Below are 144,179 nucleotides of genomic sequence, written 5' to 3'. Positions count from 1 at the left end.
GTTATTTAACCACTTTCAGACCGTACCATTTTGCTGGCTTAAGACCAGACCACTTTTTGCGATTCGGCACTGCGTCGCTTTAACTGACAATTGCGCGGTCGTGCGACGTGGCTCCCAAATGAAATTGATGTCCTTTTTTCCCCACAAATAGAGCTTTCTTTAGGTGGTATTTGATCACCCCTGCGTTTTTATTTTTTGCGCTATAAACAAAAATATAGTGACAGTTTTGAAAAAAACGCATTATTTTTTACTTTTTGTTATAATAAATATCCCCCCAAAATATATATATAAAAAATTTTTTTCCCTCAGTTTAGGCCGATACGTATTCTTCTACATATTTTTGGTAAAAAAATTGCAATAAGCGATTGATTGGTTTGCGCAAAAGTTATAGCGTTTACAAAATAGGGGATAGTTTTATGCCATTTTTATGAATAATTTTTTTTACTAGTAATGGCGGCGATCAGCGATTTTTATTGTGACTGCGACATGATAGCGGACACATTGGACATTTTTGACAAATTTTTGGGACCATTGTCATTTATACAGCAATCACTGCTATACAAATGCAGTGATTCCTGTGTAAATGACACTGCCAGTGAAGGGGTTAACCAGGGGGTGGCAGTGTAGGGGTTAAGTGTTCCTAGGGGGTGTTACTAACTGTGGGGGGCTGGGCTTTGTTTTAGTGAACACTGATCTCTGCTCCAATCACATGGAGCAAAGATTAGCATCACTTGTTGCTAGGCAGAACGGGGAGATGCTGTTTACAACGGCATCTCCTCGTTCAGCCGCCCCGTGAGACGATCACGGGCATCCCCACGGCGATTGAGTCTGCGGGACCTGCGACCGGACTCACGGGGGTCCCGACCAGCACGCAAGCGCGCCACCGGCGGCGTGCTCGCAATGACAGGGCGGCATTTAAAACTGGACGTACCTGTATGCCAATATGCCTGCCCATGCCATTCTGCCGGAGTACATCGGCGTGCACCGGTCGGGAAGTGGTTAAGATGCTTTAAACATTACAAAAAAGGTCCAAACGATGGCACCATGTCATCTGAATGAAAGGAATAAATATGAATTTATTTATTGCTTTTGTTATAATTTATTTTGTATTGATGGAAATTAGTTACTATTGGAATTTGAGGATTCGGATACAAATCTTTGTAAAACAATTTTTTTGGCCGAATCACACATGTCTAATCAGTATTGCTGTCAGAAGCCGTATTTACACTGCAAGCATAAAGCCATTTTTTTTTTGCTAGTTTTGAATAGAGTAGGGGGTTCATAAAGATTCCTGTTAACTTTTTTGCTGTCTGTACCCTACTGGGGAGATTTTTTTCCCTCTTCCTTTTCCTGGAGGCACAATAGCACTTTAAAGGAAATCTCTTTAGATGGAAGGGAGAGCACAGATTGCAAGTACTCCCATTGGAAGATTTCCCATTTCTTCCTATTTCTAGGAAGAATAACATTTTGTAGACATGCACGGTTCAATTTGTACTAATCGAAAATTTGTATGAATTTTCGAAAACTCGTACATTCAGAAGCATCTGAAATACGAATTTCTATGTTTCTGAATTGTATATGAAATACGAAATTTCGTTGACGAATTTCAGATCCAAATTCCATTACATTACAACGGAAACGTGACTGGTGTTTTGTTGACCAATCTTCTGCTGCTGAGTGAGGGTTGGGAAAATTACCTTTTTTAACATGGGATTGGGAGACTGGTACTGGTAGTCGATGGGAGATTTAGAATCGGACAAATTAAGAATGTTCGTTAATATCGTTTCATTATTGTCATAATTATGATTATTTGTTATGATGGGCAACACAGTGGTGTAGTGATTAGCACTCTCGCCTAGCAGTAAGGGTCGCTGGTTCAAATCCCAACCATGACACCACCTGCCTAGAGTTTGCTTGTTCTCCCTGTGCCTGCATGGATTTCCTCTGGGTGCTCTGGTTTCCTCCCACAATCCAAAGACATGCAGGCAGGGTAATTGGCCCTAGTATATGAACGGGGACCTTGGATTGTGGGCTCCTTGAGGGTAGGGACCGATGTGAGTGTGCAGTGTACAGGGATAGGGACAATTGTAGACACTCACTCAGGATGGACTGGTGTCTTTATTCAACCTAACTATGAAACTATGATGAAGTTAAAAACCCAGGAAGTCAGCACAGCAAAGGGATATTGGGAGCCCCTCATAATGAGCACAGGGATGGTGGGAGCCCCTCATAATGAGCACAACAGGAGTAAAGCCCCAGGAGGAAGTCAGCAAAGCACAGGGATGGTGGGAGCCCCTCATAATAAGCACAGCACAGGGATGGTGGGAGCCCCTCATAATAAGCACAGCACAGGGATGGTGGGAGCCCCTCATAATGAGCACAGCAGTGGTACAAACCCAGGAAGTCTGCACAGCATGGGGATGATGTGAGCCCCTCATAATGAGCATGAGTCAGCAACTGCCATATTGAGAAAGGTATTTTTTGCTTTTTAAATTCATCATAACAAGCGTTCGTAATTGTTACGAAAAGTTAACGAAAATTCGTATTTCGTACGAATCCAAATTGAATTTCGGAAACGAATTACGAAATGCAAATTAACAGCTAATATAGAATGGAACGGAGCAAATTTATTGACGGCGCACATGTCTAACATTTTGTATCTCTCATCACTTTCTTTCCCGCTAACAATGGTCACTAGAAAAAATAGAAAGAATGAATCTCCACAGAGATGCAGACAGCAATAAAAACCTGACAGGAATTTTAGCTCTTTATATTAGCTTCCTGCATACTTATACACAGCAGGGTGCAGTGATAAAGGAACCGTCAGCGTACACAGTGCAGTAAATCTAATGTCATCACGAACATTCTTATAGGAGATGAGCTCATTATTGTACTGAGGCAACCTTATCGTAATTTAGAAATGTGACTTTGCTATGCGGCAGAAATGCCTGGATCACACAACATACTGAACAGAATTGCAAATCTTTTAACAGGTAAACCATTTTTTTATTGTTTCAATACAGTTGCACAAAATTCAGAGACGTATGATATGTATACAGTATGTACAAAAGACAAATAATCTAAATAGTGCATGCTAATAGAAAATAAAGTAATTGCACAGACTTTGACAGTCTTGAGTGAGTCATAATAACCAGCAGTTGGTCAGATGCATCCTTTAAAGTAAACTTATAGTTACAAGATTCTCAAGGTTACCTTAATAGGGCCAGAGTGGTTTTATCCAGGAGTAGTAAGCATAAAATAAGGCCCAAACTTTATGAGAGGACACTCTTTTCTCCCATACATAACCTTCTCATTAGGGATAATCTGATTTATGAACAACTTTACCTGGGATACGCTCAGGAGAGATGGGTTCATCCATCTAATAGGAATGACCTTGCAAGCCATGAATAATGTTTCCCATAGGAACATTCTGGTGCAATGTGTTCTGCATCCAGTAAACCAAATAAGCAAATATCAGGAAATTGAATAGGGTAGCAAGTCACTTGCTTGTAGAAACCAGCTATGACTTGACAACTCCAGTTGAGGTGCATAAAATTAGCTGGAATACCGCGTATTCACTTATAAGGCGTCATAATCCAATTTTGTGTAAACAGACTGGGGATTGATAGGTCTGGTGGACTATATATGGCTGGATTAACCAGTTATTGATTGCTGGTGAAACATTCGTATGTGAAGAGGACATGTCATCCCAGTCTTCTTCTGACATGGTGGACATAGGACGCTGCAATTTAGTTGACTGCAAAATGGAAACTTACCCACTTTGGTAATGGAGTATAGAGTGGAAATCAACCCTTTAGGGCCCTGTGATCTAAAAATTCCTATTAGGGAGTAGTTAGATATAGGCATTTTCTGAGTTCTAAATTGTGCCTCCAAGCCGTAATGACAACATTGTAGAAATGTGTAAAAGAAAGATGGAGGCAACTCATAACTTGGCATTCTGTAAGGAGTGCAGAATACCTTCATGGCACTGTTCTGATAAGGTGCCAATCCCATGGGATTTACAGAAAGTAGAGTCAGAAATAGTACATAGCTGTTCAAGAATTAGATTTTGCCTGAAATTATAAAAGTTATTTATCCCCATTTCACACAGATGGCCAACTTTATATTTGATAAAGGCAAATTTGTAGGGGGCTTCTGGAAAAGTTAACAGCTGTTGTATCCCCAGTACATGTGCCAAGCGGGCCTCTGAAGTAGGAGTGTCAGGAAAGACCCATAAAACTAACTGGGGAATTCATAAAGGGTGTCAAAGACTCTCTTAAGAATTCCAACATGCCTCCACATGACAAATGTCAGTGGGGGCAACAGATGTATATACCTGTTGTAGACATAAATCTGGGGCATGAGCTGAGTGTGGAGGTGCATCAAGACTGGCCACCCTCAGTGCAACTGTGTTTCCTGGGGGAACTGTGGTTCCTGTACTAGGGGGAATGCAGCCTGATAGGGATTCACAGAAACTAGTTCCCCATCTGGTCCTCTGCTCTTGTGACTGACATTAGGCAGTTGGTGGATCCTTAGCCAATTGACAGCCTGCTATTGGCTATAGAATTTGCCTAAGGAAAGAACAGACCTGATGGGGAACTGATGGTGTCTTTATCAACCAATTACAGGGAGAGGGTAGCTGCAGTAAATTTTCTACACTACATACAGGGACAGGCACTCTGCATGTCTTTGTTTGCCAAGTTAGATTCTTAATTGCCTGCAGTTTTGTTATCTGTGAACTGGAGGCAATTACTTTTTAATTTTGTGCATTAATAGCCTTACATTCTAAAAAATTATTAAAGACCACTGAAAATGTTGCACTTGTTAGTAAAGTTGCTGAAATGGGCAGTAGGGATTTCTGCCACTGGCCATTTTAAAGGGCCATAGTGCCAGAAAACTGTTGGTAGTGCTTTATTGAATTCCCCCATGGGTTTTTTAACTGCCCTGCTGCAGTTTAAACAGTTTACATACAGTATACATATATTTCAGTTGGGTATTTAGCTGTTTTTTCATGGAGTTCAGTTCCGCTAAAGCAGAGAAGAACTCCTGCCTATCTGACCTCCTTGACCTGGGTGTCAAAATTTTAAATACCTAGGCATAGAGGACCAGGGGGATTCTTCTTGCTATCTGACAAATAACACACCCGATTTTGCAACAACTGATACACGTCAGGTCTGAAATACATTACTTTTGACACTTGTAGGACGCATAAACCTTCTTAAGATGACCTTCCTCCCCAAGTTCCTCTACATCTTTAGGGACAGTCCCATTCCCATTACTGTTTATTTTTTTACTAAACTGAATACAATTATTACATCCTTTATTTGGGTAGGTTCTATTCCTCGGATAGCTAAATCTACTCTACAGCTGCCCCTTTTGCTTGGAGGTTTGGCATTGCCCTGTTTTCGGAAATATTACTTGGTGGCCATGATGGTCACGGTATGCTGGTGGTTTTCACAGATTAGCTAAAACCCAATGGTCAGCTTAGAGGCTGCCACCCTGGGCTCCTACTCAGAACTTAGTAGTCTGGTATATTATGGCCCTAGATTTACTTCACACATGACAATACGCATGATGGTCCTGGTGTGGGGGTAGGTGACTGCAGCTATTGGAGAAGCCAATACTTGTTCTCCACATACCCCACTATGGGGCAATCCCACGCTGCGGCACTCTATCCCTGTCTGCAGTGAATAGGCTAGATTTGGAATTTAAACATCACAATAGGTTATGAATATTGGGAAGTTTCTTTCTTTTGATTGTTCCAAAGAAACATTCCGACTCCTTTTGTGGATATTTTTTAGCCTTCTACAGAGTTATGACATGCAGTGCAAGAGCAGTTCCCCTTGGCAGTGACTCTAGTTCCTCATGAGGTATAGAGGTTCCTCATTACTCTTAATGCTGATAGGATCATCTCCTCGATATATACTATATCTTAGAATTGAAAGTGTGGATATGGGTAAAGGAACTCAACTTTTCCAATCTTGGCAGAAAGACATTCCCACCTTGTCAGAGAATGACTGGGATGAGGGGGCACAGCAGTATGTGCCCATAGTTATTTCAGGAAGGGACAGATTTATTTAGCTCACATTTCTTTAACAGGGTATATTACATCCATCAACACCTCTCCCGGATTTACTCTATGCGATCTGCAAATTGTCCCAATTGCAATCAGGACGTGGGTATGTTTTTTTCATGTAGTCTGGTAGTGTCCCCTCATTCAGAACTTCTGGCAGGCAGTGGTGATGCATGGCAACAAGATCAGAGGTCTATCTGTGCAGTGGATCTCAGGATCCTCCTGGTAGGGATCTACGAATCAGTGGCTAAATCTACCCACTAAAGGCTTTTGGTGTTCTGTGCTGGTTTTTATGCAAGAAAGGCTATCCTTTGGAATCGACCTGACCCCCCTGCAATATTTCATCGGAGATCTCTGTCTTGCCTCTCTATAAGCTTATATATATGGGCTGTAAGTGTCCTGAAATTTTTTGGAAAACCTGGGCTGCTTGGGTGGAGGCTAGGGTTCTGACAGTTTAAACCCTTGGCCTTGGGCTTAATCACATCTACCGTGGCTGGAGTGCTATCTTGCCTACTGTGGTATTTCTGTGTTGGTTTCCCCCCCTTCTCTCCTCCCTGATTTTGAACCCCTTCTTTTTACCCTTCTCCTTTGCTAAGACACCTTCCCACCTCCTTCCCCCCTTCTTTCTGTAGAGCTGTGGAAAGCTACAGTATATCACAAAACTTAGTACACCCCTCACATTTGTTTGTAAATATTTTATTATAACTTTTCATGTGACAAAACTGAAGAAAATAACTCAATACACAGCCATTAATATCTAAACCACTGGCAACAAAAGAGAGTACACCCCTAAGTGAAAATGTCCAAATTGGACCCAAAGTGTCAATATTTTGTGTGGCCACCATTATTTTCCAGCACTGCCCTAACCCTCTTGGGCATGGAGTTCACCAGAGCTTCACAGCTTGCCACTGGAGTCCTCTTCCACTCCTCCATGACGAAATCATGGAGTTGGTAGATGTTAGAGACCTTGCAATCCTCCACCTTCTGTTTGAGGATGCCCCACAGATGCTCAATAAGGTTCAGGTCTGGAGACATACTTGGCCAGTCCATCACCTTTACCCTCAGCTTCTTTAGCAAGGCAGTGATCATCTTGGAGGTGTGTTTGGGCTCGTTATGTTGGAATACTGCCCGTGGCCCAGTCTCCGAAGGGTGGGGATCATGCTCTGCTTCAGTATTTCTCTGTACATGTTAGCATTCATGGTTCCCTCAATAAACTGTAGCTTCCCAGTGCCGGAAGCACTCATGTAGACCCAGACCATGACACTCCCACCACCATGCTTGACTGTAGGCAAGACACACTTGTCTTTGTACACCTTGCCTGGTTGCCACTACGCACGCTTGATACTATCAGAACCAAATAGGTTTATCTTGGTCTCATCGGAGCATAGGACATGGCTGTTTATGGCTTTCTTGTGCATCATCTTTAGAAGTGGCTTCCTTCTGGGACGACACCCATGCAGACCAATTTGATACACTGTGCAACGTATGGTCTGAGCACTGACAGGCAGACCCCCACCCCTTCAACCTCTGCAGCAATGCTGGCAGCACAAATACTGTACATCTATTTCCCAAAGACGACCTCTGGATATGACCCTGAGCACGTGCACGCAACTGCTTTAGTCGACCATGGTGAGGCCTGTTCTGAGTCCTGTTAAACCGCTGTATGGTCTTGGCCACTGTGCTGCAGTTCAGTTTCAGGCTCTTGACAATCTTCTTATAGCCTAGGCCATCTTTATGTAGAGTTACAATTCTTTTTTTTAGATCCTCAGAGAGTTCTTTGCCATGAGGTGCCAAGTTGAACTTCCAATGACCAGTATGAGAGAGTGAGAGTGATAACACCAAATTTAACACACCTGCTCCCCATTCACACCTGGGACTTGTAACACTAACGAGTCACATGACACTGGGAGGGAAAATGGCTTATTGGGCCCAATTTGGACATTTTCAATTAGGAGTGTACTCACTTTTGTTGCCAGCGGTTTAGACAGTAATAGCTGTGTGTTAAGATATTTTGAGGGGACAGCAATTTTACACTGTTATACAAGCTGTACACTCACTACTTTACATTGTAGCAAAGTGTCATTTATTCAGTGTTGTCACATGAAAATATACAATAAAATATTTACAAAAATGTGAGGGGTGTACTCACTTTTGTGAGATACTGATTGTAGATCATATTGTATTTGCCCTAATATCTCACTGTGTTGAAGTTATTCTTAAGTGATTGATATGTTCTGTTAATGTAACCCTGTTTGCATACCATCTTATCTCCTGGTTTATTGTATACCTTTTTGGCCATTCTTTGTGCTGTGGAATATTTTGTGTGAGACTCTTGCACTCCTGGATATCAATTGCTGTCTGCTAACAACCATTGTGCTTCACTGTTTGACGGTTTGAGGCTGTTATGCTTTATTGAAAAATAAAAATGCTTCTGTTAAAAACCAAAAAAGTAGTAATGAACGTTAAATCCCTGCATGCAGTAATTATAACTTTTTCTGCTCCCACTCAGGTCTATGACAATACTTGCAAAAGTGTAGGCAGACAAGCCCTGACAAGTACTGCCAATGCCAGAATTCCCAGGAAGGATACATTTGATTATTATAGGGTACAATAGTATCTTTAAAATGCATTTTAAAGAACAAAACAATGCAACGCAACATTGCCCAATAACGCTTGGTAATTCCAGCCATTTTCTGGCACTAATGCCGTGTACACACGGTCGGACTTTCTGGCAGAAAAGGTCAGATGGAATAATTTCAATGGATATTCTGATCGTGTGTGGGCTTCATCTGACTTTTTCTTTTGAAAATTCTGTTGGCACTAGAAATAGAACATGTTTTAAATCTTTCTGATGTAATCAATTCCTATCGGGAAAACCATTTGTCTGTATGCTGTTCCGACAGGCCAAAAACGATGCAAGGGCAGCTATTGGCTAATGGGTATTGAACTTCCTTTTTCTAGCCCTGTCATACGTGTTGTACGTCACCACGTTTTAAGCGATCAGACTTTGGTGTGATCATGTGTAGGCTGAAGTCTGTTTCAGCGAAACTCTGTCAAAAAAAACGTCAGAGTTTATTCTGACAGAAAGAAAAAATGGTCATGTGTACACGGCATAAGGCCCCTTTCACACTGATGCAGTTTCTCATTGACTTCTACAACCGTAGCCAAAGGTTTTAAGAATTACAGAAATATTGATTTTCACAAAGTCTGCTGCCTCAGTTTTTATGATTGCAACTTGCATATACTCCAGAATGTTCTGAAGAATGATCAGATGAATTGCAATTCATTGCAAAATCCCTCTTTGCCATGAAAATTAACTTAATCCCATAAAAAAACATTTCCACTGCAATTTTGAAGAAGGCTTCAGGGCACCCAAGAAAGTCCAGCAAGTGCCAGGACCGTCTCCCACAGTTGATTCAGCTGTGGGATCGGGCACCACCAGGGATGAGCTTGATCAGGAATGGCCGCAGGCAGGTGTGAGTGCATCTGACCGCACAATGAGGTGAAGACTTTCTGAAAATGCACCAAAAGTTGTGCATGCAGAGGTTTTGGTGTGCTTGCTATTATCATCTGACATGGTGTGCTGGTTATTATTATCTGACATCAAATTCCTTCCTCTTAGTTAAGGAAGCTCAGAAAAGCTGCCTAAAATGTGTGCTTTAGAAGGCTGTAGAGAAGAAATGTCGGCAGCTAAACAGGTACAATGTATGTAGGAGGATTTGTTTATTCCCTGTGTATCATCTGAGGCCAGTCACTTTAACCACTTGCTTACTGGGCACTTAAACCCCCCTCAGTCCCAGACCAATTTTCAGCTTTCAGCGCTGATGCACTTTGAATGACAATTGCGCAGGCATACAACACTGTACCCAAATGACATTTTTATCATTTTTTTCCCACAAATAGAGCTTTCTTTTGGTGGTATTTAGTTACAGCTCGGAGTTTTATTTTTTGCTAAACAAACAAAAAAAGATGCAAAAAAAAAAAAAAAAAAATCATGTTTTAATAGTTTGTTCTAAAATTTTGCAAACGGGTCATTTTTCTCCTTCATTGAAGTGCGCTGATTAGGCGGCACTGATAGGCTGCATTGGTGGGCACTGATGGGCTGCATTGGTGGGCACTGATGGGCTGCATTGGTGGGCACTGATAGGCTGCACTGGTGGGCACTGATAGGCATAGTTAAGGCGGCACTAATAGGCACAGATAAGGCGGCACCGATGGGCACAGATAAGGCGGCACTGATGGGCAAAGATGGGCACAGATAAGATGGCACGGATGGGAGGCACGGATAAGTGGCACGGATGGGCACTGATAGGTACCACAGATAGATGGGACTGATGGGCACTGATAGGTGGCACTGATAGGTGGCTCTGATAGGTGGCACTGCTGGGCACTGATGGGCGGCACTGCTGGGCACTGATGGGCGGCACTGCTGGGCACTGATGGGCGGCACTGGGGTGCAGCACCTTTGAGGCAGATTGTGGGCACTGTGGGTGGCACTGTGGGTGGCACTGTGGGGTGGCACTGTGGGTGGCACTGTGGGTGGGCCCTGACGGGGGGCACTTACTTTTATTCAGGATGGCACTGTGGGAGGCAGGTGGGCACTGGCAGGTGGCAGGTGGTCCCTTGTATTGCTGGCCGTGATCGGGACTGATGTCCCGATCACGGCCGCCGGTGATCGGCTTTTTTTTTTTCTCCTCGCGCTGTCAGCGCGAGGAGGAATAATAGCCGATTACCGGCTCCGTTCTATCACATGATCAGCTGTCATTGGCTGACAGCTGATCACGTGATAAGGGGTCGGGATCGACCCCTTGCACGGATCGGTGATCAGGCGAGTCTCATGGACTCGCCGATCACAGGGCGCGCAGGCCGCTCGTACACGGGACGACGTCAATAGACGTAGTCCCGGAAATGTAGGTCTGCGCTAATGCCGTCATTTGGCAATAGCGCGGATCCCAAGTGGTTAATGTGGTTCTAAAGTAAATTTTTTTTTTTTACCTTAATATAATCTCTGCATTAAGTTATTAAGTTAAAAAAATTCTCCACTAACTGTTCCACTCACGCCCATCCCTATCCCCCCGCGACTCCTCTTGCATGCTTTTCCGGTTCTGAGACCGGGAGACACTGAGATTGTCAGTGGGAGCCAAAGGCAAACTCCTGTGACGAGGGTGCTGGAGGCTTGGCTTACTGGCACTGTGTGTCAATGGAAGCACACAGCCCGGCTTGGCTTAGGTGCCCTCTTAGCACCAAACTTGCTAAGGTCCCCAGAGGAAGAAGGCACCCAGTCGGGGACCGCCAAATAGGGGGGTAAGAGACTGCTCTGTGCAATATTATTAAGTATAACATAATTATTTATATTAACCACTTGAGGACCGCCGTATTGCCATTGTACGTCAGCACAATGGCACAGGCAGGCACAATCACGTACATCTACGTGATTGCCTTCCAGCGGGTGGGGGGTCCGATCGGACCCCCTCCCGCTGTTTACGGCGGTCCGATTCGGTCCAGGAGCGCTCCGTGATGAGGGGATGGCCGTTGGTTTTCGGCCACCCCCTCTGGATCGCTCCTGGCCAATGAGAAGCTTCCTCCCCTGTGTATTGTTTACACAGGAAGGAGGAAGTGATGTCATTCTCCTCGGGGCGGTCTTTTTGACCGGACTACGAGGAGAAGAGTAAAAGTAAGTGTGCACCAACACTACACTGACATGTAGGTACACACAGGCACACAAACCCCCCCCCCCGATCCCCCCCCCCGATCGCCCCCCGATCCCCCCCCCGCCCCCCCTCCCCCCCCAGTCACAGTGTCACTGATTGCATTGATCATTTCTTTACTGATCAATGCATTCAGTGTCAGTTGTGACAGTAAAAACTGTCAGGACAGTTAGTGTTAGGTCCAGGGTAGCCCCCTATCACCCCCCAATAAAGATTTAACCCCCTGATTGCCCCTAGAGTTAACCCTTTCACCCCCTTTTGCCAGTGTCACTAAGCGATCATTTTTCTGATCGCTGCATGTGTCGCTAGTGTCGCTAGGTAGCTAGTTATTTTTTTAGGTTCACCGCCAGGTTTTTATATCGCTAGGTACCCCGATATACTACCCAATAATGTTTTTAACCCCCTGATTGCCGCTAGTTAACCCTTTCACCCCCTTTTGCCAGTGTCACTAAGCGATCGTTTTTCTGATCGCTGCATTAGTGTCGCTACAGTCGCTAGGTAGCTAGTTATTTTTTTAGGTTCACCGCCAGGTTTTTATAGCGCTAGGTACCCCGATATACTACCCAATAATGTTTTTAACCCCCTGATTGCCGCTAGTTAACCCTTTCACCCCCTTTTGCCAGTGTCACTAAGCGATCATTTTTCTGATCGCTGCATGTGTCGCTAGGTAGCTAGTTATTTTTTTAGGTTCACCGCCAGGTTTTTATATCGCTAGGTACCCCGATATACTACCCAATAATGGTTTTAACCCCCTGATTGCCGCTAGTTAACCCTTTCACCCCCTTTTGCCAGTGTCACTAAGCGATCGTTTTTCTGATCGCTGCATTAGTGTCGCTACAGTCGCTAGGTAGCTAGTTATTTTTTTAGGTTCACCGCCAGGTTTTTATAGCGCTAGGTACCCCGATATACTACCCAATAATGGTTTTAACCCCCTGATTTCCGCTAGTTAACCCTTTCACCCCCTTTTGCCAGTGTCACTAAGCGATAATTTTTCTGAACGCTGCATCAGTGTCGCTAGTGTCGCTAGGTAGCTAGTTATTTTTTTAGGTTCACCGCCAGGTTTTTATAGCGCTAGGTACCCCGATATACTACCCAATAATGGTTTTAACCCCCTGATTGCTGCTAGTTAACCCTTTCACCCCCTTTCACCAGCGATCACAGTATAAGTGTCACTGGTGACGCTGGTTAGCCAGTTAGTTATTTAGGTTCCCCGTCAGGTTTTTATATAGCGCCAGGGACCCCCATATACTACCTAATAAAAATTTGAACCCCCTGATTGCCCCTAGTTAACCCTTTCACCACTGATCACCGTATAAGTGTTACAGGTGACTCTGGTTAGTTTGTTTTTTATAGCATTTTATATTGAAATCCGGAAGGCAGTGCTTGGTTTTCGGGGTCCCGTACGTGGCTAGGCTCCCAAAAAGTCCCCCACATGTGGTATCCCCGTACTCGGGAGAAGCAGCAGAATTTATTTTGGGGTGTAATTTGACTTCTGCCCATAGCATGTGTGAGCAATATATCATTTAGTGACAACTTTGTGCAAAAAAAAAAAAAGTTTGTAATATTCCCGCAACTTTTGGCAAAATATAAAATATTCCATGGACTCAACATGCCTCTCAGTAAATAGCTTGGGGTGTCTACTTTCCAAAATGGGGTCATTTGGGGGGGTTTTGTGCTATTTTGGCATTTTATGGCCTTCGAAACTGTGATAGGTAGTGAGGAGTTAAATCAAAAATTTGCACCCTTAGAAATCCTGAAGGTGGTGATTGGTTTTTGGGGTGCCGTGCGCGACTAGACTCCCAAAAAGTCCCACACATGTGGTATCCCCGTACTCGGGAGAAGCAGCAGAATGTATTTTGGGGTGTCATTTCACATATGCCCATAGCATGTGTGAGCAATATATCATTTAGTGACAACTTGGTGCAAAAAAAAAAAAGTTTGTAATATTCCCGCAACTTGTGGCAAAATATAAAATATTCCATGGACTCAACATGCCTCTCAGTAAATAGCTTGGGGTGTCTACTTTCCAAAATGGGGTCATTTTGGGGGGTTTTGTGCTATTTTGGCATTTTATGGCCTTCGAAACTGTGATAGGTAGTGAGGAGTTAAATCAAAAATTTGCACCCTTAGAAATCCTGAAGGTGGTGATTGGTTTTCGGGGTGCCGTGCGCGACTAGACTCCCAAAAAGCCCCACACACGTGGTATCGCCATACTCGGGAGAAGTAGCGGAATATATTTTGGGGTGCAATTCCACATATAACCATGGCATGTGTGAGCAATATATCATTTAGTGACAACTTTTTGTAAAAAAAATTTATTTTTATTTTTTTTGTCATTATTCAATCCCTTAGGACAAAAAAAATAAATATTCAATGGGCTCAACATACCCATCAGCAATTTCCTTGGGGTGTCTACTTTCCAAAATGGGGTCATTTGGGGGGGATTTGTACTGCCCTGCCATTTTAGCACCTCAAGAAATGAGATCGGCAGTCATAAATTAAAAGCTGTGTAAATTCCAGAAAATGTACTCTAGTTTGTAGACGCTATAACTTTTGCGCAAACCAAAAAATATACGCTTATTGACATTTTTTTTACTAAAGACATGTGGCTGAATAAATTTTGCCCTCAATGTATGACTAAAATTTAGTTTATTCGATTTTTCTTATAACAAAAAGAAGAAAATATCTTTTTTTTTCAAAATTTTCGCTCTTTTTCCATTTATATCGCAAAAAAAAAAAAATCGCAGAGGCAATCAAATACCATCAAAAGAAAGCTCTATTTGTGGGAAGAAAAGGACGCAAATTTCGTTTGGGTGCAATATTGCATGACCGCGCAATTACCAGTTAAAGCAGCGCAGTGCGAAATTGCAAAAAGACCTCTGGTCCTTAAGGTGTTTATTGGTCCGGATCTGAAGTGGTTAAGGGAAAAAAAAACGCTTTATGTGTAATTAAAGGCAAAACTTTTTTTCTTTGTTTTGGACAGAATGGAGATAGATTAAAACACCTATTAGGATTTTATTGCTGTCTGTGCCCCCAATCTTTCAATGGGGATACTAGTTTCTGGGGTCCTGGTGGGTCCTACGGGATTCCCTTATTTCCTCTAACTTCCTGTTTTAGCTGTGGGACAGGAAGTGAAGGTAAACCTCCTCAGTGAGACACAGATGGCAAAAAATTGACAGGGGCAATATCCCTCTTTTACTCTATCCAAAATGAAAAAAAAAATGTTTAGTATATAGTTCTACTTTAAGAATCGCTTAAAGCGGGAGTCCACCGTTTTTTTTTTTTAAAAGCCAGCAGCTACAAATACTGCAGCTGCTGACTTTTAAAATAATGACTCTTACCCGCCCAGCGCGCCCGCGATGTCGGCACCCGAAGCCGATCTCTCGATCGTCTCTTGGGTGCTGCCGCCGCCATCTTGGGTATGGGAATCAGGAAGTGGAGCCTTGCGGCTTCATTTCCCGGTTCCCTACTGCGCATGCGCGAGTCGTGCTGCGCAATAAGGATGGTTCCTGCTGTCTCTGGGATCCATGTGTTTCCCAGCAGGCAGCGGGGGACCTTCGGAAAGGGGCGTAGATTCTGCGGAAAGGGGCGTAGCTTCTGCAGAATCTACGCCGGAAGTGGGTGCAGATACCTGTACTGTACAGGTACCTGCACCCCCCTCCCCCCTGAAAGGTGCCAATTGTGGCGCCGGAGGGGTGGAGGGTTCCAATGAGCGGAAGCTCCACTTTAGGGTGGACCTCCGCTTTAAAGTTTTTATTGCTATCCCTATCCTCTACAGAAATTTGGACAAATTGAGCGGACTTTACTGGTACCAGAAAAGGACCAAACTTTCCATCATTATACTAATTTTTTTTATTACAGAGAAATCATTTTACAAAAAAATCATTAATAAAAGATATTTGCACAGGTTAAACACAACAAGGATTGAGCTCTCATTGATATAACCACTTGATATACATCATATTTGATCTCTGTTATTACTAGGTCAGAGAGGTCAACGTTTCGACCTCTCTGTCTGCCTTTGTCTGCCTGCTCAATCTTAAAGCGGGAGTCCGCCGGGACTCCGCGTTTTTTTTTTTTTTTAAAAGCCAGCAGCTACAAATACTGCAGCTGCTGACTTTTAAAATAGTGACACTTACCTGTCCAGCGTGCCCGCGATGTCGGCACCCGAAGCCGATCTTTAGATCGTCACTCGGGTGCTGCCGCCGCCATCTTGGGTATGGGAATCAGGAAATGGAGCCTTTCGGCTTCATTTCCCGGTTCCCTACTGCGCATGCGCGAGTTCCGCTGCGCAATAAGGACGGTCCCCAGTGCCTCTGGGATCTGTGTGTTTCCCAGCAGGCAGCGGGGCACTTGCGGAAGGGGGTGGGCACTTGCGGAAAGGGGCGTAATCTACGCCCCTTTCCGCAGAGAGCTATCCCGGAAATGGGTGCACTTACCTGGATTATCCAGGTAACTGCACCCCCCTCCCCCCTGAAAGGTGCCAATTGTGGCGCTGGAGGGGGGAGGATTCCGATGAGCGGGAGGTCCATTTTAGGGTGGACCTCCGCTTTAAAATGCTGTAATAAAAGCAAAAAAGGGAAGTATCCCCTACTCCAACCACCGCAACACCACCACCTTGGACAAGCAGGAGCCACATATAAGCCATCCTACTCCCATATTTTAGCCATACAGGGGGTCCCAAATTCATATTGAGAGAAAACACTGACTGGCATTGCATACAAAGACTCAATGGCACATCACTATTACACATTTAAAATAAAAATATAATAAAACGGGAGAAAACGTCTCAACCCATATGTCTTGTTAAAGTTCATGAATGCTGCAATTGCATCAAATATTCCTCCAAATACAATATTTCATATTATTAATTACAATATAAATTTCACCAGAAATATAAACAAATAAATTAATACAAAACTCACGCTTCAATCGATTGGCCCGAAAGAACAAAATATACTATAACGTATGCAGAAATACAGGTATGTATCACCACATCATAATCTGAAGTGATATTATTATAATTGATAGGGAAATATGAGGTCAGTGACCCTAACAGACCTCCAATTTATCCCAAGAATGGTTTGTAGCGAAGGGCCTCATTGAGGCCTGGTGGGCAAGTATCGTTTAATTTAAATATCCCTGTCCTCGTCAGGTAGATTCGCCCTCCCTATTTTTCCTTGTGACCTATGTCATTGAGACAAAAAGTAATGGGAAATACAACATTTTAGAGTTGTCACCAGAACAAGAGCTGAGTGAGGGTAAATCTTCCAACTGGGACACCTGGGCTACTGACCATTGTCCAAGAGCAGACTTCTCCCCACTTTGTAGACATTTCTTCTCCCATAATGTTGCCTCTCTTGGACAAGAAGAAAAGGGAAATCTACTGAATGGGACACAGACAGTAACAAACGAACAGGGGTTATAATACGTCCCTATTCCATCAGAACAAAAAAAAAGTCTTGGGTATACATACACTTTAAGTATTTTTGCAGCCTTGATTTCTAAAAAAAAAAAGCCTGCTCACTGACTTTTAATCCTCCCTGAAATATGGACTATAGCAAGGTAATTCATATTACAAAATGCCAGCAATCTTTGAGCCTATCAGTGCCTTCGTGGAGGCTATTTTGGTTTGGTAATACATTTGTCACCATCCACAAATATAAGTATCTGACCTATCACTGGAAATTCTGCATGTTGGTATTCAGACAAAATGAACTGACTAGAATAGCAACTTTCATCCTAAAAATAAAGGGGCCTGCATTTAGAAAAGGGTAACCTTCTATTCCTGCTGGAATTAGGGATTAATCTACCAGCCTGTATGCAGAATGCATTGATTGACAGCTCGATTTTATCAAGTGGGAGGATGGACTCATGTGTTACCACTATTAATATCCAGCAATGTCTGACCTCTGATTTTATGTGTCCCCATGTAATTTTCAGAGCATTGAAACAAAGTCTTCCTCAGAAGCTCCCACTTGGGCCCCAAATGTATAACTGGGCTACAGCCTGGAATGGCATCTCCCCCAGGAGCCCTGCACACCGAACTGCCCACAAGTTATTCTTCCTGTCCCCCAAGCCAACTGCCTAGAGCCAACCCTTCCTACTAGTCACCGGGCGAGACTTGGTACCACAATATTTAGATAAGACTTTAAAGCCACACGATACAGTTCAAGCCTGGAAGTGCAATCATTGAAAGTTTGTCCACTTTGACTGTTTGTCCACTTTGTGTTTGTACACCTAGTTGTTGATTATAGATGTAAGAACCTAGAGTAGGCAAACCATTGCACTTCAAACTACTCAAACAGCAAAAATAAAGGACCCAAATAGGCAAACATAATGGCAATCCAGGTGAGCGATGGAACCAGGTAAGCTGGGGAATGGACTCCTCCCAAGGGTGCTAGCCTCAGCTTGCCGGCCGTGCAGTTTGGATAAGAAAAAATGGATGGCTGCACACCGAGGTAGTGATGAATCTCTTTATTGTAAAATCTGTAACATGAATAACACCACAGGACAGGCAAACAGGTACAGGTAGATGCGTTTTACACAGCGACACTGTGCTTATTCATTACCTATTGAATAAGCACAGCATCACTGTGTGAAACGTGTCCACCTGAACCTGTTTGCCTGTTCTGTGGTGTTACTCATGTTACGGATTTTTCAATAATGAGATTCATCACTACCTCGGTGTGCAGCCATCCATTCTTTTTTAGCCAATAAAGGACCCAGACAGAATGCACTTGCAGGCAGACGAGAACCTTTTATACAACATGGAAATGTGTTACCGACAGTCAGCAACATGATTGGTTGGAAGATTTCTGCAGACCCTGGCACTCCTGCTGACCAAAACAAAAACTATGCTGGTTATGCAGACTTCCAGCTTTGCCATTAAGCATTTTGTAATATGATTGTGGGCAGGGGGTTAGGTGTAGCACAATGGGATGGTCATCATGTCCTTCAAGTTTTCCTCCTCGTTGGCGGCCAAGCAAGGGCTACACGAGAGGCTTACCCCAGGTTAGGTTCTTCTGGACTTTACTAGGTACTTTAGATAGGGTCACTGCATTACACATGGAGTACCTTGACTGAAAAAGACAATTGAACTTTAATAAACTCTCTCAATGTACTAAGCATTACCACTGTTATTTGTGCAATTAGGAGGGATATGCAGAGCCATTGCCTTCTCCACCTGTTCAATGTGTCACTGCTACCTTACTCAAAGTTACAGTATGGGGTCCTGCGGTGCACCCAACATGGGCTGCATGCCTGCACTTCATTTATCTCTTGCGCTTCCATACCTGTGCACATGCGGAGGGCCCTGGCAGTGTAGATCTGTCCCGTTACATCTCCCTCGCTGCAAGAGGTTTTCTTACCTCTAACATGTACATGCTTATGAAAAGCTGCTATAGAAATCTTTGTTACCTTTGGTAACCACATTTGTCTTCATACTATACCAACTCTCAAACTGTTATTTTCATACCTCAATGTGTGTGGTGACCCGAGCTGTAACTATATGTGCTGGTTACTTGCAGTACACCCCTTTAGTGACTTCAGACCAGGCAAAAACAACGTTTCAAAAGCTTTACTTAATTAATTTGGCATGATGAGATTCACAAGATAACAGTTCAATGTCATGTGCAGTCTTTTCCCACATTCCCAACTTCTAACTTCAGCCTTGTGGCTGCACAAGCATACCTGCAAAGGATGAAACTCCATACTTGGTAGAGTCCACAAAAGGTTTCTTCAAGGAGAACTGTAAGCCCCAGCAGTCTACCCTAACAGCAGGAATTCCAATCCTGGCATGGTACTGGTGATCAAGGTTCTGGTGATGAGAAGTACATCTTTCTGGCTCAACATCCCAGGCCCCTTAGGGCTTTCTGGGTGCGAACCCTCTGTTTCTTATGTAACTCACAGAACCAGTGGGTTGGACCCAGGAAATCCCGCCAGAAGAAAAACCTGGTAACAAAATTAACCATACCCTTCCCATCTGGGGCAGTGCTAACCTCTACCTGTACATAAAAGTGGCAAACATCCCAATCTATAACTAGTCTTTACAGCAAGGTGCACACTTACCGACCAGCCTGCAAAATAGCGGAGTTGGCCCTGTCTAACAGTTTATACACATTAGCAAATATACAGCATGCGTAAACCACAGTACGCACGCTGAGGGACCTCTATATATACTGTCCAAATGTGTGCAAACCAAACTCTCAGTTTTTTTCTGTAAACTGTTAGACAGGGTCAATTTGTTTGTTTTGCAGGCTGGTCCCTAAGTGTGCTGGGAAATCTTTTTGCTTGCTTCACAGCAGGGCCCGTTCCTGCGCTCAACAAGAGTATCTGTGAGGAGTTACCGTGTTGTGGCACCACCACCACCACCAGAGGCCCAATTTGTCTGCCCCTGTTTAACAAGGGCATGTAATTACAATTTTTGATTTAATATTTCACAGCAGGGCCCACTCCTGCGCCCAACAAGAGTAACTGTTCTCTCCAACAGAGTTTTTGTGTCTTTGAGGCTATGTCAACCCACAACACTGGACTATGTTATGTCCATTATTACAAATTGCTTTCTTTTTCCTTTTCATTTTTGCTTCAAGCATGGCCCTTGTATGCCCCCTGTAGCCACTCATTTACGGCACCCTTCCTGCTGTTGCTGGATTGCTTTGGTATGGGGGTATTTCTAGGTAGGTGGGGTGGGGACTGCTGGGTGGGAAATATTATGAGCCATGCCACACAATCAGTCTGTTCCATGTGTTTTGTGTTTTTGTATACTATGTAATTTCACTACTAATCTGCTGTGCCAATTATTAAAATGCTATTTTTGTATTTATTGCTATTAGAGCCGTTGTTGAATACTGGCAATTACTAATTGTCCCGAAGAAGGAAATGTTTGGCGAAACATGTAGGGATCGCTACCAGTAATTGCCATAGGCATATGGACAGAGCCGGTACAAGGCAGGGGCGGGAGTGGCACTTGCTCTGGGCGGAGTCTTTTGAGGCTGGAGGTGGGGCACCAAATTGCAAGCTGCACAATTCACTGATCCACCAAATCACTGCTGTTATAGTGCTCAAACTCAGTAGCTTTGCTATGGGGGGGGGGGGGGGGTGACACTCACCAGAGGGATGATGACATCAAGGAAGCTGGCAGTTGTAGCGGGTGCTGTCAAGGCCTCTCCCTCCAACCCCCATCAGTGAAGCTGAACTCAGGCAGCGGTGTTGTGACAGGGGAGAGGCGAGCTGCAGGCTGTCCGAATGTTTCCGCCGCTTGCTCCCCTTCTCCTGTTGGCAGTGCAGGAGAAGAGAGTGGCTCTCTCATTACCAGTGCCAGGGGCTTCCATTTACAAATGCCCACTCAGCATCCCTGCTGCTGTGGCTTTGATTCTCAGCCACAGCATCGTTGTTAGTGAAAATATGCTGGCTGATAACATCCTGTGGCTAGTTGATAGGACCACCGGGATCCCAGCAACCAATCAGATGCTCGCCCCGCCCCCAGGCTCTGGTCTTCAGAGTAAGAGGAGAACTTTCTCCTGCAAACGCGCCTGATCCCAGTGCCACAGCTTCTTTCTGTATGTCCTGTAGCTGCACTGAGAAGAAACGAACCATGATATAAGTAGGTTCTCTAAGGACCCTGCTCTAAAGGGGATCTCCAGGGACCCTGCGCTAAGGTGGATCTCTGAAGAGCCTGATCTAACAAGGGGAGAATCTGGTATCCCTGATGTAAGGGGGTAATCTGGGGTCCCTTAGGTAAGAGGGGGAATGTTAGAGACGCTAATGAAAGGAGGAACTCTGATATAAGATGGGTACTCTTGGGACCATGATGTAAGGAGAGGACCCAAATGAAAGGGGGGGGGAACTATGATGTAAGGGGGAACACTAGGGACCCTGATGTGAGAGATGATTGGGGGACTTTGTGAACTCTGATGTAGAGGGGAACTCTGGGGACCCTGATATAAGAAAGTAGTACTGCTGTACTACCATGACAAAAGCATGTGCATTGCACACAGCTGTGGTGCAGAGCCATAGAACTGCATTCATTACGTCCAGTGGAGGCAACACCCATTAAAAGTGATATGCTGTTTTGCTGTGGCATGTATACAGCCATGAGCAGAAGTTAGTATAAAGGTCTGGGGCACTAAAGCCATGGCTCAACTGCCTGGTTTTACTAACCCCTGGCTGCACCTGGGAATGAAGCCCTACTCCCTCAGAGCTACATAGAGCCCTCCTCCCTCTTCAAACCACCACCAAATCAGTCCATAGACTCACACCACATTTTTCATTCAGACACTGCACTGTTTTTCCTTCCAGTGATACCACACATGCAGGCGCATTTTTCCCTCACAACTAATGCTGGGAAATTTTTTTCCACACCATTGTGAGCCCCACATTTAATTGCAGGATATAATGTGTACCACTATTAAACTGCACGCATCGGAATTTATCACATCCCACCTGCTATGCCACCTTCGGTGGGGGGGGGGGGGGGGGGCGCCATTTGGCATCTTTGCCCTGGGCACTGGATGACCTTGTCCTGGCACTGCATATGGATACTCTGTGCAGTATTAGCAATCACATGTTTACTCTGTTTTTTTTATGCACCTATGATTGTTCTGTCAGATTTTTTCATGTAATAAACTATTTTATATTTTAAACAAAACTGTATTTTTATATATCGTTGGGCACTGTCATAATCCCAGACTCCAATCCCTCTATTTACATTCTATCAATACAAGGGATGAGGTGAAGGATCCTTTGAGGTCACTCAACACACACCCATCACAGTAATTGAGAGAGCTTACAGTGTTCTGGTACCACCAACACCTAAGGCCCAATTTTCTGCAGAGTATAGAGGGCAGGCCGTATAGTATATATACTGCTGTTCCTGGGGGGCCCCCACACCATTTTAAAAGAAAGTGAAGGGCCTGGTATGGATTTTGGGGTTGAAGTCCACACTATTTTTAATTTTTTTTGGTATTTTTATCTATATTGCCAGGATCTGACAATACATTACAGCCGTGAGCAGTTTTAAATGACATTTACGCTACTTTACAAAGACATCCCCCACGCACAATATTTGAAGGACTATTTAATTGTTATTGATTCGCTTTAAGCATTATTAAAATCACTGCTTCCGAAAAAAAGGCAGATTTTAAAACTTTGTTTTTACATTTTAACCACTTTACGAACCAGCGCACGACGATGCACGTCCATTTTTTGAAGAAGGATATCTCGGTAACGGCAGCAGCTGCTGTCACAACCGAGATATCCATCTCTTCAGACGCCGGTCATGTGTACGATAATGGTGGTCTCTGCGGCGGGTGCCACCCACCCGCCCGCTCTCTCGTGCCCTCCGCCACTTACCGAAGCCTTCGGGAGCGGCGGAGGCGATCAGGTCCTTCACACGAGACAAGTGAGGCTAAGATGGCCCCCACTCATCTCTATACCATAGGAGGGCAGAAGCGACGTCAAAACATCACTTTCTTTTTTCAAATTAATTTTTTTTTTAAGTCCAAATATGAGATCTGAGGACTTTTTGACCCCAGATCTCATATTTAAGAGGACCTGTCATGCTTTTTTCTATTACAAGGGATGTTTACATTCCTTGTAAGCCCTTGTACACACAGTCGGACATTCCGACAACAAATTCCGACGGATATTGTCCGAAACTTGTGTTGCATACACACGGTCGGACAAAGTTGTCGGAAAATCCGATCGTTCAGAACGTGATGACGTTATTTCGTTACAACGGGACTACGTTCAGGCTAGTAGCCATGCGTGGCAATTTGTCCGATTGGAATTCTCTACACACAATCGGACAAAGTCCGATCGGATCATGTTGTCGGAAAGTTTTATAGCCCAGCTCTAAAACTTTGTCCGTCGGATATTCCGACGGAAACAGTCCGATAGAGCCCACACACAGTCGGATTATCCAACAACACGGTCCGATCAGACATTTTCCGTAAGAATGTCCGACCGTGTGTACAAGGGCTAATAGCGGGCGCAATTTTGAAGAGTGACATGTTGGGTATCATATTACTCGGCATAACATTATCTTTTACAATATAAAAAAAAATTGTGCTAATTTTAGTGATTTAGTAATCTTATTTTTTTATTAAAAAAGTGAATTTTTTCCAAAATGTGCGCTTGTAAGACTGCTGCGCAAATACGGTGTGAAAAAAAGTATTGCAATGACCGCCATTTTATTCTCTAGGGTGTTAGAAAAAAATATATATAATGTTTGGGGGTTCTAAGTAATTTTCTAGCGAAAAAAACCTGTTTTAAACATGTAAACTCTGTGTCTGAAAAAGAGCCTTGGTCCTTAAGTGGTTAATGACATTGGGTGCAAAGTGGGCGTGGCTTGATGTTACATAATCTGAATTTGAATTCCAATATCTCTGTCATGGACCGGTGTGACCAGAATTATGTGGACTGAAATAGAGTGAATAAAACTTGTGGAAAGTGAAAATAATGTCAATTATTAAAATAAAAGTAAATAAACAAAAGTAAATGCACCTCCAATATGACAAATGGTGACTAACCAGCAACCAACCCTAGTGACACACAATAAATAACTGCCTAAACCAAAAGTATATACAGGAGTACGATTTAATCGCAATCATAAACAAGCTAGGGTCATACATTGGAGATCAAGAAGATAGTGCTGGTAACAAGACAGGACAGGGAGAGGGTAACAGGAAACAGAGAAGGGAGGCAGAAAGGATCAGGCTGCAGGGCAAGGGTCCAGGAATGTTTAGGATCACAGGATATAGGGTACAGGGTACAGGATACAGGATACAAGGTTCAGGGTAGAGGTGCGCAGGATGAGCCACGCAGGTTGGGCACTAGACTTGTGCACAACGGAAAATTTTGTTTAGTTTCGGTTCGTTGTCATTCGTAAAATACATCATTTCGTTCTGTTATATTCGTTATGTTACGTTAATAAGTTTTCGGATAATTCGTTATTATTCGTAGAGTGTCGAATTCATTCGTTTTATGTATGTATAGACATTCGTGATAATGATTCGTAGTTTGGAAAGTCGTTTGTTTATTGAATCTTTTAACACACACAATGACAACTTCTCTTCTCCTCGGCTCAAATACAATACAACACCCTTCTAACTCAGTTCTCAGGAATGCACTTTGTCAGTAATCCATCCTCCGGCACAAAATTAATTAGCTGATTGGACTATAAGATTTACTTTGAGCTGACCTTTTGTTTTATTAGATCTTTAAAGAATTATCAAATTTATTCGAATTCATTTGAATTCATTCGTTATATTTCTTTCGTATTCGTTGTTATTCGTTATTTTTTTATTCGGACATTTGGATGCATCCGAATGTCCGAAAGATCCAAAATTCGGCCGAATTTTGATTAGTTACGAAACGAATTGCACAAGCCTATTGGGCACAAGGCTCCAATACCAAGGCAATGAGTGCAGGCTTTCGCCGGGTATAAGTAAACCTCCTGCAATCAGTCTCGAGTGATACCTGATTGCAGGAGATGATGTCAGCTCCAGACTGCTGGGAGACACCCACTGGTGGACACTGGAACTGCGGACAATAGATCTGACAGTGCCACCAGCAGGTGATACCTTTCCTGACAATCTCAAAAACCGAACCAGCTGAAACATTCATTTTGTCGTTCTACCACATGCAGTAAGCACAAACTTTGCATGCGCACAAGTGAGTTATCTCAATAGGTGTATACAACAGACGTATGTCCATTTATTATAAATACATTAATCGGCAAATAAAATAAACATTTTGGATGGTATGTTAAGCAACATTTAAAGCAAATAAATAATAAAAATTGTTCAATGTTCACTATTACCTTTCAATGGTATTGCATGGCTTTATAGTGACTTGGAAAAATTCTTGGCACTGGTGGCAATCTTTTGTCCTCAAAGGTATGGGAACGGCCTTGTGCAGGCTTTCAAAGTTCCAAAAGATGTCAAACTCTTTAAAATATACAGCATCAAAACTCGTGCGGTTGCACGTTTGGCAAACATATGCGTCTTGCAATTTCAGTCAAATGAAAAGATAATTTTTTTTAAGTGAATATAACTCAATTCAAATATGTCAATGCACATACCTTAAAAGTTTTGTCTAGATTACTCAATATTCTACATTATTTTTGTAAATGTAAAAGGTGTGTTTTAAGAACTAATGAAAATTAAGTAAGGTACTTACTGTGCCTTGCAAAAGTATTCACCCCCTTGGCTTTTTATCTATTTTGTTACATTACAGCCTTTAGTTCAATGTTTTTTAACTGAATTATATGTGATGGATCAGAACACAATACAAGTTGGTGAAGTAAAATTAGAAAAATACATACATAAAATTATTTTTCAGAAATAAAAAACTCATAATTGGCATGTATTCACCCTTTTGGTATGAAGCCCATAAAAACCAATTACCTTCAGAAGTCACATAATTAGTGAAATGATGTCCACCTGTGTGCAATCTAAGTGTCACATGATCTGTCATTACATATACACACCTTTTTGAAAGGCACCAGAGGCTGCAACACCGAAACAAGAGGCACCACTAACCAAACACTGCAAGGAACTCTCCAAACAAGTAAGGGACAATGTTGTTGAAAAGTCAGGATTAGGTTATAAAAAAAAATATCAAAATCTTTGATGATCCCTAGGAACACCATCAAATCTATCATAACCAAATGGAAAGAACATGTCACAACAGCCAACCTGCCAAGAGACGGCCACACACTAAAACTCACGGACCATGCTAGGAGGGCATTAATCAGAAAGGCAGCACAGAGACCTAAGGTAACCCTGGAGGAGCTGCAGAGTTCCACAGCAGAGACTGGAGTATCTGTACATAGGACGAAAATAAGCCATACTCTCCATAGAGTTGGGTTTTATGACAGAGTGGCCAGAAGAAAACCATTACTTTCAGCAAAAAACAAAATGGCACATTTTGAGTTTGTGAAAAGGCACGTGGAAGACTCCCAAAATGTATGGAGGAAGGTGCTCTGGTCTGATGAGACTAAAATTGTACTTTTTGGCCATCAAAGAAAACGCTATGTCTGGCACAAACCAACACATCACATCACCCAGAGAACACCATCAACGGCATCATGCTATGGGGATGTTTTTCAGCAGTCAGGACTGGGAAACTGGTCAGAGTTGAGGGAAAGATGGATGGTGCTAAATAAAGGGATATTCTTGAGCAAAACCTTTAACCACTTGGGATCCGCGCTATTGCCAAATGACGGCATTAGCGCGGATCTACTTTTCCGGGACTACGTCTATTGACGTCGTCCCGGGTACGAGCGGCCTGCGCGCGCCCTGAGGGGCGCGCGCGGCGCGCTCTGTGATCGGCGAGTCCGTGAGACTCGCCTGATCACCGATCCGTGTAAGGGGTCGATCCCGACCCCTTATCACGTGATCAGCTGTCAGCCAATGACAACTGATCATGTGATAGAACGGAGCCGGTAATCGGCTATTATTCCTCCTCGCGCTGACAGCGCGAGGAGAGAAAAAAAAAGCCGATCACCGGCGGCCGTGATCGGGACATCAGTCCCGATCACGGCCAGCAATACAGCTGACCACCTGCCCCCTGCCAGTGCCCACCTGCCCACCGCAGTGCCATCCTGAATAAAAGTAAGTGCCCCCCAGCAGTGCAACCCAGCAGTGCCCATAGTGCCCACAGTGCCACCCACAGTGCCACCCACAGTGCCATCCAGCAGTGCCACCAACAGTGCCACCCACAGTGCCCACAATGTGCCCACAATGTGCCTCAAAGGTGCTGCACCCCAGTGCCGCCCATCAGTGCCCAGCAGTGCCGCCCATCAGTGCCCAGCAGTGCCGCCCATCAGTGCCCAGCAGTGCCACCTATCAGAGCCACCTATCAGTGCCACCTATCAGTGCCCATCAGTCCCATCTATCAGTGGTACCTATCAGTGCCCATCCGTGCCACCCATCCGTGCCACTTATCCGTGCCACCCATCCATGCCATCTTATCTGTGCCCATCTTTGCCCATCAGTGCCGCCTTATCTGTGCCCATCAGTGCCGCCTTATCTGTGCCTATTAGTGCCGCCTTAACTATGCCTATCAGTGCCCACCAGTGCAGCCTATCAGTGCCCACCAATGCAGCCTATCAGTGCCCACCAATGCAGCCCATCAGTGCCCACCAATGCAGCCATCAGTGCCGCCTAATCAGCGCACTTCAATGAAGGAGAAAAATTACCCGTTTGCAAAATTTTATAACAAACTATTAAAACATGATTTTTTTTTTTTTTTTTTGCATCTTTTTTTGTTTGTTTAGCAAAAAATAAAACTCCGAGCTGTAACTAAATACCACCAAAAGAAAGCTCTATTTGTGGGAAAAAAATGATAAAAATTTCATTTGGGTACAGTGTTGTATGCCCGCGCAATTGTCATTCAAAGTGCATCAGCGCTGAAAGCTGAAAATTGGTCTGGGACTGAGGGGGGTTTAAGTGCCCAGTAAGCAAGTGGTTAAACTCTGTGATTTGAGGCTAGGGCGGAGGTTCACCTTCCAGCAGGACAATGACCCCAAACACACTGCTAAATCAACACTTGAGTGGTTTAAGGGGTAACATGTAAATGTGTTGGAATGACCTAATCAAAGCCCAGACCTCAATCCAATATAAAATCTGTGGTCAGACTTAAAGTTTGCTGGTTACAAGCGCAAATCATCCAACTTGAAGGAGCTGGAGCAGTTTTGCATGGGGGAATGGGCAAAAATCCCAGTGGTAAGATGTGGCAAGCTCCTAGAGACTTATCCAAAGCGACTTGGAGCTGTGATAGGCGCAAAAGATAGCTCTACAAAGTATTGACAGAAGGGTGGTGAATAGTGATGCACATTTACTTTTTCTGTTATTTTGTCCTATTTGTTGTTTGCTTCACAATAAAAAAAAAAACATCTTCAAAGTTGTGGGCATTTTCTGTAAATTAAATGATGCAAATCCTCAAACAATCCATGTTAATTCCAGGTTGTGAGGCAACAAAACATGAAAAATGCCAAGGGGGGTGAATACTTTTGCAAGGCACTGTAAAATATCAAAGTAAATTAATTAACATTTATTTATATGTTGAAAATCATAAAATTTTTATGTTAAAATTACAAGCCAACAGAATCATTTTTATCAGTAAATAAAACAACATCTGCGGGTTTCATATTCCCATATCTCTACATACTTTGTACTGTACATACTTTAAGTAATCATAAATGAAAAGCAGATTAGTACACCCAGTGCTGTCAATTCTGTTTTCATGGCTAAAATAAGAACATACTGGGCCTCCTTTCAAATGTGACTTATTGCAGGTGCTGTGCTCCCTATGGAGGAGAGGCTGAGCAGTGACGTTATGGTCAACACCTTGCCCAATCAGACAGCGCTTTGCATTTAGAAAATGAAAAGCATCCGCTGATCGGTTCCTGTGCTGAGCGGCTGACCTCTTGCGTTCAGAATGCTTCAGGTCAGTTGCTCAACATGGGACCTGGAAGCAAGTGGAGGTCACTTGAGTGGCAATGTTTGCTTCAGTGATTTTCAGCTTCTAGAGGCATCGGAGAGGTATACATGGTTACATAGCTCCAAGCTGGAGCAATGTAACTATGTATAAAATATCCATACCTGGAATTCCCCTTTAAATGATCAACTTGGCCAACTTAGTTTTCATTGTAGCCCTAACATTCCATTCCCCACAGTGTTCAGTTTCTAGATGTATGCAAGTGCTTCCAGGGGTGCCTCTTTCTGTTCTTCGCAGTCCTCACCTATATGGTGCTCTCATAGGGGGAGATTTACTAAAATGGGTGCACACGAAATCTGGTGCAGATGTGCATAGTAACCAATCAGCTTCCAGGTTTTAGTGTCAAAGTTTATTGTGCATCGGTTTTAGTAAATTTCCCCCATATTGTGTGTGAGCTTTACTAGAGGGACTTTTATTGAATTAAGTCTATCTGGAGTTAGCCAGAAGTCAAGTACAACTTTAAAAATAAATGATGAAATTGGCAACATATAGCAGTGTGCCCCTAATGCGAATGTGTGCTTTGAAGTGGGCAGAAGGGTATATAGGTCACTTCATCAAAGAAGGATTATCAAGATTATGAAAAGCACTTAATAATTGCTTAGTACGAGATATATTTAGATTGGCCCTTCAGATTGGCACATCTATAAAAAGCTTGAGTGAGGTGACTTAAAGAATTTAAGTCTATTTCTATTCATGAACATTCTATCTATCTATCTATCTATCTATCTATCTATCTATCTATCTATCTATCTATCTATCTATCTATCTATCTATCTATCAAATCTTTGGTCTATCTATTGTAGTCAGGTGCTTGGCAAGAGACAGAGAGCAGTTGAGGACACTGTGCTGCAGTGCTTTTTGTGTGTCTCCACTGGACTTCAGCTGAATGGGTTTACACAACCTCACCTCCATTCACCAGGGGTAGCTGACAAGCAGAAGGACCTCTAGATACTTGATGGTGGGCAGCACTGAATCAGGAGAGATATAGTGCAGGGGAGGGATCATGCTATGGGAGTCAATGGACTATAGAACTAAAATTCCCAATGTGAGCCAGGCCAGGTATAAAGAGATAGAGAGAGAGCTCCATTTTCACAGGCTGAATACTGAGGAATTTCCTCTTTGCTGCAGAGAGACCAAGGTGCGCACATCAACCTGCTACAGCCTGCAGCTGTACGCTGAGATCTGGAGTCATTCCAGACAGATCCAGAAGTGAGCTGACATCTGAACAGCAGGACCCCTGTTGCTGTATTGTTGTGACTGTTTAGAGTGCTGCTGCCATTAGCCTGTTGCTGCTGGCAGAGACTGAGCACATAGGGACTGGCTATATAATTAGCAGCTTTATTAATTACATGCATACTGTACTCATGTGCACCACTTTAAAGACTGGGTCCCAATGCTAGCTGGCTTAAGAACTAGAGCTAAAGCCTACTCATTCAGAAGGACATACAAAAATTATTTCCTGTTGTTCCTAGTAAGAGTCCTAAATTTCATCGCTGACATTCATATATAATTCCAGCTGAGAATGCCAGATACCAACCCAGAAAGTTCTGGCCAAGTGACGCCAGTATCTGAAGTGGTTGCCTCAGTATCTGTGGCATCCACATTGTTCCCTTCTGCTTCTTTTCCTGCTGATGTAGGGAAGCTGGTGAAGAATTTTGTGAAGAATACATCAGCAACAGTTAACTTAGGGCAGGGGCGTCCAATCTTTTTTCAAAGAGGGCCAGATTTGAGGAAGTGAACATGCATGAGGGCTGACCATTTTGCCTGACATTCTTTGAAGCATTAAAATTAAATGCAAAATAGCCACCCTGGCGGTATGATTATGTCAGCTTTTTGCGACTCAAAGTGGTACAATTGTTTTGCATAGAAATTTGGTGTTTTATATTGTAGGCCTGTAATTCTTAGTAATAACACACTTAAATCTGTCCAAACAAGAGTCTAGTAGACATCCCGGGTATGATAAAATTTGAAACATGAAATCATAAATGATAACATATTAAATAACTATAAATAGTTATAAAAAATATGAATTTAATAAAATGAATTTCCTCACGATTTACTATCGCTCAATTCTGCAAGTGCTCTAATTTACTATTGCTGTTTCTTATCTGGTCTAAAACCACTTTTGACGTAAAGGGACACTTTTTAGTTTCTATGGACAATCTCAAGTTTCCAGGCAGAAAGAGCAGTATATATAATATAAAACTGCATGCAGGACACTGGACAAAGCACTAGGGACAAAAGAGATGTGAAATTATTCCATACAGTAATGTAATCAGTAAGATTACAGTGTATTGGATGTGTTATGAATTTAGTACTTTTTGAAAATGCCACCAGGCTCCGCCCTGTGCATCGCAACACTCGCAGGTAAAGGAGCCCGGCACACAGAGCATCGGGCGGAGGACACAGCCTACAGACACAGCGGGGGGACATTGCAGGATCCTGGGGACAAGGCAAGTAATCTGCACCAGGATTCTGCAATGCAATCCCGAGTGTGGCTTGGGGTTAGTGCTAATGGTGCTTAAAATTTAACCCCGAGCCACACTTGGGAAAACCGCCAGGGAGGTTAACTAATACATTGCCCAACAATAATTCTCTTGCCTTTGTGGCTGTGTGTGGTGAATAGTCTAAGGATGAGCTTGGGTGTGTTATTTGGATATATATATAGATATATCTCTTTTGTGGCCCCAAAATGAATCTCCGAGCACCGCTCAGGGCTAAAGATGAGCTTGAGTGTGTTATTTGGATATACTGTATTTATCGGCATATAACATGCACAGGCGTATAACATGCACTTTCACTTTAAGAGGGAAGTTTCGGGAAAAAACTTACATTTTAAATAAAGAACTGTGAAGCAAAATAAGGGTCAGTGCTCATCAATGCAGCCTAATCAGTGCCCATCTGCAGCCTCACCATTGCCATCAGTGCAGCTTGATCGATGCCCATCTGCAGCCTCAGAGGGGACAGGGAGGGGGGCGGGACAAGTGCCAACAGGTTACATACAGGAGAATTTCTTGTTTACTTGGAGGCCTCTTTAATACAAAGTCCTGCCTCATATGATAGACAGAACAGTTATCCAATGCCAGCCCAGGAGACGGGACTTCCTATTACAGAGGTCGCAGAGTTAACAGGAGATTCTCCTGTATGTAATCTGACGGCACTTGTCCTGCTCCCTCCGAGGAATGCTAAATATATATCTTTTGTGTGGTGCTCGTGGATCCGTATATACACCACCCCTACAGTGCTGCAAAGCTGCGGCTTGCAGGACTTTTATTACCGTCCTGCAAGCGCACCGATCCAGTCCTCGGGCTGGCACACTGGAGAGACAGGATAGGCTCTTTACAGGCGCTATGCAGGCACTATTTTTAGCGCTGTAGCGCCTGTAAAGCACCTCAGTGTGAAAGTAGCCTAAGGGTTTTTATAAGTTAGCCCTCTTAAAAGCAATCAGTAGTCAAAAACGTTATAGAGGCGCTTTTAATGTGAGGTGAATAGACTTTTTATTACCTACTCACTACCTTTTTTGTACCCCCTAAAAACTAGCAAGACACTATTTTATAAAAAAACAATGGACTACCTGCGCAAAAAGGAACCAACAGATTATATCCTAGTTTGCTGCACTAGACACTATTTTGGTTGCACATTTGTAGACCCAGCATTTTATGTTAGGTTTGTTTTTTATGATAGCGGTTGTTAGCCCTGGGGCCCCTACCCCCACTGTGCTCTAGTCTATTCCCCACTTAGGCACTAGCTGGACTACCCAGGGATTTGGAACTGGGATTATTTCTACCTTCTCATAACCATTCTCTACCCCAGAAGTTGTCTTCTATCTACCCAAGCTATTTTAATTTACCTTAGCTTTAACATTTACCTTCTATATCCTTCCAATGAGGTTTTTCCTTCTCCTTTAACCCCAACTTCTGTCCTACTCCTCCCCCTCTCCCTCACTACTCTCCCACCCTTTTCTTCCCAAACCCTCCATTGGTTCACCAGGCAGGAATTCCTGAGGCACTTGGTTATTTTATATAATCAAAACCCTACCCAATTTGGATTACGGTCTTAACAGACCATTATACAACATCCCTGCACTATTCCTGACTGGACACGTCCTACATTAACATTACTTCCCTAAATACGTGAGGGCTTAACATACCTGAGAAATGGAAACTTATTCTCACAGATATTCATAAACTCAAGACTGATGTTACCTCCCTACTGGAGAGGAGACACATTCTGCAATAAACAAAGCTCCCATCTGCCGAACAAGCATTACCCCAGGTCCTTCAATTTTTTTTCTCTCAAGACAAAAAATAAAGAGGGGTATGTAACTTCATACATCAGAGAGTGCTGTGGACTATGTTGGTGGAATACCATGACCAAGAGGGGTGCTTTTTATTAAAGCTTTCCTTGATTCACAGAAAGTGACTTTTCCAACCCTGAACCGTACGTCCCCAAGCACAATCAAATCTCCATTCTAGCGTCTACGCTAGATGCCCTAGAGCACTTTTTAGAAGGAATTACCACCAGGGCCATACATACTTTTTTTCTGGGGGGTGGGCTGGTTTCAGGTCTTTCAAACTTAAAGGCATCATTTGCACTATTATGTTGGGAGAGGTACAGTAATAAACATGTGACAGCAGAGTGGGGCCATGAGGCTTTGCAATGCAGCGCAGCAAAATGTATCCCCTGAATGAATTCAACTGAATAGAAGTCAATGCATGCAGTTGTGGTGCGGTAGTGTACTCATTAGTGAATGAATGAATGAATGAAATACTTATATAGCGCACAATGTGAACTGAATCGCCTCTAGGCGCTGTGGCGAGCTTTGATCATCTGCTAAAAGAGGAAGGTCTTGAGTTTTTTCCTAAAAGCCAGGTGATTTTCTTCCAGGCGGATGTTGATTGGTAGAGCATTCCATAGCCGAGGCCCTTGGACAGCGAATCTCCGATCACCCTTGGATTTATACCGGGCTTTGGGCACGAGGAGGAGGTTTTTGTTGGCTGATCGAAGACTGCGGTTTGGTGTGTAATGATTTATTTTCTCCATTAGGTATTGCGGAGCTTCTCTATGCACGCATTTGTGGGTGAGGCAAAGGGTCTTGAACGTGATCCGATTTTTTACGGTTAGCCAATGTAAGCTCCTCAGTGAAGGAGAAATGGATTCCCAGGGTTTTTTTCCTGTTATCAGCCTTGCCGCCGTGTTTTGGATCAGTTGTAATCGCGCAAGTTGATAGTACAGCAAGTGCCTCCTAAGCTCCCTAGTTTTTTTTCGTTCAGCCTGCTGGGTTGAACTAAAAAAACTTACCATGTGAACCAGGCTTTAGATTTCATTCATATTCATTCATATTCTAAATGCCCATGGAAAGTAAAGCCCGGAGTAAAATAAAATAGAAGCAATGAACGGAGGGCAGGCATGACAGGTTTAACAGTGGCAATCTGAGTGCAGGGTAAAGTTAGCGGGATTGGCATTTTGGTTCAAATTTTATAGGTTACCAGACTTCACAAACGATTTTTGTGTGCACCAGGCCTTGAAGGGTTATCGCCAGTCTCAGCCAGGTAAGGACTCTTGGTGCCCAGTTTGGTTTGAGTTATTGGGTAGGATAGTGGCACAATTAGGTAGGACATGTTCATCAGAGTAGGAGATGGTGTTGTTTAAAGCAGAGTTCGCCCTGTCATTCTTTCGGGCTTTTTGAATTAGTGAGTTAGTTAGTCCATCTAAGAAGTCCAAGGGGGGCATAGGCATGGCGGAGGTCCACTGCAGTGCGGATAGGTTGTCCATATTGGTGAGAAAATCTAAAACAGATCAGCGGGGCAAGGGAAAGACGGTGCAGGTTTTACCACTGCCGGGTTCACCCTTGTGCCCAGTAGAATTGGTAAGGGGGTTCCTTGTAATACGCCCAGAAGTGGCGGGATCCTTTCTGGTACATCGGGATGGTCATTCCTTGTCACGTTTTTAATTTATTGCAGTTTTTAGAAAATTTTTGGAAGCGTTGAGTTTGGGGGGATCAGAATTTTTTTTCCCATTCATTTCGCATTGGGTCAGCTACGGAGGCAGTTAGATGGGGGTTGGACGAGGCCATTTTTAAATCGAATTGGGAGATGGGAATCACGGAGGTTTTAATTCATATGTTCGCCCCCACTTGTTGCCTGATTAAAGTGGCAGGGGATATGTAGGAGGTGGGATGCATTGAATATATCATGTTTAAGTGACCATGGCTGTTATGGGGGTTTGTTTTTTCTTTTCTTCTCTTTCATGAAGAACACAGGGCCTGGTCTGGATAATAGGCCATTCCTATGTTTGTTGAGGGGCGAGGAGAGGAGATGTATGGCACGATGGGAGACAGCTGGGAATTTCCAGACAGGAAGCATGTATTAAGTGGTGCCTGGGATGCTTTGGGGGAGGGCAGTTCCAGAAGTGCACAGATTTGCACGGTTGGATAGGCCACCTGATTTGTTAGTTTTGCATGTGGGTGGCAATGATTTGGGGAACAGATCAATGTTAAACTTGGTGCGAGGTGTCAAGTTTGACTTCTGGCGACTTTGCATGGCTTTTCCAAAGATGCTTATAGTGTCATAGGACATTGTAGCGCAGGCCACTTGGCGGTTGGCTAGGTCAGTGCAGAAGATTAATAGAGCCAGGAAGAAGGTGAACAGGGAGGTTAGTAGATTTGTGGTTAGGAATGGGGGTTTGGCAATTAGACATCTGGAGCTGGAGATGGATACCTGGCGGTATCTATGCAGGGATGGAATGCATTTAAATGATGTGGAGATTGACTTGTGGGCTTTGAGTTTACGGGATGGGATTGAGAAAGTGTTGAGGGTTTGACAGGGCACACAAGTGTAAGGTTTGTTTTACCCTGGTGTGATCTGTGGCGGGGTGTTGGTCTTTGCGGGTGAAGGAAGAAACCCCGGATATGGAAGAGTTCGGGAACCATCGGTGGTATGGGTCCCATTGGTGGTATTCCAGCTAATGGTGGTTTAGCTGGAATTTGGTTAATGGGTGCACTGCGGTCAGTGGTTTGTTGTCTCCGAGCCAGTACGTCAGCTGGAGGCCTAGTCCTAGAAAATGGCTTCTACGGCCAATATTTACTCCAGCTTGGTGTGGTCTCAGTTTATTGGTAAAAGGCATGGGCAAAATAGCGGCTGGAGGGTTGGTTGGTAGTAGTTGGTAAGCAGGTTACATCTGTTATACAATAGTCATGGCAAATATACCATGAATACCTACAGCCAGGATCCCAGATTTTTTTTTGTTTTTGTCAGCTGCTCAGCCTGTTCACCTGAGTGATAGGCTGAAAAGATATTGGAACATCTGAGAGTCCTGAGAGGTGCAGTTATTTGTAGTATACTTGCTGCACCATAGTTATGTCGGATGTATGAATGAGACCCAAGACTGGATTTTAACTAACCTTACTGTGCAAGTTGAGAAGATGCAAGGGGATACATATTGTGGTAGGCAGTAAGTTCAGTGATTTATTTAAACCTTAAAGCGTGTTCCAGCCATTTTTTTTTTTAAAGTCAGCAACTACAAACAGTGTAGCTGCTGACTTTTAATAAGGGCACTTACCTGTCCAGTGAGCCTGTGATGTCGGCCCCACGGGGCCGTTCCGTCCATTGGATCGGGTGCCGGTGCCGCCATTGCAACTAAGGGAAACCGGCAGTGGAGCCTTTAAGAGATAAAAAAAAAAAAATTGTGTGCACTGCCTACCACAGAAGAGTGCCCTTTGCACCTGGTCAATATGGTTGGCTTTTATTCAGTCTTAATGTAGTAAACCCAGCTTTTGAACTTGTACCTACAAGTAAACCTATAATAACGCTTATCTGTAGGTACAGTGAATATCTCCTAAACATGTGGTGTTTAGGAGATTTCCACATGGAAAGCAGCCAATGATGTCACTGGTGCATGCTCTCTGAAAGGATGGCATACCACTTGGTTGTACTTCTCCTGGGGTGGAGTGCAGTTCCTTCTGTACTTTTGTGACCCATTTTTAGCTGACAGCCAGCTATAGCCCGCTGTCAGCTGACATCGCTCAGCAGGTCCAGGCTGTGGACAAATCCTAACTTTAAAGTCAGGATTCACCCAGATGACTGGACCAGTAGCTCAATTAGCCTCTCAGTGAGCCACAAGAACCCTGAGCCAGCCACTCCTGCCCCCCCCCCCCCCCACAGCCTAGCATTCCAGTGAGCTTAGTGGGGAATGGGGAGTGGGGGGGGGGGCATCCAATCCAATCAAACCCCCTCTCAGAAGCAGATCCCTGCTATTAATCATCCCCTGTAAACTTCTCTACAAGAAACTGCCCCCTTCTCCAAAAGCAAACACACCCCTCTTAACCCCCCACCAAAAGATCCCCCCCCCCCAGGCTGGAATTCTCACTTCCTTCAGCACGGGAAAAAGGAGTAGGAAAACTTCTGTATCCCCAGTCTCCCTTCAGCTGTGTCATATGATACCGCAAGGAGGAGTCTAGGAGTTTCCTCAAACGTGCTTTGTCAATTGGCGGCATCTGAGACCTCGCAGTAATTTCATGCTTTTCAGGGGGACCCCTTATTAAACTGAGGGGATGAGGCACAATAGAAGGGGGGCTGGCCGCTGCACTCCGAAACTCTGATTGCTTCTACTGTGCTGATACTGAGGCTAACCAGCAGGGACACTGTCTGGGTATTTTGCCATGATGCTCTGGAGGGAGGGTTTGAACACCCCTGACCCACCTTTATCTACGCCCCTGATTATCACACACTGACTCTTTCCACCAGGCAGTTTGCTTTTCTGTTTCTGCTCTCAGATGCATTAAGTGGGTACTTCACACCTATGAACGGGATAATGTCTGGTGCATCCACCATTCTACGACCAAGGGTTATTCTTACCACTCTTCATTACTTGGAGGTTACTCTCGTATTGACATGTTTTTAATTTCTCACTGCCATTTGCACTTGCTACCCGGTCAGAGATAGGTAACATTATTTCAGATCATACGCCAGTTAGCTTGGTCATTTCCTGGGGAGCACCTATACATCCATCCTACAATTGGCATCTAAATTAATCCCCTTTTAAAGATTCCTTGATTAAAACAGAAGTAGAAAAAGAACTCACAACATATTTTTCCACAATTACCACCTTTCATGTTCCCTTGCACAGGATTTGAGAGACCCATAAAGCCTACATGGGCTACTAATCAAACTCGTAAAAAAACAACAAGGCTTACATTTTACCATTTTATTTGTCCGAATACACCAACTGGAATCTCTCCATAAAAAAAAACAAAAAAAACAGTGTTCATGAAACTGGTCAGCTGTTAACTCCAGCTTTGTGCTCTCTGCTTTGACAAGGCAGGAGTGACACTGACCAAATTCCATCATTCCTTCGGGGCTGGTCGGATGGCATTGCGATCTCCACCTCAGTAAATCAGAGGAATCCTTTTATTCATTCATATAAATACAAGGCTTCCTGTGAATGGCTGAGAAGTGCTCAGCTAAATTTTTATCCAGCAGTAGACATGATGTGCCTGCTCTGTTGCCAGACACAGCGCTGAGAGTCCTCATCAGATTCTCCCCTTACATGAGAGTCCCCATCAATTTCACCCTTACATGAGAATCCTCATCAGATTCTCCCCTTACATGAGAGTCCCCATCAATTTCACCCTTACATGAGAATCCTCATCAGATTCTCCCCTTACATGAGAGTCCCCATCAATTTCACCCTTACATGAGAATCCTCATCAGATTCTCCCCTTATATGAGAATCCCCATCAGATTCTCCACTTACATGAGCGTCCCCACCCGTTCCCTCCTTACATGAGAATCCCTGTTTGTTTTCTCTTTACATTGGAATCCCCACCCGTTTCCTCCTTACATGGGAGTCCCCATCCTTTTCCTCCTTACATGGGAGTCCCCATCCATTTCCTCCTTACATGGGATTCCCCACCAGTTTCCTCCTTACATGAGAGTCCCCCCACATCAAGCTTTCTAATGACGTGTGTAACATGAAATGCGTAGAGACTGTGCGTCTGCTTTCCACTGACGTCACATTCGGTTTGTTGGTTCCAAACTCCTGTGTCTTGAAATGCATGCCGTAGCAGGCAGAACGGTGTGCATATCCTAACAAAAGAACTCGCTGCTCCGGGTGAGACAGGAAGCCAAATGATATCACAAGTACCTGCCTCGGCTCACCTCCGCATACGATCAACACTGAAGAAATAGCTGCACTCCAAGATCCATCAAAATTCTTATTTAATAACGAACATCCCAAGTGTTACAGACAGTTCAAATGGTAGACGCGTTTCACACACTAACAGTCCCCTTATTCATTAGAACGGTGTGCATACTTATCCAAAGCTGTACATGTTGGCGCTAACTTATAGCACATCTAAATTTAAGTGCTCATTGCTTTACTTACCTGCTTTTATTTACTTGTAACAAACATATTGCTCTATGACTTGTTATATGTTTCTCCCGAGCCCTATTACTCCAATGATAGATGTATCCTCTCCATATTTGCTACTGGTTGAAAGAAACTCATTATTGCAATAAGGCATTTTTATTTTTAAGCTCTGGTGAGTTTGTATTTTTTATGCACGTTTTGTGGTGGAACATCATTTGAAGGATATAAGTTGCTTTTATAATTTTCTTTGTATCACGGTGATTGGACTTCTTTATGTGAAAATGTATTGAAGAAATTTATTTGGACTACCGTATTTTTCGGACTATAAGGCGCACCGGATTATAAGGCGCACTAGCAATGATCGGCTGCTAATGGGATATTTCCATATATAAGGCGCACCGGACTATAAGGAGCACTGGATTATAAGGCGCATTTAATGAAACAAAACTCTGATGCGGTACCGTAAGTCAAATTTTATTCAACTCTTTAGCAATAACCATAAAATGGTCTATAACAATAACTCTTAACACTGTTCAGTTAAATACAAAACCAGACACTCACTTTTTCACTTTATTCTTCAATAACTCTTAACACTGTTCAGTTACCGGTGAATACCGTACAAAACCAGACACTCACTTTTTCACTTTATTCTTCTCCCGCAAATCCATCAAATTCTTCATCTTTAGTGTCTGAGTTTAACAATTGGGCGATTTCGGCATCAAGCACGCCCGTATCCCTCTCATCATTCTCATCAGTATCCGAGTCAGGCTCGTTGCTGTCATCGGTACCGGTACTTAGCTGTTCAGTGATAATTCCGGACTTCTTGAAAGCTCGGATTACACTGGTGACTGATACCTTCGCCCAGGCATCCACGATCCACTGGCAGATAGTGGCATAACTCGCCCGGCGTTGCCTCCCTGTGTTGGTGAATGTGTGTTCGCCTTCTGTCATCCAATGCTCCCACGCAGCTCGCAATTTAACTTTAAATGACCTGTTGACACCTATATCTAGTGGCTGCAGTTCTTTGGTTAATCCACCCGGAATGATGGCAAGCACCGAATTAGTTTTCTTCACTTGGGCTTTGACAGTATCTGTCAGATGGGCGCGCATGGAGTCACAGACCCATAGGGATGGAGATTTGTGGAAAAAGCCACCCGGTCTCTTGACGTAAACCTCTCTCAGCCACTCACTCATCTTCTCCTCATCCATCCAGGCCTTCGGGTTAGCCTTGATGATGATGCCAACCGGGAACTTTTCTTTTGGCAGTGTCTTCCTCTTGAAAATGACCATAGGTGGTAGTTTCTGGCCATTAGCCTGGCAACCGAGAACTACAGTGAAGGATGACTTCTCATTTCCTGTAGTGCGTATAGATACCGTACTGGTCCCTGTTCTCTCGACAGTACGGTTTACAGGGATATCAAAGGTAAGGGGGACCTCGTCCATGTTGGTGATGTGCTCTGGCCGGATCTTCTGTTCATTGATCTTGTTCTTGCAGTAGGTACGGAAAATGGCCAGCTTTTCTTCATAATCCTTTGGCAGTTGCTGTGACATAGTGGTTCTTGTGCGGATAGAGAGATTCCGCCTTTTCATGAAACGGAAGCACCAAGAGGGACCTCCTTGAAAGCCGTTGATCTCCATGTCGCGTGCGATCGCTGTTGCTTTGAGTCGAATAGAGACAGTAGAGACACTTCTAACTGCGGTTCTCTGTTCAATAACCCACTGTTCAATTTTGTCCTCCAACTGTGGCCATCTTGCTTTGTTTCCTCGGAAACTCAGTTTGGTCTTCTTTACCTGGCGCAGGGCATCTTCTTGCTTCCTCCACTTCCATACCATTGATTCATTAATGTTGAATTCTCTTGCAGCTACTCTATTTCCATGCTCTACTGCATGACTGATAGCCTTCAGTTTGAAATCCGCATCATAAGCATGTCTCTTAACAGGAGCCATTTTTGGGGCAGCGGGTATACCGTAGAAAATGAACGAATGAATGCGCACACCTCCTGACTAAAATGGCCGTAATGCCCAATCCAAGCAGTGCAGCTTCCTAGCTTTGGTAATCCCACGAAGCTGCACTGCTTGGATTGGGCATTACGGCCATCTTAGTCAGGAGGTGTGCGCATTCATTCGTTCATTTTCTACGGTATACCCGCTGCCCCAAAAATGGCTCCTGTTAAGAGACATGCTTACGAAGCGGATTTCAAACTCATCGCTATCAGTCACACAGTAGAACAACCTGAGAGAGGTTTACGGTACGTCGGTTTACGGTAAGAGACCGGGTGGCTTTTTCCACAAATCTCCATCCCTATTGATCTGTGACTCCATGCGCGCCCATCTGACAGATACTGTCAAAGCCCAAGTGAAGAAAACTAATTCGGTGCTTGCCATCATTCCGGGTGCATTAACCAAAGAACTCCAGCGATGTCAACAGGTCATATATAAGGCGCACCGCATTATAAGGCGCACGGTCGATTTTGTGAGAAAATTTAGGGCTTTTAAGTGCGCCTTATAGTCCGAACAATACGGTATATATATTTTTATACCCACATCACAAAAATGTTTGTTGTATTTTGTTGTTGCATGTTTTATATGACTATATATCATATGTTGAAAGATGAAGGTTCACATTATGAGGTTGCGCCACAACCTTTTTTTCCTTAAATCCCATTCACTTATTTAGAGTGGTTTGTCTACTTTTAAAGGGGCAGCTTCACTTATTATCTTGTATAAATATGCTGGTGCCAACACTTGTCACTTTATTTTCACATTGATGAATAAATTTTTTATTTTATATACATTTTTTTGTTTATGTATTATAGCAGGAAGTAAAAAAATATTGTTTTTAAAAAAAACATAAAACTTTTTTTTGTTTATAACGCAAAAAATAAAAAAAGCAGAGGTGATCAAATACCACCAAACGAAGGCTGTCATGGTTATGCAATAGTTTGCTTACCTGTTTTCATGTGTTCATCTCTAGAGACCAACCGACCCTCACATGACTGCTTTTGTAATCCCTCCTCTGGCATGGCTCCACCCTAGCTCCTATCAGAGAACTCTATATTACCTGTGTACTGCAGGCCAACCCTGCTGATCAACCTTTGTGTGTTAGCTTCCTGTTACCTGCCGTGTGCTCTTTTGTTGTTCCGTTACCGACTTTGGCGTGTCCTTGACTATCCCTGTTTGCCTGTGATCCTGACCTTTTAGCGTGTCCCTGACTATTCCTGTCTGCTTGTGGCCCCGACCTTGGCTTTGTCCCTCACTATCCCTATCCTCCTGTTGCCTACTGTGGGTGTGAGCTGGGGGACCCTGGGGGTCGCGACCTGGAGCCAGTTGCAGCCAAGTCCATCCTCACCACTAGAGGCTCTGGTGAACACCTGCTGGCTCTTAGACACCGCGCCCCAGGGAATCTTACGCTCTAACCCTAGTGGGATCAGTCTCCCATCTGCAGCAGTCAGCTGTATGGTCCACAACCTTGTGGTGCACTCCTGATCCCTACGGTGTGCATCTGTCACCTCGCCTCAAGGTGACCTGGCAAAGGCTCTATTTGTGGGAAAAAAGGACATTCATTTTGTTAGGGTACAATGTTGCACAACTACACAATTAAGGGGGTAAATCCTTCTCAGGTGGTTAGGGGACAAATTTAGTATTTTATTTATTTTTTGTCATTTGTTTATTGGATTTAGCGCTGCTTTATCACTATTTTTATTATCTCATAATTGCATAGTTGCTCATATCTTTTTTGGCCTTCTAGTAAAAGGTTCCTGGTGAGAGTCAACTCTTACATGAACGTCCCCTTACGTGAGAGTCTCCATCAGTTTCACCCTTAGCTGAGAGTCCCCATCAGTTTCCCTCTTACACGAGAGCCCACCATCAGATTCCCCCTTACATTGGCAGTCCCCATCAGATTCCCCCTTATATGTGATTCCACCATCAGATTCCCCCTTACATGAGACTCCACCATCAGATTTCCCCTTACATGAGAGTCCACCATCAGATTCCCCCTTACATAGGAGTCCCCATTAGTTACCACCTTACATGAGGGTCTCCATCAGATTCCCCCTTATATGAGAGTTCCCATCAGATTGCTCCCTTACTGAGAGTCATTATCAGATTCCCCTTAAAACTCCCCATCAAGCCCCCCCGCCCTTACATGAGACGAGAGTCCACCATCATATTTCCCCTTACATAGGAGTCTCTATCAGTTCCCACCTTACATGAGGGTCTCCATCAGATTCCCCCTTATATGAGAATTCCCATCAGAGTGCTCCCTTACTGAGAATCATTATCAGATTCCCCTTAAAATGGACTCCCCATCAAATCCCCCCCCCCCCCACATGAGACTCCCCATCAGATTCCCCCCTTACATGAGATTCCCCATCAGAGTTTCATATGACCTCAAAGAGCCAGACAGAATCTTGCAGCGGGCCATATTTGGCCCATGGGCTATAGTTTAAAGACCCCAGATTTAAAAAGTAACTCAATGTTAGTTGAGAAAAATACATTCCCCTCTGGGTGAATCTATGTACATTGCAAAGATTTTAACAAAGGTTGTTGCAGATTCCTACTTTTTGTTATTGCTAAGAAACCCCTGTGTGTTTTTCTGTGTCCATGTGGGAAAGTGAATCTAATAATTATCAATCAGCTGTTGTACCTGCAGGGCTCTAATAAGGAAAGCTGCTGGGCCTGCATCCCTTTAGACATGTTTTCCTATAGGGAGTATCTTACTAAAAATCACATTTTGTTGCAGTGGATGCCTGATATCTGACTTGTATCTTAGTGCAGACTTCTGGGAAAATCGGTGAGCCAATCACACAATCAGGAAATTATGTTTCTGGGGGGGTTCTGTACACGTTCTGCGTACAGAACACTTCCAGGCAGCCATATTGCATTGCATTTTACAGAAAATTACAGTGGCTGCAGATTGAAAATGAAAGGTAATTTTAACCACTTCAGTCCGGGAAGGATTTACCCCCTTCCTGACTAGAGCACTTTTTGCGATACAGCACTGTAGCTTTAACTGACAATTGCACTGTCGTACGACGTTGCACCCAAACAAAATTGACGTCCCTTTTTCCCCCTCAGATAGAGCTTTTATTTGATCACCTCCACAGATTTAATTTTTTGCGCTATAAACAAAAAAGTGCGACAATTTTGAAAATAAAGCAATATTTTTTACTTTTTGATATAATAAATATCCCCATTAAATATATAAAAAAACAAATTTTTTCTCAGTTTAGGACGATATGTATTTTTATACATATTTTTGGTAAAAAAAAAATCGCAATAAGTGTATATCGATTGGTTTGCTCAAAAGTTATACCATCTACAAAACAGGGGATAGACTTATAGCATTTTTATTATCATTTTTTTTTATTAGTAATGGCGGTGATCTATGATTTTTATCATGACTGCAACATTATGGCAGACACATCGGACGCTTTTGACACCATTTTGGGACCATTGTCATTTATACAGCCATCAGTGCTATAAAAATGCACTGATTACTGTGTAAATGACAATGGCAGGGAAGGGATTAAATACTGGGGGGCGATCAAGGAGTTAAGTGTGTCCTAGGGAGGTGTTCTAACTGTGGGGGGATGGGCTTCCACTGACATGACAGCAATCACTGCTCCCGATCACAGGCAGCAGTAGATCCCTGTCCTGTCACTAGGCAGAACGGGGACATGCCTTGATTACATAGGCATCTCCCCGTTCTACAAATGGAAGAGGAAAGGCGCCTTCTAAGTGCAGTAAAACAGTAAGTTTTAATAACATTAACAAAATCAATACACTCACAAAAGTGGTTCATAGATGGGCATTGTATTAATTTCAGCATCTGCTAGTCGCCGTCAGAGAGGAGAGGCCATCAGCTGTAAATCCAGCAGAGGGATAGATGATGTGGATGGTCCCAGGCCCGGAAACACCGCTGGATACGCTGTTTCCGGTGGTTGTGGAGCGCGAAGCTCTAGGCACCAGTGATGGCGGGGGTCGGCGTCACTTCCTGGTGTCACTTCGCGGGGAGGAGCTCGCGTTCGGGACATGCGTGTCCCTTCTTCAGGCTTTATGGCGGCCATTTTATATACAGTCCTTTTATACCCCCTAGGTCACTTGATTGTTACCATAGCAGCATAAGAAACAGGAAGTGACAAGAAGGGCTCTATATAAAAAACAACAACGCTAATGGTAATGATAAGTACAGAGTGATGGGGGAAAGAGTATACATACATGGGAATAAACATAGCTAAGATATGGATTGTTGGAATGGTAAAACAGAGGGGAATAGCAAGTGAGATAAAAGTAATAATAATAATAAATGAAAGTAAATGTATAAATGAGAATAAATGAGAAAACCATAAGAGAAATACGGATGTGATGGACTATAGATATGACTTACCGTATATACTCGAGTATAGGCCGACCCGAATATAAGCCGAGGCCCCCAATTTACCCCCAAAAAAACTGGCAAACTTATTGACTCGTGTATAAGCCGAGGGTGAGACATGCCTGTCCATCCCTGTGTGTGTGTCCGTCCATCCCTGTGTGTCCGTCCATCCCTGTGTGTCCGTCCATCCCTGTGTGTCCGTCCATCCATCCCTGTGTGTGTGTGTGTGTCCATCCATCCATCCATCCCTGTGTGTGTGTGTCTCCATCCATCCATCCATCCATCCCTGTGTGTGTGTGTATCCATCCATCCCTGTGTGTGTGTGTGTCTCCATCCATCCATCCATCCGTGTGTGTGTGTCTCCATCCGTGTGTGTGTGTGTGTGTGTGTGTGTGTGTGTGTGTGTCCAGCCTACCTGTGTCCCGAGCCTTTGTCCCGAGCCTCCGTCCCGTGTCGTGCCTTGCCTTCGTCCCGTCCCGTCCCGTCCCGTCCCGTCCTGTCCTGTCCCGTGCCGTGCCTTGCCTTGCCTCCGTCCCGTGCCCTCTTCGTCGGCGGCCATTGTAAAATTCAAAAGCCGCGCCTCCTCCTTCGCCTGTGATAGGCGGAACACTGAATTTCCCAGCAGCCTGTGTTCCGCCTATCACGGACGTCGTATCATCCTCGTCCGTAGTACGAGGATGAGAAGATGCCCGTGATAGGCGGAACACAGGCTGCTGGGAAATTCAGTGTTCCGCCTATCACAGGCGAAGGCGGAGCCGGAGGCGCGGCTTTTGAATCAGAATGGCCGCTGTCTGTCTGCTCGACACGCTGATCGAGCGGGCAGACAGCGATGACTCGAGTATAAGCCGAGGGGGGCACTTTCAGCCTCAAAAAAGAGGCTGAAAATCTCGGCTTATACTCGAGTATATACGGTATGTTTAATCCGAATGATCACTAGGACATGTCTAGTTTAATTTTAATTTGATCTCCCCGTTCTACATCTCCACACCGCAATTGCGGGCCACCGGCGAACATCGGGTTTCTGGGACCCACGGGCGTGTGGCAGGCTCAAGCGCCCGATAGGCTGCGAATTTAAATGGACGTACAGGTATGCCCATTTGCCTGCCTATGCCATTCTGCCAACGTACATCTGTGTGCGGCGGTCAGCAAGCGGTTAAATAACATTCAATTACAATAATACTTTATTGCATTTATATACGCTATATTATTTTTTTCTGTGTTTGCTATTTTTTCCCCCCACAAAAGTGGAGTTATCCTTTAAAGAAATGAGCTCTGAATTTAGAAGAATTCTTATATTGTCTACCAGGATCTTTTTACACTGATCACTTACAGTATATGGCCTCCTAATTGCCTATCGCTCATCTTTTTTGGCCTCATAGTGAAGAGTTTTCTCAATAGCTAACTTAGCTGGCACTTGGTCCTTTTTTGATAACCTGCCTGCAATCTTTTGGCCATGTCACCTCTGGCTGACAGCAGCCCCAGACAGTTCTGCTGAGTACAAGTGACTATCTTTGCCAGCGAGCTGGAATAGGCTCAGACACTGATTGGGTCATGCTGAAAACATTCTTGCCCAGTGAAGTAAGTCTGTTTGTATTTTAAGTTCACTGGGACTAGTGAATTAAAAGCCTTGAACTCCCGCGGTTTGTCACTTTGTTTTTTAAGGAGCGTGACAGGCGGATTTTTTTTTTTCCCTCCCCTCCAAAGCAATGACAACATACTAAACTCTGCTGGAAGGATAGGGAAAGGGGGCTACAAGGAGAGGAAGGAGGGAGAGAAAGTCCTTTTTGGAAAAGCAAGGCCGTTGCAGGTAGTTGCATGCTGTGCTGACAGCTGTCCCAGCCATTCAGTTGCTGTCAGAGTGGCTATGCAGCAGGTGCAAGCTTTGCTGCCATTGATTTTTTATTTTTTTTCCTCCACAAAGACAAGAAGCGGCCAAGGAAGTGGCTGACCTGGGATTATTGGAGCGCAGACACTCTCGGCTGAGTGAGGTAAGGCAACAGGTGTGGACGTTGGACTGCAGAGAGGATGAAGCTGTAACATCACTTAATCTGTGTTGTGATACAGAATTTGCACATAAGCAGCTGGCACCCTTGCCCGCAGTTGTTGTATGGGTGTGACGGCTAAATCCTTTGCGTGGCCCCTGTCGGCTCAGCAAACATATGGTTTTTATGGCTTGCCTAGAAGGAGGGAAAACATAAGCGCAGTCTAACCCTTTTTTTGTGATTAGGGATGAGCAAAGTGAACGCCGCAAAATGAATTTTGCTGCAAAATTTGTGGTTTTGCTGTCAGCAAAATTTTCGTGAATTGCAGACTTTCCATTTGCTCACTGAGCTGCTTCGGTGACATTCAAATGAAGAAAAAAAAAATTAAAATGAATTGCTGCTTCTCTTCTTTTTTTTTTTTTGCTTGGGTACATTGAGGATAATTTTACCTTCTTTCAATTAATTTTCTTCTTTTTTTCAATCCTTTTTTTAAAGAAGAAATTTCTATTGTAGTTCTTTCTTTTTATGTATTTTCGTATATTTGATTGTCCTTTTGTTTGTGAACAGTAGAAGTTAACATTTTCATTGTCGTTCTTTGTTTTTCCTTTTTCCTTTTTGTGTATTTGATTGTCATTTCGTTTTTTCACAATAGAAAGTAACATTTCTATTGTAGTTCTTTTCTTTTGTGTATTTGATTGTCATTTTGTTTTTGCACAGTCAAAAATTAAAATTCTATTGTAATTCTTTTTTTTTTTTTGCTGTTGGTGGATTTGATTTTCGATTGGCTATGAACAGTAGACGATTAAATTGTCCTTCTTTGTTTTTTTATTTTTCCTTTTTTGTGTATTTGATTGTCATTTGTTTTTTGAACAGTACAGCATACAATTTCTACAGGCATGCCCCACTTTTAAAGAGGAGCTGCACAAAAAAAAAAAATATTAAAAGCCAGCAGCTACTAATATTGCAGCTGCTGACTTTTAATAATATCACACTTACCTGTCCCAGGTTCCAGCGATGTCGGCGGCAGATGGCGAGCGATCGCTCGTCTCGCTGCAGCCACCGCCGCCATCCTCTGTCAGGGAATCGGGAAGTGAAGCAAGAGGGCTTCACTGCCCGGTTCCCTACTGCGCATGCGCGAGTCGCGATGCGCTGGTTCCCCGCTGTGTCTCTGGGAACTGTGTGTTTCCCAGAACACAACGGGGGGGGGGAGCCATGCGGCGGTGGGCGGAGCCATGCGGCGGTCTGGCCGGAAGTGGGTGCAGTTACCTGGATTATCCAGGTAACTGCACCCCCCTCCCCCCCGAAAGGTGCCGATTGTGGCACCGGAGGGGGGGAGGGATAATACTAGCGGAACTTCCCCTTTAGGGTGAAGAACCGCTTTAAGTACACAATGGGGTTTATTTACTAAAGCTGGAAAGTGCAAAATCAGGCTCACTTCTGTATAGAAACCAATGAGCTTCTAACCTCAGCTTGTTCAATTAAGCTTTGGTAATAAAACCTGGAAGCTCATTGGTTTCTATGCAGAAGTGAGCCTGATTTTGCACTTTCCAGCTTTAGTAAATAAACCCCATTGTGTACTTAAAAGTGGGGTATACCTGTATTGGAGTTGTTTGAATTTCTTTTTTCTATTTTGTGTAATTGATTTTGATTTGGTTTTTGAACGGTAGAAGATAACATTTGTGCTGTTATTGCCCAGTATAATCTGAACAATTGCTACATTGATAATTTATGTTAAAATAAAATTGGAATGGTCTTCCTACTAAGCCCTGCCCTTTCATTTTTTCTTTCTGCAGTCTGGGTCTATCTTACTCAGAAAGCTTATTGGACCTTTAAAGCGGAAGTAAACCCATCCATAAAACAGTTTCATTTCTTTCACGTGCCGGAACTATAACACTCCCATTGGTTGTGCTCTCAACCAAACTGTCAAACCATCCAATGGCTGGTGTCATAATTGGTCACATGTGCAGCATCATGGCAGTTGTAGATTAAACAGAGGCAAAGATGGCAGCTTCCTTGGCGAAAAATAATAGGAGGGGTTACTTACACTTTAAGTTGGCCATATAATGTTCCGATTTTGTCCGGTTCCTGATGAACTACAATTTGCTTAGTGAATGGCCCTGTCAGTTCCCTTCCCACCTGACATCCTTCAAATGAAAGATTGAAGGAGCCGGGCGGAAAATTGTTGGGCAAACAATGGCTGCATCCAGTCAGATGCAACTTCTGTTCAGGAATTCTGACAGCGGGCAGCACTGGCTGTCATAATACAGTAGCGGCAGTGGAAGATTCATCTATCCATGCTGTAAAGGTTGGACGGAGGACTTTGTTGTACTTTAAGGCTAGACAAAAAAAAACAAAAAACCTGTGTGCGTGGCCAGCCGTACAAATCCAAAAAAAAAAACAACAAACAAAAATTCCCAGCTCACTTACCAGCCAGCCTGCAACAAACTGAATTGACCCTGTCTAACAGTTCATGTTGAAACCAAGAGGTTTAGTTTGCACACACACAAATACATGCATAATCTGCAGCGGCCATATCATGGCACCCCAGTGTACTGCAGTGCGAACTCTATAATTACAGCAGCTTTTGATGTGTGTCGCCTTTCTATGTACTTCTTGCTGCAATGGCCAGTTATAGGTTGGGGTGGTTGCCATTTGTTTGTACTGCTGGTAATTGGTGAGGGCAGGGCTGGCCCAAGAGATTGCCTGGGTCCAAAAATGAAATACGCCCCCCCCAAAAAAAATGACACCCACCAAAAGGCCCCCACAGCCATTATTTTATATCATGATAATTAAAACTAACATTTTAATTTAGCAGGAAGATTTATATGCAACAGCACCTTGTCTTTATGCAAAAATTATAATTCCAAGGGGAGGCCAGGGTAATATAGGAGCAGGCCTCGGTAGTATGGGGGCAGGCCACGGTAGTATGGGGGGCAGGTCACGGTAGTATGGCGGCAGGCTAGGGTTTTTATATGGATAGGCTAGGGTAGTATATAGACAGGCTAGGGTAGTATAGGGGCAAGCGGAGTGGCTCGGGGAGTGGGGGGGGCAGTTGTCATCATGACACATACAACTGCTAGAAAATAATCTTGCTTGTCAATTTGCTGCGTAAGTAGAAGAGAAGGAAAGGCAGCCATGGTTAAATTTGCTGCCCCTCTCAAAGTGCTGCCTGGGTCCAATGGACCCACTGGGACCCATGGTAGGGCTGGCCCTAGGTGAGAGGACGCACTGTATACCTTCACTGCCATTGTGCTATAGCTGGGTATCCAGTACGTCCCTGTAACTTTAAAGAGGGGTGGGCTCCTTCCAGGCATACCTGTCCTTAATAAAGCGAAGTTACACCGACATTTATACATTTTTTGTTTGAAAACATTTCTTAAGCTCAGAACATTCACTTATAACACTCACTTGTTTGTTAAAATTTGTCCCCCGATGTCTGCTTTACTATAAAAAAGAAAGTTATATTCTGTTCTGGCCATTCCCATCTTGCTTGTGGGCATGTGAAGCCCACAAGCATACAGTTCCGGGATACGGTGCAGCTGAGTGACCAGCATGCACCGCCCGTTCTCACGCATGTGCATTATGACAGGCTCGCTCACAGTGCCGTAAAGTTCCCACGTTGCCATCACAACGGGCGGCGGCGTCAGAAGTACCCGCCCTGCTGTGATGGCAATGAAGCCCTTAGTGCTGCCCACTGACTCCTGGGAAATGATGACACACATCTCCCAGGTGCAGTAGCGAGCAGAGGTGCCGTGGGAAGTGATGTCAGGAGCCAAGGTGAGGAAGGGGAAGATTTGAAGGGACCACATAGCAACAGGGATTAAAAGGTAAGCAAAAAAAAATAATTTTCTTCAAATGTCATCTGCTGTACAGTAATATAATTTTTTTTATGGGTGGAACTCGGCTTTAATCTCTTCACTATTATATATATGTGCTGCAACTCAGGAGACTCTCAAAATGATAGTTAGGACTTCAACTGCAGTACCCCAGGGTGCCGTGATGTGGCCTCTGCAGCTTACCCATGTATTTGCGAATTGGTTTGTGGCCTTTTGACAATTTTTGATTGTAGCTTTTTTGACGTGCACTGCCTTTCCATGTGCTCCTTGCTGCAAAGGCCAATTATAGCTTGGGGTGGTTGCCATTTGTTTGTGCAGCCTTAGGCCTCATGCACACAGGACATAATAAAAACACCGTTAGCATTAGCTGTAGAAAGCTGTAGCTGTAGAATGAGTTTTTTTTTAGCAAAACTATACTCCCACAAAAGCTTATGGCTCAAAAATGCTGATAAACTTTGAATAGACGAGTGTTTTGGTGTTTCTGAGCGTTTCTAAGCTTTTATCAAAGTTATGCCGTGTACACATGGCCAGACTTTTCGAAAGCAAAGGTCCGACGGAACGAATCCGTTGGACAATTCGACCATGTCTGGGCTACATTGGACCTTTGCTGTGGAAAAATCAGACAGACATTAGATTTAAAACATGTTTCAAATCTTTTCGACGGACTCGAGTCCGGTCGAAAAATCCATTTGTCTTTATGCTAGTCCGACAGACGAAAACCGACACTAGGGCAGCTATTGGCTACTGGCTATGAACTTCTTTATTCTAGTCTGGTCATACGTCATCACGGTCACGGACTTTGGTGTGATTGCGTGTGGCCAAGTCCGTTCATTCGGAAAGTCCGTCAGAACTCCACTGAAAAGTCAGTCGGGAAGACTGCCGGACCTAGTCTGCCGGAAAGTCCGGTCATGTGTACAGGGCATTATAGTGTTTTTAAAGCTTAAAAAAATCCTCCTAAAACCCACTAATTCTGTTGTTTTTTTTCCAGCCAGAAAATGCCCCACCCAAATAACCTTGATAACAGCTTATGCATGCATGGACACATAGGATAACACGCTGGGGAGTTTATTGGTGCCGAGACCTTACAAGACCTTACAAGACCACAAAAGAAATTAAAAGTTAATATTTTGCTGATCACTATTTACAACAAGTTAAGGGGTTAAGTTAAACCTAAAATAATACTTAAAGAGGAAGTAAACCCTGATGGGTTTACTTCCTCTTTCATTCCCTGCAAAGGCAAAGCATAATGGACTACTATGCATCGCATAGTAGTCCATTATGTGTCACTTACCTGACACAGGAGCCAGTGAAGTCACCACTGTCCCCTGTAGTCCGGTGCATCCATCTTCTCGGTGGGGTCTCGCAGCTCCGCCGCTGTCATTGGGCGAAGCCACGATGACGTCACTCCCGCGCATGTGCACAGGAGCCGACATGCGCTGCATCTTCGTCATTGACGATGCCACGCTCAGTGCGCCTGCGCGCCGCTGTCTACGGTGCAAGCGCCGTAGACAGCCTTGCCTGTCTTCGGGCAAATATCTCCTAAACCGTATAGGTTTAGGAGATATTTCTTGGACCTACAGGTAAGCCTTAATCTAGGCTTACTTGTAGGTCAAAGTGTGTTGTAAGGGTTTACAACCACTTTAATGCAGAATAGGTTAGAGTGTTTTTGCAATTTAAAAACATATAGAAGACTAGAAATACATGATACATTGGGGGTTTGTTGGGAAACACTAATGGGATTTATGGTAATTACCTAGAATTGAAATAGGGTACATAGTAAAAACATACTGAGAAACACTGGACTAGACCAGGCTGGTCATACACAGGAGATATTCCATACTATCAGACAAATAATACACAAATACAACAGAAGGTGCATAATCTGTGGCTAATAATGGGAAGTATCAATCAATATGATTTCCTATCTTGCAGCTAAAGCAATCTTGCTTTAACAAAAATGATCAATGTTATCAATTGTTCAGAGGAAAGGACAATCACAATAGAAATGTTATTTTCTTTTAAAAACTGGTTCAAAAACCAAAATATTTAAAATGACTGATTGTCTTTAAGAGCATGAAAGGAACGCATACAGTAAGTTTCAATCATTCATTTACTGATGATCATTTCAATATTGAAAAGTCAGCAGGGCTGATTTATGAAGAGGCTGTCCACTGAAACTGCATTCACTTTATTTCACGTTAATCAAGCAATCATAGTCTAGCAAAATTTTTTATTTTTTTTCCCTTACACCTGATTGGGTATTTAAATTTGACACAGCTTCACCTTATTTCCTAGGGTACACTTTGTACAGTGAACAGTCTCTACTCTACATTAGTAAATCAACCCCAGTTAATCTTCAAATTAAAAGACAATGAGGTTGATGTACTAAAACTGGAGAGTGCAAAATCTTGTGCAGCTCTGCATAGAAACCAATCAGCTTCAAAGTTTGGAGTTCCGCCAAATTATTATTATTTTTTTTTAAAGTCAGCAGCTACAAATACTGCAGCTGATGACTTTTAAAATATGGACACTTATCTGTCCAGGGCGCCCGCGATGTCTGCACCCAAAGCCGATCTGTCCCTCGGCTCTCGGGTGGAGGCACCTCCATCTTCAGTAAGGGAATTAGGAAGTGAAGCCTAGCGGCTTCGCAGCCTGGTTCCCTACTGCGCATGTGCGAGTCGCGCTGAGCGATCCCACTGGTCCCGGCTGTCTCCTGGAATCGGTGTGTCTCCTAGAAGACAGCGGGGAGGGGGGGAAGTGCCGGATATGGCATAGATATCTGCGGATACTGTGGCTATCTATGCCTGGAAGTGGGAGCAAATACCTGGATTATACAGGTATTTGCTGCCCCTCCCCCCTGAAAGGTGCCAAATGTGACACCGGATGGGGGAAGTATTCCAAAAAGCGGAAGTTCCTTTTTTGGGTGAAACTCCGCCTTTAAAGAGGTTGTAAACCTTGGGGGAAAAAAACAAACAAAGCAAACCCTGCAAGACAAAGGCATAATGAGCTAGTATGACTCGCACACTAGCTCATTATGAAATACCTTAGAACCTTAGAATGATGCCCTGCATCGTAACCAGCCCTCTGAGTACAGTGTGGACATCTTCCACCGGAGTTACTTCTGGGTTCATGGCTATGGAGATGTGATTTGCGCGGGAGCCGCCGGTCATGGCATGACTCCTGAAGAAATGGGCACCAGCTACCTCTTTCTTCAGTGCGCATGTGCCGATGATGTCGGCAGCAGCGCATATACTGAATATCTTCTAAAGTTTAGGAGATACTCAAGGTACCTACAGGTAAGTCTTCTTATAGACTTACCTGTAGGTAAAATTGGTGTAACAGGGTTTACAGCCACTTTAAAGTGGTTGTAAACCCTTACAACACACTTTGACCTACAGGTAAGCCATGATTAAAGCTTACCTGTAGGTCCAAGAAATATCTCCTAAACCTACACTGTTTAGGAGATATTTGCCGAAAGACAGGCACAGCTGTCACCGGTGACTATGCCGCGCGTGGTGGCTCCCGTGCGCATGCGCAGGAGTGACGTCAACGCGGCTTTGCCGAATGACAGCGGCGGAGCGGCCAGACCCACTGAGAAGATGGATGCGCCGGACTACAGGGGACAGCGGTGACATCGCTGGCTCCTGTGTCAGGTAAGTGACACATAATGGACTACTATGCAATGCATAGAAGCCCATTATGCTTTACCTTCGCAGGGAATGAAAGAGGAAGTAAACTCATCAGGGTTTACTTCCTCTTTAAAGCTTAATTGAACAAACTGAAGTTAGAAGCTGATTGGCTACTATGCACAGCTGTACAGATTTTGCACTCTCCAGTTTTTGTAAATCAACCCATACATTGTCTCATGTATGAGGGGCATCAGGCAAGAATCCCAGGAGAGCTTTCCATGATTGTTCTCTTATGCCTGCTATCATAACTTATTACAAATGAACACACCTTGTATATCTGACAGCAATTGCTCAGATTAAATAGCCCCCCTGGAGACAACATTAGTGACAGAGACTTGTGTATGTGTACGCATATGAACATGCACTTGCTGCATGTGGACATGTATGACTGTGTGTCAGCCTGCACATAAGAATTTGCATTGAGGAGCCATTTTGCCTTCAGGCATGCCTTTCCTGACACCCCACTCCCTACTTCATCATAGTTTAAGCCAATACCTCTACACATACTGTATGCACACTAGCCAATCTCTCATATGGCAGCTGCCTCCTACAATGTTTACATTCTCCCCTCAGGAACCTTCTCTTTGGGGCCTTTGCCAGTGTTGTACTTTACATTAATTGTAATGTGTATACCCATACTATTGAAATGATGCCCCATAAAAGTCTATAAGAGGATACTTCACTGGTGCCATTGAAAGCGGGATGTATACACTGTGGGTGGTCACCATTGTCAGAGAGAGGTAAGTGGGAAATGATGTGTGTATGTGGTTTTTGCTAAGCGTGGATTGGAGGGGTAAGAATTGGTAGCTGGGAACACTTTATATAAACATGAACTTGTCTTTTGAAATGGACCTTCAACACAAACAAACACATTTTATTTTTTAGCACACTTACTAGCCTTTTGTAACTGTCTTAACAATTTACATTAAAAACAGAGGTTTTAGTTGCACACATTTGGAAACATATGAGAGAGCCGCACTGCCTTCTCAAGGCTCCTCTGTAAAGTGAGTTAGTGTGGCCTGAAATATTGCCTCGGATATGCCCAAATGTTAACGACTATGTACAAATAGAAGGGCTGATATACTTAAAGTGGAGTTCCACCCAAAAGTGGAAGGCCTCTTCCCCAGGCTCCTGTTTGTGAAATGGAGCTTTTCGGGAGGAGGGGGAAGCAGGTACCCAATTTTGACAGGTACCCGCTCAAATTTCCGTTCCGGCCGCCCTAGGCGATCGGAAGTGGAAGTTCGTCTTCTGGGATACATGACAGGTTCTAGAAGACTTCAGGACTAGTCACAGAGTGCAGTACCACTCATGCATGCGCAGTGGGCACCTGGCTGTGAAGCCGCAAGCTGTCACAGCCAGGTGCCCATAGTGAAAATGCCAGGGCTGCCGAGGGAGGACATGGGGAGAACATGGCTGGGGTGAGCGCACCGCTGGATCATTGGACAGGTGAGTGTGTGTTTATTAAAAGTCAGCAGCTACAGTTTTAAAGCGGTTCTGCACCTTTAAAAAAAATATTAAAAGCTAGCAGCTACAAATATTGCAGCTGCTGACTTTTAATAAATTCACACTTACCTGTCCCAGGGTCCAGCGATGTTGGCGGCAGATGACGAGCGATCGCTCATCTCTCTGCTGCCCCCACCGCCATCTTCTGTCAGGGAATCGGTAAGTGAATCATTGAGGCTTCACTGCCCGGTTCCCTACTGTGCATACGCGAGTCGCGCTGCACATCTCTGCTGGTCCCCACTGTGTCCTGGGAACTGTGTGTTTCCCAGAACACAACGGGGGGGGGGGGTGGCGGCTCATCTGAGGTGGTCTGCGGCGGTCTGTCCCGGAAGTGGGTGCAGATACCTGGATTATCCAGGTAACTGCACCCCCCCCCCCCGAAAGGTGCCGATTGTGGCACCGGAGGGGGGAGGGATCAGATGAGCAGAACTTCCACTTTAGGGTGGAGAACCGCTTTAATAAACAAAAAAATTACTAGAACTCCACTTTAATGTTCCTGAAGAAAATGGTATTGCAGATCTGTTCATTGCTAACCCTATGTCTGATGGTCTAGGCCAGGGGTGCCCAACCTTTTGAAGAGCAAGGGCCACTTAAGCAACTTGGTAACCAGTCGCGGGCCACAATGAGTGGAGTGGGCGGATGACAGGTCTGTGTACACTCTGCATATGCAGAGCGGACACGGACATAGCCCACTTTACTCTATGGGCCCTCTAATCTTCCCATATGGAAGGGCACAGATCCCCTTCTGTTTTTTTTCTTTTAGAGGATCGGATTGAAGGTATGCAGGTGAAAACGGACACAAGTCTGTTTACATTTGCCGCTCCATAGAGGTGAATGTGAAAGGGGCCTAAAGCTGCTTTCACACTGATGTGTTGTGGTCTACCCAGAGCAGTGCACCTCTGGCTTTTCAGTGGGTTAGCTGCACTTTGCCATAGAATTCTATTATATCCTGCAGGTGTTGTGCACTTTCTGGAAGTGCACCAAATCCGTAGGTAATAAGAGAGGTCTATGGCTCTTTGCAGTTTGAAAGCAGCCTGGTAACCACTGCAGAACAGATATGCCCATATATACACTGTGATTATAGTATTAAACATACCTTTAATAACAGTCTGCAATTCAGGTATCACCAGCTGTTGCTGTTCCAGGCAGAGTGCATTTGGTATCACTTCGCCTGTGCAAGGAGGTGGCGCTATACAGGAAGCATCATCTTATGCGGCTCTGCTATGCAACCAATTGCTTCCTCTACCGCCGGCTTCATTCACAACACAGATGCTCTGGGATGTCAGGTCAGGAATCTGTGATCTGGGCTTGCCAACCAGCCATCCCAGAGCAGGAGGTCGCGGGCCACATCAGAGGGCTCCGCGGGCCACTGGATGGGCACCCCTGGTCTAGGCTCTTTGTGATGTGATCTCTGTTGAAGGGAATTATCTGCTATTCTGAACTACGATTCCCCTTCAATGGAAACCACATGACGAAATGCCACGACACATTGTTGGTATTTACATGTCAACTGGTGGTCCTTGTTTGCTAGAACACAGATGTCCATTTCCACCTAGCATCCTTGGTTGCTAGGTCACAGGCAACATATGCTGCATAGTGTTCCTTGCTAGGATGTAGATGACCATTCAGGGCCAACGACTATGAAGTAGGCATAGGCACCGCTAACTACACATTGTTGGATATGTACATGCTGGCATGCAGCAGCCAATAAGCAATGTACATATGCTGGTACATATGTAATCTTAAACGCAAACATTTCCATGCATATAGCATTAAAGAATAAGTTCACCTTTTGTAACATATTACAAGGTGCATCCATATTCAGGGTGTAACATGTAACATGTTACAGATGCATCAGCTTCTGCACCCCCTCAATTCCCATTGTGATAGTGAACAGGTATCTTCTTCCCTGGTATCTTCAAAATGGGGGATCAGAGGGGTGCAGAGGCTGGTGCATCTGTAACATGATACATGTTTGATTTTCTTCCGTTAGCTATTACAATTTAAAAAAAAATGCTCCATCCACCCAGCCGCATAATTTATTCAGTGTTTTGTGAATGTGAAAACTACATGTACTGACAGCCTTTGCGGCTATTGGCTTGTAGTTCTCAATGAACTACCTGGGCACTGTTCTAGGTAGCTTATTGAGTCTTCCTGAAAGAGTATAACTGCCTGTTCATATAAGGTACAGGCAGACAGCTATATAGACTGTCTCCAAGAACTGAGCATTGCACCTGCGATCTGTTGGTGACCGCGAGCTGATTGCGGATGCAATGCTTTGCAGGCTCATGGTAAAAAAAAAAAATGACAATGCACATTTTTTACCTGCAAAAAGATGCGCATTTATTCTTTTTTTATACAAAGGTGAACTTATCCTTTAAGGTGATACTAAACCCACATTTCCCTTATCTTTGCCTTCTTTTTATGTATGTGGATGATGGCGCTGTGAGTATTTTAATTAAAAAAAATCGAAGTACCATTTTTCCTAATCGATATATACAGCTGTCAATTGACCAAGCTCTTTCCCAGCTAAGCAGGAGGAGCCTCTAGTCCTTGGCCGCTGGTCACATGTTAAAAAAAAAACAAAAAAAAACAGTCTTTGGAATACAGAGTAAAAATAAACAAATAATACCAGTAAACTGGTTTAAATTGTCATACAAATTTACACTCACTGGCCACTTTATTAGGTACACCTTGCTAGTATGGAGTTGGACCCTCCTTTGCCTTCAGAACTGCATTAATTCTTTATGGCATAGATTCAACAAGGTGTTACAAAGGAAATCTGGTTACAAAGGATGGGGGAGATGGTGAAGGTATTGAATTTATTATTTTCCTCAGTCTTCACTAAGGAATTGGGGGGCTTCAGTAGCCAAAACTGCAATGTTTATCCTCATGACACATCGCAGGAAGCACCTTCATGGCTAACAGAGGACAGAATTAGAGATAGACTTGGAACACTTAACATTAATAAGTCACCAGAACCAGATGGCATGCACCCGAGGGTTCTTAGGGAACTTAGTAAGTAATTGCCAGACCATTGTTCCTAATATTTACTGACAGTCTACTAACGGGACTGGTACCAGCTGATTGGAGAAAAGCCAATGTAGCACCAATATTTAAAAAAGGGCCAAAATACATCCCTGGGAATTACAGACCAGTTAGCCTAACATCAATAGTATGAAAGCTCTTGGAGGGGATGATAAGGGACTATATACATGATTTTAGTAAAGAAAATGGTATCATTAGCAGTAATCAGCATGGATTCATGAAGAATCGTTCTTGCCAAATCAATCTATTAACCTTCTATGAGAAGGTGAGCTGCCATCTAGATAAAGGAAGGCCTGTAGACGTGGTGTATCTGGATTTTGCAAAGGCATTTGACACAGTTCCCCATAAATGTTAACGTCTGTTGGCATGTACCATAGGGTGAGTACATGGATTGAAAACTGGCTACAAGGGCGAGTTCAGAGGGTGGTGATAAATGGGGAGTACTCGGAATGGTCAGGGGTGGGTAGTGGAGTCCCCCAGGGTTCTGTGCTGGGACAATCCTGTTTAATTTGTTCATAAACGAACCTGGATGATGTAGTAAACAGCTCAATCTCTGAAGTTGCAGACGACACTAAGCTAAACAGGGCAATAACTTCTCCGCAGGATGTGGAAACCTTGCAAGAAGATCTGAACAAATTAATGGGGTGGCCAACTACATGGCAAATGAGGTTTAATGTAGAAAAATTTAAAATAATGCATTTGGGTGGCAAAAATATAAATGCAATATACTCACTGGGGGGAGAACCTCTGAGGGAATCTAGGATGGAAAAGGACATGGAGGTCCTAGTAGATGAAAGGCTCAGCAATGGCGTGTAATGCCAAGCTGCTGCTAACAAAGCAAACAGAATATTGGCATTAAAATAGGGATCAACTCCAGAGATAAAACGATAATTCTCCCACTCTACAAGACTCTGGTCCAGCCACACCTGGAGTATGCTGTCCAGTTCTGGGCACCAGTCCTCAGGAAGGATGTTCTGGAAATGGACTGAGTACAAAGAATGGCAACTAAGCTAATAAAGGATCTGTGGAGGACATTAGTTATGAGGAAAGGTTGTGAGCACTGAACTTATTCTCTCTGGAGAAGAGACACTTGAGAGGGGATATGATTTCAATTTACAAATAACATACTGGTGACCCTACAATAGGGAGAAAACTTTTCCGCAGAAGGGAGTTCAACAAGACACGTGGAAATTAGATTTAACCTTAAACTGCGTAGAAGGTTCTTTACTGTAAGAGCGGCAAGGATGTGGAATTCCTTTCCACATGCTGTGGTTTCAGCGGGGAGCATTGATAGTTTAAAACAACTATTAGATAAGCACCTGACTGACCACAACATACAGGGATATACAATTTAATACTTTTTGGACCATTCTCTGCAAACATTAGAGATGGTTGTGCGTGAAAATCCCAGTAGATAAGCAGTTTTTGAAATACTCTGATCAGCCTGTCTGGCACCAACAACCAGCTTGGGGTTTACTTCCTCTTTAAAGGGTGACTAGCAAAGATATGTTTACTTAATACAAAAGGGTGTGTCACTGCAGTGGTTGTAAGCAGGGCTGCTGTTAGAAATCACAGGGCTTCATACAGTACAGCCTACCTGAAAGCCCCCCCCCCCCTGCCCCCCGGACAGATAAATGAATTGGAAGCACTCTGAGGCTTCTTGCTCATTCTGATCATTCACTTTGTTCATTTGGTAAAGGAAGGGGCCAGTAAATTATATATTTACCAGTCCCTTCCCCCCGCTCTCCAGCCTGAAACACCCCCCTCTGTGCCCTGCAGCAGCTATCTAGAGGAGAGGAGGGATGACAGTAGTACTGAAATGCCAAGGGGCACACATGGAGGCCCGGACAGCAGATAGAAGGGGCATGTGTGCTAGAACCAATCCCCTTGCAGTGAAGCTGGAGGGATAATGAGGAGGAGAAGCTGGCAGCACTGCAGCAGAGAATTAGTCCCTGTAATAAGACAGTACAGCCGGGTCCCCCTCTGGATGTGACGTCACCGGCATCAGCTGAGTCTACCAGATTCCTTGGAAGCGCTGGGAGCCACTAGCACAGCCGGAACCTATCATGTTTCTCATCTACTGCAGCTCGTCCTCCCCAGGAGTGGAGGAACCACAATACACTATCACATGCACTGACATCATTTTAATACTGTCAGTTTTAACTGTTATCCTTGGAATTAAATGTAATACCATTGCTGCACTTAGGTGGCGCTGCTCTCTTTAATTTCTGCCTGGGCCCCCCGTTTGAACTGATTTGATTTCAAATATAAACTCACCAGCCACTTTATTAGGTACACCTGTTCAATTGCTTGGAAACACAAATTGCTAATCGGCCAATCACATGGCAGCAACTCAATGCATTGAAAAAAAAGGTGTTTATCCACCGAATATTAGTTATTATTCGGCAACTCAATGCATTTAGTCATCTAGACGTGGTGAAAACTACTTGCTGGAAGTCAAACCAATGGGTTTTACTTCCTCTTTTGCTCCCCGCAAGGCCTGCAAAGCATACTAGCCCATTATATGACATTTACCTGTAAACGAAGCCCGCGCTGTCCCCTGTGCAGGCCGCGTCCATCTTTGCCCCTCTACCTTCCTGGGCCGCAGACTCTGACTCTGTGACTGGCCAGAGTCTCATGATGTCAGTCCTGTGCATGTGCGTGGGAGCCGTCAGTCACGGCACATGCTGAAGAAACGGCACGCACGGTGGTCTGTTTCTTCAAAGCGCATGCGCCAATGACAACATTGGTGCACTACAAGTGCAATATCTCCTAAATGGTGCACATTTAGGAGATATTTCCACTACCTATAGGTAAGCCTTATCCTAGGCTTACCTATAGGTAAAAGTCACTTAAAAGGGTTTACAACCACTTTAAGGGGCTACCAGATCACTTTAAATAGTACTGTAGGGATGTGTAATTCCCATTTGTTATATACAAATATACTGTTGGAGAAAAGGGCTGGATATTTCATTGATACAAGATCTTCATTCTGATATGAAGCAAGTGTAATTATAAGCAGAGGCCGTGTGTCGGCAATTTGGACAGCAAATAAATTGGGTAATATTTCTTGTGAAAATAATAGATGAAGCCTTTATAAGTGTTGTCTTGGTGGATGTAGATAAATAAGTATATACAAAATCAGTTGCTGTTTTAAACAAGATGGACTGTTGCTCTTTTTTTTGCTTTGCCAGTAATCTACAAGAATATATTTTATAGATTTATAATATTCCTTCCCTTTTAAGTGCCTATAGAGCCTGTAAATAATTTCTGTATAAAGTGTAGCGTAGTTACAGTATATAGTCTAAACAATACAGAAGGTTTGACTAACTTAAAGCAGAACTAAACTCTAGACATGTGCAATTCGTTTCTGAATTCGTTTTTTAACGTATTTTGACAAATTCGTTAATTCAGAAATATTTGAATTAATGAAAACCCGTTTAACCACTTAAGGACTGAGTCTCTTTTTGACACTTGTTTGCAAGTTAAAATCATTTTTTTTTTATCGAAAAGAACCGCCAAACACTTTTTTTTTTTTTTTTTTATTAATTCATTTATTTATTTATTTATATTTATTTTTTTCAGACACCCTAGAGAATAAAATGGCAGTCATTGCAATACTATATGTCACACCGTATTTGCGCAGCGGTCTTACAAGCGCAATTTTTTAGGAAAAAACACACTTTTTGAGTTAAAAAATAAGACAACAGTAAAGTTAGCCAAATGTTTTTCTATATTGTGAAAGATTATGCCGAGTAAATTGATACCCAACATGTCATGCTACAAAATTGCTCCCGCTCGTGGAATGGCGACAAATTTTGTCCCTTAAAAATCTCCATAGGCAACATTTAAAAATTTCTGCAGGTTACCAGTTTTGAGTTAAAGTGGAGATCTAGAGATAGAATTATTGCTCTCACTCTAACGATTGGGGGCGATACCTCACATGTGTGGTTTGAACACCGTTTTCATATGCATTAGCTTCTGTGCGTGAGTTCGGCAGGATGGAGCGATTTAAAATGTAAAAATGTACACTGTCCTTTAAAAAAAAATGGTGTCACTTTTATTCCTATTACAAGGAATGTAAACATCCCTTGTAAGAGAAAAAAGGCATGACAGGACCTCTTAAATATGATATATGGACCTCAGATCTCAAATTTACACTAAAATGCAATTTAAAACAAATGAAATGCTATTTAAAGAAAAAAATAAATCCCCTTTAAGAGCATTGGTCCAATGCTATGGAGCCGAGCGGGGGCCATATTTCCCTCACTTGGCATCCAGGCAGAAAGGGGAGCAGACGCGATTGTCTCCGTCGCTACTGACGGCTCCAGTAAGCGGCCGAGACCACTTTTATCTGAAAGGGAAATGCATGGCGTTTCTGAAGATACCAGGGTTATGGCAGCTGGCTGCTGCCATAACAACGATATTTAGCATCAAAGTACCGACGTACGGGATAGATAAATTCATATTCGTTACGTTCACCAACAGCCAAATTCGAATGGAAATTCCAATACCTATAATTTAATAGTTAGTTATTATTAGCAGCCCTCAAAAATTCCACTTGCCTGCCCGTATTTTGCGAGTGGATTTTGAGGGATGGCGAGTGTGGGCTGCCTGGTTGGGAGCACCGCCGGCAGCCTGGGTTGTATGGGAGCCGTTCTCCCAGGGATTGGAGGGGAAGAGAGAGGAGAGCCCCTCCTCTTTGTCCGAACACTTTGATAGACAGATTACCCGTCCAATCCTTTTTATATTTCCTGGTTGGGTTTTCCATTAGTTTTAATCCCCCCTTTATCGGTAAGTCTTATTACCAAGTTTTATCTTTCTTCCAATTCCTTAATTCCTTTACTTCTATCCTAAGGGTCTCTGATTTTTTTGAATTTTAATTTCTCTAAATCCTGACGGGTGATCTGTCTATCAAAGGGGGAGGGGCGATATATGACGGCATGTGGCTAGGAACACATAGCTATTGAAATGAAAGCTGTTATTTTCCCGGGGGTCTAATCAACCAGGTGGCAGCTCTCCTCTCTTTTCCCCTGCACAGGCAGACTGCATTGGGGACACAGGCTGCATTGGGGACACAGGCTGCACTGGTTACACAGGCTGCACTGGTGACACAGGCTGCATTGGGGACACAGGCTTCACTAGTGACACAGGCTGCATTGGCGGACCCAGGTTGCATTATAACTTAATTATGCATAAAAGAGTTAAGTGTAATTTCATGAGATAATTTAGGAGGGCGTGTTCAGGGGTGGAATTAGGGGCAGGGCCGGGCAGGGATTGGGCGGGGCAACCGGTGGCGAGTAACCCATGAGGCCTGGCTAGTAGCTCAGGACTTGAAATTTTGAGCCCTGATTATTAATTAGTTATTCTTTTGAATTTTCTGATTTTTTTTCCTTATTTTACACGAATTTACGAATTGCGATTGTAACGAATGACCCGGAAAACATAAAAAACAAAAAAACAAATGAAGCGAAAACTAACACATTTTTCAGCAGTGCACATGTCTACTAAACTCTCTCAACATTAGCTCTCCCGAGTCCTACTGCTGCATCCATTGACACATACAGCAGGACGCACCCCACCCCGACTCCCGTGTCACTAGATTTGGTTGACAGCAGTGGGAGCCAATGGCTCCTGCTGCTAGCAATCTTTTCAACGAGGACCCGAGATAGCAGCTGAAGATGCTGTGCACGTCCCCGTTGCTGGAAAGATCGGGCTCAGGTAAGTAAAACGAAGCCTCTGAGGGGCTGCTGCACTACAGAAGGTTTATCATTCTATGCATTAAGGTGAAAAACCTTGAAGGTTTACAACCCCTTTAAAGGCTAATACAGTATGATAATCTACAGTCTAAAGGCATGGTGACCAACACATGTCTCATTGGTTGCATGCAGCCCACCAGCACTCAATGTGCGGCCTGATGTGCTCTAGACCAGTAACTACCGTAGGTCTGGAGCACAGAAGGCTGGACGCTGAGTGACAAAAGCTCCAGTAGGAACTGTCAGTGACAGCTGGGGCTCAGCACTAAGCCCAAGAACCAATCAGCTTCTGGGTTTCTGCTCTTGCTGCAAAGCTCTCCACAGCAGAATCCTGTAAGCAGAGCGCAGTAAACATAATGTGCAATAATGGAAGTTGGCGCCCAATCCTGCAATTTTAAGGCACCATTCACACCATGGCTGCGATTTGGGTGCCATTGAAAGTAATGGAAAGTAATGGGGATTGCAAGCGTGTCCTTTTTGTGGCGATGTATTACGCTGACAGAAAAGGGGGACACAGAGCGGCTCATTCCTCCCATTATTACCAGCTGACCCACCACCATAGGACAACACTGACTACTTTTTATGATGTTACATAACAGATAACCAACCGCAACACGCAAGGTATTTTGGCCCTGGTATGTGTATATATGAATGTGAGTTAGAGATCTTAGATTCTAAGCCCCTTGAGGGCAGGGATTGATGTGAATGTACAATATATACAGTATGTGAAGAGCTACAGAAATTGATGGCACTATATAAGTACCAGTAATATATATAGGAGCAGCAGAAGGATCTCTTGATGTGGCAGACCAAGAGAGAAGTACCGTATTTTCCGGCGTATAAGACGACCTTTTGCATGTAAAAAAATTGGCCAAAAAGCAGGGGTCGTCTTATACGCCGGGTCAGCCCCTCGGATGCCGGCTGGGTGTTCGGTAATACTGTATGTAGCTTCGGCTACATACAGTATATACCGCTGAGCCAATCCTGGTGAGCGATGTATTCAAATGAATACAAAGCCTGCTCGGATTGGAGTAACGACCTCTGCCAATCCGAGCAGGCTACTCTGTAGCCTGCTCTGATTGGCTTGGAGAGTCAGAGCGGCGCGGGCTGATGATGTTACAGCCTCTGCCAATCCAAGCAGGCTTTGTATTCATTAATAGAATACATCGCTCGCCGTGACTGGCTCCAGCAAATGCAGGAAGAAGGAAAAAATATGAAGCCTCGGAAGCCTCGAAAGCCGGGTTGTCTTATACGGTAAGTACAGTTTTAAAAGCGTTTTTGTCCTGTAGGTTTAGGGGGTCGTCTTATATGCCGGGTCGCCTTATACACCGGCAAATACGGTACATAACAATGCTGATGCAGCAGCTGGGACATAGAACTATTGGAAGGTGATGGATGACATATGAGAAGATGTGTTTGGTTAAATGGCAAATGTTCTGTAAAATGGAGCATTGCAGCTACAAGCCACACAGGGAAATTTATATTATGGGGGTAGTCATAAGAGTAGATGATTTGTGTTGTTGACTTGTTAAGGTGTTGCCCTTTGGGAGATATGTTGATTCTTAAAATAAATCCTTGACTTTTGGAATTCAGCAGTTGTGTGGCTTATCCGTTTGTTGTAATGTATGTAGGCATCTTAATCTTTATTGTCAAAACTTTTTTTGTTTTCATTTTAGATAGTGTCCGATTGGGGAGATTTCCCTTCACTTCCCATAGCCAAAGGGAGAAAAAAATCTCTGGCTGTCACAGAGGTCACCAAAACAAGTGTCCCAGTTGGAAGATTCCCCCCCCCCCCCCTTACTGTACTAGGGACCACCCAAAATGTATGATTTTCTTCTACTTTCACCTCAGGTGTTCTAATCTATCTCCTCTCTATCCAAAACTAAAACAGTTTTACCTTTAGTTATACTGTAAGAGGAAATCTGCTCAGTATATTTGCTCATTATGGCACGCTTATCTTGCAGAGTGCTCCTCTCTACTGCTCCAATCTCCCTTGTTGCTCCAATACCAGCACTTTTATCTTCACACAGTCTTCTTCCAGGTTTGGAGTCTTCAGCTGTCTTGATTGATTAGGCCAGTATGATGTAACTCAGAGGTGTAACTAGAACCTTCAAGGCCCCAGTGCAAGAAAACATGAAAGGCCCCACTGACCTCCGGGGCTCGGGGCCATTTTCATCAGACCTGACCCTTTCTTCTGGTCCTGGGGCCTTTCCTTCGGAGCCTGGGGCCCTTCCCACTGTTCCCAGGGCTCTTTACTCTCCAAAACTTTAAAGACCCTTTAAATCACAAAAGTCAGTAGGAAGTTGCAGGGAAATCACTAACAAGTTGCACGACTTTGGGATGACAGCAGTATATTAACCTCTCAGTGTGCTTCTGCTCCTACATTATGAGCAAGCTGGGGGTGTGCACTTGATCAACCTTCTACAGTGGAGTTCAAGGACCTGGCTGTGCTATTATTTGGAGTTCATGGATCAAGAGGCTGAACAGAATTACATATTTTGGCAGGTCCAGTAGTTAACATGTATGTAATTCAAATGGACATTCTGTCTACCTGTCTACCGTGCCCCACCTGCCCTGAGACAATTTTTTAAAAAGTCCATTTATACATATTTTAAAAGCAGCCATTTTCTGGCTGGTCACATGACCTCACAGGGCCTTCCTCACCTCCTTCATCAGCGGCAGTTCTTATTTCTTCACAGAACACCGCACATGTAATGACATCTGAGTTCTGTTCTGTGCAGAAGTCTGTGAGCCCAGGCTGGCACGTTGATGCACCCTCAGGAGGCGTGTCCATGATAGCCTGGGCTCAAAAGTAGTGGGTTCAGAGGTGTGTGGGTATCATTTACCTACATAAGGAGCAATGCTGTATGAGGCCGGTGTGATGATGCAACCACAAGAAGTGTGTCCATTATAGCCTAGGCTCAAAATTAGTGGGTTTGTTGATGTGGGTATCATTTACCCACATAAGGTACAACATTTTACAAGGCTGGTGTGATGATGCACCCTCAGGAGTTGTGTCCATGATAGCCTGGGCTCGCAATAATGGGTTAATTAAAGTGCTGTTGTGCTCCGTGCTCAAATGGTTTCTGTGTATCCAACTCTTGGGGGCTGTAATAGCTCTGTACTCACCAGATTCGTTGGACTCCCTAACCTTATGGCAAACAGAGCCTACTGTGCTTTTAGGTCTCTTGGGGGGGGGGGGGACCTATCCTACTATGATGTCCTATAGTGCTCTCATTGAGGCTATAGCCTCCTATAAGGACCCCACCACACCAGGACCAAAGTATGCAGTTATTCAATATATATAGAGAGAAACTCCTTTTTAGTGTAAGACCCTCAAAACATTTTATTAGACATGGGCATCTTACATTTAAAATAAGTAGAAAAGACCAGTTGGAAGTCACAAATATTGCAGCCGGCTGGCATGAATAGAGGTTGCTGCCTATGGAAAAGCATGCATTCCACTGTCAGAGGCGGTAGTGACGTGTAAGGGATTCGGTCTTGACGCGTTTCGTCATCTAAGTGCAACATTATCAAAAGCAGAAAAACTGGCATTCTACTTTTAAGATAACTGGAAGTCATACAATATTTGTCCCCACCCTTCCATTTACATAACATAGGACATGTACAGCTCCTATTTCTTCATTGTTCTCTAGTGATATGAGCCAAAAAGCTATTTTTCTTGACATAAAAAAAGATGTTATTTTTATGATAATGTATTGCTTTTTGTAATGCAGTCTGGAGCAATAGTAATTCTTTAATAAAACCTCAATTGCTTCATATTTCTGCTTCATATGTCTTCTGAAAAGTTGCAGCTTTGGTAGCAGGTTATCACTATTCCTAATCCTGAGAAAATAATTTTCAGTGCCTTCTTTATTTTCCATTCAGAATGCAAAGCGTCAAAATACCTTTTTCTAAGTTCCTGACTATGCTCTTGTTCCGTGTCTTCCAGTCTTCCCCAGAGAAGGTGGTTGGAGTCATTCTGCCCATATGATCACTACAGCGAGAATCCCTGCTGATAAGCCTGTCCGAATCTCCTTCAGTCTTAATGACTCTCCAGGTAACGTTTATCCTTTTTGAGCTCAGAAAATGTCCTGATACAATCTGATCGCTATCTGTACCTTTCATGGCTTTTCATAAACGCACTTCGAATTTATATAGATAACAGACTGTTCAGTTACACTCTGTAATAGAGGATTTTTTTAGATTACATTTTTAAAGTAAGGTAAACAGGTTCATAATTTTTATTATTTATTTATTTTTTTATTTCATCTTATACAATACATGCTATAACAAGCCACTCATTGTGGGCAACAACCGTCCACAAACTTACCGGTACAGAAAACAGTACAACATAAAAGGTATCACATAAACTTGTGATGTATCCCCCCCTAACTTTGCAAATAGGTTTATATTTAAAGCTGGCCAAGTGGCCATATACCCCAGATTTCTCAGTCCATGATAAACAGCACAGACAAACAAATTTCCCACTGTGGCATCAGAATACCAGAACAGTGCCTGCTTATGACTGGATGCAAGGTGCTGTTCCGCTGACAAATTTTCATCTATCATCTTTTTTAATAGAAGGATGTCAGGCAGAGTGGCGCACCCAGGGCCCTCCACCGATCAAATTCTGGCCATTTCATTAGGAACTGGTTGAAATGTACTCATTCCGGCAAAGTCTTCTCAAACCTGGAGTTTAGATATGCTAGTTTTTATATACTTACATGGATCCAAGCTTCCCTCCAATCACTTTGCATATTATTTTATATATATATACTATGATTCTGTACTTGCCAAATATGCTGCAGGAATCTCCCTCCACTGAGTCTGACTGCAACCATCTTAACTGTGGGCAGCTGAAGCTGCTGCCCTTCACTTCCTGGATTTACACAGACACACAGAGGCACATCTCCAACTCTGCAGCTTTCATTGGCTCTCTTATCATCCTTCCTCCCTTCCTGGCAAACTCTCATGAGAGTGAGAGAGAGAGAGCTGTGCATGATGTCCAGAAAAGAAATAGGAAGTGGGCTGTATAAGGTATTTACTGGCTGAAAAATAAAATGTTTTACTAACCAAAGTTAAAACAACAAGGGCAGAGGATTTAATAGATGGAAAGATGAAAAAATGACTGAAGTTCCACTTTAATCTAGTGGCTGCTGAACACAGGATATTGCTCTCCCACTATTGGTGCCATTCAGGAAACACTTTGCATTTGTTTAATGAACGCAAAGCACTCTCTGATTGGATGAGGAGAGAAGGTGGGGTGGTAATGTCATCTCCACCTCATCCATTTGGTGAACACTTGCATTCAAAGAAAAAATGCAAAGTGTTCTCTGAATGGTGCCCATGCTGAGCGAGCAACCTCCTGTGTTTAGCAAGCAACAGGCAGCCACTCCCAGAAACTAGTGGCAATCACTGTAGTAGCATTGCCCACTACAGTGATTCCCCCGGAATCTCACAGGTATGGCACATACACACTTATAGTGGTTTAAGCTGGACCAATGTAACTATATAAAAGTTGCCATACCTGGAATTCAGCTTTTGGACCCACCCACCAACCTATGGAGTTTACACAAGATTGCTGATGTCAGCCCCCCCCCCCCCCCCCCCCCACAGATGACAGTATACCACGTAATGGGGGCAAGTTACAGTCTCCCTTAAACATGGAAGCACTGGGTATTTAGCGACCCCTCATACAGTGCAAAAAGGAAAAGGTATAAGTGGGTTAGGGAATGGAAGAGGGCTGAGAGGCTGATAGTTTGCCTTGAAAGTACAAAATGAGTCTCTTTATAAGAAAACCAGTTATGATTTGGACTTATCCTGAATTTTAAGTCTTAATTAATAACAATTGTGCAAAACTTTTTTATTTCTTTTTTAGTGAGCCTGTACTTATACTTATACTAGGAAAATTAACAGGTTCTTTTTTATAGCAGTCATATATGGCAGGTGTTACTTACTACCGTATAGACTTCCTGCACAACCACATCATCCTAATCCACATGGGAGGTGACCAAACTGTAGTCATTCTCCAATAGAGAAAAGTCACCTGTATTTTAATGGTACATTTGGAGATCAGCATTATTCTACAATCCCAACCACTCAAACTCTGTGACCACAGAAGCAAGATTGTTGCCCAATCTGACCGAATACAGGGGATTAAGTTAATTTCATCTGATGCATAACCTCCAATTGTCCCTCATTTGGAGGAACTGTCCTTATTCTGGAACCAAATTAATTTGTTCATCTTTCCAAAAATGTCCTTCTTTTTGACCTGGCGTGTACACATCTATAAACATTTGCAAATTCAACTGCTAGATATGTTGCACTATGCTAAACTTTTCATACAACCTCAAATTCATTGCATTTGTTATTTTGAACCAGTATAAGGGGAAAGTCGTGATTAAAAAAAAAAAAAAGCACATATGGGTTTAACCAGTATGTGTAACCATGACTGTGTGAGGGGTGTCTCCTACATACCTTAAGCAAATGGTGCTCCTCTTTTTCATGAAAATGGGAGATTTGTCATGATTACCATTTAGACATGTTAAGTAGGAAGCAGAACCTGCATTTGTATTAAGCAAGTGCTTTATAGCTGCTCCCACATACTATATATTATATGGCTAAAATTGTGTGGACTGTTTGGATGCCCATCCAAATTATTGCCGGGTTCCCCTACTCGCAATGGAGCCGGCGTGCACCCGACAGCTGATGGAAACATCAGCTGCGGTGCCGACATCGCTGGACTCCAGGACAAGTAAGTGTCCAATTAATAAAAGTCAGCAGCTGCAGTATGTGCAGCTGCTGGCTTTTCATTCTTGCAGCGATGGGCAGACCTCCGCTTTAAAGGGATTTTAAAGCTTTGTTTTTTTTTTTTTTTAAATAACAAATATGTCATACTTACCTTCACTGTGCAGTTTGTATTGCACAGAGTGGCCCCAATCCTCCTCTTCTGAGGTCCCTCAGTGGCTCTCCTGGCTCCTCTCCGCATCGAGTGTCCATGCCGCAGAAGTGATCTCCTTGGTGGACACCCATGTGGGAGCGCTTCTGAGTCCTACATCTGTGTCTATTCACGCAGAATGCAGGACATGGTCCTGCCTCCCCGGCGCTGCGTCATTGGATTTGATTGACAGCAGCTGGAGCCAATGGCTGCTCTGCTATCAATCCACCCAATCAGGACAGGAGACTCCAGCTAGAGCTGGTATGCTCGTTCCCGGCTGGAGGAGGACAACACTCAGGTAAGTAAAACGGGGAGGGGGGGGGGCTGCAGCACCACAGAAGGTGAAAAACCATGAGGGTTTACAACCCCTTTAATCTATAGATAGCCAAGAAACCTTAAGTCTTTAGAGAAGATCTGTAAAGGAGAGTGAACCAAAATCCCTCCTGAGATTTGTGCAAACCTGATCACCAACTACAAGAAAAGTCTTACCTCTGTGCTTGCCAACAAGGGTTTCTCCACCAAGTACTAAGTTATGTTTTGCTTGGGGATCAAATACTTATTTTACTCACTGAACTGCAATGCTAAGAAACAGGGTTTTAAAAAATATTAAAGCAGATCTTCATATACATATTATCATCCTTCCTCTCTACCCCTCCTCCACTCCTCTGCTCGATTAGAGATCTTTTTTTTTTCTTTCTTTATTTACTTTTTTTTTTTATTGAAGTTCTCTGGCCCCGGCCCCCCCTTGCACATCAATCGACAAGACGAACAATGTTCCCTGTTCCCCCCTCCCGGGACATGAATGTCGCACATCCCAGTAGGCAACGCCTTTCATTCAGTAAAAGAGGAGCGGCGGGCCTAGCGGGGCATCATCAAGTAACGTTCCAGGTGAACCTGCAACAGCTGGCAGGCTCTTAATGACATGACGCCAAAACATGGCAGTGCTGGACCAAGTGCTACCAGAAGACAGGAGGATCTCCATTGGACAGTGCTAAAACCACTGGGTGGATAAGTAGCTAAAATGTGTTGATCTCACTACCATTAAAGAGGAAGTAAACCCTGATGGGTTTACTTCCTCTTTGTCTCCCTGCAAAGGTAAAGCATAATGGACTACTATGCCTCACATAGTAGCCCATTATGTGTCACTTACCTGACACAGGAGACAGCAATGTCACTGCTGTCCCCTGTAGTCCGGAGCGTCCATCTTGTTCCAGGTATCAGTTGTTTTAATGTAAGCGCATTATGTAAAGGGGGGTAGGGTATCATTATTAATAAAAGATACTACACTATATTAGACCCCTTGCATTTCTTGCATGTCCGTAACTAATGAGTGGGATCCAAACGGAGTACACAGCATTTCACAGCGGAATTCATCGCAGCAGAGATAGGCTCAAAAGATACTAGTGTCTGGTAAGCGGCCATCTGAGTGAATATTCACAGAGGTGAAAAACTTTGGTGAAGGTGTAGGACTTCACTCACGGATATCCACATACATGGGAAGACAGATCGCATGATACACACTACAATGATGCAAAAAAGAGTGTGGAGGACTTTGTTATTATAGGATGTTGATGCTGGACTGATTAACACGGGATAGTGTTTTTCCTATATATATGATCTTTTCTATGTTTGTGGTTACAAGCTCTTTTAATGATTATTAATATATTAATAATGCACTTGATCTAAATGAACTGCACGGTGTAAACAGGCAATTGATGGTTTCATTAGGATGCAGTATAAGCGCTGTTAGTGGTTGTTTTTGGGTTTCCAGGTCAATCACATTGATTTATTTGATATGGTTCTTTAAAATAACAGCAGCTGAGATATTGAGATTTAATCCCAAAAGGGAATAACTTGACCACATTTATGAGCGCTGGGGGCAGGGGCAGACACATCAGTTACTGAGTGGATACCCCTGCAGAATATATTGTTCCAGGTATCGCTGCTCCAGCCACTCACAGCGCCGGAGCAGCGATGACGTCACTCCCGCGCATGCGCAGGGAGCCACCACTAACCGCCACATGGGGCTTTCACATTGGAGACACAGCAGAGGCTCTTTCAGGGCGCTTTGCAGGCCCTATTTGTAGAACTGTAATGCCTGCAAAGAGCCCCAGTGTGGAAGGGGTCTTAGTAGCAATCTAGAAAGGTTTTTAACCTAGTCTGGTGGCTTGTGCAAGCACACAAAACAAGAGATCTTCATTAAAATAGTAGGACTGAGCAAATGCCCTGGGTACCTTAAATAATATTAGACTTATGTGGTGGCATAGAGAGAGATGACAGCTCCAGGTGTCTTCACATCATTTCCATGTTCTTAAAGAATGACCCAAAAATCACTAAATCACTGTTTTATGAAAAAGCCAATAGAGTAGCTATCGTTGTTGGTTGTGGCCCACCTCCTGTGCCCCTATACTTGACAGTAAGGCCAGCACAGTCATAGCTCCCAACTGTCCCTGATTTCGAGGGACTGTCCCTGATTTGGAGCAATGTCCCCCTGTCCCTCATTCTTCTTAATTTGCCCCTCATTTTGGTCTGATCTATATAGATGTATATAAAATGCACTTTTATCTATCAAAATGTGTTTTCCAGCACTAAACATTTCATCTGATTTCTAAATTGCTGTATTTGTAAATTCCAAACGCCAATATAAAGGAATAGTAGTGGTAACAAAAGCACTATGCTTGTATATTTTTGCTGATAGGTGTCCCTCATTCCCATCTCAAAAAGTTGGGAGGTATGAGCACAGTGATTAGCCTTCAAGGCAGTGAAAGAGTGGAGTGACCAGAGCCTAAAGGCATAGTAGACTTGTTGGTATTTGATGGGGTGTACAGACTTTTTTAAGGTGCATTCTTTACAACGCTTGTTCCACAATGGGGGTTTTTACTAAAGGAAAATCCACTTTGCACTGCAAGTGCACTTGGAAGTACAGACGCTGTAGATCCGAGGGGGACATGCAAGGAAAATAAAAAACAGCATTTTAGCTTGCACATGATTGGATGATAAAATCAGCAGAGCTTCCCCTCATTTCAGATCTACCCCTTAGATTTAGAGCGACTGCACTTCCAAGTGCACTTTCAGTGCAAAGTGGATTTGCCTTTCGTAAGTAACCCCCAATGTGTATTATTGAGCACCCAAGTTTTATATTTAGTTTTGGAATGTCTTTACATTATTTCCTGTCCTTACAGGAGGTAATGCCCCATACACACGGTCGGAAATTCCGACGGAAAAGTCAGATCAGATAATGTTGTCGGAAAATGCGATCGTGTGTGGGTTCTATCTGACTTTTTCTGTCGGAATTTCCTACGGAAAAAGTTTGAGAGCAGGATCTAAAATTTTCCAACAACAAAATCTGATCAGACTTTTTCCCATTGTGTGTAGAGAATTCCGATGCACAAAGTGCCACGCATGCTCAGAAAAAAATTGGAGACAAAAGCTATTGGCTACTGGCCTCTACGTAGTTCCGTCGTACGTTACGAACGTCACCTCGTTCCAAACGATCTGATTTTCCGACAGCTTTGTGCAACCGTGTGTATGCAAGACTAGTTTCGCCCAAAATCCGTCGGAAAAAATCAGAGAGATTTTGTTGTAGGAATGTCCAACCGTGTGTACAGGGCATAAGAGTCTCCTCATCGGGAAAAGAACAACAGAGGATAATAAAAAAAAACACACCGAGGTTTTAACATTTCTTTACTCACAAATTTAAAAAGTGTTTGCTGGAGTTGGGTTTTAGAACAAAACTAAAACTGCTTGGGAACATTGGGAGCCCCCCAGGAGTTATGGTAATAATGAGCAAGTTTTCTCAGCAATAGACTTTTAATCTTGCACTCCATAGAAAGAATGGTTTTTGCATCATTTAAGCAAATGTACAGCATTTTAGGGACATCTGTCTGTCATAAGACTTCAGACAAGTAAATATAGTTATGTCATTAAAATGTATGGGATGGCTGCTGAGGTAATGAAATAGCGGAGCAGGTAGAGTTTATATTTACATACATCCAGCCTGTAGTGGAAAGACTGCTTCTCTAATTAGCTTTAGCAACCTAATTAAAATCAACCGGATTTTTCCAGGGCTAGGTTAGCTGCAGTATACCATGCTTGCGTTAACCCTGAAGTCAGTAGGGTGCCTACAACAGAACAACAGGCCTAATTTATCTGTGTATTTGACAATTTGACATTGGAACTGTAAAGCCTCGTACATATGATCGGTTTGTTCGCCAACAAAACCGTGAAATTTTGTCCGAAGAGTGTTGGCCCGAACTTGTCTTGCATACACACGGCCACACAATTGTTGGCCAACAATCACGAACATAGTGACATACTACATTGTTTTTCAGCTCTTTAGCGCCACCCTTTGGGCTCCTTCTGCTAATTTCGTGTTAGTAGAAGTTTGGTGAGTGTTGATTCGCCTTTTTCATTTTGCACTTTTCATTTTGCACTTTTCATTTTGCGCTTTTCAGTTAGTTTCTGAACCAGCCATGTTGCGAAATCGGAGGAGATAACGTGTTATTTATTATTGGCCTTGGAGTTATTGCTTTGACATAATTTTTTTGGTTGAATAGTGATTTGATTTGGTATATTTTCTATGTTTTTGGATGCATAGAATGCACTTTTTGGTTAAGTTCTATTGGCAGATAGCATGTCTAATTTTATTTGTTTTCTTTTTTTAATGCACAATTGCACAATAAAAAAATTGTGTATAATAATACTTGGCTATGCGTTTTACTTCAAATGATAGTTTGGGAGTAGGCAGTTACATTTAAAAAAAATACAATGTAAAAATAACAAGGGACACCAACATAGTTGTATCTTTGATCTTATAAACTATGGGATAATGGTGTTGTGGTAACTTGCCCAAATAAAATGAAAAAAAACCCCATAATAATATTATTCTTGATATCACAAAAAAAAAAAGCCTTTGAAAATGAGTTTGCAATAACTCCATCAGTATCACCAGCAAAGCAGCTTCATTATTATCCCATTAAAGAAGAAGAGAACTTCCCCATTTTAGGACAATTCCAGACCCGCGGATCTGGGTGCGATTCGGGATTACAACTCTGCGGGATGTTATGCCGGCAGGTACCCTGCTGACGTTTGGCCAGCTGACTCGCTCCTATGGCCTGCCTGGCTGGATGTTCTTTCGCTATGCTCAGCAGCGTCATGCGGCTAGGGCACAGTTTCCTGAATCCCCGACCCTGCGGACTACTCCGCTGGAGGAGTTGTTCGAGGGTGAGGGCCCCCAAAAACCCTTATCAGATGTGTACCGGATTATACTCCCGATACACTCTCATAAGCTGGACTCTCTCTGGGACAAATGGAAGGAGGATATCCCATCTCTAGAGCGGGAGGATTGGGAGGAATGTTTGGAAAAAGGCCCCCAACTGGTCATTTCTGCAGGTGATAAACTCATCCAAACAAAGTTTTTGCATAGGGTATATCACACTCCTACGCGCCTGGCGAGAATATACCCTAATAGAGATCCACATTGCCCTAGGTGTAGGGCGGAGCTTGGTACCTACTTCCATATGCTCTGGGACTGCCGCAGGCTGCATAAGTATTGGTCTGAGGTGTTTGATCACCTCAACACTCGGTTGGGGCTGGAGGTCCCTAAGACTCCTGAGATGGCCCTACTGGGCATTCACGCGGATGAAAGTAGACCCTACTACTCTAAGTTGCTGATTTCCTATTTACTTTTTTACGCCAAGAAAGAAATCATCTGTAAGTGGTTCTCGTCCACTCCTCCTAGTGTGACTAAGTGGGAGAACAGTGTGAATAGTGTTTTGCCTCTGTATAAAATAACCTACCTAAATCGTGGCTGTCCGTGGAAGTTTGATAGAATCTGGCTCCCGTGGACATCGGGATGCTGAGGTGGTCTCTGGGTCTTTGTAGAGCCCCCCGTCCTTTTAGTTTGTATATTAGTATCACCGAATGACGTATACTGATGTATGTAATGTGTGTTATATCCTACTGTGCTCCGGCTGCGCCGGTAGTTTGACCCATTGTACTCTTGGTCATCTTGTACTGTATATGTATTTTGGACAATAAAGCACTCCTGTTGTTTAAAAAAAAAAAAAAAAAAAAAAGAAGAAGAGAATTGTGCGCTGAATTTCGAAATTTGCTGCTTCACGAATGTTAAATCTCCATTACGAACGCTAGTTTACAAGACCGACCGTTTACGGCTCATCCTTGCTTCCAAACGTGTGTGTTTGTACTTTGGACTTTTGTCTGACGGACTTGTGCACACACGCTCGGAAAATCCGACAACACACATTTGTCTGTGGAAAATTTTAAAACCTGCTAGCCAACATTTGTCCGTGGAAAATCCGACAACAATTGTCCAATGGAGCGCACAAATGGTCAGATTTACCGCCAACAGCCTATCATCACACATTTCCCATTGGAAAAAAGTCCAATAGTGTGTACGCGGCTTAAGTTGTCTGAGCACAACCGATCCGATTTACATCTGCAGTCGAAAACACGTTTTGGGGTTTTTAACGGTGCAATTAGTTTGAAATGGATCCTGAGGAAGTTGAGGAAGCTCAGGTCGTTTATCCTGAACCTGTTCTTTTGGTTAAAAACAACCCCTGATTATTTATTTTTTTCACAAAAAACAAAACAAAAACAAAAAACCACAGAGATACAAAAACAACACCCGTTTATATTTTTGTGGTGCGTTAACTATATTGAAAGTTAGAATTTATTGTGTTAAGACAGCCCTTTAAAAATAATGGGCTGCCAAGATGTCCTGAAAGAGACGTAGGACAAAATTTGTAAAGGATGCACAATGGAGCAATGCATGTGCTTTGCCTTTGCCCTTGTACACACGGTCGGACATTCCGATGGAAAATGTCCGATCGGACCGTGTTGTCGGATAATCCGACCGTGTGTGGACTCCATCGGACTGTTTCCGTCGGAATATCTGACCGACAAAGATTTAGAGCTGGGCTATAAAATTTTCCGACAACATGATCCAATCGGACTTCGTCCGATCCTTTGTAGAGAATTCCGATCGGACAAAGTGCCACGCATGCTCAGATCAAATTCCTAGACCAAAGCTATTGGCTACTAGCCTGAACGTAGTCCCGTCTTAACGAAATAATGTCATCACGTTACGAACGATGGGATTTTCCGAAACTTTGTCCGACCGTGTGTATGCAACACCACTTTTGGACAAAATCCGTCGAACAAAATCCGATGGATTTGGTTGTCGGAATGTCTGGCCCCGTGTACAAGGGCTTAGTGCATTGAAGTGCCATTCAAAATGAATGGGGTTAGGGTGCACTACAGTGCAGCAATGCATGTGATGTATGTCAGCGCATGTTTTGGTAATTTGCTTTACAGAAATGCAATAGTGTAACTGGGCCTTAAGGAAAAAAACTAAACTACCCTAAATACACCCAGTCAAAAAAAAAAAGAAGAAAAATCTAAATTACCGTAAGCAAAAAAAAAAAGAGGAAACATTTTTTTCTTTTTTTTTCCAATTATTTTTATTGAGAATTCGAAAAGGATTACATGTTTCCAATACGTTTTGAACATTGAAAAAAAAAGTATGCCAACATATAATAACAATACATTAAAGTTCAAAGACATTATAGGTGTAGACTATGAATATATTTCGATGAGCACACCTCTTATGTGACTTAATCCAATGAGCTTTCATGATTATTCAACAAAAGGATATAAAGGGAAAGGAGTATATCTATGCCCATATTCTGTATCGCACCCCTGAATGCAGATTTGAGAGAGGTGTAAACCTCCACTCCGCTATCCATTTTCCATCTATTAAAGGGACTTTCCTAAAATCGAAGTGCTAAGTCGAAAAACCCATCGTCATTGATCATTTATTATTTAGGGAACTGCTGAAGGTGCATTTGATGAAAATACGGACTGCAGAATTGACTGTATATGGGCACTAGAGTGCACGCTTAGTTTATTGTAACGCATGCAAAACTCCATGTGCAGTCAATTTAAATAATTCAACTCAATTCAACTCCAAAAAGTGTTTCTCTAACTGGAATTCTTTAGCTTTTTTAACCCATTGGCGCAAATATGCAGCCTCTTGGCGCCTGGTTCTTAGTGCCACAGGGCCACATATATGCGTGAATTGCTCCCAATACACCTGTGCCGAGAGCGTGCGTGTTGTGCGCTGCCAACACAGTTACCTAACCAAAAGCTCTCGATCAATGCAATCGGGAGTTTCTTTGGACTCTGTGACCGCTGTGACAGCCAATCACAGCTGTCACATGATCTTAAGCCACACCCCGCCCCCCGGTATCATAAACCTCTTAAAGGGCCCGGAGGCACCGGTGATAAGAGCTTAAACTAGTCAATCTTTTTTGCGAATAGGTAGAGGAACTCCTTCCTTCTGAGCCACATTTTGTCTTTGCCATTTACCCAACTCAGAGCACTATTCCTTGGTTCTGCCCTTACCCACCTTCCAGTACTGCCCCTTTTAGAGAGTACAGAACCAGGTATCATTTTGTGGTGCAAAGTAATTTTGTATGAAATGTATTAATGATAACAAGAAAGGCAGTAAAATAGATACTCTGCAGCCAGCAACAATGAACGCCCCCAGCAACAATAGACACCCAATAGCAAGCATCAATAAACCCTCCAGCAGCCAGTAACACTAGACCTCTCCCTCAACAGTAAATCCTTCCTTGCAACGATTGTCCTTCAGCAGCATAATATAGATCCCCTCCAGCATCAATAGACCCCCAGCACACTCCAGTACCCATTGCCATTACATACATTCAGTGCTGGAGGTGGCGGAACTGTGTTCCCCCCACGTCCCCGCTAAATAAAATCCCTGAGTCTATGTCCGGCTGCGGTTTGCAGTCCAGGGTCTAGTGCGTTGCTGTTCACCGGTTCAGGTGCGAATCAGATGAAAATTTTTGCCTGAATTCATATCTGAACTGGACCCAAAAATGCACAGGATCCTTTTTTTTGTATTGTCTTTATTTCGTTGCAATTTACAAATGGGTGTAAAACAAAACATAATCAAGTAACAAGGAAAGTCTCAATTAGATCAAAATGCCAAAAGTCACAGTAAAACAAGGTATAAGTGGCCATGGACTTGAAATTGGCCATCATATAAGAGAGCATATAGGGCACATAGAATAGCGACAAGAGAACACAGGACCCCTTTTGAAACTGAACCGCGGCTGCCCCGAACATGTGTGAACCGGCTCCATTAAGAGCTGGTCACATTCACATGCCATGCGAATTAAATGCGGGGTAAAACGCATCCAATTCGCATATACACTGTCTTGTCAAAAGTATTGGGACACCTGCCTTTACACGCAGCTTCATCTCTTCTAGGAAGGCTGTCCAAAAGGTTTAGGAGTGTGTCTATGGGAATGTTTGATCATTCTTCTAGAAGCACATTTGTGAGGTCAGGTACTGATGTGGATGACAAGGCCTGGCTTGCAGTCTCTGCTCTAATTAACCCCAAAGGTGTTCTATTGGGTTGAGCTCAGGTCTCTGTGCAGGACAGTCAAGTTCCTCCACCCCAAACTCGCTCATCCATGTCATCTATGGACTTTGTTTGTGCACTGGTGCGCAGTCATGTTGGAACAGGAAGGGGCCATCCCCAAACTGTTCCCACAAAGTTGGGCGCATGAAATTGTCCAAAATGTCTTGGTATGCTGATGCCTTAAGAGTTCCCTTCACTAGAACTAAGGGGCCAAGTCCAACCCCTGAAAAACAACCCCACACAATAATCTCCCCTCCACCAAATGATTTGGAGGGGTGGCCCAATACTTTTGGCAATATAGTGAGTGAGTTTGGGGTGGAGGAACTTGACTGGCCTGCACAGATAGAACAATTTTGGGATGAATTAGAAAAGAGACTGCGACTTTTTGTCCAACATCAGTACATTTGTAAATTTGGTTTATAACTACCCAATGGGATCCTGGCATTGAAGAAGCAGCAAATTATAATCAAACAGATCCTTTGTCATCATTTAATGTAATAAACATAATATGTTGGTTTATTCGGTGTATTTATTTTGAGCATAGAGTTACTTTAAGTGTAGTGTTTATCCTGCAGTGCGGCTTCATGTCAGATATAATTTAACATCATTGTCTTCCCACTATGTATAAGACCTCTCTTGGTTGACTTGCTACCTTCTACAGATGTCAGTGGGGATTCATTCTACAAGACTTGTCTGTCTGCATTTCTCACGCTTGTACTGATGTTCCTTGTGTGCCAATGGCCATAAGCGAACCCTCTTTAAAACAGGCAAACGTTGGAGATGCGCTGGGCGCATTTTAATCGCCGTAGCTTCAGTAGAAATGTCACCGCGTATTTGATGAGCGGAAACATTGTTGTTAAAGGTTAACAACTTCCTTGACATTATTTCCACCTAATCAGACTTAAGCTGTGTTGGGAGTCTCTCATCTTCCAACTGTTTTCCTTCAGGACATTAAGGGACAACAAATGTTTTTTGGTCAATTTCATTCTTTCTTATAAACTTATTTTGGCGTTGCATTGTGGGATGTACAGTTTATCTAAAAATATTCAAACGGTATATATATATATATATATATATATATATATATATATGTATATATATTTTCATGATTAACCACTTCAGCCCCTGAAGATTTACCCCCCTTCCTGACCAGGCCATTATTTGCGAAACGGTACTGCGTTAATTTAACTAACAATTGCACATGTGACGCTGTACCCAAATAAAACCCTTTTTTACCCCCACAAAAGCTTTCTTTTGGTGGTATTTGATTGCCTGCGGTTTTTATTTCTTGTGCTAAAAGAGCGACAATTTTGAAAAAAAAAACAATATTTTTTACTTTCTGCTGTAAAACATATCCAGTAAAAATTTTTAAAAACCACATTTCTTCATCAATATAGGCCATTATGTATTCTGCTACATGTTTATGGTAAAATAAATCCCAATAAGAGTATATTGATTGATGTGCACAAACGTTATAGCGTCTACAAGCTATGGGATATATTTATGGAATTGTTTTTTTTTTTTACTATTAATGGCCACGATCAGCGGGACTGCAATATTGCGGCCGACAAATTGGACACTAACTGACACTTCTGACACTTTTTTGGCGACCAGTGATTATTACAGTAATCAGTGCTAAAAATATGCACCGTCACTGTACTAACGACACTGGCTGGGAAGGGGTTAACATCAGGGGCGATAAAAGGGTTAACTGTGCGCCTAGCTGATGTTTCAGTGTAGTGGGGGAGGTGCTTTTACTAGTGGAAGGCATGCTTTACAGGAACACAGGATCCATGCCTTTTGTACTCACAGAACAGTAATCTGCCTGGTGTACATAGGCAGATCACCATTCTGCCTGTGTACCGAACCATCAGCGGCTGCCGGTGGACATCGGGTCCGTGTAACCAGCTGATTAGCTCCCACTGTGTAGAATCACAAAGAGAGAGAGAGTTGTTGGCGGCACGCACTTGAGCCCGATATCCGGAAGGGCACGACCATATATATTTATATATTTATATATATATATATATATATATATATATATATATATATATATATATATATATATATGTGTGTGATCCTGCGCAATGCGGCTGCCCTGTAGTAGTAAAACTGCTATGAGGTGGTCGGCAAGTGTTTAAAGGAAGAAAACAAAAAAACTAACATTTTTATTTAGAATTTCTTTAGTATTGATCATGGTAATCAAAAAATCTACCCATAAGATATAGATGGAGCTGGAGTGCTAAGTCAGCCCCTGCTTTCTTATACAAGAGGCAGTCTAATCAAACCGGAACTTTTGAGTCTATATAATAAAAGAACAAATTTCAAGGAGCGGAAACTGCATTTATTTTTTGTCATACTCCCTTGCTACATTTATACACTTATCCCAGAGTTTAACTAAAGGGGTTGTAAAGGTAATTTTTTTGTTTTCTACATAGTTTTCTTTAAGCTAGCGCATTGTTGGTTCACTTACCTTTTCCTTTGATTTCCCTTCTAAACGTTTTTTTTCTTTGTCTGAATATCTCACTTCCTGTTTCTCCTCAGTAAACTTCTCACCATCATCCGAGCTGGTGGTTAGTCAGCCAGAACAGCTTACTGAACAGCTTACTGAGGAGGAACAGGAAGTGAGAAATTCAGACAAAGAAAACAAAGAAAAAAAAACATTTAGAAGGGAAATCGAAGGAAAAGATAAGTGAACCAACAATGCACTAGCTTAAAGGAACCTATGTAGAAAATAAAAAATTTACCTTTACAACCCCTTAAGGCTTTGGCATAGAAAGATTTGTCAGTACACCTGAACTATCCTAGGACAGACTGCTTCACTTCATCATCATCATTGGAATTCTGACCTCAAAGGAACTCTTTTAGGGGTCCAAACAGGTGGAAATCACTCAGAGTGAGATCCGGGCTGTAAGAGGGATGTGGTAATACCTCCCAGCCAAATTGCTGTAATGCGCATGTAGTGCGTTGAGCAGTATAAGCATGTGCATTGTCCTTGAAAAATATGACACCTTTAAGGCTAGTTTAAACTTGCTTCAAAACAAAGCTTTGGACAGGCTTTGTTAAAGCTCTCTGAACGCCAATCAAAGCCCCTGTCACTAAATAAAATGGTTAGCTTACAGTCCTGATTACACCTTGCTTTTGATTGGTGCTTCAGTGGGCTTTGATGTGACTTCGATGAGGTTTCGGTGGGGCTTTGATGAGACTTTGGTGGGGCTTCAATGTGGCTTTGGTGGGGATTCGATGGGGCTTTTATGAGGCTTTCGGTGGGGCTTTGATGAGGCTTTGGTGGGCCTTCGGTGAGGCCTTTGGTGGAGCTTCAATGAGCCTTTGGTGGGGGTTCGATGAGGCTTTGGTGGGACTTCGTGAGGCCTTTGGTGGGGCTTTGATGAAGCTTCGAGGGGCTTCGATGGGGCTCCAAGCAAGCTTTGCCATAGACTTCTATGGAGTCTTTGAAGACACTTTAAAGAACAACTAAAGCGACGCGGGGTATCATTTTTGAAGTGAAACCGAAGCAAAGCAAAAGCAAGGTGTAAACAAGACTGTCAGCTAACTATTTTATTTAGTGACAGGAGCTTTGCGTGGCGTTCAGAGAGCTTTAAGAATGCGTGTCTGAAGGCTTGTTTTGAAGCAAGTGTAAACTAGCCCTTAATGTGTGTTGAAGCCAAAGCAAGTGTAAATGAGCCCTAAATGACCAAACCAGGCCATGTTTTCTGCAGATTCGTATGCAGATCACTCAGAACATGACAGTAATATTCACTGTGGATAATGGACCCCCGGGGTAGAAAATCCACATGAATAATACCATGTTTGTCCCAGAAAACACTTGCCATCACTTTACCTGCAGACGCAATTGTTTGAAATTTTTTAGTTCAGAAAAAACTTCATCACCGCATGCTGTTCCATGCACGCACTAACACTTTTGTCTGCCATCTTAATTAACGGTCTCTGGATTGACTTGCGTCATGTGCGCCGTCTGTCAGTAATAGGACTAGGAATAGTCTGTTCCTGTCTAAATTTCAGAAGTTCCTGCCCACCTTTGCAGTTTTCAGATACCACTGTTGCATTTTCTATATATAAAAGTGATAAAATAAATCTATCATAGCAAGTGGGACCTTCTCACAATGACCACAACAAGTGTGGACACCGGGGAACTCAGTGTCGAGAACTCGCAAAGAATTCCTCAGTTATAACGGGCACATGGTTAATTAGGTTGAAAAAAAGACAGACATCCTTCTGGTTCAGCCTGTAGGTGGGGTGCAGTTCAGTACGGTGGGAATAACACACTCAGTTCCAGTGCAATGAAAAAACTTGTATTAAAATATTGCAGAGACAGTTCACAAATAACCCGGTGGGAAGGCAGCCCAACTGGGAACACTCACTCACTCTAACAGCAGGTAGGGAGCAGAATTCAGCCAAACTGGCAGCGCCTGCAGAGAGGGGAAGAATCTGCCCTGGCCATCTTGTGTCCAAATAGGCAAGTGTCTAGAGAAGTTGCGAGCCCTAAGCTTTCTCTCCTCGTCAGAAACCATTCCTTGCTGCTAGTTCTGTCCCTACTGGGCGGGGTACCTGTCCCTACTCTACCCACTTGCAAATGTGTGCCAAAACTGAGCACCAGGGCCTTAAAAAGGCTCTACCTGACCCAAGATGGCCATTAGAGTGACATGGGGCAGCAGCATCCAATGGGATAGCTTCCCCAGTGACATGAGAAACCATAAAGAAACCCTGTTCTTCCCGACTTCCTCTCCAGCTGCAGTGCCACTGCAGCAGAGCGCCACCTGCAGTGGACAAAGTAGACTGCACCTGCCTACAAGCCTGTCAAAACTCCTGCAGTTTATTTTCAGAGGCTAAAACAAACACTTTGGGCAGCTGTTGTCAATTTTGCCACAGAGGCGCAAACAAAAATTCCCTCCCCCTTTCCCAATTGGGCACTCAGATAAATTCCCGGAGCAAAAAAACATTGCTTTATTAACCTTCAGTAGTTCTGATATTGGATATTAGTAATTACAAATATATATATATATATATATATATATATATATATATATATATATATATATATATATATATAAAAGCAAACTTGATGGACCACTTGGTCTTTTTTTCTGTTGTCACTTTTTTTTAGGTTTCCAACTTCAGTCCTGATGACGATGATCGAAAAGACAAAGAGAGAGGGTAACACGGGTAGAAGTAAAATCTGACAGAGGTTCTCACCCCTCCTCTACCCATAACTAGGTTTTGCATTAAGATACAATTTAATTTCCATTATTGTTTTTGCCATTAGAACCTTATTTGCCACGTACACACGGTCGGATTTTCAGAAGGGAAAAACTTTGAGCTTGTTGGCTGAAAGTCTGACCATGTGTATGCTCCATTAGACATTTGTTGTCAGACTTTCGGCCAACAAATGTTGGCTACTGGGTTCTCAAATTTTCGATCGTGTGCACACAAGTCCGTTGTGTGAAGTTCACACATGCTCAGAATGAAGTACGAGCTGGAAGCGCTTGGTCTTGTAAAAACTAGCGTTCGTAATGGAGATATCACATGACTATTGAGTTTCCTTTTTATCGGCTCGTCGTATGTCTTGTGTGTCACTACATTGTCACGTTCGTAATTGTTGGCCAACATTTGTGTGACCGTGTGTATGCCATACAAGTTGGAGCCAACAATCTTCGAACAAAAATCCACGGTTTTGCTGTCGGAAAGTCCGATCATGTGTACGGGACATTACACTAAAGAAACCCTTCCTAAACTCATGGGAAAATCGTCTTGCATATGCAGTTGATGTTCTTTTGTACATTCCTTGGAATAAAAATGTAATTGTTTATACTGTCCCATTTAGCCTTCTGAGTACTCCTATTGGTCAGTCAGGCAGTTAGTCATAGCGGTGAGCCAATAGGAATGTATTGGGGTGGTAGGGCGTGCACAAGTGCTGGCATAATAGGGAGGTTTTGGAGATTTGCACATGTGTGTGCAGCTAAATCTATTATCAAGATGTTATTGGTAACATTCATAGTTAAAAGTAGAATAAGCCAGTTTAACTGGGCTCCTGTTGCATAATATTGATTTAGTGATCTACTATCGTCTTCAGTTTTTTTGGTGAGTTATCCTATAAATGTGTTGACCTTTACAGTATTACTTTTGCAGACTTTAGTCCAGATTGCAGTGGGCTTATTATGTTGCAGAACTCTATCACCAATTTAAATGACCTCGTTGGTTATCTAAAAAAAAATCTAACGGGTAAATCCAGTTACTATACTAGTACTATACTCACCTTTATAGCAACCTATGTGGTTACACTTCCTTCAAGCACTGCAGGCTTCATAAAATTCTTTAGCATTCAACACTGCGCCCCCTACTACATACTTTGAATCCATCCCCTGAGCCGTATGCTAGTACAGGATACAACAGTACCGTATGGTGTCTGCGGAAGGAGCCACAGTGTGTGGCGGGGGAGGACAGGCATCTGACACTCAAAAAAATGTTAAAGTGGTTCTAAAGTCATTATGTTTTTTACCTTAATGCATTCCATGTTCCAATACTAGTTCCCCCCCCCCCCCAATTCCTAGACACTTACTTGAGTCCTCACTGATCCAGTGCTGCAGCTCTGACGCCCCATACACACGGTCGGATTTTCAGACGGAAAATGTGCGATCGGATCATGTTGTCGGAAAATCCGATAATGTGTGGGCTCCATCTGAATTTCCGACGCACAAAGTTTGAGAGCAGAAGCTAAAATTTTCCGACAACAAGATCCGATTGTTTAAATTTCGATCGTGTGTAGATAATTCCGACGGACAAAGTGCCATGCATGCTCAGAATAAACTAAGAGACAAAAGCTATTGGCCACTGGCCAGTTTATAGTCCCGACGTACGTGTTTGATGTCACCTTGTTCAGAACAATCGGATTTTCCGACAATTTTGTGTGACCGCGTGTATGCAAGACAAGTTTGTCCCAAAATCCGTCAGAAAAAATCAAACGGATTTTGTAGTCGGAATGTCTGACCGTGTGTAGGGGGCATTATCCCTTCTCTTACTATTTGCACAGGAGACTCAGGCAGCCATAGGTTCCTGCTGCTGTCAGTCAAATTCTTTAAGCAGGAAAAGGGGGGGGGGGGGGCATAGGTTCCTGCTGCTGTCAGTCAAATTCTTTAAGCAGGAAAAGGGGGGGGGGCATAGGTTCCTGCTGCTGTCAGTCAAATTCTTTAAGCAGGAAAAGGGGGGGGGGCATAGGTTCCTGCTGCTGTCAGTCAAATTCTTTAAATTCTGTAGTTGAGCCAGGATGTTTGTTTCTATGGACAAGCACAGCCCGGCTCAAGAGTGTGCCCTCACAGGTGTCCCCATAGCACGTGGCTTGCTATGGGGCACTCGTTTGAAGAAAGTAGAGTTCCAGCAGGGGACTCCAGAAGGGTTGATAAGAGATCATTCTGCGCAATACCATCTTTTTTATTTTACTGGAAAAAAAAGAGGCTTTAATATCATGGTAAGTGCTGAAGAGACTGGTCCTGAAAGGAAGGGGAGGTAGGAGACACGGGCCGAGCTAAAATCCCTCTTCTATTACAGGGACCTGTCAGTTAAGTTTTTTTAAGCATCTGGCAAGGTCACTTTCAGCTTAGAAATGGTCATCAACCCATTAAGACATTTCCACTGCACTGTATTTACCTATTGTTTAAAGAGGTCTTAGAGCAGCTCAACTCTAAATATAAATTGGAGCTGTTCAATAGATGCCGGTACAGGCCTATTATGAAGTTTACTACGGCATGCAATATTGCTCCTCATAGCCATCAAAACTATTTTTGCAGCCATTGACTATGTGGCATTGTGCTTGAAAAGTGCCCTTTCAGTCTATTCAGGGAACCAATTACGAAATAAAAGACTGATTTATGCTGCGGTACGTTGGTTTTACAAGCATAGTTAATTCTTTGCAGTCACTTTTTTACTGTGAAATGTAAATACTTTAGACAGTTACCAAGGTCAAACCTTAAAGGAAAATAACTAAAATAATTTGTAACTTATTTGAAGTAAAAAAAAAAAAAAAAAAGAATAAGCTTTGAATTAAGTTATGTCTGTATTGCTGTATTGGAAAAACCAATGGGAATGTGTTTCACCCCCGTCTTTTAGTCACAGCTGGAACTTAAACATATGGCAAATATTAGATGCCCTTCTTGATTGGTCAATTTGATCACATGGACCCTTTATTGGGTCTCTTGATTGGTAAAAGTCGCTCATCCATGTCTTTATGGACTTTGCTTTGTGCCCTGGTGTGCAGTCATGTTGAAACAGGAAGGGGCCGTCCCCAAACTGTTCCCACAAAGTTGGGAGCATGAAATTGTCCAAAATATTTTGACATGCTGACACCTTAAGAGTTTTCTTCACTGGAACTAAGGGGCCAAGCCCAACCCCTGAAAAACAACCCCACACCATAATCCGCCCTCCACCAAATGATTTGGACCAGAGCACAAAGCAAGGCCCATAAAGACATGGATGAGCGAGTTTGGGATGGAGAAACTGCACAGACTGCACAGAGTCTTGACCTCAACCCAAAAGAACTCCTTTGAAATGAATTAGAGTGGAGACTGTGAGCCAGATTTTCTCATCCAACATCAGTGACTGACCTCACAAATGCGCTTCTGGAAGAACGGTCAAACATTCCCGTAGACACACTCCTAAACCTTGTGGACAGCCTTCCCAGAAGAGTTGAAGTTGTTATAGCTGCAAAGGATGGGCCAACTCAATATTGAACCCTACGGACGAAGACTGGGATGCCATTAAAGTTCATATGTGTGTAAAGGCAGGTGTCCCAATACTTTTGACAATATAATATAAGATCATTTTGGGTTAATTTGGATGGAGGGAAGCCAGATTTCCTGACCTTTGACCTTCAAGTGAAAGCCCTAACCCTGCCTCTAAACCCTAATCCTAATACAATATAGTATGTGTGTGTGTGTGTGTATATATATATATATATATATATATATATATATATATATATATGTAGCACTAACCCCCGAAGGAGCTGCTGGTTTGATTTGGGCCTGCACTCTACCAATAACCCCACTAACTTGACTCAATCCCCTTGGCACAGCTGTGGTGCAATGCAATACAATATAATATAATACAAATGCAAAGTACCTGTATTGTAACCTCAGGATCCACTGGCTCCACCTGGTGGGGAAAAACAGTACACCACAACACTGGATACTTAACCAGAAATATATTTTACTGTAGAATATTCAAAACAGGTGGTTACAGAAATTGTGCTGTCATCCCAACATAGGACGACAGCACAACATATTTCAATAGGAACAATTTAAAACAATATATATATTTGCATTAATACCTGGGAGCTCCCCTCACTTTAAAAGCTATGAATGAGATCTCACTTAAAGTACTTAGTCCGTTAATTTGTAATCCACAGTCTATGAAAAGTTAGGTTGCTCAGTCAAGCCTGCTCAGTGTCAGTTGTTCTGCTCCTCCTCCGTGGAACCACAAATTCCAGTGAGGCCTGTATGTATGTCTAACTGTGTGTAAAAGTTAACAAACGGTGGGCCGTAACCCACTCACCAACTGGATCGGAGCTCTGTGTGGTAACTTGGGTCCAGTGACTGCAGCTTGCTTCTCTGTCAGCTGGGCCAGTCGCTCTGTACTGCTCCGCTGGATGTATCCGGTCCTCCAATGCTCCAATGAGTGTCGCTGGACCTTCTCAATCCGGTCACCGTCTCTCAAGCACCGTCAGATCACTCCACAAACAAACAGAGTTGCGCTCCGCAATGGCTGAGGGCTGCTGTCTCTGGAAAGCCTCCTCACAGATCAACACAGGCTGGAACGCGATCCCAAGAGACCTAAAATGGCCGCTCGGGTCCCTATTATCTCCTACCCAGCATGCACTGCATAAGAGAGTGTTAATGGGTAGGTCACACAGACTCCTGGGTAACAAGGTCAACCTTCTGAATCAAAACAACAGTCACTTCCTGTATAAGTCTTTTGGGTTGTTCAGAGGTAACAATATACAAGTGCATTACCCGTATTTGGTCACTAGATGGCTCTGGATACGGATACGGAACCATAGTAATGTTCATTAACCTTATATTACAGTATGTATAACTGCATCAATAGACAAGGATGTCAGCGCTACATATATATATATATATATATATATATATACATATATATATATATATATATATATATATATATATATATATATATATATATATATATATATATATATATATATATATATATATATATATATATATTAGTGTGAAAACCAGGTGTATATCCATCGCACAAGTGCTTGATGCAGACGGATGAGAGGCTGACTTTGATTTAAATACAGTATTTTGGGCCTGTAATCACTCTTTTAGAATTAAATACTCATGTTCACTTTCAAGTACAATATCTCTTTTGCACCCTTGTGTGCTGTGAATGAATTGGACATGTAATCTGAGTCCATCTGTTGGCATTTTTGGCTTCCCTTGTGATTGTTCTCGAATGTTTGTGGATTTGGTGTGTTCCATTTTGAGCCTTTGAGGCAGCAAACCATACAATTTGCATAGTGGTATGACTTAAGCCGCATACACACGGGCGGATTGTATGGCCTACTTAGTTCGCCATACAATCCGACGGACAGTCCGTCATACTTTCGAATGAACGGACTTGACCACACACGGATGCACAAACAGTCCGTCGAAAGCTTGCGCGATGACGTGTACAGCACGTACGACGGGACTAGAAATAGGAAGTCCAATACACAGCAATGCAACCTTTCGCCGTGTAAATCCTTTCTGAGCATGCGCCATTCTTAGTCCGTCGAACTAGCCTACTGACGAGCGGATTGTCCGCTGAAACCAAAGTATGACGGACAGTATTTCGAAAAATCTGAAATACTTAGTACGCCAGACTGCACGCTGAAAAAGTCCGCTGAAGCCCACACACGAGCGGACTGTCCGCTGAAATGTGTTTCGACGGACTAAGTAGGCCATACAGTCCGCCCATGTGTACGCGGCTTAAGACTTTGGGTGGTGGCAACAACATATATCGTTCACGCGTACTCCAGAAGAAGTGTTCGAAGCGTGTTGAGTTTTTTTCATGTGGATTTTGTCTTCTCCTAACAGGAACTATTCACAATTGATATGAGAATACCATTATTGCAGTACATGGATGTCTAATGTACAAACTAGCCATGATGTTGTTGTTTTTTTATCATTATTTAGTAAAGTTGATGTCATTTTTACCTGTATTACCTTTTAATTATCTCATTCTTTGTGAATGTGCCTTGAAAAGTCCCTGCTACATAGATATTCATTAAGCTTATGGATTGTTTTTTTGGAATGTTGGCATCTAAAAATTGGTTTCTCATTGAATCTATGTATTCTTTTATTTAAGGTAGGTTTACAGTTGGCTGAGAATATGGGTTTTGAACCTTCAGGTTACAGTCATTATTGCCTTACATTTGCCATGCAGCATTCACAAAATCCACCTCTATGATGAACTTGTTTCATTGCATGTGCTGCAGCATTGTCAGCCTGCTGTGTGCACTCCTTCAGTTGGCAATCTATGGAGCAGGTGGCCCAACAGCCCCTTTGCAAGGGTGGGAAATTTGCAAGAGGTTAACCGTGGCGTCGCTAGGGGGTGGCATAGCCATGAGTCTCTGCAGCGGTCCCCAAGGGGAGGGGAGGCTCTCTGGGGACTCTGATGTAAGTGGGCTCTCTGGGAACCCTGATGCAAGGGGAAGGCTCTCTGTGAACCCTGATTTAAGGGGGAGGCTCTCTGGGGACCCTAATGTAAGTGGGAGGCTCTCTGGGGACCCTGATGCAAGGGAGAGGCTCTCTTGGGACCCTGATGCAAGGGGGAGGCACTCTGGGGACACTGATGCAAGGGAGAGGCTCTCTGGGGACTCTGATGTAAGGAGGGGCTCTCTGGGCACCCTAAAATAGGGGGGGCTCTCTGGGGACTCTGATGTAAGTGGGGGGCTCTCTGTGGATATATGCACACACACACACACATACATATATATTATGGTATATACATGTGTATGCCCGCCCAAGCGTATGACTTTCTCTATTACGCTGCTATGGGCTCTAGCCCGCGGACTTTTGTACTAACTAAAAGGAATTTTGCTAATCAACTGGTATACAGTTAACCGATTCACCCCCGGAAGATTTGGCTGCTGAATAACCAAGCCATTTTTCGCGATTTGGCACTGCATTGCTTTAACTGACAATTGCGCGGTCGTGTGAAGCTGTACCACAACAAAATTGACGTCCTTTTTTCCCCACAAATAGAGCTTTCTTTTGGTGGTATTTGATCATTTCTGCAGTTTTTATTTTTTGCGCTATAAACAAAAAAAGAGCAACAATTTTGAAAAAGACACAATATTTTGTACTTTTTGCTATAATAAATATCCCCTTTTTTTTAAAAAAAAAAGCTATTTTTTTTCTCCGTTTAAACTGATTTGTATTCTTCTACATATTTTTGGTAATAAAAATTGCAATAAGCGTATATTGATTGGTTTGCGCAAAAGTTTTAGCGTCTACAAAATAAGGGATAGATTTATAGCATTTTTATTATTAATATTTTTTTACTAGTAATGGCGGCGCTCTGCGATTTTTATCATGACTGCGACATTATGCAGGCACATCGGACAATTCTGACACATTTTTGGGACCATTGGCATTTATACAGTAATCAGTGCTATAAAAATGCATTGATTACTGTAAAAATGTCACTGGCAGTGAAGGGGTTAACACTAGGGGGCGATCAAGGGGGTAACTGTGTTCCCTGCTACATGTTCTGAAGGGGGATGGGACTTGCTAGCGGAAGAAAACACGATCTGTCTCTTCTCCCCTCTTCTCCCCTCAGAGAACCGGGATCTCTGTGTTTACACACAGAGATCCCGGTTCTAGGCGTGTCATGAGCGATCGTGGGAGCCCGGTGGTCATAGCGATCGCCAGGCACTCGCATCGGCTCCAGGGGCGAGCAGCGAGCGCCCCTAGTGGCCACAATAAGAAGCTATGTAACATAACGGTGATTCGCGCAGCCGAGTAAAAAACAAGTGCTTAAATATGATACAAAATATATATTGAAAAATTGATTTTTGATTAACAAAGGAAGACCTTCTGCTGAATTTTTATTGCTGTCTGCATCCTCATTACAGAGCTTCATCCTTCTTTTTTGTGCTGGTGACCATTGTCGTCAAGAAAAAAAATTAGGGGGAATCCAAAGTTTTAGGGTTGTCCCTTGAACAAGAGGTGAGAGGAAATTTTCCAATAGGAACACCAAGCCTAAAGACCATCAAAACAAGCTTATTGAAAAAGAAGACAGAAAACTGCAAGTAGCAGGAAAAGGGAAGTAGAATGTACAACGCTCCAAGGCTGTCTGCAAATTAGATCTCTTGATACTGCTGTGTCAACAAGACTGGATGTCTGCCAAGGTAGTCCGCAACCTGGGAAACCAATGCAAAGAGAAAAAGCGGCACATCCAGAGATGAAGAAAAATTTGTTGGTTCATTGTAGAATCAAAGGTTAAAAAACATGACACACGAGGGATCCACACTGTTCAGCAGACGCGTTTCACACACAGTGCTTAATCAGTGCTGACTATCACCGGGTGTGCATGCTCCTTTATAGACCAAAGTGTGTGGCTGGAACCAATCACAAAAAGACAGGTAAAAATCAATCAATAACCTATCAAAAAAGAAATGTTCAACGCACCATGTACAAATAGGATGACATGCACACCTGGACAAAACACATATACATACATGTATAATACAATGTGTCAAAATGTCACAGGAGATAATTAATTGCATACCGATGTAAAATAGTATAAACATTGAAAAACATGTATTTAAAAGGGTTAAAACTGTATACATAAAAGAATAAGAATGTATATGTATACTTTCAAAAATACAAACACATAACAGCAAAGATTTTGATGGAATCATGGTAGGAGGAAACTCATGTGTAAGGATATATAACATATGTAAACATGAAACAGTGTGGAGCGCTCGTGTGTCATGTTTTTTTAACCTTTGATTCTACAATAAACCAACACATTTTTATTCATCTCTGGATGTGCCATTTTTGCTCTTTACTGCAAGTAGCAGCCCTGTGGTGGAATGGGACAGATGCATTGGCCTTCATTCTTTCGTTTCTCATTACATAGGCTGAATATGTAAGCAGGCAGATGCTGTTTTCTTTTGGGTGTACACCAGCTATGTTGTAAAGGGCCTCCTTGCAGTTATAAGAATTAGTCCATGTTGCAGTTCTTGCCAAAAAGCTCTAGGTGAGCAACCATAGGCCTCACGTGGGAACAAGCATGAATTCACCAGCTTTGATGAAATGTACATGCTATTCTTTGTGGGGAAAATAAAGCATCTTAATAAAGCTAGAGTCCAGCTAGGACAAAAAATATCCCTCCTCAGCAGCTCTTCAAAATACAAAAAAACTGCTGCTAATTGCCATCACTTTCTCCTGCAGACTCATCAATTCACCAATCCAGTACTGCTCATCTTCCTCGTTGGATGGCAACCAGCATTATGCAACTCACTTTCTAGGTGGTCCAGGGTGGCATTACGTGGTGCTGCTGTCTGCCAATCACCAGAGGAAAACATAGTGAAGAGGTCTGTGACAGTCTGTGACCAAACTGGGACAGAAGCTTTTGGCGGGGACTAGGGGCAAGCCTCCTAGCCACTGATTATGGCCCATGGAGGAGACTGGGAATGGTAAAGAGCTCAGTTTAGCCTCTAATCCCATGGAGGGAGTAGATCATTCTATAATGATGGACAACAACGTGATGGACGCTGAGAGTGAGGCTTGGATTCATTCCCTGAATAAGGACAATAAAGCTTCCCTTCTGGAGTGGATGGAAAGGCGTAATACTAATCTTGTACAGGTTACTGTTCAGAGGAAATATGGTGGCCTTCTTACAGACTGAGTTGGAGAAACCCCTCCATTTGGGACAGAAATATTTATCAACACTATCCCTCAAGAAATCTATGAAGATGAGTTAATTCCACTTTTTTAGGCTGCTGGAACATTGTATGAGTTTTTGTATCATAGACTGTTGTAGACTGGTGCCAGACAGTCTGGGTTGGGGTGGGATCCCTGATTAATCAAAGCATTGTCTGTGTGGGCAGTGACCTGAGTCACCTAGGCTTGTCTAGGAGACTGGTTGTTAATAAGATCACTGCTAGCTGTTGACTGTTCCTTACATGTGCTAAGGAACCTACTGTTTTCTGTTTGCATTGTTAGGGTAATGTGATTCTATGTGAGTTTACAATAAAGTGAGTTCCAGTTTGCACCTAAGCTAGTGTCGTTTAGTTCTTGGGAGCTCAGCTATAATACCTGGTTCCTGGTTCCAGGCTGGAGGAAGCTGTATCTTGATGAAGGCAGCCAAGCTGGGTGCTGGATGGTCCATCACAAGGTCATCTGATGTCCCCAAAACAAAGAAACCTAGGAAATAGCTTTTTTTCATTTTAGTGGTTGCAAGGGATCTCGAGTGGAAGAAGGGAATGGGAAAAAAGGGGGGGGGGGTGTGGCAGGGTTCAAACCTTTCCATGTTCATTTATATGCATGTTTTCATGCATATTTATATGTGCTTTCATGCATTCTGAATTTCTTAGATGGGTTGTGCCAGTCAGTAAAAAGCTGCATGTAAACAATGCATGCCAATGCACTAAAAAAACAGATATGCACTTTTTTGACTAACTTACATCAATGTAGCACACATATGTGAATTAGCATCATTAACATCAATGAAACAGCTGTGTGAATGTGTTTACACATGACCAAACGTGCATGTTAATCACATAGGTGTAAATGGTACAATAGGTGCCCCAACAGTTTGTGGGGATAAAGCACATGAGGAGAGGAGCTTCCCAAAAATGTGACAGTGTGAAGCCTGAATAGCAAAATCCAACCAAGTAGAAGTCAACCGATATGTGCTTTTCTCTGGCCTGCCAGTTTTTTGGACCGATATGTTAGGCCGATTTTTTTCTTTTTTTTTCCTCATCTCATAAAATCTAACAATCTAACAGTTAAGTAATAAGAAGTGATACGGAAAATGTCTTAAATTAAACATTTATTAAACACAACACAACAAATCTTCAATCAGTGCACTTGTATGTATAATTTAGATTAAAAAAAATCTTAAATATTAAATACACAAACAGGTAATCAAACTTTTGAACGAAAAAAATGGGCTAACTTTACTGTTTAGTTTTTTGTTTTATTTATTAAAGTGTATTTTTTCCCCAAAAATTACATTTGAAAGACCGCTGCACAAATACCGTGTGACATAAAATATTACAACAAGCGTCATTATATTCTCTAGAGTCTCTGCTAAAAAAAAAGATATAATGTTTGGGGGTTCTAAGCAGAACATAATGGATTTTTACTTGTAAGCAACACATGTCAGAAAAGATTTAGTCTTTAAATGGTTAAACTGAGATCTTCTACACGCGGAGTTTATCAGCGATGTTCTCAGACTTTACAGGCTGCCCAGATAGGAGAGACTTCAGGCGACGTGCATTGACTTCTATTACAGAAGCTGTGCGGGGTCGCACTGAGTCGTCCCGCAAGTCGGATCGCCCCTGTGTGAACAGGCTACTGCATAAATTAATCGATCTAATTTGCAGTGCAATCGGCCGATGCAGATTATTTTAAAAAATGCCAAAAATCGGCCGATATATTGGTCGACCACTACAAACAAGGTCTCTAAAGAGTCCTTAAGTTCTACTAAAGGACTCTTTAGTAGAACTTATTAATGTTCAACTTCTCCTTCACATGGATTCCTACTCAGAGGAGAATGTGTGTCTACAACCTGTATTATTGGCATCTTTATTGCGGTTTGCTGTAAACATATCTCCTAAACTTTGAGATACAAAAAGACACCTTTGAGCATAAATTACGCAAACAAAGGACACGCTCCTGCCTCTCATTACAGGGACTGTTAAGACCATTATGTGGACCATTAAAACTGATTTTTTTTTTAGTTTTCTTTCACTCCTACGCTTACTTTATACTTTTTAAAATAAAACATGCAACAATTTAGGAATTAAATGATATCTTTAGTATCTTTTGTAGTATAATAAATTTGACTTTATATAAATCATTTTTATAGAAATCTATATACTGGACCAAAAAGTGGGACAACAGAGGAGGAAAGAGGGGCACAAAGATGTGGAGAGTCCTTTAAATGAGGTTGGAAGCCATGACTAAAGGCTGTCAAAGCTTTTATCACTGGCCATGTTGGTTTCTATTCCATCCCGGGGAGGCTGATAAAATTTGCTTTAGTAGATATAATCTAGCCCTGGGTCTAGATTTTGAACCAGGACTTTGCAGCTTTTCATAAAACCTGCACAGACTGTTATCCATAAAATAAAGTAAAAGTCCGTTTCTTTAGAAGAACTTGGCAAAGATCATGCGGAGCAGCTGGAGGAGGCGGATTGAGTCACTCTTGGTAAGCCATTGCTGCACAGCGTGATTCATGTCTCCACTTTTAGAGCTTTCACCTATTTTTAAATGAGGCAATTATGATCCTTAAAGTAAACATACTGGAATTGTAGATTGACAGTGGCGTGCCATGGAGGGAGTTAAATTTATCAGCGATAAAACAGCAGTCAGCAATAGCTGTCATAATTGATATTTATAGCTGAGAAATTGAAAGCGAATACCCTTTTATCATCTTGTTTAGTCTTGTCCCATAATGTTGCTGCTGATCCTTGTCCAAGTTGTTGTGCATTGTCCCCTCAGCTGTGAAATCATGTTGTCGCATTTACTGTATACGTCAGATATGTTGTATTACTATATGCAAGCTCATATTTTCCATTTCCATGATTTACAACCCCAATTCCAAAAAAGTTTGGATGCTGTGTAAACTCTACATGAAAACAAAATGCAATGATTTGAAAATCCAATAAACCCTTATGTTATTCACAAAATAAAATAGAAAACATATTAAATGTTGAAACTGAGAATATGTACTATTTTAAAGAAAAAAATAGGTTAATTTTGAAAGTAATGGCAGCAACACGTCTCAAAAAAGTTGGTACAGGGCTATGTTTTCCAGGGTATAGCATCCCCTCTTCTGTAAATGTCTGGGAACTGAGGAGACCAGTTGCTGGTGTTTTAAGAGAAGAATGTTGTCCCATTCTTGCCTGAAGGTCTGGGCTTCAGGCAGGCCAGCTAAGCACCTGGACGCTTCTACTATGAAGCCATCCTTTTTGTCATAGCTGCAGTATGGTGTTTAACATTGTCCTGCTGAAATATGCAAGGCCTTTCCTGAAAAAGATGTCTGGATAAGAGCATACGCTGCTCTAAAATCTGTATATATCTTTCAGCATTGATGGTGCCTTTCTAGATGTGCAAGCTGCTCATTCCATATGCACTAATGCATCCCCATTCCATCAGAGATGCAGGCTTTTGAACTAAAAGCTGATAATAAGCTGGAAGGTCCCTCTCCACCCATGGTTGCCAAAAAGAATGTCAAATTTCTATTTGTCTGACCACAGTGCAGTTTTCCACTTTGCAACAGACCATTAAGCTTTAGCCAGGGGTCAAGTCCTGGGGAAAAAAGTGTGGGAACTGCCACCCAAGATCCACTCCCCCACCAAAAAAAAACAAAAAAAACGATACACTCATATGCACGAACCCTTCAAAACTGGTATTTTTCATCCAATTTTCATATTGTGTGTATGAAGCTTAACTGTTAGTACATAAAAAAAAACAATCCTCAATAAACATAAATACGGTAATTCTCTGAATAATAAGCTTGGGGAGATAGTGATGTGTTCCTGCTTAGGAGATGTATGTTAGCTTGGGGGGCTGCAAACTCTGCAGGGCTCCAACACACACTGGCTGCTATTCCAACCCTTCACATATTTCCACATAAACTTCCCTCCTGGCATTAAACTTTGCCAGGTATTGTGCTCAGCTTACCACCCCAAACTGATGTTCCTCCCTCAGCTCACCTCTCTCCCTGCATGTCCTGTGAGCAGAATAGCTGTGCTTCTCCTCTGGGTTCTTTCATCATATGGCACTGAAGATAGAGGCCCTCCTCAGCGGGACACACAGAGCAAGTATACAGGAGACTGTATTGATCAACTTCCCCTTCTTCAGGGCTCTGGTACCGTAAGTGGTAGGACTCAAAGATGGTATAATAACCAGGAATAATTTGTAATTGTATAAGAGATATAGGACACATGGACTCCGTGTATCAGCAAAACATAATTAATTTGCTAAAGCATCATAAACAATTGCCATGCTTGTTTTCACCTTCTTTCCTCATTGTTAAACCTCAGTGCTTCTGAACTCTTGCAGCCTTTTTGAAGCCTCTTCCTGTCTAGGTACACTCCATTTATGACTCTATGGAATTTCTCTGGGCAGATTTTTTGATGGTGACAACATTTGACCAGTCCAGTAGGGTGTGTTAAAACAGCCACTTTTCATCTCTATTAAATGCCCCTTTGACAGGGTGACAGCACAGGAGCACAATTGGGAGATAGGGACAGAGCATTGTTACCCTTTAAAAGGTATGTTTCTGACAAGGATCTTCATTGCAGGATCACAAAATGTATTTTAGGAAAAGCTATAAATTTAAAGAATAGTTTTATATATAGTTACAGCTTGGCTTTGGAAGCTGGAAATCATCAGACACCACTAATCAAGGGATCTCCACTTCTGGGTCCCACGCTGAGCAGCTCCACCTCTGCTTACTGAACACAGGAGGTCAGCCACTCTGCCCCGACACCACTCAGAGAAAGCTTTGCATTTTCTGAATGAATGTAAAAGGTTTTCTGATTGGATGAGGTGGAGAGTCATGACGGCGATGTTTCGCTTTGGGGCATTAGCTAGGTATGGTAAATGCCCTTGGAGGAAGTCGTAATGATGAAATTAGTCAGGGCGTGACCTTACGACGACCGGACGTGACGAGCGCGTTCCATGACCAGGAAGAGACATTTCAGGAAGCAAGTGATGGACGCTGCTCCCAATATAGCGTGAATCACTCTTTCCCTGTGTTGTGAGGAATGCTCGTCCATTTGCCTAGAGAGTTTTGAATGTTTTTAACCGATAAAGCTTTATGGAAAAACCTTTATTTAATAAGCTAAAGAGAGAAAACAGAATTACACTATTGGAGCCTTTTTTTCTGCGCTGAGAACTGGTGGATATGCTGTGAAACCTTCCCTGTTGCTGAGGAGATCTGTGGTTTATCAATCCATGCCTGATATATACAACCCTCTGGTGAGTGTGAACCCCGAAGGGGAGTGTGATGCACAGACTTCGGAGTGGGGTGTTTAATGTTATAACATAGAAAGATTTCCATCTGTGGTTTCTGGGACTTTTTCACATCATCTGTCAACTACTTACCACTTGCGTGTACCATATACACATGAAAGCTGATCATAAACTTCATGATAGTAGCTCTGCTATAATAATTATAGGCACCTGTGATTGGCTGTCACAGCGGTCACATGATCAGAAAGCTCCTGATCACAGGTATGCATCGGGAGCTTTCCGGTCCCCGGCGATAACTGTGCAGGGTGCGTGCTTTCGGCACAGAAAAGCGTTTACATAGGGTCGCATATATGCGTACCATCGACGGGAAAAGGTTAAAGCTGACATAAGATTTAAATGTTTGGGATCACATACACATTAATTTTTTTTCTTCTTTTTTTTTTTTTAAATCATAAAGAATTGTTTAAAAAACACACACAATTAGAGGGAAATGATAATAAATATACCCAAGGAAAGATAAGGTGACCCTCAACAGGAACTTTGGTAAAAAATGGCTTCTGTGAAGGGAAGTCGGGTTTAAAAGTTCAACATCGCTTTCCTAAACAACCCTAAGTTCTGGTTTGTGGTCTTGTGTTACGTGGTTGTTGTTTGGAAATAATTCTGTGAAGAAAAGAAGAAGAGTTTTCCCAGATGAGTCAGCGTTTTATCTTGGGGTGAAGTTCACAAATCGTATTTCTTTTTACTTATGATGAATATTGAAAACCTATATTCATTTTCATGTATGAAACCTATAGGAGTCATCCCTTCTCGTTCTAGAAAATATTAAAGTGTATGTATAGTTACAACTTCCTTTTTCAGTTTTAGATAAAGTTTTAAGCTTTTTTTGCTGGTGATCTGGCCAGTAAGTCTGTTATTTTTCAACTTTCTTTAACAGACCAAGCTGTCCAGAAAAAGTGGTTGTTAGAGGGTTGAGACGAACCATTTAACACTGAGAGGGATGTTTATAATGATCAGCTTTTATTTATTTATGTAAAACCTCTAAAGTGAAAGTAAAAAAAAAAAAAAAGTTGTTGCTATAATGACTTAAAAAGTGTTAGCTGGAGTTTGGCTTTAAATAAGTTAAAATGTATATTACCTCAGCATTTCATATTTCTGATATGTGTCTGTTGTGCCATGTATTTGTGTTAAAAAGTATCCTGTTCTCTTCGCATTTCCTTTTTGTGAAATACCTGGTGATCTTGCCAGTGCCTCTGCTTTCCTATTTCAAACTGACCACAGCATGAGAGTGTTTCCTATCTTGGTCAGTTTTATGGTTGTGCTGGAAGAACAGTCTACCCATCCTCCAATGATCAGACTTCTGCTGACATGCCCTTTTGCACAACTCTTCACTGGGAAGATCAATATATTGCTCTTTCTCTGCCCCTTGCTGACACCCCCCCCCTTTTCAGTCCCCACCTCCACCTCTCCAAGCCCCTAAGGCTCGGTTCACACCAATGCATTTTTTCATGCTTTTTGCAGAAATGCAGGACATGTTTTTTAACATGGGTTCCTGTGTAACACCTTCACATCAATGCATGTTTTTACCCCCTTAATGACCAGGCCATGTTTGTGATACGGCACTGCATTACTTTACAATACAATGCGCCACACCACACACAAATACAATTAATATCATTTTTTCACCACAATTAGAGCTTTCTTTTGGTGGTATTTGATCACCTCTGCAGTTTTTATTTTTTGCGCTAGAAACAAAAAAAGAGCGTCAATTTTGAAAAAAACGCATTATTTTTTACTTTTTGTTCCCCCAAAAATATATATATATATATATATAAAAAAAATTCCCTCAGTTTAGGCCGATACGTATTCTTCTACATATTTTTGGTAAAAAAAAATCGCAATAAGCGATTATTGATAGGTTTGCGCAAAAGTTATAGTTTTATGGCATTTTTATTAATAATTATTTTTTTACTAGTAATGGCGGCGATCAGCGATTTTTATTGTGACTGCGACATTACGGCGGACACAGCGGACATTTTTGACACATTTTTGGGACCATTGTCATTTATACAGCAATCACTGCTATAGAGAAATGCAGGACATGTTTTTTAACATGGGTTCCTGTGGAACACCTTCACATCAATGCATGTTTTTACCCCCTTAATGACCAGGCCATGTTTTTGATACGGCACTGCATTACTTTACAATACAATGTGCCACCCCACACACAAATACAATTAATATCATTTTTTCCCCACAATTAGAGCTTTCTTTTGGTGGTATTTGATCACCTCTGCAGTTTTTATTTTTTGCGCTAGAAACAAAAAAGACCGACAATTTTGAAACAAAAAAAACAATATGTTTTACTTTATGCTATAAAACATATCCAATAAAAAATGTGTTCTTCATCTATTTAGGCCAATATGTATTCTGCTCCATTTTTTTGTTTTGGTAAAAAAAATCCCAATAAGTGTATATTGATTTGCACAAAAGTTATAGCGTCTACAAATTAAGGAATAGATTTATGGCATTTTTATTTATTTTTACTAGTAGTTGTGGCGATCAGTGTTTTTTAACCAATTGCCGCCTGCCCACCATCACATGACAGCGGGGCGGTGCAGCTCTTGTTCTGGACCACCGTCATATGTCGGCAGCATAGAACGGCCGCTCTTGCGCGCCCGCTGGGCCGTGCAGCGTGGCGATCGTGGTCGCACTGTGTTGCTAGGACATGGTTTGACCCCTATCTATGTTAAGAGCCGCATCCGCGGCTCTTTAACCGTATGATTGGCTGTGTCCAATCACAGCCGATCACATGTAAACACGGAGATGCCGGTAATTGTCTCTCCTCGCCTCACACTGACAGAGTGTGAGGAGAGGAGAGCAGATCAGAGGCATCTCCTCACAAGCGGACAGCTAGGGAAGTAATCAGGGCACTGATCATCAGTGCCCTGATTACAATATATAAATAAAGTGTAAAAATACCATGCCCACCAATGCCAGTACACAGTGCCCACCAATGCCAGTGATCAGAGCCCACCAGTGGCAGCAATCAGTGCCCAAACGTGCCACAAATCAGTGCGCATTAGCCATGCCAGTCAGTGCTGGCAATTGGTGCTGCCTATCAGTGCTGCCCATCAATGCCCATCACTGCTGTCCATCAATGCCCATCAGTGTTGCCCATCAGTGCCACCCATCAATGCCCATCAGTGCCCATCTGTACCACCTATCCATGCCCACCACTGCCGCCTATCAGTGCCCGCCACTTGCGCCTATCAGTGCCCACCAGTGCTGCCTATTAGTGCCAATCAGCACCACCTAACAGTGCCCATCAGTTTCATCTATCAGTGCTCATCAGTGGCACATATCAGTGCCACCTACCAGGGCCCATAAGTGGGGCATATTAGTGCCTCCTCATCAGTGCCACCTCATCAGTGCCCATAAATGCCGCCTCATCAGTGCCCACCAGTTCAGCCTATCAGTGCCCATTAGTGCCGCCTCATCAGCGCACATCCGCGAAGGCGAAAAAATGACTTAGTTACAAAATTTAAAGACAAAGGGGGGTAATAGATATGGCGCTTATACCTATATGTGGGGACTAGTAGTGTGTGGGTGTATAAAAATGTATTGTATTGTATAGGTCAATTTTCACATGTGTGGCAATATATAATTCTTAAAGTGCTGACTAATTTTGGGCCAAAGTGTATATAATATATATTTTCCAGCGTGCTGGTTCAAAACCCAAAATTTTAAAATTAAATGAAAATTAAATAAAAATACAATAAACTCAAAGTGCACGCCAATGGCAACAGGTTACAATGTAGCAAACCATATAACTTATTAATCTAAATAGCAATATGCAGTTATTAAAGTATTAATCTAAATGGCAATATGCAGTTATTAAAGTGCGCGTGCAAATAAATTCTTACAGACCTATAGGTGAAGACTAATTGTGATAGCTGGTGGATTAGTCGTGAAAAAAGAATATTAAAGTATATTACGTATACTGTGGTGCCAAACTATAATAAATAAACATATATGAAATATCACGGTGGTAGCATAAACTGGTCTGATAGTGATGCTTTACATAAATTAGTATAAAATTAATGAAAATTAAAAATTAAAATACCATCTACATGAAGCATAAATGTGCTAAAATGATAAAACACAGAAAAATTAAATAAAATTAAAAAATCCAAAAAAAAAAAAAAAACGTGCAAAATTAGTGCAAGAAAATGTGCAAACAATGCAGGCAAATTTTAAACGTTGGACGTGATGGAGCAAGTCTCTATTGGGTGGCGGAAAAAACCGCAGGTGCAGAAAAGGAGGGGGGTGATGTTTTCCAACTGTGTTCTTCACATTCGGTGGCTTAAAAAGGTGTTAAAATTATTATGCTCTCACCAGAAGGAGGACCCCATCCGGGGTGGATCAACATTCACAATATTAGCTATTGTGCGGCTCTCTGGCTTCCTTCCACTTTAAAGATTAGGGATCCCTCGTTCCTCCGTGAGTAGCAATAAGCCCCGTTTATATGGAGTAGAGAAGAGGCACAACCATAGTGTGATACCGTTTTTAAAGAATTTTATTGCAGAAAATAGTTAAAAAATTACTCACAAACAACTGGTTTAAAAGTGCGGTGTGTACAGCTTTTAAAATTCCCGCTGTTGCAATCTCCGTCTGAGCTCGAGGTGTACGCTGCCTGGCCACGCCCTACGCGTTTCGTCACATGGACGTCATCTGGAGCGGCCATTTTCGTACACCTTTCCTGTTTTATAGGGTGTATTGTGCCTGTTGCGCATGCGCGATCAATCGGCGCCATTTTAAGTGAGGGAAATGCCCTCTTGCACATGTACTGCTCGACAAGCACTATACGCCAGGGGAATGGAGACGCTGCAACGAAAACAATATCGGACGTATATCGAACCTTATACATAATAAAATAAACTACAGATATATACTGACATTTGTACCGGCATATAAAATAAAGAAAGCGGATGGTATTAGATGTGAAGGAAGCAGATGGTATTAAATATGTGTAGTTTCAAAATAGAAGTGGGGAAGGTTAGGTATGTTATACTTGTTCATAGTGAGTGAAATGAAGGAAAAAAATTGGAAATTAACAGGGATCAAAATAAAAAGTGTAAAGTGAAAAGACTTATGATAATAGTATATATATACTAGTGAGAGAGTTATTACTGAAAAAGATGTTATAATCCGAGCGAAAATCCAGGTATAATAGGTATATCATAAAATATGGGAAATGTATAAGAGGAATATGTATAAAATATATATAAGAAAAATTGTATATAAAAAATATATATATATAAGAAAAAATAATAAAATAATAAAAATAAAAATAATATAAAAATGAGAAAAAGACACTACAAAATGGGAAGAAAAGGGGAGAAATGTATATATTGAGAACCGTAAAAAATTTTTTTTTTTTTTTTTTTTTTTTTTTTTTTTTTTTTTTTTTTTTTTTGAGAACCGGAAAATTTTAAAACCGAAAAATTCAGAAAAATTTAAAATTGCAAGGGGGAGTGGATATGGAAGGGCTTACTTTGCCAGGGGTATGTGTTGATCTAGTTGTATATGTGAAAAATTCTTTTGTGCTTATATAGAGCATTAGCGAGCTTTGTTAAAGGGGGGGGATCTTACAGAGACCTTCAGCCTTATTCACAAAAAAATAATTGCTGTATTAGAGGAGATGTCAAAAAATATCAAAAATTATCAAAAAATGCCAAAAAAAAAAAAAAAAAAAAAATTTTTTATATTAAAATGGAATAGTATAAAAATGGAATAGTATAAAAATAAAGAGAAGTAATGCGTATATGTAAGCAAAGTTGAATGAAGATTAGTGGATAGTATAATAGTCATGGTGGATATCCGTGTGGACCTTGATATGACAAATGGTATATTGAAGTCCCGGTAAAAGTCGGGAGCTCAGATAAAATCAGTGGTATTATCTTATGCGTGGTGTGATAAAATTTGCTGATTGGTGGGATGTGTTATATTCTCTCTGCTCAGTCCACATGAATTAAAAAATAGTTAAAAAATAGTTAAAAATAAGTTAAAAAATGGTTAAAAGTTAGTTAAAAAACAGTTGAGGTCCAGGTCTACATTCATTCCTCTAGGGTGTAGCGTATCTAAGTTAAAAATCCACTTAGTTTCATTCTGTGAAATCTTAATAGTCATATCTTCACCTCGCCAGTGTCCTTTGACCTTGTCAATGGCATAGAAGGTCATTTGTTTAGGGTCTTGATTATGGAATTCTTTAAAATGTCTCGAGACACTATGTTTCTCATACCCTATTTTAATATTTTTGATGTGTTCTCTTATCCTTTCATGTAGTTCGCGTGTTGTCCTTCCTACATACTGTTTGTGACAGGGGCACTCTAAAACGTATGTCACATGAGTGCTTTTGCAGGAAATTAATTCTTTTATCGAGAATTCTCTCCCGTTCGTGGTGGAGGTGAATTTAGTAGTTTTCCTATGTGTCTGCTTACTTCTGCGGCAAGGTAGGCATTGCCCACATTTGAAGAACCCTTTTAGGTGTTTGCTGATCTTAATGTTGCGTGGAGGATCAATTGTATTCTTGACAATTTTACTTCTCAGGTTGGGGGCTCTTCTATAGATGAATGCTGGGTTGTTAGGTAAAATTTGTTTTAGCACATCATCGGTTTTCAAAATGGACCAATGTTTCTTTATGATTTTTTCCACTTCCTTGTGCTGTCTGCTGAACCCCGTGAGGAAGGCTGTCTCTATATTCTTATTTTTCTTACCAATTGCTTTGTTTTCTATTAGTTTTTTCCTCTCCATTTTAGTTACGATATCTTTGAGTGCCCTCAGATAGGGCTCTTTATACCCCTTGTGTATAAATCTTTTGATAATGGTTTCCGCTTGTTTATCAAAGTCCTCTTTTTTGGTACAATTTCTATATATTCTTAAGAGTTGTCCCTTGGGTATATTGCCAATCCATTTAGGATGGTGGCAACTAGAAGTGGGTATGTAGGCATTTCGGTCTGTGGTTTTGAAGAAGGTTCTTGTACCTAGATGACCTTCCGTTTTGAAGATTTGCAGATCTAAGTAATCAATGCTGTGGATATCCCATTTGCCGGTAAATGTGATTCCATAGATATTGTTATTTATTTCTTCCAGAAAGGACTCTAATTCTGTCTGAGATCCGCCCCATATGATTAAAATGTCATCTATGTATCTTTTATACATTTTAAGGTGCTTTCTGGGTGTTCCATAAATTTGTTCCTCCTCCCAATGGTCTAGGAAAAGATTCGCCACACTGGGTGCATATTTTGCGCCCATCGCTACTCCCTTAGTTTGTGCGTAGTATTTACCTTTGTACCAGAAGTGATTGTGGCTCATCGCCAGCTCTAATCCTTCCAATATATAATTTATTTGTGCGTGTTTTAATTCTGATTTATTGTGGAGAGCCCACTCCACTGCATTTAGGCCATCTTTTTGTCTGATGTTGGTGTATAGGGAGTTGACGTCAATTGTAACTAGTAAATCCTGGTCTTCTATTTTAATATTCTCCAACTCCTTTAGTAGTTGTCTGCTGTCCTTCAGATAGGATTTCCCTTTTGTTACTAATGGTTGTAAATATCCGTCTATATAGGCTCCCAATCTAGAAAATACGGAGTCTATTCCGCTTACTATTGGTCTTCCGGGAGGTTGCGTTTGGCTTTTGTGGATTTTTGGGACATAATAAATAACTGGAGTTTTCGGTGCATTGGGTGTTAGATACCTTGCCTCTTTTTTGTTCAGGATCCCTTTAGATAGACCCTTTTGGGTATATTTATGCAGTTTCTTATTGTATTCTTCCTTAGGGTTCTTCTTTAGTTGTTTATAGGTGTTAGGAATGTTGAGGAGGTTGGACATCTCTTGTTCATAGTCAGTCTTGTTGAGAATAACTAGTCCTCCTCCTTTATCAGCCGGTCTGATGACTATATCCCTATTCTTCTCCAATTGTTTGATGTGTTTCCAGATCCCCTTCTTCTTGGAAGGTTTGATTGTTAATGCCCTGATGTCTTTTTCCACCATTTTTTTAAAAACCTTTATACCCTCATTCTGTGGTTGGTTCGGATTAAAAATTGAGTTGTTTCTTAGTGTTGAATGTCTATAACTAGAACTAGATTCTTCTTCCACTTTCCCTGCATTTTTTGTGTTAGCAAAATATTTTTTAATGTTTAATTTTCTGACGAATTTTTGTACATCAATGAAAGTTTCGAATTTGTCCAGATCTTTGTCTGGAGCGAATTTTAGCCCTAAATCCAATATTTTTAGTTCATCTTCGTTGAAGGTTGCATTACTCAGGTTGTAAATACCTTCTCCTAGTATTCTCGCCTTCTTTTTCTTGACACCTCCTCTCTTTCCCCTCTTGCGCTTTCTTCTGCCCATCTTGGTGGTCTGTACTCCCTTCTCTGGTTCTCTTGGTAGTCCTGATGTTCTAGATGTTCCATCCTCGTATTCCCTGGGTCCGACCATCTGGGGTTCCATCCGTTTCTTCTGAATTGGTCTTGATGTTGGCTTCTTATTGGATACCGGAACGGTCTCCATCCTCCTCTTGGCCCAAATGGGGGGTTCCTCGGGGGTCTGTATCCTTGGCCCCTGTATAAAAAATCCCTTTGGTACCTGCCTTGGGATGGGGTGGTTTGGGGGTATCTTCTAAGAGGGGAGTACCTGTTCTGGTGTCTTGGTATGCTGTGTAGGTCTGGTTCACGTTGTAGTGGTCCTCTGGGAGTGTTCCATTCTCCTCTGTTCTGGTATCTACTATTATTTGTTTCTGGCCTTCTGTAATTTGGTGTATTTGGTACCCTAATTCTTTCTATCCTGTTGGGTGTGGGAGTGGGTGGTTGCCATGTTTCTTCTGTTCCATTCGGTTGGTCTTCTTCTGAATCCTCACCCATAGAAATGTTGTTGTCCTCTTCTATATATGTGGCGTCCGTTTGCCACTTATAGACTTGTTGATTTTTATAATCGAGTACATCCCTCCGAAACTTTTTCTGTTTCTTTTGTTGTATCTCTTTATCATACTTTTTGATCATTTCTTGTAAGTTTTTTTCTTTCTCTTTGTATTCATTTGTGTTAATATGTGGTGATAGTTGGTCTTTGATTATTGAGATTTCCGTCTCAATATTTTTGAGTTTGACCTGCCTCCTAAGTACGATTTTTTGTAAGAGTAAGGTTTCGCTTTCATTGAAGAATTTGTACCAGTCCTCCATCAGATGTTTATCGTTAAGAGCATCGTTAGGGGAGACATCCCATCTTAGCCTTCTTGGAGTGATCTTTTCAGAGATGTACATTTCTAGGATGGCTATGTCCCACCATACTCTTAATTGTTTTTCTAGGCTGTGTTTGAGTTGTTTGAACAAACTATCTAGGTCTTGCTTAATGGCTACATTTTCTTGGTTAAAAATTTCCATTATATTAATTGCTCTGCTTTCAATATATTTAAAGAGGTCCATTGCTGCAACCCAATATAGGGAGTCAGTAGAGGCTCCGAATATAAAGATGTATAACTGGGGGGTGGGTTGCGCTATGGATCCTTAAGAGTGAATGTAGAAAGGAAAAGAAAAGAAAAGTTAAAAGGTAAGAGCAGCCTCTATTGATTTCCACCCACGGGTGGAACGATGCAAAGACAAAGGGGGGTAATAGATATGGCGCTTATACCTATATGTGGGGACTAGTAGTGTGTGGGTGTATAAAAATGTATTGTATTGTATAGGTCAATTTTCACATGTGTGGCAATATATAATTCTTAAAGTGCTGACTAATTTTGGGCCAAAGTGTATATAATATATATTTTCCAGCGTGCTGGTTCAAAACCCAAAATTTTAAAATTAAATGAAAATTAAATAAAAATACAATAAACTCAAAGTGCACGCCAATGGCAACAGGTTACAATGTAGCAAACCATATAACTTATTAATCTAAATAGCAATATGCAGTTATTAAAGTATTAATCTAAATGGCAATATGCAGTTATTAAAGTGCGCGTGCAAATAAATTCTTACAGACCTATAGGTGAAGACTAATTGTGATAGCTGGTGGATTAGTCGTGAAAAAAGAATATTAAAGTATATTACGTATACTGTGGTGCCAAACTATAATAAATAAACATATATGAAATATCACGGTGGTAGCATAAACTGGTCTGATAGTGATGCTTTACATAAATTAGTATAAAATTAATGAAAATTAAAAATTAAAATACCATCTACATGAAGCATAAATGTGCTAAAATGATAAAACACAGAAAAATTAAATAAAATTAAAAAATCCAAAAAAAAAAAAAAACGTGCAAAATTAGTGCAAGAAAATGTGCAAACAATGCAGGCAAATTTTAAACGTTGGACGTGATGGAGCAAGTCTCTATTGGGTGGCGGAAAAAACCGCAGGTGCAGAAAAGGAGGGGGGTGATGTTTTCCAACTGTGTTCTTCACATTCGGTGGCTTAAAAAGGTGTTAAAATTATTATGCTCTCACCAGAAGGAGGACCCCATCCGGGGTGGATCAACATTCACAATATTAGCTATTGTGCGGCTCTCTGGCTTCCTTCCACTTTAAAGATTAGGGATCCCTCGTTCCTCCGTGAGTAGCAATAAGCCCCGTTTATATGGAGTAGAGAAGAGGCACAACCATAGTGTGATACCGTTTTTAAAGAATTTTATTGCAGAAAATAGTTAAAAAATTACTCACAAACAACTGGTTTAAAAGTGCGGTGTGTACAGCTTTTAAAATTCCCGCTGTTGCAATCTCCGTCTGAGCTCGAGGTGTACGCTGCCTGGCCACGCCCTACGCGTTTCGTCACATGGACGTCATCTGGAGCGGCCATTTTCGTACACCTTTCCTGTTTTATAGGGTGTATTGTGCCTGTTGCGCATGCGCGATCAATCGGCGCCATTTTAAGTGAGGGAAATGCCCTCTTGCACATGTACTGCTCGACAAGCACTATACGCCAGGGGAATGGAGACGCTGCAACGAAAACAATATCGGACGTATATCGAACCTTATACATAATAAAATAAACTACAGATATATACTGACATTTGTACCGGCATATAAAATAAAGAAAGCGGATGGTATTAGATGTGAAGGAAGCAGATGGTATTAAATATGTGTAGTTTCAAAATAGAAGTGGGGAAGGTTAGGTATGTTATACTTGTTCATAGTGAGTGAAATGAAGGAAAAAAATTGGAAATTAACAGGGATCAAAATAAAAAGTGTAAAGTGAAAAGACTTATGATAATAGTATATATATACTAGTGAGAGAGTTATTACTGAAAAAGATGTTATAATCCGAGCGAAAATCCAGGTATAATAGGTATATCATAAAATATGGGAAATGTATAAGAGGAATATGTATAAAATATATATAAGAAAAATTGTATATAAAAAATATATATATATAAGAAAAAATAATAAAATAATAAAAATAAAAATAATATAAAAATGAGAAAAAGACACTACAAAATGGGAAGAAAAGGGGAGAAATGTATATATTGAGAACCGTAAAAAATTTTTTTTTTTTTTTTTTTTTTTTTTTTTTTTTTTTTTTTTTTTTTTTTTTGAGAACCGGAAAATTTTAAAACCGAAAAATTCAGAAAAATTTAAAATTGCAAGGGGGAGTGGATATGGAAGGGCTTACTTTGCCAGGGGTATGTGTTGATCTAGTTGTATATGTGAAAAATTCTTTTGTGCTTATATAGAGCATTAGCGAGCTTTGTTAAAGGGGGGGGATCTTACAGAGACCTTCAGCCTTATTCACAAAAAAATAATTGCTGTATTAGAGGAGATGTCAAAAAATATCAAAAATTATCAAAAAATGCCAAAAAAAAAAAAAAAAAAAAAAATTTTTTATATTAAAATGGAATAGTATAAAAATGGAATAGTATAAAAATAAAGAGAAGTAATGCGTATATGTAAGCAAAGTTGAATGAAGATTAGTGGATAGTATAATAGTCATGGTGGATATCCGTGTGGACCTTGATATGACAAATGGTATATTGAAGTCCCGGTAAAAGTCGGGAGCTCAGATAAAATCAGTGGTATTATCTTATGCGTGGTGTGATAAAATTTGCTGATTGGTGGGATGTGTTATATTCTCTCTGCTCAGTCCACATGAATTAAAAAATAGTTAAAAAATAGTTAAAAATAAGTTAAAAAATGGTTAAAAGTTAGTTAAAAAACAGTTGAGGTCCAGGTCTACATTCATTCCTCTAGGGTGTAGCGTATCTAAGTTAAAAATCCACTTAGTTTCATTCTGTGAAATCTTAATAGTGTTAATAATTTTTTTTTGTGAATAAGGCTGAAGGTCTCTGTAAGATCCCCCCCCTTTAACAAAGCTCGCTAATGCTCTATATAAGCACAAAAGAATTTTTCACATATACAACTAGATCAACACATACCCCTGGCAAAGTAAGCCCTTCCATATCCACTCCCCCTTGCAATTTTAAATTTTTCTGAATTTTTCGGTTTTAAAATTTTCCGGTTCTCAAAAAAAAAAAAAAAAAAAAAAAAAAAAAAAAAAAAAAAAAAAAAAAAAAAAATTTTTTACGGTTCTCAATATATACATTTCTCCCCTTTTCTTCCCATTTTGTAGTGTCTTTTTCTCATTTTTATATTATTTTTATTTTTATTATTTTATTATTTTTTCTTATATATATATATTTTTTATATACAATTTTTCTTATATATATTTTATACATATTCCTCTTATACATTTCCCATATTTTATGATATACCTATTATACCTGGATTTTCGCTCGGATTATAACATCTTTTTCAGTAATAACTCTCTCACTAGTATATATATACTATTATCATAAGTCTTTTCACTTTACACTTTTTATTTTGATCCCTGTTAATTTCCAATTTTTTTCCTTCATTTCACTCACTATGAACAAGTATAACATACCTAACCTTCCCCACTTCTATTTTGAAACTACACATATTTAATACCATCTGCTTCCTTCACATCTAATACCATCCGCTTTCTTTATTTTATATGCCGGTACAAATGTCAGTATATATCTGTAGTTTATTTTATTATGTATAAGGTTCGATATACGTCCGATATTGTTTTCGTTGCAGCGTCTCCATTCCCCTGGCGTATAGTGCTTGTCGAGCAGTACATGTGCAAGAGGGCATTTCCCTCACTTAAAATGGCGCCGATTGATCGCGCATGCGCAACAGGCACAATACACCCTATAAAACAGGAAAGGTGTACGAAAATGGCCGCTCCAGATGACGTCCATGTGACGAAACGCGTAGGGCGTGGCCAGGCAGCGTACACCTCGAGCTCAGACGGAGATTGCAACAGCGGGAATTTTAAAAGCTGTACACACCGCACTTTTAAACCAGTTGTTTGTGAGTAATTTTTTAACTATTTTCTGCAATAAAATTCTTTAAAAACGGTATCACACTATGGTTGTGCCTCTTCTCTACTCCATATAAACGGGGCTTATTGCTACTCACGGAGGAACGAGGGATCCCTAATCTTTAAAGTGGAAGGAAGCCAGAGAGCCGCACAATAGCTAATATTGTGAATGTTGATCCACCCCGGATGGGGTCCTCCTTCTGGTGAGAGCATAATAATTTTAACACCTTTTTAAGCCACCGAATGTGAAGAACACAGTTGGAAAACATCACCCCCCTCCTTTTCTGCACCTGCGGTTTTTTCCGCCACCCAATAGAGACTTGCTCCATCACGTCCAACGTTTAAAATTTGCCTGCATTGTTTGCACATTTTCTTGCACTAATTTTGCACGTTTTTTTTTTTTTTTGGATTTTTTAATTTTATTTAATTTTTCTGTGTTTTATCATTTTAGCACATTTATGCTTCATGTAGATGGTATTTTAATTTTTAATTTTCATTAATTTTATACTAATTTATGTAAAGCATCACTATCAGACCAGTTTATGCTACCACCGTGATATTTCATATATGTTTATTTATTATAGTTTGGCACCACAGTATACGTAATATACTTTAATATTCTTTTTTCACGACTAATCCACCAGCTATCACAATTAGTCTTCACCTATAGGTCTGTAAGAATTTATTTGCACGCGCACTTTAATAACTGCATATTGCCATTTAGATTAATACTTTAATAACTGCATATTGCTATTTAGATTAATAAGTTATATGGTTTGCTACATTGTAACCTGTTGCCATTGGCGTGCACTTTGAGTTTATTGTATTTTTATTTAATTTTCATTTAATTTTAAAATTTTGGGTTTTGAACCAGCACGCTGGAAAATATATATTATATACACTTTGGCCCAAAATTAGTCAGCACTTTAAGAATTATATATTGCCACACATGTGAAAATTGACCTATACAATACAATACATTTTTATACACCCACACACTACTAGTCCCCACATATAGGTATAAGCGCCATATCTATTACCCCCCTTTGTCTTTGCATCGTTCCACCCGTGGGTGGAAATCAATAGAGGCTGCTCTTACCTTTTAACTTTTCTTTTCTTTTCCTTTCTACATTCACTCTTAAGGATCCATAGCGCAACCCACCCCCCAGTTATACATAGTTACAAAATTTACTGACAGAAAAAAAGTAAAACAAATCTATTTATTTTTTAAATTTTTGGTCTTTTTTTCTCTCTAAAAAATAACAAACCCAGCAATGATTACATACCAGCAAAAGAAAGCTCTATTTGTGTGAAGAAAATGCTAAAAGAATTGTGTGGGTACAGTGTAATATGGCCGCACAATTGTCATTCAAAGAGGGACAGCGCTGAAAAATGGCTTGGGCAGGAAGGGGGTGTTCGTGCCTGGTAGGCAAGTGGTTAACAGGACTGCGACATTGCGGCGGACAGATAGGGCACCGAACTGACACTTTTGACACAGTGGCATTACTACAGTAATCAGTGCTAAAAATATGCACTGTCACTGTACTAATGACACTGGCAGGGAAGGAGTTAGCACCAGGGGCGATCAAAGGGTTAAGTGTGCCCCTAGGAGGTGCTTTCTAACTGTGTGGGGGGATGGACTCACTAGATGAACACAGTGGGGGTTATTTACTAAAGGCAAATCCACTTTGCACTGCAAGTGCACTTGGAAGTAAAGTCGCTGTAGATCCGAGGGGGACATGCAAGGAAAATAAAAAACAGCATTTTAGTTTGCACATGATTGGATGATAAAATCATCAGAGCTTCCCCTCATTTCAGATCTACCCCTTAGATTTAGAGTGACTGCACTTCCAAGTGCACTTGCAGTGCAAAGTGGATTTACCTTTTGTAAATAACCCCCAGCGATTCGTGTTCCTGATTAGGAGGAACACAAGATCACTGTGTTCATCTCAGACAGAACAGTTGTCTGCTTTGTTTACATTGCGGACATTGCGTCCGCTGGCCCCACTGGCTTTTGCATGAAGTACCATACAGGTACGTTGTTTCATGCAATAGAGCCGACCTGCTGCAGTATATGTACTGCAGCCGGTCGGCGAGTGGTTAAAAGCAAAACACTGCTTTTTTTTGCTTCAATGGATGTCAATGGAGACACTGCAGAAAAGCATGTAGTGCATTTTTATCGCGTTTTTGATGCGTTTTGTATTATTTAATCTGCCAACAAATTGGCCAAATTAAAAAAAAAAATGCATAAAAAATGAAAAACAGCAAACACATCAAAAACCTGCCACAAACGCGTGTCTAAAACCGCAGAAAACACAGCAAAAAGCACTGCAGAAACGCTCAAAAGCAAGTTACATGCATAGATGTGAATTGAGCCTTAGTCCCCGTTTAGACCTGTAGTTGGAGGGTGGCAAAAATGCATGGTTGAGCTGCTTTTGCCACCCACCAACCCCTCCCCTTAAGCTGCAATTAGCAGCGAATGAGAATGTTTACATGTCGTGTCCGCAATGCTTTTGCGTGGCGCCCGCTGCAAAGTTGACCCGACTTGTAGCGATCGGCAGGTGGAAAACCTGCTGAACGCCACACATGTCGATGGAGAAGCACTGCAAACACCTCACAACCGGCACATTTGTTGGCAAAAATGGGATTAAAACAAGCGGCAAGGAAGCAGTGCATCGCTTCCTCACCACCTGTCAGTAGAATCAGGCTTCAGAGGCCAGGGAGATTTAAACACATGTCTACATTTACCCTTATGCAGCTAAGAACAGAACTCATGTGATCTTTCAAAGAAAAAGAAAAATTATACATATATATTTATATATATGTATGTATCGCTGGCTCCTGACGAGCAGGCGCTATGGTTTTTTGAAAAGTTAATTTGCCTGAAGCCACAGTTGGGTTTCGTGACTATTTCTCTAAATTTCTGTTTTCAGTACCAGTCCAGCTGGGTTGCACTGGGTTCTCCTTGACCACAGGTGTCGCTGTCACCGCCAGCAAGAGTAGAAACGCAGTCTAGCTGGGTGCATTGAATGCCACTATTCTCTCAGAACCAGCCCAGTGGGAGTGTTTTCCTGCTGTGCATTCTGGACACGGTACGCGGCAGCTTATATAGGCATAAGGGGCAAGGTCACCGGGTGATGTCACATGGTGACCCTGTCCCTTATGACGTCATAGTCCCAGCACCCTGGGGGTATGACGTCATAAGGGGACGGGGTCACCATGTGACATCACCCCGGTGACCCCCTCCCTTATGCCTATATAAGTCGCCACGTAATGTGTCCGCGGCATTACTGCGGGAGAGAGCGTCGTGTCAACATCGCAAGAACAGAAGAAGGAAGAAGAAGAAGACAGCGACAGGGGCTGCCTAATAAACTACTTTAAAAACCTGTATAGTGCTTTTTTATTGACACACTTTTTCCTCAGGTGAATGGGTAGGGGTACGATGTACCCCATACTCATTCACATAGAGTGGGGGGCCGGGATCCCCCTTATTAAAGGGGACTCCCAGATTCCGATAAGCACCCGCCCACAGACCCCGACAACCAACGGCCAGAGGCCCTTGTCCTCATCAACATGGGGACAAGGTGCTTTGGAGTGGGGGGCCGCAGGGCACCCCCCTTCCCCAAAGCACTCACTTCCCATGTTGAGGGCATGTGGCCTGGTATGGTTCAGAAGAGGGGGCGCTTGCTCCTCCCCACCCCCTTTCCTGACCGGCCGGGCTGCGTGCTCAGATAAGGGTCTGATATGGATTTTGGGGTACCCCCACGCCATTTTTAGGAGTAGGGGATACTCTTAAAACCCATACCAGGCGAAGGGGGTTAAAAGGTGTCAATCTCACCGATGGAGGCGGCGAGATTGACTTCCTTCTCTAGTCCCGTTGTACATGAAGTCATGTTTAACATTAACGGACTTTAGTCCGTGTGCTGGCAAGTCCGTTCATTTGGAAAGTCCGGCGGACCAGCATACAGACAAGTAGATTGTCTGCTCGAAAGCCGAGTCCGGCGGACAATTTTCAGTCAGGTCTTCTGTCTAAGTCCGCCGGACTTTTGGGAAGAAAAAGTCCGCTGGAGCACATGATCGAATTGTCTGGCGGAATCTGGTCCGCCAGACTAAGTCCACCGGATAGTCCGATCGTGTGTACGCGGCATAAGATAAACTTATTTGGTTGAGATGGTGTCAAGTGTGTGTGGCAACCAGGTGAGGAGTACAAAGACAAGTATGTCTTGTCTACAGTCAAGCATGTGGTGGGAGAGTCATGGTCTGGGGCTGCATGAGTGCTTTTGGCACTGGGGAGCTACAGTTCATTGAGGGAATCATGAATGCCAACATGTACTGTGACATGCTGAAGCAGAGCATGATCCCTACCCTTTGGAGACTGGGCCGCAGGGAAGTATTCCAACATGATAACGACTCCAAACACAACTCCAAGATGACCACTGCCTTGCTAAAGAAGCTGAAGGTAAAGGTGATGGACTGGCCAAGCATGTCTCCAGAACTAAACCCTATTGAGCACCTGTGGGGCATCCTCAAATGGAAGGTGGAGGAGTGCAAGGTCTCTAACATCCACCAGCCCCGTGATATCATCATGGAGGAGAGGAAGAGGATTCCAGTGGCAACCTGTGAAGCTCTGGTGAACTCCATGCCCAAGAGGATTAAGGCAGTGCTGGAAAATAATGGTGGCCACACAAAATATTGATACTTTGAGCCAAATTTGGACATTTTCACTTAGGGGTGTACTAACTTTTGTTGCCAGCGGTTTAGACATTAATGGCTGTGTTGAGTTATTTTGAGAGGACATCAAATTTACACTGTTATACAAGCTGTACACTCACCACTTTACATTGTTGCACAGAAGCTTTTTGTTTTGTATATTATGTATAGGACTATCTTTATGGACACTGAGATATAAGGACTAGTGATACATTGTCAGTGGTAGAATCACCCAATTTTCCCTCTATGGCCTGGATAGCTGCACAATTCTACTCACAATTCTATTATATATGTTATCGAACATAAGAAGTGATCTGTTATCGATCACATGCAACAAAGCCACCAGCACCTCAGATAGACACATTTCACATACTTATTGTAAAAACAGTGTCATGTCAGAAATAAGAAAATGCCATTTTGGGTCTTTTTTCATATGACCCAAGAAGCCCTCTAAAAATGGCCTGTAGAGCTTAACCACTTGACCTTCGGAAGATTTACCCCACTTCCTGACCAGGCCATATTTTGCAATAGGGCACTGTGGTAATTTAACTGGTTATGGAACACTGTACCCAAAATAAATTGATGTCATTTTTCCCCCACAAATAGAGCTTTCTTTTGGTGGTATTTAATCACTTCTGGGTTTTTTATTTTTTGTACTATAAACAATAAAAGTCCAACAATTAAAACAAAAACAAATTTTTTACTTTCTGCTATAAAACATATTCAATAAAATTTAAAAACAAAATCTAATTTCTCCCTAAATATATGTATTCTACTACATATTCTTAATAAAAAAAATCCCAATAAGCGTATATTGATTGGTTAGTTATAGTGTCTACAAACTATGGGATGTATACAGGAATTTTTTTTTTTTTATTGTTATATTAGTGATGGTGATCAGTGACTTTTAGCGGGACTGTGACATTGTGACTTAAAGTCTGACACAATGGGGTTTATTCACTAAAGCTAGAGAGGGCAAGATTAGTCACAATTCTGCTGAGAAACCAATCAGCTTCTATGTTTTATTGCTAAAGCTTCATTAAGCAAGCTGGGGTTAGAAGCTGATTGGTTTCTCTGCAGAATTGTGACTAATGCTGCCCTCTCTAGCTTTAGTGAATAACCCCTTCATGACACTGAGACTTTTGACACTTTGTGGGAATCAATGACACTAACACAGTACTAAAAATATGCACTGTACTAATGACACTGGCTGGGGAAAGTGTTAAACATCTAGGGTGATTAAAGTTTTAAATGTGTGCCTAAACAGTGTTTTTGTGTATATGTGCTGTTTTTACTACAGGATCTGATGGATTTTATTCCCAGCAGTGCAGGGAAAGAAAATCTATCAGATGCCTGTTGATAGAACAGAGCTCTGCCTTGTTTACATAAGCAGAGCTCTGTTTTGTGTCTCTCCTCACCAATCAGCAGGTGCTGGCGGACATCCATTTGCAGGCACCCACTGATTGGCTTGTGCTGTGTCTAATCACGCCCCCTACCTGGAATTTCCGGATTATGTACTAGGTACGTGATCCAGTGCAGGAGAGCCGCCTTGCTTCCATACATCTAAGTGATGCAGTCGGCAAGCTGTTAAAGTGGAACGTTAGTAAAAGCAATTGATAAATAATGCTCTTTAGCAAGGAACATACATTCCATATTAATAATTATACTACCAAAATGAGTGTGTGCTTTAAAATGCCTCCAGCGTAGCTCCTGTCTCTTCTTGCTGAAAGCTCTAATTTTTGAAGCCCAGGACCACTGAGCAGCAGTTAAAGCAGAAGTAAACCCTCCTATCCTTTTCAGCCAAGGAAGCTGCTTCTGTTTGATCTGCAACTGCCATGGTGCTGCACATATGATCAGTTATGACACCAGCCATTCGATGATTTCACAGTTTAGTTGAGAAAAAAAGAAATATTAGCATTCCCAGCATTTCAGGAACTGCTTTTTGAAACTTGCTAAATCCATGGGTTTATTTCCGTTTTAATCTTCAGCCAGTCAGCAGATCAGCCATTGGCCATGATAAACCCAGATTTGGAGAGATACCGTACAGAAGAATTTTATGCATACCTAAACAACATAAATAGACATGTGTACTGCCCAAAAAATGTGTTAGTTTTCTTTTCATTCATTTTCTTTTTTTGTTTTTCGGGTCAGTCTTTATGATCAAAATTTGTGAATTCGTAAATTTGAAATTTTGAAGATCCAAAAATATGTAAATTCGTAAATTCGAAAATCTGGGAATTTGAAAATTCGAATGTAAGAAAGAAAATCAGAAAATTCGAAATAATAGCTAAGTAACTAATAATAACTAACTATTAAATTATAGGTATTGCAATTTCCTTTCAAATTTGGCTGTTAGTCAAAGTAACGAATATGAATTTATCCGAAGTTACGTATTATCAGAAATAACGATTGCCGCATCAAAACAAATGGAATGGAACTAATTAATACTAAATAAAAATAATAATAAAAAGTTAAAAAATAATTGTTATAATTAATTTGTTACGTTCCATTTGTTTAGATACGGCATTCGTTATTTCGGATAATTCGCAACTTTGGATAAATTCGCATTCATTACGTTCACTAACAGCCAAATTTGAAAGGAAATTCCGATACCTATAATTTAATTGTTAGTAATAGTTATTGAAAATAAATTGATATTTTTTACACACACACACACACACATATATATATATATATATGTGTGTGTGTGTGTGTGTGTGTGTGTGTGTTTGTGTGTGTGTATATGTTTTCTCACATATAATGCAAATTTTTGCACGTTTTTGATGTTTAAACACAAATTATTTTCACTTGGTAGAAATACCAGCTATATTTAGCACTGCACCTTTTTCAGTCAATCTTAGTAATTATTTCAGATTTTTGAATTTTCGGGTTTTTGAATTCTCGGATTTTCATTCCTATTTCCATATTTTCGTTCTTTTGAATTTTCATTCTTATTTTCAGATTTTCACTCTTTTGAATTATCGTTCTTATTTTCGAATTTTCATATTTAGAATTTTAGAATTTCCAGATTTTCAAATTTACCAGTTTTCAAATTTCTGGATTTTTGAATTTCGAATTTTCAGATTTTAAAATCTCTGAATTTCTGAATTTTTGAATGTACGAATATTTGGAAAAATTTGTTAAATGGGTTTTCATTCATTTGGATATTTCCAAATGAACGAATTTGTCAAAATTTGTTAAAAAACGAATTTGGAACTAAACGAATTGCACATGTCTGAACATGAATATTATGCCAGAGTGGTAGTATCATGTAGTGCGAAGGGATAATATAGGTAATTGTATTATTTTACATAGCGGAGTTATGTGTGTTTGTATTTTACAGATGAATCATCTGCAGAGAATGCCTTTCCTTTGTCTTTTCCAGATGTAGACCAGCAGCTTCAGGTAAAGATACATGGGAAATTCTTACTGAAGGATTTCTAAGAGCCACTGACCTTTTACATCTCCTAGTTACTGTCTGACTTTTAGCACTATATGGTGGGCTTCTAGTGTGTACTGATTTACCAAATGTGTGATTACCATTCACATTAGTCCTTATGGCCTTTCCCCATCAATTTCTGAAAATTGTAATTCCTCAATGGTTAGGCTGATGAGATGTAGCAGAGACTTGCAGTGTACAGTACATGGGGAATTTCTCTACGCATGCGCAGCATTGAAGTCATGTAATACTTCATCTCGGGGCAGTGTCTGTGTCTGCGCTGCATAGGTGGCGCAAACACAGACAAGCCACCGGCCTTCTCAGCGGGGATTAGTGGACAGAGTCCCTGCAGAGCCAATGTGAAAGAGGCCTTAAACAGTCATCCACTGTTGAAAACAAGATATTTGGTAGCCTCCAGTGGCACCTCAATAAGGGTAGCCAAGCCAAAATGACGCAATGGGAGAGATTTACTAAAATTGGTGCCCAAACAATCTGGTGCAGCTGTGCATAGTAACCAATCAGCTTCCAGGTTTTATTGTCAAAGCTTAACCGCTTCAGCCCCAGACCATTTGGCTTGCCAAAGACCAGAGCACTTTTTGTGATACGGCACTGCGTTGCATTAACTGACAATTGCGCGGTCGTGCAAACAAAATCTACGTCCTTTTTTCCCCACAAATAGAGCTTTCTTTTGGAGGTATTTGATCACCTCTGCAGTTTTTATTTTTTGCGCAATAAACATTAAAAAGAGCATACATTTTGAAAAAAAAAAAAGCATTCTTTTTTACTTTTTGCTATAATAAATATCCCCCAAAAATATATAAAAACATTTTTTTCCTCAGTTTAGGCCGATACGTTTTCTTATACATATTTTTGGTAAACAAAAATCGCAATAAGCGCATATTGATTTGTTTGCGCAAAAGTTATAGCGTCTACACAGTAAGGGATAGTTTTATGGCATTTTTATTAATAATTTTTTTTTTACTAATGATGGCGGCAATTTTTATCGGGACTACGACATTATGGTGGACACATTGGACAATTTTAACACATTTTTGGGACCACTGGTATTAATACAGCGATCAGTGCGATTAAAAATGCATTGATTAGTATAAAAATGTCACTGGTAGTGAAGGGGTTAACACTAGGGGCAGTATAGGGGTTAATGCGTGTCCTAGTTTGTGTTCTAACTGAAGGGGGGAGGGGTCTGTGCAGGGAAACTAACAGATCGCTGGTCATACCCTGTATGAACAGACGATCTGTCAGTTCTCCCCTCAGAGAATCGGAAACTTTGTGTTTACACACACAGCTCCTGGTTCACCCTGTGCCCCGAGCGATCGTGGGAGCCCGGCGGTGATCGGGACCACCGGGCACTCGCATCGGCTCAGTGGGCGAGCAGGGGGCCGTCTATGGTACCTACGCACCAAGATGGCGATTCGCCTGCCTGTGCCATTCTGCCGCGGAGGATGGTCGGCAAGTGGTTAATTAAACACACGGAAATTAGAAGCTGATTGGGTAGTATGTACAGCTGCTCCAGATTTTCGGTGCACCAGTTTTAGTAAACCCCTCAGTGTGTCATGAATAATTGGCCAAAAAGTATACTGTTTTTTTTTTTTCAGTGGACATACCACTATATCATGAGACTGTCCTCCTAATATTTATAGCCTTCAGCCATTCACTGCAGGGATCAGTATCAAAGCTTAGACATAACATACAAAAATAGCTGCACTTTGTGAAATACGGGTAACCACCAGGCAAAAATTCAAGCGGGAAGTCAGATTACAGAAATTGTGTATGAGCACACACTTCTCTCTGGGGTTTCTCATGACACAGTTAGTTAAAGTGATTGTAAAGGTAATTTTTTTTCTTTTTTAAATAACACACATATCATACATACCATATATACTCAAGTATAAGCCGAGTTTTTCAGCACATTTTTTAGGCTGAAATCCCCCCTCCCCCGGTTTATACTCGAGTGATGGTCTCGAGTGAGGGTGCCCATCTGCAGCCATACCTTTGATAACTAAGTGTCATGCAGTCTATTTGGCGGCCATCCATTGTAACACAAAGCCCCACCTCCTCCTCATGATAGACAGAACACTGATACAATGCTGGGAAACTGTATTAGTGTTCCTCTATCACGGACAAGGAGGAGGCGGGGCTTTGTTACAATGGACGGCCGCCAAACAGACTGCAGGACACAGCGGGAGACACCTGCTGTTTTAGTTATCAAAGGTACAGCTTTAGATAGTCACAGTGAGGCTACAGATGGGCACAGTGAGGCTGCAAATGGGCACAGTGAGGCTGCAGAGAGGCACAGTAAGGCTGCAGATGGGCACAGTGAGGCTGCATATGGGCACAGTGAGGCTGCATATGGGCGTTATGACGGGACTGCGTTCAGGCTAGTGGCCAATAGCTTTGGTCTAGGAATTTGATCTGAGCATGCGTGGCACTTTGTCCGATCGGAATTCTCTACAAACGCTCGGACAAAGTCCGATCGGATCATGTTGTCGAAAAATTTTATAGCCCAGCTCTAAAACTTTGTCGGTCGGATATTACGACGGAAACAGTCCGATGTAGCCCACACACAGTTGGATTATCCAACAACACTGTTCGATCGGACATTTTCCGTCGGAATGTCCGACCGTGTGTACAAGGGCTTACTCTGATTATCGTAATCATTAATTCTAGTAAAATTCTTTTTCAGTCTGCAAAATTGGCCATTGGGGATGATGACAACTTTTATAGTGGAGAAATTCATTCCCTGCAGTAGGTTTGGTAAAATTCTTGGCATGAATATCTTTGCCAATAGAAAATAAGTCTAAATCGAGGAAAGCTAACTTATCTTTATCAAGAACCAAGAGGTAAACTGTAAGCCCATATTATTATTGTTACAATGTGTAACAAAATCTAAGACTGAAGATGCACTGCCATCCCAAATAACAATAATCACATCATCTATGTAGCGACCATAGAACACAATGTGGGAGAGAAAAGGATTGTTTTGCCATATGTGCAAGGATTCCCAATGCCCCATAGTAAGATTGGCATATGAAGGTGCAAAATTTGGGGTTATGGCATAACAACGATATTCCTCTTCAGACTTAGGACGTATATTGGCGTGCATCGGTCCATCAGTGGTTAAAGTCATCTTCACTATTCCCTTCTAATATTCCATTGCTCCACCAGAACCCCAATGATTGTGAGGATGGGGGGCATGAGACCTCCTCCCAGGAGACATTAGAGTACTCCACTCGTATAAGAAGCCCTCTAAGAAATCTTGTAGCAGGCTGAATGTGCCCCAGGGGTCGTAGTTTGGAGACCCGCGCACTGTCATATTATATAGACCAATGATGGATTGCAGATTTATTCAGGTAGTGAACTTCTCCTTTCCCTTCTTCTCTGAAGTTTCCAGACTGCATATAAAATACATTTTTGCTGATATCTGACAATTACATTATATCCCATCTGTTTCTTCAGCCTCTTCCACCATGTAACACATCGAAGGAGTCCATGCAGGTGTTTAAACAACACTGCAAAATCGCAGAGGAATATCATCAGGTGAAGAGGGAAATCGCACTGCTGGAAGAAAGGAAGTAAGTATGTGTGTATGTTGGGTGTACATAGCATGGCTGTATATAAGGACATCAGGGTGCTAATGCAGGATTCACAGTGCAAACAGGTAATTAGACATGTGCAATACGTTTCGTCCAGAATTAAAATTCAGGTGCATTTTAGTTTTTCGGAAATTCGGACGAATCCAAATTTTCAAATTACAATAGTACCAAATTTAAAACAAATTTGAAATAATGAAAAAAAAAATTCGGATGAAATTCTAATTTGAATCATTTTCAAATTCTTTTCAAATTTGAATAGTTTTCTAATTCGAAGTCGAAATTCAATTAGAATAAATTTGAATTTGAATTCATAAGAAAAGAACAGAATAAAAAAAAACAATAGAATAGAATTGAATAGAATAAAAAGAATAAAAAAATAGAATAAAATGAATTGTACTGAATTTAAATGAATCAGAAATAACGAAAAGAAAATTCGGACGAAATTCAAATTCAAATCGTTTTCAAATACTTTTCAAATTCGAATAGTTTTCAAACTCGCAAATTCAATTAGAATAAATTTGAATTTGAATTCATAAGAAAAGAATAGAATAGAAAAGAATAGAAAAAAGAATGGAATAGAAAGGGATATAATAATAAAAAAAACAATAGAATAGAATGGAATAGAATAAAAAGAATATAACCATTTCCCAAAGTTCAAATATAATCAATTCGAATTCAATTACAATAGAAAAGAATAGATTATAATAGAAAATAACAGAATAGTATAGAAAAAAAACGAGAATAGAATAGAAAAAATATAACCATCTTCCAAATGTAACATTTTTAATACAATAGATTTGAATTTTAATAGAAAATAATACAAAAGAATAGAATAGAAAAGAATAAAAATTTGAATTCGAAAAGTTTTCAAATTCAAATTGTTTTCACAATGAGAATAAAATAGAAACTATAGAAATAGAATGGAAAAAAATAGATTTGAAAAGAATATAAAAGAAAATAAAAGAATAGAATATAATAGAGTAAAACAGAACAAAATAGAATAGAAAATAAAAGAACATAATAGACTAGAATATAATAGAAACTAATAGAATAACATAGACTATAATTATCTTTTGAAATTCAAATTTCAATTAGAATAAATTTGAATTTGAATACATAAGAAAAGAATAGAATAGAAAAAAAGAATGGAATAGAAAAGAATATAATACAAAAACAACAATAGAATAGAATGGAAAAGAATAACAAGAATATAACCATTTCCAAAAATTCAAAAAGAATCAATTCAAATTCGAATAAATAGAGAAGAGTAGATTACAATAGAAAATAACAGAATAGTATAGGAAACAAAAAAAAAACAGAATAAAATAGAAAGAATATAACCATCTTACAAAATTAGATTTTTGAATAGAATAGATTTGAATTTGAATAGAAAGTAATACAATAGAATAGAATAGAATAAACAAAAAATAAATAAATAAATAAAAAACTATAGAATATAATAGATTAGAATAGAAAGAATATAACCATTTCCCAAAATTCTAAATAGAGTCAATTCGAATTTGAATAGAAAAGAATAGAGCAGAATAGGAAGATGGTTATATTAATTTTATTCTATTTTATTCCGTTTTTTTTGCTATACTATTGTGTTATTTTCTATTCTATTCTACCCTATTCTATGCTCTTCTATTCTATTCTATTCAAATTTGAATTGATTCTATTTGAATTTTGGAATATGGTTATATTATTTATACTCTGTTCTATTGTTTTTTAAATTCTAAAATGAAAAAATGATTGGATTAGCCCACACACGATCGGATTGTCCGACGGAATAGTCTGCCAGAAAGTCCAGACGTGTGTACGCAGCATCACAGTTTCTGATGGGATAGGAGACAGAAAGAGAATGGAAATCTCCCCAATAAAACACAGATGGCAAAAAACACTGAAAGGGGTCTTAACCCTTTTCTACTCCACCCAAAACCCCCCAAAAAATATGTGCTTTTAAATATTCCTTAATGACCTGATTTCAAACATCAGCTGCATAATTGGACTATTTATTGTATAACCTCAGAGAGATGATACAAGTAGTCAGAGGAGCTCTATAAGAGTTCTTCTATCACAATACGACCCTCAATGCTCGTGTTTATAGGGAAATCTTCTACTCAACAATATACATAATGCAAGATTAAAAGGAAGTGGCCTTAATGTAGCTAAAACGTTTTTTTCTGGAACATACAGTTCATTGTATACATATTCCCTAAGTACTTGTCCTTTTTTATTTTAGTGTTATATGTATTATTAGTTCTTCTTCTTCTTCTTATTATTATTTCTTTTTAATGTGGTGGAATGAAACCTGAGAATACATTCTACACTGTGCTACTCACTGATATGGTTGGAGTGCTTTTCTCTTTTTTTTAATTTTAACAGATAGGTCAAAGTGCTTTTTGATTCCTTTATTCCAGGGGTCTCCAAACATTCTAAACAAAGGGCCAGTTTACCCGTCTTTAGACTTTAGGGAGGCCGGACTGTGGCCATTGGGAGTAAAAAAAAAAGCATTGGGAGTAAACAGTGCCTCAAGCTTGGTGGTCAGTGGGAACAAAACATTACATAGTGGCCTTGGTCAGTAGGTTGATATTACTGGGAGGAATAGTGTCCCATCATTGTTGTGATGGAAAGAATGGAAAGAACAGTCAGTGGAAATAATAGTGCCTCATCATTGGTGTCAGTGGAAGGAATAGTGCCTCATCATTGGTGTCAGTGGAAGGAATAGTGTCTCATCATTGGTGTCAGTGGAAGGAATAGTGCCTCATCATTGGTGTCAGTGGAAGGAATAGTGTCTCATCATTGGTGTCAGTGGAAAGAATAGTGTCTTATCATTGGTGTCAGTGGAAGGAATAGTGCCTCATCATTGGTGTCAGTGGAAAGAATAGTGTCTCATCATTGGTGTCAGTGGAAAGAATAGTGTCTTATCATTGGTGTCAGTGGAAGGAATAGTGCCTCATCATTGGTGTCAGTGGAAGGAATAGTGTCTTATCATTGGTGTCAGTGGAAAGAATAGTGCCTTATCATTGGTGTCAGTGGAAAGAATAGTGCCTCATCATTGGTGTCAGTGGAAAGAATAGTGCCTCATGATTGGTGTCAGTGGAAGGAATAGTGTCTTATCATTGGTGTCAGTGGAAAGAATAGTGCCTTATCATTGGTGTCAGTGGAAAGAATAGTGCCTCATCATTGGTGTCAGTGGAAGGAATAGTGTCTTATCATTGGTGTCAGTGGAAAGAATAGTGCCTTATCATTGGTGTCAGTGGAAGCAATAGTTCCCCTTCATTGGTGTCAGTCGAAAGAATAGTGCCTCATCATTGGTGTCAGTGGAAAGATATTGCCTCATCATTGGTGTCAGTGGAAAGAATAGTGCCTCATCATTGGTGTCAGTGGAAAGATATTGCCTCATCATTGGTGTCAGTGGAAAGAATAGTGCCTCATCATTGGTGTCAGTGGAAGGAATAGTGCCTCATCATTGGTGTCAGTGGAAAGAATAGTGCCTCATCATTGGTGTCAGTGGAAAGAATAGTGCCTCATCATTGGTGTCAGTGGAAGGAATAGTGCCTCATCATTGGTGTCAGTGGAAAGAATAGTGCCTCATCATTGGTGTCAGTGGAAGGAATAGTGCCTCATCATTGGTGTCAGTGGGAGGAATAGTGCCTCCTCATTGGTGTCAGTGGGAGGAATAGCGCCCCACAGTTGGTGTCGATGGGAGGACCAGTGGCTTGTATTAGAGGGAGGATTAGTATCCCAAGGGCTGGATACCGGCAATCAAAGGGCTGCATTTCAGACCACTCCTTTAGTCTCTTCTCATTATAATCTGCATGGTTACATTGTGTTAATAATAGTTCTATTTTTGTTTGTAGGAAAGAACTGATGGCCAGACTGGATCAGTTTGAGAAGGAAAGTTCAGATGTCGTCCACTTAGCAAAGGAGTATGAACAGCTCACCAAAGAGAATCAGAGCCTTAACCTGGCCCACTCCCGATGTAAAGAGCAGCTAGAGAACCTACGAATACAATACCAGAAGCGGCAAGGCTCTTCCTAACAGTAGGGACATGTAGGGATCTAGTACATAAAACAATGTTTCCACACCGTTTTAGAGCACCTCATTTGCCTACATATGACATTAAGTTGGCCATACCTACAATCTGGTTGTACAAGGTTTAGGTTTGCCAACACTTACGTAGTGTGAGGCCCTATCTGAAGTTACAATGAAGGGATTCTTTAGGTAGGTCCTTGCTCTATATACTTGTTGATAAATTAAAGGGTCGGTGTCAATGGGCTTGTATCAATGCCACCAGTTTTAGACACTTCTGAGATCATTCACAATTCATTGGCAGATGCATTTGATCTTTGAAGTTGGTTATTGGCTTTTCATTACTTTGTATAGGAATGCTAAGCCCCTTTGAAGTGAACAAAAGCCTGTCGACATAGGCCCTTAAAAAGATATCTACTTTAAATAAAAAAATAAATATTCACATACCCTTATGTATAATAACCAATCTGCGAATGTAAATATTCTATTTAAAAATGTGGTGTAGTCATGTCATGGTATAACCCACTGCTTTCATTATTACTATACTACGGGGTGATTTACTATGGTAATGTGAAAGAAAGTAAGCATGTTTTTACTTTTTGACAAGGGAATTTAAAATAATACTATAGGCCTTTTTCCACATGATTAGATGTGTAAAGCAAACCCTGTTTCACTTCATTTCACTTGTAGATCAGCTTATAGACTAGAAGGTAATGTTAACATTTTTAATCCAAAACAAAATGTAGTATATTGAAATTTACCAGTCCTTAGATGTGGTGGCTGCATTTGTTTTCTTTTTTTTCATACTTTTTCCCTTTATTTTAACCCGGTGATTACTACAAGACTCACCTTTCTCTATCAGGAAAACAGAGACAAGATGGGCCAGCATTACCCCACCCCTCTCCCATTCTTCATAATCCAGGGGGACGTGGTTCTGTTCAGAGACCGCTGTGAACAATATAACTGATAAGTGTACAACACAGCAGGCAGCGAGAACAGGAAGTTATTAGCTCACAAAATTTCTGACAGGATCAACAGGTATTTTTTGAATTTATTGAACAGAACAAAAGGCTTTCAAACGTATAATTTACAGACCAAAAAGGAGCTAATATAGAAAGTTGATTGTTAGGGAGTGTATATTCATCAAGATTAAATTCAATGATATCATAACATGATTCCCCATGATTTACATGTGACCTAAACTGACAAATTTACAAGAATATTTTAAATGCATGTAAAATAATTTTTCATTTTTATTCTATTTATTGCTCATATTGCTGTTGCTGTTTACTTTAAGGCTGTCATTTATGCAATTTTATTGAAATTTGTATCAGCTACAGAATAATTTTTGGTGCTATCAATCCATATCAGTGATTCTCAACCAGGGTTCCTCCAGAGGTTGCTAGGGGTTCCTTCAGCATTGGGCAATTTCTGCCTCTCAGATAAGTTATTCTTCCCATTGACCACAAGTGTAAGGACCATTCTTCCTACTGACCATCACACTAATGTATCATGAGTTGTAGATTTCTAATTCTTAGCAGGGGTTCTCCGAGACAGAACTATTTCAAGGGTTCCTCTGTGTTGAAAAGGTTGGGAAAGTCTGGTCCATTTAAAGCAAAGGCACCACACAAGTTCCAGCTGAAAATTATGGAGTTTTTTGCAAGATCAACATCACACTTCAAAGATACAGCATTCGCCTTTATCAAGGTGAACAAAAATCCATCCCTTTAAATGCCTTCAAGGGGGTAATACTATGGATGCACCGATATGCCGGCCGCCGAAAATTATCAGCCAAAAATAGGTTTATCTGTGTTTTGCCAATAGAAAAAAAAAACAAGCGCAGTAGGTTCTGCAACCAATGAAAGCAAGGCTTTCTGTTCCATTGCCGCAAAACCGAGTGCCATGGGTAGACAGGGTGGCTGTCCAATCATTGTGTGACAAGGGGCGGGGCCACAGTAGAGAGTGACTAGGTGTCCCAGCAGCCACACATCAATTCAAGACCTGCTTTATGATAGTGAATGGCAGTCTCAGCTTGGACCCCCCACCAGGCCACAGCCCCAGTGTGTTTCAATCCGCCCACTGGAGCTTTCTCAGTACAAATACCCAGATATTACTACCCTGGGGGCATCATGAATACACATATGCAGATATTACCAACATGGGGTCATCATGAGTACAAATACCCAGATATTACCATCCTGGGGACACCATGAGTACAAACACTTAGATATTACCCCCATGTGGATACAAGTACACATACCAAGATATTACCACCCTGGAGACACAATGAGTACAAATGCCCAGATATTACAACCCAGCGGGCAGCATGAGTACACATATCCATATATTACCACCCTGGAGACGTCATGAGTACAAATACCCAGATATTACCACCCTGGGGACACCATGAGAACATATATCCAAATATTACCACCATGGGGATATCATGAGTACAAATACCCAGATATTACTACTATGGGGACACCAGGCGAACACATATCCAGATATTACCACCATGGGGATATCATGAGTACAAATACCCAGATATTACTACCATGGGGACACCAGGCGAACACATATCCAGATATTACCACCATGGGGATATCATGAGTACAAATACCCAGATATTACTACTATGGGGACACCAGGCGAACACATATCCAGATATTACCACCATGGGGATATCATGAGTACAAATACCCAGATATTACTACCATGGGGACACCAGGCGAACACATATCCAGATATTACCACCATGGGGATAGCATGAGTACAAATACCCAGATATTACCACCCAGGGGACACCTTGAGTACAAACACCCAGCTATTACCACCATGCAGACACCATGAGTACAAATACGCATACTTTAAGGACGGACAAAATGAATCCACCAAAGACATCTGAAGTCCCGGGAGGAAAAGGCCCTGGCTGGGTATTAGCCACAAGTGTTAAAGCTTGTGCAGCTGGTAAGTGTTCGCTCTTTGTGGTGGTGAATTTACTTTGTCCATCCTTAAAGTCACAGGATTTTCACCAACTTTTGCTGTTTGTTCATTTTCCATTGGAGGAATTTTCAAGGTTTCACTTTCCACCGGAGGACTTTATATATGTTACAAGATTCACTTATTGGGATTTGTTATCATTTTTATTCTTTTATTTAATTTTAATTGTTTGTATTTATATTTGGTTAATATGGCACTTTGAGAGTGCTGCTCCCTTTTTATTTATTTTCTACTTTGACTATCCACAGTCTGTCCCTCTAAAGTCTGAATGTCCACAGTCTGTCCCTGGAAGTCTGACTGTCCACAGTCTGTCCCTCTAAAGTCTGACTGTCCACAGTCTGTCCCTCTAAAGTCTGACTGTCCACAGTCTGTCCCTCTAAAATCTGACTGTCCACAGTCTGTCCTTCTAAAAATCTGTCTGTCCACAGTCTGTCCCTCTAAAATCTGACTGTCCAGAGTCTGTACCTCTAAAATCTGACTGTCCAGAGTCTGTACCTCTAAAATCTGACTGTCCAGAGTCTGTACCTCTAAAATCTGACTGTCCACAGTCTGTACTTCTAAAATCTGACTGTCCAGTCTGTCCCTCTAAAATCGGACTGTCCACCGCCTGTTCCTCTAAATTCTGACTGTCCACAATCTGTCCTTCTAAAATCTGACTGTCCACAGTCTGTCCCTCTAAAAGCTGACTGTCCACAGTCTGTCCTTCTAAAATCTGACTGTCCACAGTCTGTCCCTCTAAAAATTTGACTGTCCACAGTCTGTCCCTCTAAAAATCTGACTTCCACAGTCTGTCCCTCTAAAATCTGACTGTCCACAGTCTGTCCCTCTAAAATCTGACTGTCTACAGTCTGTCCTTCTAAAATCTGACTGTCCACGGTCTGTCCCTCTAAAATCTGACTGTCCACGGTCTGTCCCTCTAAAATCTGACTGTCCACAGTCTGTCCCTCTAAAATCTGACTGTCCACATTCTGTCCCTCTAAAAATCTGACTGTCCACAGTCTGTCCCTCTAAAATCTGACTGTCCACAGTCTGTCCCTCTAAAATATGACTGTCCACAGTCTATCCCTCTAAAATCTGACTGTCCACAGTCTGTCCCTCTAAAATCTGATTGTCCACAGTCTGTCCCTCTAAATTCTGACTGTCCACAGTCTGTTCCTTTAACATCTGAAGCACCAAAATCTGGCCATTTGTTTAGAAAGTTTAGTGACCCCTCTTTAACACGTAGAAAACATCACAAACACCCTTTATCAAAGCGACACAGAACTTTACTGGAGTTCTATGGAAGAATGACATCATGTTTTGAAGACACAGCAGTCCCCTTTATCATAGAACTTTACTGGAGTTCCATGGAACACTGCCATAATGCTTTGGAGACCCATTGATTCCCTTCATCGGGTTGACACTCCGAACTTTACTGAAGTTCCATGCAAAACTGACATTGTCTTTTGAAGACAGAGTGGTCCCCTTTATGAAGGTGACACAGAACATAGTGTATCTCCATGATAAAGGGGGCTGCCATTCCCCAAAATGTTATGCCGTTCTTGTATGGAACTCCACTAGAGTACAGCTGGGACCCAGTGTGCTGTCTATACTTTATACTATGGACTTTACATGGTAATATTATCAGCTAAGCACCCTCCAAAATGCATTTGAGATGTAGTATAGATTGACTATACTTGAATTTTGATGGTTACGCAGGGTCCTATTGATTCCAGGTTGAGTCATCTACAAAATCTTGAATATCATCATCCCACTAGGGGCCTGTAGCTGGGTGGACATGTAATATAGCCAGCTACAAATCAGACAGAAAATAGCACAAGGATGTTTTAGTGATTACAAATCTCTGCTGCGGAATTGCACTTCTGACACAGCTCTTAGACATAATGATTAAATATTAGGAACGCTATTAAGACTACTGTTGCGCATACTGAGCTGCTGTAAGACTGACCCCTACAGTTATTTAGAAGGTACTACACAGAAACCTGTCCAACTCTGTACAGTTATGTTTTTAGCCCTACACAACACATTACAATTCAGATATTAAAAGATAAGCTCTAATAAACCAACACATATTTGACCCCTGTACAATAAACCTGTGAATGTGTGTGTGATTTTCTTTTGTCTGTCTAGTGTAAAAGCATTTGTTCTTAAAAATGTTAGGGAGATGAAAAAATGTAGTTTGTTGCATTTTCTTTTGGAAAGGATGATTGGTCAAAGCCCGTTCGAAGGCAGAAATTAGCTGTGAAAATCAGTTTGATTCTGTATTTTAGTGTTTTTTTTGTGCATATTCAGTACTTTAGTAGGGCCTTATTTATATAGAACTGGAGAATTTTTTTTACAGAAAATAAAGGTGGTGTTATTGTGGTGCCTAATCTGATCTGGGAATCAGAAAGTGAAAGATAAAACCTGATTGGTCACTACAGGCAGCAACTCCACTATTAAAGCCCAACTCCAGCCCAAACTTTATTTTTCAGCAGTTTTGTATAGCGTGTGAAAGCTTACAAGCCCTCTCAATTTTTAATTGTTGAAGTAAGTCGCCTTCACGATTAAGGGTGTAATTGCCATCATCCCTTCATAATACAGAATGCCAAACTGTGAACCCCTTGTAACAGGATTTAAAGGCAACCATAATACAATTCTTTCAATTTCATTCCTTTATGTTAAAAAAAAAGGGTCGGACACATGAATGGGGGGTGACAGCCGTGGATTGAGGGGGCTGTGAATAGAGGGAGTGGCTTTCCTATTGGATGGGCTGCAACTGGCCAGAACACTATCTGCACAGATCTGGCATGTTCTTCTTTTGCTTGGGTTTCCATATTGGGAGGTTGATTGGCTCCAGTTAAAAATTGTCTCATATGTTTGTAAAATAGGAACCTTATGCCACGTACACACGATCAGATTTTCCGACGGGAAATGTTAGATGTGAGCTTTTTGGCCGTAAGTCTGACCATGTGTATACTCCATCGGACAATTATTATCGGACTTTCCACCAACAAATGTTGGCTAGCGTGCTCTCAAATTTTCCGCTAAGAAATGTCTGTTGTCGGACTTTTCGATGGTGTGCACACAAGTTCCTCGGAAAAAAGTCCAAGTACAAACAGGCATGCTCGGAAGCAGAAGTAGTCGGTCTTGTAAACTAGCGTTTGTAATGGAGAATTAACATTCGTGATGTGGCAGATTATGAAATCTCGAAATGCAGCGCACAATTCTCTTCTTCTTTAATAGGATAATAATGAAGATGCTTTGCTGGTGATACTGATGGAGTTATTGCAAACACATTTTCAAAGCCTTTTTTTTTCTAGTGATATCAAAAATAATATTATTATGTTTTTTTGTTTTGTTTTTTATTTGGGCAAGTTACAACAACACCATTATCCCATAGTTTTTAAGATCAAAGATACAACTATGTTGGTGTCCCTTGTCAATTTTACATTGTATTTTTTAACCGGTTCCCGACCAGCGCACGACGATGTACGTCGACAGAATGGCACGGGCAGGCATATTGGCCTACAGGTACGTCCAATCTTCAATGGCGCCATGCTGGGCGGGACCCCCGTGAGTCCGGTCGCGGGACCCGCAGACTCGATCGCCGCGGGCATCCCCACGATCGTCTCACGGGACGGCTGAATGGAGGAAATGCCGTGTAAACAGCATTTCTCCATTCTGCCTAGCAACTAGTGACGCTGATCTCTGCTCCATGTGATTGGAGCAGAGATCAGTGTTCACTAAATAAAAGCCCAACCCCCCCACAGTTAGTAACACACCCCTAGGAACACTTAACCCCTACACTGCCACCCACTGGTTAACCCCTTCACTGTCAGTGTCATTTACACAGGAATCACTGCATTTATATAGCAGTGATTACTGTATAAATGACAATTGTCCCAAAAATGTGTCAAAAATGTTCGATGGGTCCCCCACAATGTCGCAGTCACAATAAAAATCGCTGATTGCCGCCATTACTAGTAAAAAAAAAAAATTATAAAAAATTATTAATAAAAATGCTATAAAACTATCCCTATTTTGTAAACACTATAACTTTTGCGCAAACCAATCAATAATCGCTTATTGCTATTTTTTTACCAAAAATATGTAGAAGAATACGTATCGACCTAAACTGAGGGAAAAAATGTTTTTTTATATATTTTTGGGGGATATTTATTATAACAAAAAGTAAAAAATAATGCGTTTTTTTCAAAATTGTCGCTCTATTTTTGTTTATAGCGCAAAAAATAAAAACCACAGGGGTGATCAAATACCACCAAAAGAAAGCTCTATTTGTTGGAAAAAAAGGACTTCAATTTTGTTTGGGATCCACGTCGCACGACCGCGCAATTGTCAGTTAAAGCGACGCAGTGTCGAATCGCAAAAAGTAGTCTGGTCTTTGACCAGCAAAATGGTCCGGTCTGTAAGTGGTTAAAATGTAACGGCCTACTTCCAAATTGTCATTTGAAGTAAAACACATTTTTTTTATTGTGCATTCAAAAAATAGAATTAAACATGCTATCTGCCAATAGAACTTAACCAAAAAGTGCATTCTATGCATCCAAAAATATAGAAAATATACCAAATCAAATCATTATTCAACCAAAAGATAATGTCAAAGCAATAACTCCAAGGCCAATAATAAACAATAATAATAAATAATATCTGCTTCGATTCTGCAACATGTCTGGTTGACGAAACTAACTGAAAAGCATGAATGAACACTCACCAAACTCCTACTAACATGAAATTAGCAGAAGGAGCCTAAAGTGTGGTGCTAAAGAGCTGAAAAAATCACATAGTACGTCTAGTACATCACTACGTAATTGATGGCCAACATTTGTGTAACCATGTGTATGCAAGGCAAGTTTGAGCCAACGCCCTTCAAACAAAATTCCACAGTTTTGTTGTCAGAAAGTCCGATCGTGTGTATGAGGCATTAGACTAAGTGTACCATGAATGCAGAGACCAGTGTAAATGAATAGTATGTAAAGCACTACATAAGTTGATGGCACTATAAAATGATCTGTAATATAAATGATGGGCAGTATAACATAAATTAATTTCTTGAAGGATACAATTCAACAGAATTTCCGAGGTTCGCAACCCAAACTATTGTGAAGCCGTATTATTTGTTTCCCTGTCTTTTCCCTTAGGGTGAGCTCAATAAAAATAGCATTGTCGGATGTATAACCATGCCATACTCTACTTACCTATATGTTTCCTTTGTATTGAACATTGTTAAATTCCATTTCTGTATGGTATTTATGTTTTCAATTAAAATTGTAAATACACAATGCTGCATTGGTTTTATTACATTGAATGATTTGTTATGAATGCTACTTAAAATAATTACTCTTTATATAGTATGCTGCAATCAAAATGGAAAATTAGGCCATGCATACCAGGAACATAGCCACGTTGCTCAATACCAAAGTTTTTCTTTCATGCATTGCTGTACTGTCTTTCACCATCACCAGTCTGCTAAATTTGATTTGGTCTGGATTGTGGTGATCTGAGAACCACTGTTTGTGATGTAGGAGAGGAGTTCTCAAACACTCCCACTCTTTGCTACTAGCTCCTTGGCTGAGTTGGAGATCTTGACATCAACCATCTTCCTCTACACCTCAGCCAATCAGAGCAAGCTTTGTATTTATTCATAGAATACAAAGCTCCCTGTGAATGGCTCAACAGCACTTAGCTTGACATGATTTTGTTCTGGAATCGGAATGGGAAGTTCCTGTCCCACTTCCAGAACACAGCGCTGTATACTGTATATAGCTGAGGTTTCATACAATTTATACAACAGCACAGTAAACATTTAGTGAACTAAACAGTTCATTTGGACCAGCTTGGTCCAAACGAACTATTTCAAATTCTTTAACCAGTTTCCGCCCAGCCTATAGCAAAATGGCGGCCGGGCAGGGCTTCTGTCATAGGATGTCCTCCCAGATCGCGGCTGCAGCGTGATCTGTTATCAGCTGTGCCTGTCACATGGACTGCCCTTACCATATGATCACTATGACCAATCACAGCAGATCACATGACAATTTAAAACAATGGATAGCTTCCTTTCATGCCATCTATTCTGTACAATTGTGGTGCTAGCTGTGATTGGTCATAGTGATCACATGGTATAGACAGGGCCAATCACAGCCCATCATACCATGTGTTTAGCTGTGGCCAATCACAGCTAATCACAACAAAACACATTGAATTAATCAGTTTAATTGATCAATGAAAGTGAAATTCAATGGCATAAACAATCATAATGTGTAAAAAAAAAAAAAAAAGCTCTGTATCACTTCCTCAGAGTAGTACAGTGTTATTATGGAAGTACTGTATTGCTCTGGTCACACTGTATATAAAAAAAAGAATTTACGTTTTCTTTTTTTTTTTAAACTGTCACCAGTCAGTGACCCTAATCACTGCCACATCCATTATATGATAACGCTGTACTGCACTGGTGACAGTATGTAAAAAAAAAAATCGTGAATACATTTTCAAAAAAAAAGTGACAAAAAGTTACAACTTCAAAAAACTTGCTTCAAAAAATGTGGCCTAGATTTAGGAAGAAAGATTATTTATTTGCAACATTTTATAACAGAAACAAAGAAAAACAAGTTTTTAAAAAATATTTTTTGTTTATTTAGCAAAAAATAAAAAACCCATTGGTTATTTAATACCATCAAAAGAAAGCGCTATTTGTGTGGAAAAAAAATGCATATGGGTACAGTGTTGCAGAACTGCACAATTGTCATTCAAAATGTGACAGTGCTGAAAGCTAAAAATTGGCTTGGGCAGGAAAAGGGTAAAAGTGCCTGGTTTTGAAGAGGTTAAAATCTGCAGTTAGGCTTTAATAAAAGCTGCAAATTTAAAAATCTTAAAAATGACTTTTGAAATTACACAAACATGCTAAATAGTGGTATACTTAGTGTAACCAACAGATATTTGGTACCATAAGTGGGTAATACATGGGTGACCAGTGAAATGCATAAGCAATGGCTAATCATGACAATATGTGAGAGATAGATGCGCAAATCTGACAATAAGTGAGCAATGTGCTGGCAAAAAATTGGCTACTGTGTCAGTATAGGGGCAGCTCCCTTAGCACCAATTCAGCTACCCCAGAACACCCCAAAATTACTCCCACCTCCCTAACCCCAGCAGAAAATCTCTACCAATCCCTATCAAAAATCCTACCCCTTCCTTCCATGCCCTAGGAAAAATTTCCCATCTTTCACTGCATCCCTAGAAAAAAATCCACCTTCCCCCAGCAAAAATCTTCCCCCACTTTTCCCAGAATAGATGTTCCTCAAAACACTCACCAGGCCTTAAATGCAGGGCAGCGCCCATTGTAGATCAATGGGCAGTCCTTCAAGGCCTCCACTTGGCTTTGTGTTATGTGACAAGTCAGAGTCAGGGTTTCCCTAGGCTCAGCACCAATCTGTGCCCGAAGGCCCCATTTGAAGTATGTTTGGAAGTTGAGGAATTGTGGCCTGTACAGTTCTAGAGCACTCCTTAGCTGACTTTACATGGGGCAGGCTGCCCTCCCTCTAAGATTTGCTACTGAAGATAATACGATTTTGGCAATTGTGTTGTTATATACTTCATATTCCTAGTCCCGCACATGCGCAATAGAGACAATTGCATCCACGCCTGGCCAATGACATCACACGCTGGCCGGGTTGGAGATGCAGAAAATCCGGTGTCTCCGGCCATTACTTCTGCCAGTAACCACGCATGTGGATGCTTATATACGCAGTAGTGAAAGGCCCTGGAGGCCATGTGGAGGAACTGCGGCTGCTCCACTTTATGAACTGATAAACCAGTAACAGCTGTCCACCATGCAAATACTTGCCTATTCCCTACTGCTGTTCTTTTATAGTCTAATTCTTGATGTTTTAAAAAACTGCCACAGTATTCTCTACTGTACCTTACATTCACCTGGTCTATATGAATCTCCTATGATCCCACTGCAGCGCTATTGCTAGATCTAATAAAGACAAATTACTTTGAAGGTCGTTTTTCTTGAAGCAATTTAGTATCTGGCAATGGCATAATTTGCACTGGACAAGTATATTCCCTGAAGAATCCCAATGGGGCGAAACATGTCAGGACCTTGCCAACCATGCCAAACATGAACTGTATGAGGTGACTTTCTAAATGCTACCATATCGACCAATTTTGTATTTTTTATTTTTTCTTATATACCCTTTTAATCATGTTTATAAATAAATTAATGGATTTTAATATGATTGTTGTGTATATTATATATTAGCACCTTAAAAATCCCAAATAACTCCCTCTCTCATTTTCTATAAATATACGAGATGTGGTGCAAGAAGTAATTGGCGATACACCCACCTCTCTATACTTAAACTAAAGTTTTCGTTTTTTTTAATGGTTTTTGTAGCTCCTCATAATGTCCCACCAAGTATTCTATTAGAAAGTTTAAAGTGGATGTAAACCCAATGTCATCCTTTCTAAACTACTGCCATAGGGGTTAGCTATAAGGATATACATGCCTCCTGCATGTATCTTTACTTGTCAAATGTCTCCCCTCTGTCTGTTATGAGACCCGAAAAACTGCAGATTCTGTGGGTGGGTCTGTTTTCCAGGGCTCAGTGGATGGAGTCGTGATGTCAGTAGACTCCCCGCCCACCTCTACACTCCCCTTGTCAATATGCATTTTCTCCTGTGTATTTCTTACACTGAACTTCTGCCATGATCTCTCACATCCAGTGAAAAGACAGGAAAGTAACCACATGACTTCAGCATGCATAATTATGCTGAGGTGGGAAACATACAATCCTGGCAGAGCAGCAGAAGAAAGGAGTGGGAGGGAATTAAAAAATAATGCATGTCTCTTAGGCTAGTGCACGAGATATGTAAATCACCTGTCACTCACAGCAAGGGGGAGGATTTGACAGTTTTTCTCTGTTTGTCGAGATTTATCTCACTGAACAATAAAAGAGGATTGCTCAGAGCTGGATTAACTCTTTGTGGCAAGACTGGGCTCAAATGATAGGAAATCTTATACTCTACATCGGGGGGGGGGGGGGGGGGGGGGTACAAACTTTTTTCAAAGAGGGCCAGATTTGATGAAGTGAACATGCTTGAGGGCCGACCATTTTGTCTGACATTCTTTAAACCATTAAAATTCGGTCTAAGTGTGTTCATCCGAGCGCTAATACACGGCCCAACAATAATTCTCTTGCCTTTGTGCTGTGTGTGGTGAACAGATGAGCTTGGGTGTGTTATTTGGATATACTGTATTTAATTGGCTTATACCACACACCTTAACTTTAAAAAGGAAGGCTCAGGAAAAAAAAAATCTTACATTTTAAATAAAGACATGTGAAGCAAAATAAGGGTAAGTGCCCATCTGCAGCCCCCAGCATATTGCCATGAATGCAGCCCCCAGTGTTTTGCCATGAATGCAGCCCCCAGCGTATTGCCATGAATGCAGCCCCCAGCGTATTGCCATGAATGCAGCCCCCAGCGTATT

The 144,179-nt window shown here is 41.7% G+C and overlaps 1 protein-coding gene across 2 annotated transcripts; it reads left to right on the top strand.

Annotated features, from left to right (window-relative positions):
* The first annotated feature begins 47,682 nt into the window (after nucleotides 1-47,682).
* Nucleotides 47,683-139,965, top strand: MAP3K7CL (MAP3K7 C-terminal like). Of its 2 annotated transcripts, XM_077480019.1 has the most exons (6): nucleotides 47,683-47,840; nucleotides 47,955-48,021; nucleotides 69,800-69,907; nucleotides 123,939-124,000; nucleotides 127,512-127,627; nucleotides 131,512-139,965. In XM_077480019.1, the coding sequence occupies exons 3-6, from the start codon at nucleotides 69,838-69,840 to the stop codon at nucleotides 131,690-131,692; spliced, it is 429 nt and encodes a 142-aa protein (XP_077336145.1). In that variant the 5' UTR covers nucleotides 47,683-47,840; nucleotides 47,955-48,021; nucleotides 69,800-69,837; the 3' UTR covers nucleotides 131,693-139,965. The 2 variants fall into 2 exon arrangements, with proteins under 2 accessions (XP_077336145.1, XP_077336143.1); XM_077480017.1 differs by having other exon boundaries at nucleotides 47,684-48,021.
* Nucleotides 139,966-144,179: the final 4,214 nt, after the last annotated feature.

The sequence above is a fragment of the Lithobates pipiens genome, unplaced genomic scaffold, assembly GCF_037356315.1.
Source record: "Lithobates pipiens isolate NorthernLeopardFrog02 unplaced genomic scaffold, aLitPip1_a1.2 Scaffold_16, whole genome shotgun sequence".
Classification (NCBI taxonomy): domain Eukaryota; kingdom Metazoa; phylum Chordata; class Amphibia; order Anura; family Ranidae; genus Lithobates; species Lithobates pipiens.
The sequence above is the reverse complement of the archived record's forward strand: the minus strand, read 5'-3'. Positions and strand labels throughout refer to the sequence as shown.

Coding starts and splice junctions, on each gene's coding strand:
- MAP3K7CL (XM_077480019.1), top strand. CDS start 69,838: ATGATCACTACAGCGAGAATCCCTGCTGATAAGCCTGTCCGAATCTCC. Junction 69,908..123,938: donor CAGTCTTAATGACTCTCCAG/GTAACGTTTATC, acceptor TGTATTTTACAG/ATGAATCATCTGCAGAGAAT. Junction 127,628..131,511: donor GCACTGCTGGAAGAAAGGAA/GTAAGTATGTGT, acceptor TTTTGTTTGTAG/GAAAGAACTGATGGCCAGAC.